The sequence below is a fragment of the Amphibalanus amphitrite genome, unplaced genomic scaffold (assembly GCF_019059575.1).
Source record: "Amphibalanus amphitrite isolate SeventyFive unplaced genomic scaffold, NRLGWU_Aamphi_draft 000117F_arrow, whole genome shotgun sequence".
Taxonomy (NCBI): domain Eukaryota; kingdom Metazoa; phylum Arthropoda; class Thecostraca; order Balanomorpha; family Balanidae; genus Amphibalanus; species Amphibalanus amphitrite.
The window spans coordinates 731,247-875,425 of NW_024881612.1; the positions used below are offsets into that span (position 1 = coordinate 731,247).

At 49.7% G+C, this 144,179-nt stretch overlaps 6 protein-coding genes and 1 long non-coding RNA gene across 7 annotated transcripts in view; 1 reads left to right on the plus strand and 6 right to left on the minus strand.

The window, feature by feature from the left end:
* Positions 1 to 7,184: 7,184 nt before the first annotated feature.
* LOC122381271 (protein lyl-1-like) lies at positions 7,185 to 26,183 on the minus strand. The gene is made up of 4 exons (XM_043365263.1): positions 26,112 to 26,183; positions 17,330 to 18,068; positions 16,405 to 16,537; positions 7,185 to 8,366 (listed from the first exon to the last, which is right to left on the minus strand). Exons 2-4 carry the CDS (start codon positions 18,066 to 18,068, stop codon positions 8,072 to 8,074), a joined length of 1,167 nt encoding a protein of 388 aa, XP_043221198.1. The 5' UTR covers positions 26,112 to 26,183; the 3' UTR covers positions 7,185 to 8,071.
* A 3,748-nt stretch (positions 26,184 to 29,931) lies between these two features.
* On the minus strand, positions 29,932 to 31,191 carry LOC122381276. Its single transcript, XR_006256508.1, has 2 exons — positions 31,109 to 31,191; positions 29,932 to 30,769 (listed from the first exon to the last, which is right to left on the minus strand). It is a non-coding gene; the product is annotated as an uncharacterized LOC122381276 (long non-coding RNA).
* Positions 31,192 to 34,267: 3,076 nt separating this feature from the next.
* LOC122381293 (protein trachealess-like) lies at positions 34,268 to 79,307 on the minus strand. Its single transcript, XM_043365294.1, has 13 exons — positions 79,107 to 79,307; positions 78,682 to 78,732; positions 42,748 to 42,983; positions 41,620 to 41,699; positions 39,388 to 39,477; positions 38,299 to 38,452; positions 37,944 to 38,065; positions 37,434 to 37,627; positions 37,141 to 37,247; positions 36,667 to 36,814; positions 36,203 to 36,321; positions 35,845 to 35,984; positions 34,268 to 35,599 (listed from the first exon to the last, which is right to left on the minus strand). The coding sequence occupies exons 1-13, from the start codon at positions 79,157 to 79,159 to the stop codon at positions 35,000 to 35,002; spliced, it is 2,094 nt and encodes a 697-aa protein (XP_043221229.1). The 5' UTR covers positions 79,160 to 79,307; the 3' UTR covers positions 34,268 to 34,999.
* A 12,750-nt stretch (positions 79,308 to 92,057) lies between these two features.
* LOC122381281 (hornerin-like) lies at positions 92,058 to 98,495 on the plus strand. Its single transcript, XM_043365271.1, has 2 exons — positions 92,058 to 92,953; positions 98,477 to 98,495. Exons 1-2 carry the CDS (start codon positions 92,058 to 92,060, stop codon positions 98,493 to 98,495), a joined length of 915 nt encoding a protein of 304 aa, XP_043221206.1.
* An 11,317-nt stretch (positions 98,496 to 109,812) lies between these two features.
* LOC122381282 (uncharacterized protein K02A2.6-like) lies at positions 109,813 to 114,265 on the minus strand. Its single transcript, XM_043365272.1, has 2 exons — positions 113,217 to 114,265; positions 109,813 to 110,136 (listed from the first exon to the last, which is right to left on the minus strand). Exons 1-2 carry the CDS (start codon positions 114,084 to 114,086, stop codon positions 109,813 to 109,815), a joined length of 1,194 nt encoding a protein of 397 aa, XP_043221207.1. The 5' UTR covers positions 114,087 to 114,265.
* A 3,370-nt stretch (positions 114,266 to 117,635) lies between these two features.
* On the minus strand, positions 117,636 to 119,809 carry LOC122381294 (gastrula zinc finger protein XlCGF57.1-like). The gene has a single exon (XM_043365295.1). The coding sequence runs from the start codon at positions 119,806 to 119,808 to the stop codon at positions 118,258 to 118,260; it is 1,551 nt and encodes a 516-aa protein (XP_043221230.1). The 5' UTR covers position 119,809; the 3' UTR covers positions 117,636 to 118,257.
* A 23,397-nt stretch (positions 119,810 to 143,206) lies between these two features.
* Positions 143,207 to 144,179, minus strand: part of LOC122381295 (zinc finger protein 84-like) — a 1,762-nt gene continuing 789 nt past the window's right edge. Inside the window, exon 1 of the mRNA XM_043365296.1 lies at positions 143,207 to 144,179. This exon is cut by the window's right edge and continues 789 nt beyond it. Coding sequence (XP_043221231.1) covers positions 143,929 to 144,179 — 251 coding nt within the window. The 3' untranslated portion in view covers positions 143,207 to 143,928.

The window sequence follows — 144,179 nt, forward strand, 5'->3', positions numbered from 1 at the left end:
AGAATGAGGCTCAAGTAGTTTGGCTCCTGTTTGCGGTGTTCAGCTGTCTCGACCCTATATGGATGGGCTGCTTCTAGCTGATACAGCTTGCTTACTGGCCTGCTAGTTCTCTTTCCTCGAATGTCAACCATTGCTGCTCGACTGTGATCATCCGGACCTTCAGAACACGACGAAGGGACACGATCCCCTAGCCAGAGGCCAAGTTTTAGACAAATCCATTTACGTTCATCTCAGTTGTGCACCACGACTTGACTCCTATAGTTTATCACTTTCTCGAGGCGCTCGCGGTACGCCAGCGCTGTTTTCTAGCGCATCTCGACGGTGATCTCTGCGGAGGCGGCTCTGAACCGACCGTGTAACTCCGGAATGTTAGCCGGCTGCGTCACGTATCCTACGACTTCACAAACCCCCACATGAAAAATTCACACGCGGGGTGAGGTTGGGCTTCGCCCAAACTGCCCTGGCCACCGCACTCGCCCAATTTGCCCTGGCCACCGCGCTAGCCCAAACTGCCCTGGCCACCGCACTCGCCCAATTTGCCCTGGCCACCGCGCTAGCCCAAACTGCCCTGGCCACCGCACTCGCCCAATTTGCCCTGGCCACCGCGCTAGCCCGACCTCACCCCGCGTGTGAGGTCGTATTGCTGTTTTGTTTACTTGTTTAATACATGCTGTGGCGGGTCACTGTAACGTTGGTTTAGCAGAAAGAATTTTTTCATGTGGGGGTTTGTGAAGTCGTAGGCATACGTGACGCAGACGGCGAACATTCCGGAGTTACACGGTCGGTTCAGAGCCGCCTTCGCAGAGATCACCGTCGAGATGCGCTAGAAAACAGCGCTGGCGTACCGCGAGCGCCTCGAGAAAGTGATGAAAAACGATAGTGGTCACGTTCAGGTGCACAACTGAGCTGAACGTGAATGGATTTGCCTAAAACTTGAATGAATATCATCCCAAACGTTGATTTACATTGTGTGAAAATGTCATCCAATTTGGTAAAGAATCATAAGAGTTATTCAAGTTTCAAATAGGGGGTTTTACGTGCGCCACCCTGTACTTTGTACTCCTGGCGCTTGAACATGAAAAACTGAAACATGAAACGCACGAAGACCACGCAGTATGCAGTACACACTCTTCGTGTGTGGGTCTACCATATCCGAGATTCCGACATGACAATGGTGGCGTACCGCAACTGCCAGTACTCTCGCACCCCAATCTTAACTCTACTCAGCCAGGGAGCACACTATCTTCTTAGACGCATTACTCAGTGAAATGTTTATGTTTAGGGCCTTCTTTTAAAGTACCTCAAAGAGGCACTTGCATGGCCCTCGGAAAGGTAGATAAAACCAGGGTATATTGAGTGAAGGATAGGACGAGCTTTGGTAGGAATTTCAAGCATAACTACTAGAAAACCTACTATATGTGGCCGGGACAAGCAAAAAGTTAGTTCAAACTAGAATATGGTAGCGCTCATGGTTGGCAGTCGTGACGCGCACGTGACATTTATTTCTTAAATTTCTGAACAGGTTTTAAGGGACACTCCCACCTTAACATTAGTTTTGAGTTGAGATAGCCAAATTGGTGGCCATGGCCTGCAAATACCGGTTTGGGCACTCACAACATCGACAAATGCTTTAATTCGGAGATATGGAATTTCAAACTTGCAGTTTTCGGATTCTAAGGGGCTAGTGCATTGGTATGCCCCCTTAGAATTTGTGACGTCAGCGGAGATCTAACGATTTTTAAATCTTTTGCTAAAACGTTTGGTAGCACGCGGTGGTATATGCTGCTTTGCGCGCAACAAATGCCGCACTTTCAAATAAAGTCGCTAGGAACAGCGGAGATCCCAAAAAGTAAACAAAAGTAAAAGTCTAATATTTTGAAAACCGGTGAATATTTTTCGATGAAATTTGGTAGATATTCGTTTTCGCTCTTTCTGAACAGAGCGACATCTTTTCCATGCCAATTCATTAACTTTTTGAAGGTGGGAGGGTCCCTTTAAGAGGCTGATTAGTGGGCAGATAAATTCAATTAGCTACAAATGCTTGATTATACAAACATTCAAGAATCAACATCATTCATTTCTAGCCAAAATCACGCGGCGTTCCCATGATTCGAACTCACGACCCTCGGATCCGTAGCCTGATACGCTACCGAGAGGACCGCGCGCCGACGATCGGAGAGGCGCTTCGAGGGTGCTGGCGTGCAGAGAAATATTTACCCTGTACGCCGTAGAAGATCGGCTGGGTTTCGTGAAAAATGGTAGAGGAATTGTCAAAAGAATTCATCGAACTATCATTTGAGACTAAGAACCATTGATTCCTTCAAAAGTTGACCGAGATATCGCTCGCCGAAAACATGCCATTTAACATGTAAACCCCATGGGCTGGTAGGAAATGTACGCCGTGGAGCAGCAGTGCTACCAACTAACTTCGGCGGGGGTCGTATAGAACACGGCATGAGCTGCCAGGATCGTGGCAACTTCACCGACCTTCGTTTTTGGCAGATCGAAGTCGCCCAGTGCTCCCTCAACGTTCAGGCGGGACGATTAGACGCTCACGGGGTTTAGCTCGTTGTCTAGATCTCCCAGTGTCGCCCCGCACCCGTACGCGAGTAGCGCCACCAGTTCGTCACCTGTGAAGAGGAAAATAAAATAACAACGATTTCCCGACACAGCGGAGCCCAGAGAATAAAAATTAATGTATGGTTACTCCCGTTGAAGCCTCAGCCCTTCGGGATCAGTCAGGAGCGCGGCTCACTGCCGTCCCGTGGTGCAGCTGAGATGTAACGTGACTGCATGTATTCACCGGTTCAGGATGCAATATGCAGTATTACTTTTACTGTTGAGTAAAGATACATCAGATATTTGCATACGGATAGAATCAAAATGATAAATCACCAGGTTGTAATTATAATTACGCATCTTAAAGTCATGAATGAACATAATGTGCTATTTTCGCCGGGACCAGTTAACCCTCGCATGTGTAGGGGGGGGGTCGGATGGACCCCCCCCATGGTTTTTCGCGAATAACTCGCGTAAAAAGCGGCCGATTGCGACGAAACTTTCAGTACCCTCGCATTGATCAATTTGACACCTACTCTGAAAATTGCATGACCCTGACCCAAATGACCTTTGACCTGTGACCTCTTTTCCGAGACCATGTTTGGCCGGAATCGCGATTCGGCGTACGTCGGCTCGCATTAGCCGCGCGTTTGCAAGCTTTTCGTGGTTTTAAACGTTCAAACATGTGATTTGATGTTGCTCCCATGCATTAGGGTGGGTGTCAAGGTCACCTGAAGGTCAGGTCAGGTCATTGATCTTTGGTGACCTCGGGTGACCTCGGGTCACTTTTTCGAGTTTTACATGTTTCTAGGCTAGTTTTTGGAGCTGAATTCGAATTTAGCAACCATTTGAACATTTACGAAGTAGTTTTGGTGCCTTCGTAACATCTTACGAAGCTGTCAGAGGCGGTTGACACGTACTATGAATACCCGTCACGACGCCTACTGATTGACCTGACCTGACCTGACCCGACCTGGTCTAAATGCTTAAAGACATCATCTGTGATCAAAACTAACACGATATTCGTGATCAGCACCCCGAAAAACCCCTTAGCAGCCACACTTTATGACTTTCTAATAGGTCCCGATTTTCCCGACTTTGGGTCATTGACCTGACCTGGAAGGTCAACCAATGACCTAGGACCTTAAAATTGGGTATCATCGGCTTCCTCTCGTCACGGGCAACACGCTCGTTTTTTCCGCGAAGCTCTAGCTCGATCAGGGGCCAAACGGCAAGGGGGGGGGTCCAACCGACCCCCCCCCCCCTACACATTAGAAGCTGGAAAACGCCGCACACATGCGAGGGTTAATTTCGCCGGATGAAAATTTGACCTCAGGTCAAGGTCATGACCTGACCGGAAAAGGTCATGTTGCATATCAGTCGATGCGTCTCAACAAGACAAACACAATGAGACCATCCTCAGCGTCCTATCTCTTTCCAATCGCGAGTTATTGGCATGAAATATGTTTGTAGCCTCTAATGACCTCGGATGACCTTTCTAGAGGCTATCAGCAAAAATGACACCTTGGTCATCACGGGTGGTCCAAATCATTGTGATTCTGAAATATTTGGACTGTTCCTATGCGTACACATGGATCTAGAGGCATTTTCATTTTTCTCCATTGACTTGTAATGGAAAGGTCACGCAACTGACCTGACCTTAGGTCACGAATATAAAAAAAAATCCGAGATATACAAATTGTAGGCGCCCATAACATCATGCAATCCACCAAGTTAAACCTTTCTGACAAACACTGCAGGCTGGACATGATTGCAAACTTTTTTAGGCTTGGTCAGTTAACTTGACCTGGTGACCTGACCTGACATGACCTGGGGTCAACAATTTCACACATCGTCCAAAATTGATGTACCAAAAGCTACCCCAAGCGGCACGGCGCTACGCGCCGCGGTTTTTTATTCACACGCAAAAAAACGCGACAGGATGGTAACATATGCCCCCCCCCCACTGGGGCGAAGGCTAACCCGGCAGTTGCTGGGGTATTTCGCCACCCACCGTTTGCTGGGGGGGGGGGGCGTTAAACGCCCCCAGCCGATAACTCGAGAACCAATAGGCGCAGCGAAACGAACGAGGCGGCAAACGAAAGAACGCGACGAGACGCTTCAGATGAGTACTTTAAAGTTGAATTTTGAGGTCACAGGTCGGGTCAAGGTCAGGTCAAACACCTGAAATCGGGCTTTCAGTAGCATGGACTTCAGGACTTCGCAATGGGCGCCTCTCGTCATAAACTCTGTCAAAACGGTGCACAATCCATCATATAAGGCCTACAAGAGTGTCAGCTCCATGTAGGGGTCACTCAAGCATAGGTCAGGGTCAAGGTCAGGTCAACCGGGTAGGCACATATCTCCGAAAATCAAAACTGATATTCGCAGCCTGTGACACATGTTTTATGGGTGGGTAATTTGGGGCGTAGAACACGATGGTGACATTCATTTTATCATATGTGTACGTGTTTGGCTCAAAAAGTTGAATTTAAGAAATTCATGTATCATGGTCGTGAAGTAGTCCCGAGAAATTGCCAAGATTCAGTTCAAGATCTTGGAAAATGCGGAACGATAATCAATAATCGAAGATCGCCATCTGATTGTTCATGGTATTGGCAGTCTAATGGCGTTTACCGCATGTCTGTATGTCTATTTTGTGATTTTATATGATTTTTTGAATATATGCCGTTTTTGGTCGAAAACTCAGAAATCATAACGTCACTAAAACCTCGATATCTCAAAAAATTTCCGACAGATTTTTTTGAAACTTTGTCACAATCAACTTCAAATCAATTCTCTACAGGTACCCAAAATTTGGCGCGCCTGCGGCGCGCCGTTTTTATCCTATGGCCCGGCGAAAAAAAGTGGGGGCGTTTAACCAAGACGTTTAACGCCCCCCCCCCCCAGCAACTCACGGGTTAAAACACTGAAATAAATTCATAAAATAAAGATATTTGCTGTAAAAGAGATTAGGTGCAGATTTGTTCAAATCAGGTGCAGTCGCCGGATAGCCCGTCGTGAAAACGGCTAATATGACCTTTTCTTGTCAGGTCATGACCTTGACCTCAGGTCAAATTTTGAACTTGGATCAACTTTTAGTGCTTATTCCAGAAACCGCTAAAAGAGCCATCGAATACGCTGAGTTATGGGCGAATTTGTAAAAAAAAGGGCAAATTTGACTTTTGATAACCTCTGGTGCCCTATTCTTTGACCAGACCTAAAAAATGACTAGAGTACTTTCGTCATGATTTTTGACACTATTTCAAATGCCGGTTACCGCATCTTACATGCCGCTTATTCCTGTGCCGTTAAGTGGCACAGGAGCCGAGCAGGGGTGTTCATTGAAGAACCCTGTATCATTTTATAGATCAAAACGCTGATAATAAGGGTGCCGGTAATTTGCCGCAAGAACGGCCTCTTTCTGTTCCTCTCATTGCCGCTGGAAGAAGGCGGTAAGGTCGTAGACTACCGATACAATCACATTTTTGCTTATTTTTCTATTCTTAACCATTTTTCAGTTTCTATTTACTATCAAATGGCAATTATTTTCAACAAATATAATGTATTATAAAAGGAAATGTATCTCTCCTTTTTTGTGCATCATTTAAGAGCAAAAAAAAACTCAAATTGCTTTATTTTTCCTTTTAGACGATGAAGGGTGGTTGCCTTTCCCCATCAATGGAACAAGTGTGATTGAAAAATATTTGCTAGCGTTAAAAAGACATTAACTATTTGGCATAGTGGCAAAGTCACCCCTTTTTCAGTTTAACTTTGCCACAACTCATTTTCTTTAAAATTTTACATTTTAAGGCAAGATATAAATACGATAATAGCAAACCCAAAGAGCTAATCTTCATCCGTGTGTTGAACATAGAGTCATCCCAACAAGTTAACAAGTTAAAAGAATAAAATAGTCTAAAGTTGAAAACATGGCAAAGTCACCCCCGTTTACGTTACTCTGATAATATGACAAAGCAGGCATATACGCAATTAGTGCAACCCTGGCTGATCGCTACTAAGAGATACACCGAACCTAGTTTGACCAAATCTGCACCTAATCTGCACCAGATGTGCACCAATGTGTACCAGATGGCCGTCGTGAAAACGGTTATTATACTCGTAAACCCTGGCCAGAATGAATGCTCCCCATGTCCATTCATAGAGGAACTCGAAACTTGCTCGAAACTCAATCAGTGCCCGGTAATGCTTATCGTGATTAGCTGCTCCCTGTTCATGCAAATCGATTGGCGACTAACAGTCATTCTAAATCCACCTAAGCCGTTCTTTATTTATAGGCTTGTGCGTCATATAGCATGGTTTGTCACAGTTGTCAGCGCATCACACGCTCATCATTGACTAGACGCTTGGCTGACAAGATATTGATCAACACAGACCACTTGCGAGAGACCTTATGGTTACAACTTACAATCGACGATAGTACGACGTCATCCTGCCGGTCATATCATTCACATGTTACTCTCTCAGATCATCATCGACAGATCCATATGCGACAGGCCCGGGGCCTAAAAATGGCTCTACCTGACCACAAGACACTACAAAAAAATGGTCGTGCATGACCAGAAGGCACTCTAAAGATGGTCGTGCATGACCAGAAGACACTCTTAAGATGATCTTTCTTGACCACAAGGCACTCCAAAGGCACTCGCTCACATATTCAGAACTCGGACGCAGCACTCTTATGATTCAGGCAATGCCGTACATCGAAATCAGTCAGCAATGCGATATACAGTGGGTAATTCTCAAACTTAAGTGGTAATATTTTCGGGGGGGCCTTACACACAAAATTCACAACAACTTTTGCATCAGATGGGCAAATCATGCATCCGAAACGCCGCATAGGCATAGCACATTTGACTAGTTGGTTGACTTGATTGTTCAAAGACAGTTTTACCAGGATATACGGTTGAATACACCTGCATATGCATTAACCATACTTTGATGTAAATAAAACAAACATATCGCCTAAACGAGCAATGAACTAAAATATTTTACACTGACGCATACTGCAGTTACCGTTACCAAGGCTTGGAAGAAGGGCTTTACTCAACTGGAATATGCGAGTTACATTGCAGCGTAGACTAGATGCAGTTTGAGCATTGGTTGGTCCGTCAGGCCTGTAAACTGCCTGGTGACTAGATGTTTAATACAATATGGAAGCACAGTGGCACACATTATTGACTGCAATGCAAAAAAAATACCGACGATTTCCTCTTCTCTTCATGGAATGCTTCTTGCACCACTGATATTCGGGTAATGGGGCCATATTTACTTAAGCTGTTCACGACCGTTTAACCGGCTTCACTTTTGAAGCAAGCATCATGTAACGCCACAAGTCTTTGGCCATAAGTTCCGCATCACATGGCCATGAGCGACACAAATCAGCTTGGATCCGCCTGCGCCACATCACTGATCAGATTTGCACAGGCCCTGCGCTCACACCAGCACATTCACCACCCCGATCCCCTAACCCCTGACCACCCTCACCCCATCAGAAGCCAGCCTGGAAGTGGGGCGGTGGCCAGTACTCTGCTCCATAACCGGCGTGAGGGGGCGGCTCGTAGTGCTCCGACTCGACTAGCGTCATGGGTGGCGGCGGCGGGGGTCCTCCGGTGTACCCCTGTGCCGGCTCGGAATACACGGTGGAGGTGGCGGCCGGCCCGCTCGCGTAAGTGGAGATCCACGGGGTGGGCGTGGTGTACGGGGGTGGGTCGTACTGGCTGACCGGCAGGCCGTCCGCCATGCGCATCACGTTCTGCAGGTGCCGGATGTAGCGGATGGTGAGCCTGTGGACAGAGCGGCGGAGCGTCAGATCAAGTTAGTCGGCGGACATATCGTACAGTACAGTTATTACAGTTATTTCTGACGTCTGGACTATCTTGGCTTGAGCTGAGTGCACACCGCTGTTTACGTACAAATAGTCTGTATCGTGCAATGGGCATTGATCTTCAATTATGATATATCATAATTGTATAATATATCAATTATAGTATCAATATATAGTATAATGTATCAATAAAGTATCAATAATATAGTATAATGTATCAATTATAGTAACAATAATCAGCCCATACTACCTACTGGGGATAATCTGATAGCGCTGAATTTTTATTTGTAGCCCCCTCTGATCTTTGAAACGGGGACATTTTTTAACCAAATTCACGGCTTTACATAGATAGTCGACGCACTTTTGTGGAGGAAAGCTTATTTCAATTACCTGAAGGTCACTTATGAGTCGATAACGTCACAGGTCATGTTAAATAAAAGTGTTTGGGATCGAATAACTCAATCAGGTCAACGGGCCACCTAAGAGACTGCAAATCAAAAGAAACGAGTGTTTATCTAGTCGCAACGATCTTCATTCAAGGGCAGTTCCACAAAGATACCAAAGAGCGATAGGCGAAGAACGAGCAAACGCAATAGTGACATCTGTGCTGCACACGCAAAACGAGACTTCCAGCGAATGTGTGTGGGTCCTCCATCTAGTCGGCTTCTAACAGCGCACCTATTTTACTGGTGCCGGCATGCAAAGTAACATCTAATTGACTTGTTTCGGGCACACTTCCAACCGGTCTTTAACACGCGCAGTGGAAGGGGGGGGGGGCGGATTTCGCCCACCCCTCCTGTTTTTCGCTAATAACTCGCGCCGCAAATATGATATTAATGTGAAATTTTGGCTACCTGTCCAGAATTGAACTGCCGATCTTCTCGTGCAAGAAATAAAAAAATCGGGTCACAACTTTTCTAGTAATAGCGGTGTAAAGTCAAACATCCTGCCGCCGCGGCGGCGCGGCGGCGCGGCGGCCGGCGCTAGCCGTTACGCGCCGCCTGAATTGTAGACTGTGCCGGGGCGGGACGGTTCCGTCTTTACATCGCGCTCCTTACCGCTGATTATATTCGATTCTCGTCAAATTTTGTGAGAAGACTAAGAAATGTACAGGCAATCTTATGGTCAAAGAATTTTGAAAATCGGCCGGTAACAACTTGAGTTATGAGTGTGTAAACACAAAATTGTGATTGCCGCGTTTCCCGCGTCCGCCGATCCCGCTTCAGCCGGCGACATCTTACGCTTAGCAGGCTTCTAACTGCCATATTTATTGTTGGATTAACAAGAAGTTCATCATACATACTCACAAATGTATGTTCTTTCGTATAGTGAAAGAAAAAAGAAAATCGGCCGGTAACTTTTTGAGTTATCGGCGTGTAAACGCAAAAAAGTCGCTAAAATGGCAGATTTGACCACTTTTGACCTCATTTGACCTTGAAGATATTGACCTAGGGTCATGAAATTCACACACAACAGAGTTCCCCTGGGCCCCCACCTACCCTCCAAATTTCGTCTTTCTAGCTCCAGTGGGAGCTGAGATCTTAGGGGGGGCGACATCCGCCCCCCCCCCCTCCTTCCACTGGGCGTAGTACTCGCAACCCTTCCACTGCGCGTGTTAACGGTATACGTGCAGTAGTATGCAGTAGTAGTAGCACATGTGCAGTAGTAGTGACACATGAAAATGCATTACCCCAGACAGAAATTCGATCGGCCAAGCAGTTGCTAAGAGCGTTACAGACCGGGCCGGGTCTCTCATACTAAAATATGTTTTCGTTAGGCTTAGGCATATTGAAAAATGAAGCGACTCTGCGCTCACTCGTAATTACCTATAAGTCGACAAACAGAGCGACTGAAATTGGGCGCTCTACCAACTGAGCTACGAGACGGGCCACCTGCTCAAGCACCGTGTGCCAATATGTGCCTTGCATCTTAACCCTCGCCGGCCGAGGGGGGGGCGGCATAGGGTTTTTTCGCGATAGCTCCGAACACGCTGGCGATAGAGAGCTGAAACTTGGCATACCTGACCTTTGATCCAAGCCGCATCTTTTGACACCAACCGCATTTTTGGGTCAGGTCAGGTCACTGACCTATGACGTCATAAGTGAACCTCTGCACGGTCTTCAGATGTCGCAACTTCGCAACGCCCTCACTGCCAGAGGAGATGTCACAGGGAAATGAAACTTGCAGGATCTAGTATCCATTATGAGTCCCACAACTTGTATATCTCGGATTTTTCCTAAAGGTCATATGAGGTCAGGTCATTTTCGTGACCTCACCATTATAAGTCAATGGGGAAAAATTCAAACTGCTATTCTGGCGCCGGGAACGATCTCCAACTATCTCAAGCACACAGAATCGTGATTTTATGCACTCCTTGCAAGGTTAGATGCGTCACTTTTGCAATGTTGACCTTGCGTGACGTCATTTATGACGTCATCAAGGTCAAATTAGTTTTTCGTCAATAACTCTTGATCAAATTGAGCTAGCGAGTCGGGGAAGGCACCAATGGACTCAGGAAGGCCTGCCGAATCGAATGATATGCGACATGACCTCTTTCGACCAGCTTCGTGACCTGGGGGTGCTGACCTGACCTTGACCTGAGGTCAACACCCCAAGTTGACCTGACCCGGACACAAAGTATATCATTCGACGCGCCTGAGCGAGGCGAACACGATGCTGCCAAAATCGGCGCTCTGCGGCCGTTTTTTGCGAAGTTATTCACCAAAAACTGAACCGTACCTTGGGGCACTTGACCTGACCTCAGAGGTCACCGGTTGACCTAGGACCTTAAAATCGGGTACCAATCTCTGCGTCTCGTAACGGCGCACACGCTCGTTTTTCCGCGACGCGCTAGCTCCACCAGGGGCGAAACGGCGAGGGGGGGGGTCGTACCCGCCCCCCCCCCCTCGGCCGGCGCGTATGTAGAAAACCAATAGGTCCGGCGAGGGTTAAAGTCTTGAGTCAGTACCAGTGGCGCAGCCAGGGGGGTGAAAGGGGTGAGATCTCACCCCCGTCTCTAATCCTAGGGGCCCACCGTCGATTCGAAAGTTGTAACGTTATGCAGCCTGACAATTTTTTATCATAATGTCAAGGTCCGTCATAGGACTGAAAAACAGTTTTCAGGCCTGATAGCCCCCCCCCCCTTTAGGATTTATAGTCCCATTTTATGATTAAAGAGGGTACATCCAAGACCCGATTGAACTAATCTAAGGCCTAGGAGGGCCCCGTTCCATGGCATGAGAGGGTCATTTCAGGCCTGAGAGGGCCCATTTCAGGTCTGTGAGGGCCCATTTCAGGCCTGAAGGGGCCCAGTTGAAGCTTGAGAGGGCCCATTTCAGGCCCTAGAGAACCTGTTTGAGGTCTGAGATGGGCCCATTGCAGGCCTGAGAGGGCCCATTTGATGCCTGTGAGGGCCCATTTCAGGCCTGAAGGGGTTCATTTCGGGCCCTAGAGGGCATGTTTGAGGCCTGATAGGGCCCATTTCAGGCCTGAGAGGGGCCCATTTCAGGCCTGAGAGGGGCCCATTTCAGGCCTGAGTGGGCCATTTCAAGCTTGAGAGGGCCCATTTCATGCCCTAGAGGGCCTGTTTGGGGCTAGAGAGGGCCCATTCGAGGCCAGAGAGGGCCCGTTTGAGGGCTGAGAGGGGCCCATTTCAGGCACCATTTCAGACCTGAGAGGGCCCAGTTACGGTAAGAGGGGGCCCTTTTCGACATTTCCGGGCTGAGGGGGCCCATTTCAGTTCTGAGAGGGTCCATTTTTCAGGTCTGAGAGGGCTAATGTCAGGCCTGAGAGGGCTCATTTCAGGCCCTAGAGGACCTATTCGAGGCCTGAGAGGGGCCCATTTCAGGTCTGAGAGGGCTAATGTCAGGCCTGAGAGGGCCCATTTCAGGCCCTAGAGGGCCCATTTCAGGTCATAGAGGACCTATTTGAGGCCTGAGAGAGGCCCATTTCAGGCCCGAGAGGGCCCATTTGATGCTGTGAGGGCCCATTTTAGGCCTGAAGGGGTCCATTTCAGGCCCTAGAGGGCATGTTTGAGGCCTGATAGGGCCCATTTCAGGCCTGAGAGGGGCCCATTTCAGGCCTGAGGGGACCCATTTCAAGCTTGAGAGGGCTCATTTCATGCCATAGAGGGCCTGTTTGAGGCTAGAGAGGGCCCGTTTGAGGCCAGAGAGGGCCCGTTTGAGGGCTGAGAAGGGCCCATTTAAGGCATAAGAGGCACCATTTCAGACCTGAGAGGGCCCAGGTACGGTATGAGGGGGCCCTTTTTCGACATGATAGGGACCATTTCCGGGCTGAGGGGGCCCAGTTCAGGTCTGAGAGGGCCAATTTCAGGTCTGAGAGGGCTAATGTCAGGCCTGAGAGGGCCATTTCAGGCCCTAGAGGACCTAGTTGAGGCCTGAGAGGGCCCATTTCAGGTCTGAGAGGGCTAATGTCAGGCCTGAGAGGGCCCATTTCAGGCCCTAGAGACCTATTTGAGGCCTGAGAGGGTCTACTTCAGGCCTGAGAAGGGCCCATTTCAGGTCTGAGAGGGCCCAGTTCAGGCCTGAGAAGACATCCCAGGAGTGAAAGGATCATCCTATGTGTGGGAGGGTCCGTACTCCGTGCCTGGCCTGGATCTGAGAGGGCCTACCCCAATCCTGATTGAGCCGATATCATGTTTGATATAGGTCAACTCACCACATGTATATTGATGGCCCAGTTCATGTCTAATGGGCTCATCTCAAGACTCAGAGATTTTATGCTTCAGGAAGCCTACTCCAAGCGTGAGGGGGCCCATAGAGGTTTTTGAGGCTCATGGAGGTCAGAAGCGGCGGAACACCTTCAATTAGGGGGGGGGGGCACTGCCGTTTTTTGGTCCCATTCTTTCCAAACAACGCCCATAGGGCTAATGTTAAAATGTCAAAATCAAAGGGGGGCACGGTGCCCCGGTGCCCTCCCCGTTCCGCCGCCTATGATGGAGGTCCCGCAGTACGATATGTCAGCCTCTGAGAAAGCCATGCAGGGCCCTGCCAAGCCGACATCTGAAAATCTTCTCAGGCCTGTGCCTGCCTAACCGCCCGGCCCCATCCCGACGTCTAGGGGTTTGACGCCTAGGTATTTATCGGGACCCCACACAGGTCCATGATGGCTCCAAACTGACACCTGAGGCTCCTGCACCGGCTTTTGAGGAGCCCACCGACATCTGATAGCCACCACGCAGGCCTCAAAAGACCATGTCGATTGTCGATATCTAAACCCCGAAGGCTTGGGAGGCCTGTGGTCTATGCAGATTCTTGAGGGCTTTACGTTGGCTTGTAAATATCCCAAACTGGCTCTAGCCTAGCTCGACCGCGCCCCGCAGAGCAGGGCCCCAGGCTTTCGACTTTTACGCCCCTGAGGGGTGTTTGAATATTCCCTTCTAACCTGACTCCAGGGTCACGTAGCGACAAGTGCGGCGATAGGCGGCTTTGTAAAGAGTGTGGAAAATAATGGAGAAATTACTTCAGTCATATTGCAGTTCAGACCAAAGCACACGTCATCATGTTCATCGAAGGAAAAGTTTCGCCTATTTCGACACTCGAGGACATAAAAGCTATAGCGCGCTGAAAGTGGGTTCGATAGCTCTCTAACTCGTGCAATCAGCCATGGGGGGGGGGGGCGTATCGGCCAAACCCGATCATAATTTAAGACGGCTAGAAAGACGAGAAAAGCAACGGATAGCTATAAGATGCTTCAGAATCGTAGAGGTCATTTTTCGATTAGGTCATCGCTGAGGTAATTGAAGATGAAATTATGATAAAATTATGATAAACACAAAGACAATATTACCACGAAAAAATCTTGTTTTTATATTTTTCACAAATAACCGTATAACTCGTGAACCAAAGAGCTAGAGCTTTGCGGAACAACTCATTCGATAGGCCTTTCAAAACGCTTTCGCTTTTAAGATTTGACCTCAATGCCTCATGTCAATGGTTTGGCAACAGAGCAGAGGGTAAAACCGGCAAAACCATCTAAATAGTCGCATTTTACCAAAACACTTTTGCTAAGAATTTTTGCAAGGACTTTGGTGAGCAAAAACTATGAGACATTTACTTTGTCATCATTCTCTTGTTAACCCGCGCCCTGCTGGGGGGGGGTGTGTTTGAACACCCCCCCTTGTGGTTTTTCGCGAATATCTCAAAAACGGCGGCGCGGAGCGCCGCCGTTTTTGGTACACCTTATCATACATCAATTCTACACATGTTATGAAAATTTCAGACCAAGGTCATTCAAGGTCAGGTCACAAGGTCACTTAAAGTGACCTCACCTCATAAAAACTTTCAATGTCTATCATAGCTACACCGAGTGACCGATCGCTTTGAAATTTTCAGCGATTGCTAAGAGCAATAGCATGTACGAAATGTATATCTCAGAATTTTGATATCGATGACCTAAGGTCAGGTCAATTTTGCGACCTCCCCATTATAAGTCAATGGGAGAAAATTGAAATGCGCCTCTTTTGGATGAAAGACATTATAAACACTCCCAAACACCGAATTACAAGTGGTTTAGACACACTGAACTTGAAAATGGTGTCCGTGACCCTTGTTTATGCCCTGAGGTCATCTTAGGTCACGAATGGTATCTAACAGTTTTTCGCAAATAACTTTTGATAGAGGCATGCTAGAGCGATGAAAACGCCTTAGATGTGTTCAGCTCGACGATACGGATCGACTGATATGCAACATGACCCTTTCCGGTCAGGTCATGACCTTGACCTGAGGTCAAATTTTCAACTTGACCTTTCAAGGTCAAGTTATAGTTCATTCGATGCGTCTTGACGAGAGGAAAACGATGCCGGTAAAAGTAAGCTCGTACAAGGCTTGGGTCAAAAGTTATTGCAGAAAAACTGTTTTCGAAAAATCGGCTATTTTTGCAGTTTTTGCCCCCTGCAGGCAAAACCGTTGACGTTAGGTCAAATCTGAGAGAATTACTCAGAAAGGGCGTTAATAGGGCTATCGAATGCGCTTTTCCGCGGCGCTGTAGCTCTATTGGTTCCCGAGTTATGCGTTGGCTTCTTGGAAATTTTCGACATTCGACATGGAAATCGGCGAAATTTTGCCTTCAATGACCTCTGGTGACCTGACCTTTGACCTGACCAAAAAATTGACCGAAGTGATTTCGTCATTATTTTTGACGCTCTTTCGAACGCCGCCTTCCGCGTATCGCTACGTGGCCCAGGAGCCGAGTTACAAGGGGGGGTGTTCAAACACCCCCACCCCCAGCAGGGCGTGGAAATCCAGGACCCCCAGCAGGGCGCGGGTTAATATGCATCGAATGAGCTACCTATAATTTCACATAAAAAGTTCAACTTCAAAATGTGACCGCAGATCAAGGTCATGCGGCTCATGCCCTTACTTGAGAAGTTCATGATGGTCATCGACCGATCCGTATGGATGATTAACACCTTCAAGACAATGTCATAACTCTACCTGTCATAACTGATGTTGAGCTTTTTTAAAAGCCTTTTGACCTAGCCCGACCCTTTGAGTGGCCGCTGGCCATCAATTGCACGCTGCCCATCAGATATGGGCAGAATGGTCGTGTTTCTGTAAATATGCTGTTGTTTTTTATGTACCTCTTGAGATCAAGAGATATTTGTCCTTTTCCCCGATTTGGCTGGTAATGATGACAATGATCTGACCTTTCGTTGTTGGTAAGGGGCCCCATTTGGTTGAGGGGGCCCACTTTGCTGGGGGGCCCATCGCGAACGTCTCTCACCCCCGTCGCCAGAGTTCTGGCTGCGCCACTGGTCAGTACCTATGTAAACTGACGTCAGTGAAGTCACCTATAGCGCGGCACTGCTGCGTCTCACATGCACCGTGAGCCTTACAAAAATCGATATCTCACCAAACGACGCGACGCGGCTCGGTGCCACAAGTGTTCCTCACAGACAAAAATCGATATGTGCCTACAGTAGGATGAGGCTCCCACCGGTAGCACAAAATACACATCCCACCACAATGCTGACTTACCGCAGACACTCGATTTTGGAGAGCTTCTTGCCGGGTGGTTTACAGTAGGGTATTCTCTCGCGCAGCGCCTCGAACGCCTTGTTCATATCCCGCATACGTGTCCGCTCGCGGTCACAGGCGGTCTTTTTGTAGTCTGAAACGTCACCGATCGTCATCAGGGAGCGCTGGGCTGGCTCGTGCCGGGGTAGGTCACGCTGGGATGGGTCGCGCCGGGTCGTGGCGGGGCGAAACGCTATCACCTCATGAGACGGTCGATCGCGATCGCGACCGATTGCGGCCCCGCGCGGGAACTGATGGCGAGAGGGCCCGGCCGGCCGGCGCACAGCCGCATGTGAAACACATGTTTCTGTCACAGATGGTGGAACGAGCTGTCGGTGGCGGCTGGCGGCTGTGGGCCGGCCGGTAGGGGACACTCGGCCGACAAGGTGTGGTCCGTGACCTGACCCAGGGGACCGCTCCTGACACCACACGACGGCAGGCGGTGAATGAGGTGCGCTGCTCCACCGCGATACGTGATACTGGGCTGACTACGAAAACACTCGGGATAACACTTTGTAGGACTATGCTACTGAAGGACAGAATGAAAAGCACATCGGCAGTGAAGAGTTGATTATTGAATATGCATTCTTTCAATTACAAGCATACAGTGAACGTAATGCAAAATTGCAAACCAATGGACGTCTTTAAGTAGGAAGCTCACGAGTCATGCACAGCTGCAGGGGGTGGGTGGTGACAGCTGGTATGGTGTGTCACAACTAGTACAGCTGATGACGTACAACGCGACACAGAAATGGCATGCTTCTGACGTAAACTGTGAAGGCTATCGTGCAAGAAGTGATAGCTGTTAGTGAACACGCGGGCCGGCGCGGTGCGCGGCGCGGCGGTGGCAGCGGCGCTGCCGGCGTCATGGTCCCACCTGACTCACTCATCGAGCTGCCCCGCCAGCCTCTGTTCTTGGAGGGCTTGGCGCCGGCGCCGGGCGGCGGCTCGGTGTGGGGCGTGGAGCGCCGGGTGCGGGGCGCCGGCGGCTGGGCCGCGCCGCCCGGCGTCACCGCCAAACTCTGCGCGCCGCCGGCCACCGGGTAGCCGGCCAGGCCGGGCGGCGTCTCCATGTAGCCCAGCGGGCCGGGGGGAGGGTAGCCGCCGTACTGCTCTGCACACGGGCCGTACTGCGCCGGGTAGCCGGACCCCAGCGGGCCGTAGAAGGCCGCCGCGTCGGCCGGGTGCTCGTAGGCCCGCGTCGAGTCCAGATCCGTGTAACTAGGCTCGTCGTAAACTGCGGGGTAGTAGGCCGGCATATTGTGCTCCCGCAGCATCTGCTCCTCCGGCGGAAACTCGGGCTGCACACCCAGAGGACCTCCGGACTCCGGAGCGGTGCTGGGCGCCGGAGTCGGGGCGCAGATCTCGGCCGTCTCCTCTTTGACCGGACAGTGGCTGGAGGGCTCGGTCGGGTCAGGTGACGGGCCGGGGGAGGTAGGCGAGGAAGTCAACTCTCCGCTGTCTGGCTCGGCGGCCGGCTCTGCGTCGTCCAGGTGTGGCGAGCTGCGGTGGCCAGGGGTGGGGTCCAGGCCAGTCGGCCACACCGACTCGCCCCCCGGCTGGCAGGCTGCCGGTGGTGTCGGCGCCGACGGCACGGTGGCCGCGGGCGACTCCGACGACGTCATCTGGGGCAGCGTCAGGGGCAGCGTCAGAGCGGACATCAGGCGCGTGATGTAGCGTCAGGTCGAACATCAACATCAAGCAGTGGCGGATCCAGGATTTCGTCGAGGGGTGCATACGGAATTGTGGTGCCCCCTGGCATTTGGCGCCCCCTAAAAAAATCCACGGATTTCGGCCACTTACTTTTCGGGATGGTGCCCCCTCAGACCCGGGGAGAGTGTTCCTTCAGACATCGGATTTCGGAATGGTGCCCCTGGAAACTTGGAATGGTGCCCCCGGAGACCTCGGAATGGTGCCCTCGGAGACAGACTTCGGGATGGTGCCTCCGGAGACTTCGGGATGGTGCCCCCTCTGCCCTCAGACCTCGGGATGGTGCCCCGGACCCCCGAGATGGTGCCCCCTCCGACCTTGGGATGGTGCCCACGGAGAACTCGGGATAGTGCCCCCGGAGAACTCGAGATGGTGCCCCGCGGAACTTGGGATGGAAATAGCCCCACCCGAGGCGAGGGACACAAATGGGCCTCCGGGAGACCCCGAAAACGGTACACTATTCCGATAGACCTTCTGGATGGTGCCCCCTTAGGAGACCTCTGGGTTGAAGATCGCGTCGGTGACCTCCGTGATGAATTAAAAATTAAAACTTCCGTAATGGTGCCCCCCGTGAGGCTCAAGGGGGGGGACATGGCCCCATGCCCCCCCCCCCTGATCCGCCACTGACATCAAGTGGCGTAGTGTAACGACAAAGCGAACATGCCAGCTAACGCGCTGTAACGGAGCGAATGCCGAGGGGCACAGTGTAACGATAGGTCAGATTTAGGAGGCCATATAACGGACATCAATGTTCTTACAATGGGCATCAATGTTTTCTGCCACGGACGGTGCATCAAAATGAATGGAATCTGGTGAAAAGTGTCGACTAAATGTCGACTACTATTTTTTTAGGATAACTTTCACGTTCATTGTTTGTGATAAGCTCATAAATGCCAGTGGCGGATCCAGGGGGGGGCTGCGGGGGCTGGCAGCCCCCACCCAAGGAAAACTGGCGCCACTGCGCCGAAGGCGCAGTGGCGCCAATTTTCAATTCGCAACTCATCGGAGTGCCGCATACTAGGACTAGGGTGCAAAAATCAGTCGAATAACGTCGTTTCAGTACGCTCCGCACCGATATTTCCAATCGTGTGGTGTCACTGTACATACTGATCCTGGGCGCCTCTTGTCAGGGCCACTGGGCGCCAATATTTCAGCGCCAATACGATGCGACTATGGCGCCCATCCGGGGCGTGGCGCCCAATAATGACCTGCAGCCCCTCCCCAGTGAAAATCCTGGATCCGCCACTGATAAATGCATCACTTGCTGCTACGAAACGTGTAACTGCATGTAGATGTGGAGCATCATTTGCAATCTTAGACCCATTGCAAATGAACGAATAGCTGAGGCCGTTTGCAAACGGCCTGACCACCCACGCTGTTTGGAAAAGGACTGGGCTCCCAAAAAGCCCGCCACATAGATAGCGTAAGGAAGGGAAGGGATGAAAGGTTTGGTAAGCACTAGACTTTCAGCGTATGAGCGCAATACGCACGAGAGCGTAAGCGGTAAGAGCTATCCTATAAAATTTCATAAACACGACTTATCTGCATGCTACCTAATGGCCGTTTTCACGACGGAACTTTCGCAGAGGAACTTATTTGATACCTAAAAAGTACCTACCCTTAGAGGCCTTAACATCCCTCAAACTGAAATATTTTATGTTCAAAATAATTTTAGAAGTTTAAATCCGGGCATTTTTTGCCCTCAAATCACTTATTTATTTACAAACACAGCAATTTTTGGTTCTAGTAGCCCACCTTTCGACTATGAGGTATTAAATCAGCGTGGCAACTTGCTCCCTCTTTGCTCCCTCGGGTATCTAATTCCGGAATTCTTAAAAACAAGGAAAGTATATATCGAGTTCTCTTTTATACCTATTCAGTTATGTTTTAATGGTGATTAAAATATGACAATTTTTTTAATTACATTTCATATAAGAAAACACGCAAAACAATGAAACAAAAATAACTACGGCAGATAATTACCTTCAGGTATCTAATTCCGACCAATCAGAACCTCAGTAAGATATGACGTCATACAAGAATGGTGGTGAAGGCCGTTTGCAGTCCCGGCCGGTAGGTCACGTGACCGCCGGGCGCCTCGGGTCACGCGGCGGTCGGGAGTCGGACGCGGGGCGTGGTCGCGGGCGGACGCGCGGGGCATCATGCTTTGCTTTGCTTGCTTTGTCAACTTCATATAACTTACTATCGCATTCGTGTGAAAGCCAAACACTGCTCAGTGCCTTTAGAAATTGAGTTTTGGAAAGCTCAAGTCCCTATAGCTCCTCAGGTCGGCAACAGTCGAAGCCTCATCTGAACCCATGTGAAAAAAAACGAGGGTAAGGAACCTTGTGCTGCTTTTTCTTTTACCGTCATAATTATCTCAAACCATCACAATTTTGAGTTGCCACATTGTCTGCTTCACTACATTCGTGTAGAACTTGGGTGAAGGCTGGTGGCTCAAAGAAAGGTGAAGATATTTCTTTAAGTGCCTAATCCGTGAAATTGAAATATCCCGGCTTTACAAATCTGCACTTTTCATTTTCTCCACGATACATTTTTCAAAATTGTTTAAATTTTATCTACATTTGTTAAAATCGGGGCTTTGGTTTTGTGTAAACTAGATCATAAAGTTTACTATAGTTTTGTGTAACCTGATGGCTGAAGAAAATAGTAATTTTGCTAAAATGATGTGCGGAAATTTGTTGCTTTCCAAATCAAATTACTCATACCTATATTTCATTCAAAATTAGGAGGCATTATTAGGTACTGTTTTTTCTTGTAACATGAACTGAGTTTGGGTACGGTGCTCCGGAAACGTTGTGGAACTTTAAGCTAGCTAGAGCAGTTTCCATAAAAATTGTTTAGATAGTTGACATGGCTTGTTGACAACTCTTTTGCTGTTTCTAAAAAAGTGAAAAAATATTTTCCTGCATTAAGCACACAAGGCATGTTATTCTCATAAGCTAAATTCACACACACACACATAAGAATGTGTGTGTGTGTTTTTTTAAGCTGTTTTTTTAAGCTTTTAAGCTGTAACTTCAGTTACTTCACTTTAGAACATATTGCCCAGAATGCGTCACTGATCATGAGCTGGTATATCATATCATATGTAGCAAATACATAAATGAGAATAGTGTGTCATGAATTTTTGTGCATGCTTCTGGATCATCTGTAATTACATCAAAGGCTCGGCTCAAGAGTGTCCTGCCGACCAGCTTATGCCCAACCCTTTCTGTCCGCAGAACGTCGCCTGCGACTCCCGCACGCCGTTTGCCCCGGCCGTCCGTACTGGTCTTCGCGCTGCGAGCCGCGCTGGAGTTCGCGGCGGCGTCGTGGAGCTCCCATCGGGACGGCGTGTGATGCCCGCGTCGAGCTTATAAGCCGTGAGCTTCGATTGGCGGCTCACGCGGTCACCAGCTGTATGTACAGCCTCGGCCCCGACGACCCCGCTAATGGCCGAGACCGGCATACCCCCGGCATGGGTCCGCTGTCCGGCGCAGCGCTGGCCGCCCGCATGCTATGCTACTTTTGGCTGTATCGCTGCCCAGCGGGAGCGCGCTCCACGCTGCGGAAGAGGTACACGTTGCGACCCGACTGAGGAGTGAGGACTGCAACCGGATGGTGACACGTCGGCCTCTGCGCCCTGGCCGGGGCAGGCGTGACCGACGTCACAGTTGAGGAACGCCCAAACAAGACCAGCCCACCGTCGGAGCAGCATGGAAATATCATGTTCTGCCTGGACGTCGGACCCGGCGGCCGCAGTGCACCTGCACACGTGCGGAGAGGGGCGCTGGAGGCTACTCTGGAGCTTCTGCCATTCCGCGGCGCGACTGCTGGCAAAACGGCGGCGATTGAGGCGGTTGGGAACAGCTGCAGCAATGGTGATGGCGGTGATGGCGACATGGCGGTTTGGGACTTCATCTCAGCGCGGCCGTCGCCCAGGCGCCGCTGCGCCCGGCTGCTCAGCCACCTACCGGATGGCGGGGTGGCCCTTACGGCCCTCACGCCCGTTCGGTCTGCGGCCACGTTGTGGGGTGGCGGTCGCGGGGTTAGCGGCGTTGGACTTCGTCCTTTATCCAGACTGCACCGTACCATCTGAACGGATGGATCTGCCAAGAAAGATGACTTCCAAGGCGGCTATGAGGCGATCACAAAGCTTCACCAAGAGCTTCTCCTTCATGGGGCCGGCCGGCCGTTAAGTCGCAACACCGGCTGCCGAGTGCCAACAGCTGCGTGCGCTGGCGCCGACGCGTTGTGGGCCGCGCTGCTGACGCCCAAGCTGCGATATCAACCATCTATGAATAAGTGGCAGCGGTGGCGGCTTGTCAGTTGTTAACGTGCCTTAACAGACGTTGCGAATAGCCCGCGTTAGAATCGCATGGTTGGGAACACAACGCAAGTAAAAATGGGCTTCCTTGACGAACCTACTTTTTAAGCATTGTAGCCTTTGTAATTTTGGATGTTTTGCTGTAGATATTACATAGGTGTAGCAACGTATCTCTTTGGTGAAGGATACCTTTCACCAAAGTTTCAGATTGGTGAAGGATCCTTCACCAATCTTAGACAATGCAAGGGAGGGTCTTCACCTACCTATGCTTAGAACTACGGATTCGACGGTTGATCAAATGTCTGTTTTTTAACCCGCGCCCGGCTGGGGGTCCTGGATTTCCACGCCCTGCGGGGGGGGGTGTTTGAACACCCCCCCTTCTAACTCGGCTCCTGGGCCACGTAGCGATACGCAGAAGGCGGCGTTCGAAAGAGCGCCAAAAATAATGACGAAACCACTTCGGTCACTTTTCTGGTCAGGTCAAAGGTCAGGTCACCAGAGGTCATTGAAGGCAAAATTTCGCCGATTTCCAGGTCGAATGTCGACAATTTCCAAGAAGCCAACGCATAGCTCGGGAACCAATAGAGCTACAGCGCCACGGAAAAGCACATTCGATAGCCCTATTAACGCCCTTTCTGAGTAATTCTCTCAGATTTGACCTAACGTCAACGGTTTTGCCTGCAGGGGGCAAAAAGTGCAAAAATAGCCGATTTTTTCGGAAACAGTTTTTCTGCAATAACTTTTGACTCAAGCCTTGTACGAGCTTACTTTTACCGGCATCGAGTTCCTCTCGTCAAGACGCATCGAATGAACTATAACTTGACCTTGAAAGGTCAACTTGAAAATTTGACCTCAGGTCAAGGTCATGACCTGACCGGACATTGTCATATTGCATATTAGTGGATCTGTATCGTCGAGCTGAACATATATAAGGCGTTTTCATCGCTCTAGCATGCCTCTTTCAAAAGTTAGTCGCAAAAAACTGTTAGATACCATTCGTGACCTGAGATGACCTTAGGGGCATAAACAGGGGTCACGGGTGCCGTTTTCATGTTCAGTGTGTCAAAGTTACTTGTAATTTAGTGTTTGAGAGTGTTTAAAATGACTTTCGTCCGAAAAAGACGGTTTTGAATTTTCTCCAATTGACTTATAATACCTAGAGAGGTCGCAAAATTGACCCGACCTAAGGTCACCGATATGAAAATTCCGAATTTTGTACATACTGTTGCACTTATCAATTGCTGAAAGCTTCAAAGCGATCCGTCACTTGGTGTAGCTATGGCATACATTGAAACATTTTATGATGTGTTTATGAGGTGAGGTCACTTGTAGCGACCTGGTGACCTGACCTTGAAGGACCCTGGTCTGAAATTCTCACAAAATGCATAAAATTGATAGATGATATGGTGCCGCCGTTTGTCAGATATCCGCGAAAAACCGCAGGGGGGGTGTTCAAAAACCTCCCCCCCCCCCTCCCAGCACGGCGCGGGTTAACACACTTTGACCATTTGCCCCAGTAGTCAAAATTCCTTAGCCGAGGTCCTGATTTACATCTTGCTGTCATGGCAAGATGCACAATTCAGTTTTAGGCAGGCATTGAAAATTTGACGTTAATGGGATGATAAGGGCGTAAGATATCTGCGAAAAACAAGGGGTTGGCGAAATTCCCCCCCCCCCCCCCGCTTGCACTGTGCGTGTTGGTTGGCACGGTCCTGTCCCTTTTCATAAGGTTCAGGTGGCATCCTTCACCAATATTTTTGGCGCTCCTACACCCATGAGATATTATTTTCCACATATATACTATATAGGCACTCACGTGCTTTAAATCGCGCAATGCAATTGAACCATGGTAAAGACAATGATAAATGAACTGAGAGCTGACATGCCCCATGCTTTGTGTGTGTATGTGTGTGTGTGTGTGTGTGTTTTTTTTTTTTTTTTGGCGAGTCGATAAAAGTGGTTTTGGACACTGGATGAGTTTTTAGGGGTGTGGTGAGGGGGGATGTAATTCCACAGACCTTCTGTCAGATTCACTAATGCAGTAGGTCTGTGCGGTGTTTAGTTATCGGAGCATTCTTTGAAAGTCGTGAATAGGGCCACCGAGTACCTAAAGTCGTGATATTCCCCCACAAAAACTTATTTTAAATAACTGGGGATAGGTAGGTACATGAGCAGAGTAAATGCTATTACGAACGCCTATCACAATGCTGAGCGAATAGGAAAATCCATAGATGGAGAATTGTGCCGCGTTACGGGTGCTCGGGCGCAGCCAATCCACCGTTACCCCAGCGGTGACCTTGACCCGCATCGTCTGTCTCGGCTCCAAAGCCAAACCGGCGTGGAATTGGGAGCGTTCGAGCACTCATGGTCCAGCGCAATTCTCCACCTAAATCCATTCCTGATACACATTTGCTTGCTCATAGTCATGTAACCCCGGTAAATTCACCCAACTTTCATATTGGTCGCTCCATAGACAGATGGCCACAGAGATCAACTTAAAAGGCCATTGTTGCATTCATTTAGTGGAGATCATTAAAGAGCCGTGACAGGCCACAAGTCGCGTGACATCATACGTGTAACGACCAATGACGTCGGCCTGCAAAACCCAATGGAAGCGGCTAGCAGCGTGCAATAAAACAGGGTGCTGCTTTCTAAATGTCTGTCGTGCGCCATAAATGAATATATTCTTTGTAGCCTGGCAACTCAGTATCTTTTTTTAACTATTGTACTAGTATTTAGTAATTTCATAATTTTATAATTGTGCTTACGCTTTATGTTGATATTAGTGATAAATCCTTAGATAAAGTAAATCGATGTGATATTTAATAGAAAAATAGCAAACTAACGCACCATTCATTCGAAAGCTGGGGAACCTACTAAAAAGAACTACTAAAATTCCTGAGGAACCAAAGGATCAAATGGGGATTAAATAGATGCCTGCTATTCCGTCGTGAAAACGGCCAATGAGGACTTTTTTACTCATTCCGGCGCAAACAACATTTACAACGAGAAACAAGGATTATCGGTTCGAAGTCGAAGGCTTGCTTGAATCTTCAAGAAAAATGCAAAAAAAAAACTAAGATGAGCAATATGTTTCAGTTGAAGCTGGGACATGCAATATCATTGTTCTAGCTACATGAGCTTCTAGTTAGTTATCATTTTATCAAATGTACTTTATATCCACACGGCAGACACGAAATATTTTTCGATTTTAAATTGCGTATGTCTGTTCCCAGCGTCGCACTGCAAGTGGTCTGTCGCAGCGCACGTCCGTGTGAAGATGAAGGGTAGGTATCACCACCACCTGAATACCACAGACAGCTCATCGCCTGGTGAGCTGTCTGAACACAGCTGGGCTGGCTGCGGTACCCAGTACCGTGCAGTACGGCCCAGTACCGGGCCCGCTGGCGTTCACAGCTGCCGGCTCACCGGCTGTGTCCAGCAGCCCCGGCGGCCATGTGTGAGATGACACGTCGCACGCCCTGCCCCACACAACTGTGCCCGTGTGCGAACACTTGCTGGGCCTCACACTTGCAGCGCGACGCGTCTGGGGCGACCCTGCTGGGTCGGTGCAGACGCGTGTAGGGACGGGCTGCGATCGTGTCCTCTCCGGGAGTCGGGACAGTACCTGGAAAGGTCCTCGGAGAGTGGAGCTGGGTCGGCGCCGACCACCACTCTGGAGAACGGGAGCCACAGATGCAGCCGGCCGACTGTCCGTGCCGGCTGGGAGGGCCGAGCCGGCGGCACCGTCCCCGCTGCCCCCTCCCCCTCTCTCCCTTCCTCCGTTCCTCCCCTCAGCATCGGGAGCGACGGAGGCCACTCTGGAGCTTCTTTTAGCCGATGGCGGTAAGATATTTTCGAGTCGGCGAAACATACCGCCGGTTGTCTGCTTTGAAGACAATCATGGTTATGAGAGATTAAATAGTATAGATATTGAACTCTTCAGCACTTGAACATGTGATTTGAGCGCTAATATAAGTTGCCGCCAACTGCTGGCGACGAGCGGCGCTACAGGTGACGGGGCGTGGCCTATCTCACCTGGCCCGTCACGCCTCCGCCGCTGCCGCCGCCGCCGACCGACCCCGAGCTGAGCCCGCGTTCAATGGCGGACGCCGAGAGGGATAGCTTTTGGGGAGTGCAACGTTCGTTTCACACACCTTGTTTAAAGTAGATGCTATATGGTGCATACGCATGATATCACTCTCGACTTTTACTTCTCGCAGAGAGACGGATCATGATGCGTCGCTTTTGTGTTGTTCAGCTGCGTAATACGAAGCCCCCCCCCCCACATTTTCAGCTTCTCTTGCCAGAAAAACGGATTGCTCTCGTTCGATTGACACTTCGGCTGGGTGCTGTGCGACATCAGTCACTAAACCCTTGAAGAAATATGAATAAAATAATAAATGAGCACGAAATGAGCATTAACAGCTAAAATGACCGTGGTGCAGGTGCACTGAAAGTCACAATAGGTATATGGATAGCTAAACACAAAATATTGGTAGGGAACTTGGGTGCCCACCTCGATGAAAAATAGCACCACCCTAAACATGCACTAGAGCCATCACAAAATCAGACGCCGATTTCTACCCCATTTACACCCATGCCCATTGCCGATTTCTAGCCCATAATTATGATGTATTTTGTCGTTTTACACATAGTAGCATAGCGTTTATGAAGCAATTTTCAAGGAAAAATGTGCTCACAAGCCATGCCTCGAATGCCCTTTCCTGTACGTTGCTGTGCAATTTAAAGCAAACTTATTTCAAAAGGCTGTCAAATTATCTTTCTGTGCAAAAAGGGGAAAAAACGATGGCTGTCAATCTTTGAATATCTGAAATATCACCAAACCTTATTGAGTCCGTCAGTGCTAGCCCATCTTATGCCATTGCCATAGAGACTGTTGCTCTGGTGCGCTAGCGAAATCCAAATGAATCGATTATTTGCTGTATATCGCACAATGCAAATGCAATTACCATGAAGACTTTATCATTATCAAATAGCATTGCCGCAAACTGAAAACAGAGTGCTGAAACGCAGCTATCGGCGACGTTTGGTGCCTTTTTGACGCCTTAACCCACGAGCCACGCACTGGCGGGGGGGGGGGGGGGGCATAAAGTTACCCCGCTCTACGTTTTGTGGAATATATCCGAAACCTGATGAGCCACGATCCTAAAAATTGACATATTTTCAAATGAATACCTATGTAGGCAATGTTTGAGGAAAGTCTGGTGGTTGTAGCACTTAGATAACGTCACCGTAACATTATAAAGTAGTTGTCGTTTGCCGATATGGAGCGTCTCTGATGTCGTTCAGTATGAAACCCAACTGTTAAAGGCGGCCGCACACTGGGCCATTCGGCGGGCGAGATTCCGCAAAAGCGGAATGTCGCGGGCGACATTCCTACAGCGGCTTTCCGCTTGTTTTCAGCAGTTTACAGGACCATTCGGCGGTGCGATTTTCTACTTAGTATTTTCAGGAACTTTATGTGAAACATTTTTATGATAAATATAAACGAATGCAAACTAAATACATTTAAGCAAATACAATATTTGCTTATTTAATGCGATTATGCTATATTTCTGTACAATAAACTTTTGAATATCTATTCATTTGACATAATTTCTGGAGGAAGTTGCAAAAAAATAAAGCTCGTGATTAATGTAAACAACCGTGTTTGTCGACAAATGCAAGAAACCTAAAGACAATTGTGGAGAGGCACATAGTAACCCATTATTGGAATAACCAATGAAGTGTATAAAAACCATTTAATATGGGGAAAGAAGTGCCGCTACGATTTTTTATCAAGTGAAGTCTATTTCTCGGCTGCTCCATCAATAGTTGGTGAGTTTCAAGTTCCACAATTTCGGGTGTCCGCGGCGTCGCCGCGGAAAAAGCTGAACCGGTCCAGCTTTTTCCGCAACTCCGCGGCTGTTCGCGCGCATGCGCACTCTACCCGCGGACAGCTAGCTGGCAGCGGTCGGCTGATAATTTTGTCGTTTCGGCAGCTGATTCGGCGTCCACGAAAGCGTAATGTCGCCACGGAATTGCGTTTTTGCGGAATGTCGCCCGCCGAATGGCCTAGTGTGCGGCCGCCTTAAATGAACTAAACAGCACCTGCTGTCATGCTGACACATCTAAGTACACTTCCAACTAATTCCTGACCAATGATCGGCCCTTTATATTCGGTCCCATGTGTCAGATATACCGTGAGGAAACTAGGAGTCGCTTTTTTTAATATGGAATTATTGTACTGGGACATTATAAGTATTTAGGAACCAATTCTTCGACACCAGTAATGCATATATTGATTCGGTAGCTTTCGGAAGCTTCTGTTCCCTTCGTCAGCCGTGCTTTAAAATGCACTAGAATACAAGACAATACGTCTCAAACGTCTCAAACACCTACCAAAAAAACATCACCTCGAGGAAAAGCTGTAGCCGTACGCCTAAAGCACAGATGCACAAAATAATCAAACGAATACACCATAAATGAGCGTGAGCACACATTACATGAATGAAACTATACTAATACTTATAATACTTGAAAAATACCTAACGCTGACTTCTCTTTCTTTTTGACCAACATTCCATAACATATATTAATGAACTAAGACGTAATCGTCCATAACATTCGTGCCAAACGTTCGACAGTCATCGTAAGTTCGTGATCGTAACAACCGAGATCGAGACAATTAATCGAAGGTAGTCGTAAGTTCGTAATCGTTTTACAATCGCAGACGCACAAGCTCGCATATTCGCTCGAATAATCACATACAACCGCCGTACATATTTTTCAACACTCCTAAACTAAGTGTGCCTATAATAGCTCACTCAGACCCACTGGAATTTGCCCTATACACGCAGTGCCCTGTTCATATCCGGCACCTCCCACCCGGGTAAGATATTGATGCTGTTCTGTCTGTCTACCCTGGAAATATAAAACCCCTCCTTCACCTTTCGTTTACCCCAGTTCGTCTCATAGTCCAAAATTTTAACTTCATCCCACATGATAGAGTGCCCTGTTTCTAATACATGCCTCGATATCCCTGAATGGTCTCGGTTCCCGTTTGCTATAGCTCGCTTGTGTTCTGACTCCCTGTAACATGTATTAGAAACAGGGCACTTATAACACTATGATCTAATTCTGAAAATAAGCTGAGCCAGTACCTAAGGGAGATAATTTACAATAGCGCTAGCGTTGGCGCAATAACTTTTGGCGTTGGTTTTCTCCAGCTGTGTTTTGATCGATGGACATCAGACAACACGGTAGCCCGGCCCTTCGCCCTCCGCCCTGTGCTGCTTTACAGTTGGCATTCCTGTTTGCTGGCTTATGGAGTTGTCTTTTGTCCCACCACCGCCCTGAGACCCCTGCAGGGTCCGCCGCGTGACAGACGATGTGCTGCTTTTCAGCGAGGTTCTACCGTGCCTCTTCCCCTCCAAATAAAGACATAAAATTTCCATTACTTTTATTCAGCAGAAAATATCGAAATACTCCAAGCAGTGCCTTGATCGATTAATTTCATAACACGCTTTTTAGTGATTTTTTAGTGATTCATAATGTCAAAACTTAAATGTTCATAATTAGACTTGTCATCGTTCTGTGTCAAATCCTCACTGACTATCAGGCAGGACTAAGGGTGGGTCGACATGGGGTCAAGAGGTCGAGCTGGGATTACTGGTCAACATATTATTATATGTCGTTTGACATCACAGATCAATGTCGTTCTGGGCGCAACCTGTGGTCGGATTCAGGAGCGTTCATACTTAGACCCTGCCGCTCACCATTTGAGGCACTTAAGCACTCCCTTAACCAGGCCGCACCCGCGGCATCCCTTAGGGCAGTGGGGACGCTGTGGACGCGGTCGGACAACCGGTCTAAGGCACCTAGGCACTCGGGTGCAGCCGAGTTTGCCGCAGACGCGGCGAAGACGACACACCTCGCCCCGACGGCAGCGGGGACGGCACCTCAGCTGCGGAGAGCGACGCTGACGGCGAGGGCGGCCGCTGGAGTTACGACGACGACGGTTACCGCTGGAGTTACGACGGCGGCGACGGTTGCCGCTAGTGTTACGACGGCGGCGACTGGGGCCGCTGGAGCTGCGACGACGGCGACGGGTGTCCGGACGCGGACGGGGCCGGGGTCTGATGGACGTCGGGGACCAGCAGCGGCGCAGACAGCCAAGCTGGCAGCAGCTGGCTCCGTTCCTGCAGTCCAAGTTGCGCCGGCAGAGGCTTTTGACACTAGCTGGCTGGCAACTTTTGGTCAGCGGGCATCGAGGCCGCGACACTGAAACGGAAAGGGTGATTTCAAGTCACCAGCATAGTATTAAAAGGTAGACATGTCTAAAAGTATGTATCCAATGGAAAAAAGTACCCGGGAGATAACAGTTCGGGGCCTAATAATAATACTAATAATAAGTATTAGGCATCGCTCTGAGACTCATGTTGCGAAGTTGCCGCACGTGAGAATAAATTACCGCATTCCTATACAATTTTTTGGACTTTTATTTAATTCAGAACTGTACCTGGAGTTCGTCAAATCAGTCAGCCTCTGTCAGTTTTACCGATGCGTTCTACGCACTTCCAAAAAGGAACTGTGATCTCTAATAGGGTCTCCAGTACGTACCAAAGGTGGCCCCTGCCAGGGCCACCAGCGCGGCAAGCAGCGTCAGAGCCGCCAGCGGCCTCATGTTGGCGGAGCTGAGAGCGGCTGTGACCGACAGCGGGCGCGGCCGGGTTATATCCCGGGCTCAGACCGACCTGTCAGCTGTCACAGGTCAGCCGTCACGGGTCAGCCGTCACAGGTCAGCTGATACACGTCACCGCCCCACCTCAGCTGTTAGATCTAAGGTCAGCTGACAAACAGTAGGTAGGCCGAATTTCCTCGTCAATCAGAAATGTTTCTTGGACGGCTGGTAAACAGCACGGTTAAGACGTTTGACCTGTCAATCATCATAAGTGAGCAGAGCGGAGTAAGGTGTGTTAGCCAGAGCAGGGAATATTGTACCTACGAGTACCTATGATATCTTTGACCATTCAGTGCAAAAAAAAAAAAAATATGTCGCTTCTTTACTGATATTCTCTTCTTATTGGGTCAATGGTTAGAGTGTGAATTTGATTTGAAGTAACATTGCCGAAGGTAGCTTTTTGTGAATTGCTATTAAAATTGACCCTCTTGGACGCAGCTCTAATAAGTTTAGCTGTTGGAAAATAATGAAAAATACCTAACCACTAGGTATAATAAATCAAGTTGAATCTTCTTCTCAATCAAGTCAATCAAGTCTTCTCACTCAGTCTGATTGACTCATGAAAGTCATACCCAACTCTTTCTGTTCCACTGGCCTCTATCACTCCTGCCGTCCCCTTTCAGGCCTACCCTACCGACCATCCCTCAGTCTCACAGGTCATCCCTCGGTCCAGTTGTCCCTGCCGGCCCTCCCCGCCTTACCGTCCGCTGCCCCCGGTCCTCCCTTTATCGCACCGTCCACCGCTGCCCCCGGCGCTGCATCGCCGTCACCTGTCTGAATCTCTCCCCATCTGCCGGGAACAATCAGGCGCCAATTTATCCATTATTATTGTGGTGTGCCGTTTTATTTGCCGGCCTCATTTGAAATAGATGTCCGGCGATAGGGCGAGAGTCCGAGAGGCAGTGGGGCGGAAAACTGGTCACTTACCGGCGGCCGACGCACCTGCCCCCCCCCCCCTCCCCCCGCGGCCCAGCGGCGCAGCTGTACCGGCACGTGGCAGACGTGGCGCCCCGCGTCGGGCGCGCCGTCAGCGGCACGTGCCGCGACACAGAAGTATGTAGATTAGGCGGCACCCGCCCGCAATGACGGCGGCTAATCTGTTGTCCCTTCATATAGCTTAGGGAGCGTGTTTGATGCCGCTGACCGTCATGTCATGGATTAATATGGCACCCATGATTGATGTGACAACAATTCTGGACTTCGGAAATACCAGCATGTCCTTCAAACGAATATGAGGCACAGTGGCGGATCCAGGGGGGGGGGGGGCAAAATGGGCATTTGCCCCCCCCCCCCCAAACGGCATGATTTTAACATTACGCCTATGGACGATGCATGGAAAGAATCGATAAATTTCTATGGTTTGCCCCCCCCCCCCTCCCCAAAACTCTGAGCTGGATCCGCCTCTGATGAGGCATTCAACATACAGCGTGGAACACTTGCTCTTCTCCTTTCTCCTGCATTATTGACTTGATTTTTAATTGTTACGGGAAATTGAATTATATCGTCTTCCATAGTCGACAAACGAATAGCAATGCTCGTATCTACGCATACCCAATTGGCTAAAACTATCCCCGCGTTCGATGTCTCTCGGACGATGAAGATTCTACGCCGTCCGGCCAATCACGTTCCATAACCGCAGCCGAGCCCCCTCTGGCCTTGAGCGGGATCGGCCGAACGACGTAGAATCTTCGTCGTCCGAGAGACATCGATCGCGGGATATAGTTCACTTTCTTTTATTCATATTCTTACATAGTAAGCAATTCACTGCCATTCAGAGTCGGTTGTTAAATTTATCTCAGATCGCAAAGTGCATGCATGGTCCCAATACAAGCAAATGCATCCCAGCGGTCCATAGAACAATACTTACCTATTTTAGAGAGCGTAAGACAAACGTGAAGCCAGTCTTCCATAAAATACCGGATCTAGTGCAAGACAACAAACATATTTTTCAAATACTACATGCAGTGGCGGATCCAGGGGGGGGGGGGGCAAAATGGGCATTTGCCCCCCCCCCCCAACGGCATAATTTTAACATTACGCCTATGGACATGGACGAGGCATGGAAAGAATCGATAAATTCTTATGGTTTGCCCCCCCCCCAAAAAAAAATATGAGCTGGATCCGCCTCTGACTACATGAGTAGCAACTCTAAGATCGTAGAGCTGGCTCACTGGCTTACAAACGTTGTCAGTGTCTGTGTGACGTCGGTGGCTCGTCTTCTATTTATTAGTGGGTGAGGTAAGGCGCCTCGCTCAGTGGGGGCCGTATGTAATAAAGGAGCGCCGGCGCCAGGTGGCCATGGTGCGTGCTGGAGAAACAGGGGAGGACAGGAGAGCGGGGAGAGGTTCGACCGGTGGATGGGGCTCTCCGACAGCAGTAAATACAGGGTTGAAGTTCGAAAATGAGACAGGTGTGGGGGCTAGTCGGGCAGCGTACTATTTATTTGTGCGGTTGATGTGTTATGTTTGAACGGGTCGGAAGTTTCTTTATGTCTTGTCATCGTTTTGAATGGACTATTATTGCCGTCATTTCAAGCGCTAATAAAGTTTTATATGCAGAAAGTTTTGATGTGCTTCGTTAATCTTAAAAGTCACGTATAAACGTCACCTGGAAGTTGGGTTTAGTTACCGATCAACAAGGCTTGAAGTGTTGCGCCGCCTGCCTTCTCTGTCAGTACGGTCAGTAGCTCTAGCTAAAGCTGCCTCTTTTCCGTTGGGAGCCTAGAGGGCGGCGATCTTTCCGTATAAAATTGTCTAAATATGAAGAAATACACACGCTGGGAGACGTGCAATGGGATGGGCACAAAACCCGGATATTTGGTTTCGATTGATGGCCGCTGGATTTAGCAACGTAATGTTTGTGTGTCCTGTCTTTTTTATGATAGGTACGCCTACCTATGCGTTACACAGTTCATTACTGCCTGTATATCGGTTCTTGACCTGAATAAACAAGAATTCCAGAGGTCAGGTATTTATAAACAAAAAATAGCGGTGTGGTTTCCTTTCGTGTCTGTTGTCATCGCTCATTGTCAATATTAACTGCTATCACTGTCCTTTGTATTATAAATACCGAGGCATGGCTACACATCAAAGTACAACACAATATAAAAATGTATAAAAGTCATCCAAAACCTTGCAGGTAGCGAACTACGTCGCACACTATACTAAGCAATACATTCTTATTTAGAGAAGACACTGAAATCCAAAAAGAAACGCACCTTCAATGTGTACTTACAATCACAGATCGTCAAAAACGGTAAAACTACCTCTGCGTTGAACGAGCAGGACGAATTCATATGGCACCGTTTATGCTCCTAGTCGATAGTGCCAGTCAAGCATCCTCGCGAATTATCACCTGCCACTTATATTACAAGTAATCTATACCCAGTAGTTCCGAAAGAAGTCACCAGGGTAAACTGGTCCTGCAACTTGCCTGTGCTACAACACACCAGAGTAGTTTCGCTTTAACTCATCAGCACCCAGCCCAATCCGAAGCAAGGCACGCAACATGAAATTCAAAGTCCTCCATATAAATGGCACATTGATATGATTTTCAACAATCAGCCAACGTCTTTCTAAGGCACCTCAATTTAACACTGGCACTTGTGACGTAATACAAGCTCAGTCGCCACCACAATTGGTCCCATTTCGTACGTATCGTACGCGCACCCAGCGTATATCGGATGAAAGCACAGACTACGATAAAGTACGTATGCGCGCACCTGTGGACCTCAGCCCACCTGTGAAAACGTCCGGTGTCGGCTCCGACATCTAAGGCACGAACCAGAACGACCGAATCGCCTCTAGCGGTGGCCGCTCAGCTGAATGTGAGCTGTGGAGCCCGTGGAGCACGTCCCCAAAGGCCGGTCCCAGCCTCGGCAGGGACCTGCCGAACGGTTGACCGTATGGTGACGGCTCCTGACTCGGCGGGGAGCGATCCGGCCCCGGGTCCAGAGGAGACCTGTGACCCGAGCCGCGCGGACCCAGTCCGGACCCCGGGTCCAGCGGGGACCCACAGACCGGCGGCGGCTCCTGAGGGGACACGGAGGCAGGTGGTGTGAAGCCGGCTGGACCGGGCAGCGCCGCGCCCTCGGCCCCGGCTGGTGGCGGCAGCTCAGTCTGAGTGCCGGACCTAATGACGGAGCGGCGGGCGGCGCCGGCCGGCGGGCCGTGCCACTGCTCCGGACGACAGTCGGTGGAGGGACCGCTCTCCTGCCGCCGCCGCCGTCGCCAATCGACGCAGCAGGTGGCGCCCGGCGCACAGCCGCCGCCTGGCGACGAGGCGACGGAGCTGTAGTGGCGCTTCTGACCGCGTGGCGACTCTGGGGGCTCGTGGTGCTCCGCTTGGCTTGTATCGCATGTCAGAACCATCTGTGGAAAGGAGACCAAGAGGTCATATTGACGTCTAAACACCATTCAGAGAAGTGGTGAGTCCAGCAATAGCCTACCAGACGCTGCAAATACACGTACTTTTGCTCGACTTTCATCGAAAGATATCAGATGTCTTCGGTGTCCCTACGCCAGACATAAATTAGGAATGAAGAAACTTCAGATAAAATCGAAATACAATCCAAAAAGGACGGCCCTAGCCTCCAGTGAGCAGACGAGCGACAAACCTCCATCTCCCGTTTGACGGCGGTGTGGGGATACCCGAGGGCACATCTGCCCTCGTCTTCAGCATCGGCCAGTCCCTTCCCTCTGTGGCCACGGTTAATGCCACCTCCATCGGCGAGCAATGTCTCCCCTGCACTCTCCGCTGAAACACAGACACATCTGAGACGTTGGAACAACACTGACGCATACGTTATAATTTGCCTACTGAGTAAACACAAAAATGTAAGACGAAACAGCGTGAATAACGGCGACAGGAACTAAATGTGGCCAGGGCAAATTCAAATTTTTTAATCAAATGGTCAAAAAATCGGTGCATCCGCTATTTCACTATCCATGTAAAAAGGAGTGAAGTTGCCTTACCGGTGTCATGCCGCCAGTTCTCGGGGAGGCTCTGCTCGCTGGGGTCGCTGTCGGTCTTCAGGTCCAGGTGGTTTCCGAGGAGGGAGCTCTCCATGACGGTACCGGCGTGCTCCGGGTGCCTGGACAATAATAAATGGGGGGTTAGAGCTAGGGTCACAGAGGAGTCAGGTGACGACTGAGGATGGAGTGGTGGAACAGAGGCTTACGGAAAACAGTGGGTTGGAGGAACTGAGGATAAGAGTAACAGGTGGTTAAGGGAGAGGCAAGAGGAACAGGTCACGAAAACAGAGATATCGGAGAGATGACGGTTAGGGGAGCAGATGGTTATTTTGGACAAATAAGTGCACTTTTTGATCGAGTAGCTTACTGCAAATACTGTATGCTCACGCGGGAAGCATGTCACTGCGAACGAAACACGCACCATATCATATCATGACACATATCCGCCTGCGGTGTTTACTCACGAGAGGACGTGGTTGACGCAGATCACGCTGGGGGGCTGATCGGCGCGGCCATGGCCGACCACAGTGGCGCAGGTGTGGAGCCACGTGTAGCCGCCGGTGGGACTCAGTAGCCGGTAGTAGCCGGTCAGTACTTGACCTTTGGTGAGCACTGCCAACATACAGACATAGACATAGACATATAGGCATACCGACACACATACACACAGCCAGTCAACACTTTCCCTTTGTTTTGGTCAGCACTGCACAGCCGCACACTCAGTGGGTGGCCAGTATGTTTATGGGAACAATCGCGTACATTGGCCTGAAAGCACGTTGTTCAATTAGCATGCACTTTCCCCTATATTCAGCCAGTGGTCCTTGCAAACCCACTAGCTGTAAGATAAACAAAAATATATACATACAATAACCCTTTCTCGAGTATCCCTCTAGGTATTACGTTCAGTAGTCTCGTAACTGGAATATTATGTTACTCACGGTCTTGGTGTGCCTGTCTCAGCTGGGCGACGTCTGCTCCATGGCACAGCGAGTACAGACTCCGTCCCACTAGACTCTCCGAGGTAAAGTCCACGCACGGAGGCACCCTGTAAATCACACGCAAACGAAGGGTTTCAAAAGCCAAGGTCAAAAGGCGATTTAATTTCAATCTTTTGCTCCAATTGTTCTCCTTTTTGATAAAATAGTTTCTCGGCAAGAGCAAAGTAGGCCTTGTAACCTGACGTTTGACCTGGGTTCGTGACCTGACCTCTGACCTGAACTCGCGGACTGACCTGGGCTCGCAGTGGACGATCCGCAGGTCGAATGTGAGCCGTGTGACGAACGAGTGGCCGTCCAGCCGCAGCTCGTGGACACCGGGCGGCGGCAGCGCCACGGCCAGGCCCACCAGGCCCAGTAGCCGGGTGGTGCTGCCGACTGAATCTGCAGGGTCGACGGCCGGCCGCAGGCGGCACTGCAGCTGCATTGCCTGCGGGGCGGCAGGGCAACAGGTCAGTCGGCAGGTCAACCAGCCTGGTGGCGGATCGGCGGGTCGACAGGACGAATGGCTACGGTAGGTCGGCACCCAAACCGACAGGTCAGGAAAGGGTCATGGGGATTTCAGTCATCGTATCATTATTACGATGAAACAGATCCCGCATACATCACTGAAATTGAATGACAGTGAGAACCCTACAGATCAAAGTTTCACAGCCTCCACTCTCCCAAAACTGCTTTTAAAATATAAAAGCGCATTTCACACAGCGGCTCGTCTGAAGCGTCGTGTTATGAACGATGTGACTAACCCTGTAGCCGGGCGTTTTGAAGTGGCAGCCCCGTTTGGTCAGTGTGGACTTCAGCCGGACACAGAGGGCTCGCTCCAGACCTTCGTATCCTCCAGTTGTCTCCGCTGTCATGGCTCCGTTCACTGGAAACAGAGAGAGCCGGTAGTTTCGATGCTAAGGCAGTGACCACCAGTCAGTTGCTTCCAGGCGATCACATATCTCTGAAAAAATGACTTGGGGTTGCCACCCCAGTGAGGTTCATATCAAAACTGCCTGCCTTACTCTCGTGGTCCTGCGTTTCTGTTGCGATTTCAGTCCTCACTTTCGACGACTTGGGGCTGTGTCTCTCCAGCGATAGTCCTCTCTCCCTACTCACCATCCGGGTTATGCGTGCCCACCGGTCCGGCGTTCTGCTCGCCGGGCGAGGCCAGGGGCCGGCCGTGACTGAGCGCCAGGCCGGCCAGCTCGGCGAACTCGCCGTGGTCCTCCGCGTGCAGGTAGTCGAAGATGCTGCTGCCGCACATCTCCACCTGGGGCGGGTGGGTGCGGAGACTGTCAGCGAGCGGCGGAGAAGTCAGCGGCCTTGCGGCCCTAAGGCTGAGCTGTGCTCTGACTTCCGGCTTAAGAGTATGCCTGGGTTTTATGAAGCACCAGCCCATGCAATCTTGTCGCTATTTAATTGACATTTCAGCTTTCTAGTAACTCTTTGAGGAAGGAGCAGTTACGCCTTCTTCATTTACTAAAGAAATGCTTACACAACTCTCACAACCAGTTTTGAGCCTGAGCAAAGTGAGCAGCTCCTCTGGCTGGGAGCTGCTCACAAGGTGTGGTCCTGGCGGGGAGCGGCGACAGATCAGCCGAGCGGCCATCACCTACATCAGCATCCCCCGGCTTAAACACAGACCGCGCATATCATTACGGTCCGGGAACCGCTGGGGAGATGCAGACTCTACTGGACAGAGGACGCCAGCCTAGCAGTTCCCGCAAGCTGTACGGCGTGTCTTTACTCAGGTATACCGTGCGGCGTATGCTTTGTGCAACATGTCAGTCAATGCCACCTTGACAATGCTCGATGTCATGTTTATGATATCACATTGATGTATTCCCGACAATTCCCATGACGAAGCGGTACCATGCCGCTAAAGGGAATGTGGTAGGCAGAGCCCAGTTGCCAGAAGCAGCCCGTCATCACGGAACGTCTTAATCAATCGATGTTTTTCATATTCATACCATAAAAAAGTTTAGTTCACCCCTCCCCGGTATGCCTTAGTGCAACCGGGATGCAAAATTCAAAAAAAAAGTTTAGTTCACAGTTTGAATGGTTCATAGTCATTGCTTCCCCAGCCACGAAGCCAGGGATAGCGTCAGTCCGTAGCCGAGAGGTAGTCAAAACCAGCGCGCAAGAACGTTGACCTAAGAGAAGCTCCGTGACCTGACATTGAGAAGCCCAAGTAAACAAACTGACCTGTGAAAGCCCAAGGTATATGGACACCGTTTCCGAAACGTACAGAAATCTTCCATCCGGTCCAAGTGAAAATGCAAAGCCGTCCAAACTCTGAAACACAAGAACAACACAAACATCTCGTTAGACATGGGTAAATGAACTTAATACATCATGTGACAAAGTTTGAAGTGTAGGGAATAGATCAGGCTTTGATTTGAGCATCACAATATTGACGTCATTAAGTAATTAGTGAACATAATTAAAATTCAAAAAATAAATTCTGAATTTCTGAAAAATGGGTACCCTTCGATTTTGCTGATTTTTTCATATTTTATTCTCCCATACATTAGCTACATCACATAAAAAAATCAGAATGGGCCGACGTCTACGTGACTGTCTTTTGGACTTCGTAATGTCTGGCACTCGCGCGTTTCGTTTTAACAACGAAGGAGAGGCGCTACCCGGAGATGGTTCTTTCTATCTTAATCAAACCAAAGCAAACCTGACCTGACCTGACCTGACCTAATCTAACACGCATAAATATGTATAGCCCTCACGGCAGTTGCCGGCTGGTCAAATGCTACTTAGATACGAACTCTAGCCCTCACGAGTCACGATAGTTGCCGGCCGGCCAGATGCTACTTAAAAAACGAATGCGTGTTAAGTGCTGCAACCAATAAACTTTCTTCAAATATAGCCTAGGTATTTATTTGAAGCTATACCAAGCAATAAGCTCATATCTTATGAGATTTCGGAAATATCACACGAAAACGTGAAGGGGGAAACTTAAAGGTAGTGTGCCACCTTTGAATGATTTCCCATTTTATTTTTCCTAGGATACGAAGCTCCTGTTTTTACCTAATATCGCAAAAAAAATCAAAAATGTGCCTAAAATAGTGCTTTTTTCGCCTAAAAGTTTATCGGTTTTTCGATATGTATAACAACTGTAGTGGGCTGACCTGCAAACAGGCGTCGGCAACAATCACGAATGCGGCGCACATGTGACAATAAGCAAAGGTCATTATAGAGTTACGACGTACGGGAATGAGTTATCAGCTGTCTAATCGTAGACAACACAATGTCGAATTTAAATTCTAAGCCTGTATTGGTATTGTTTCTTTAATTTGGCTGTCGAACATTAATTTATGGTTGGAAATATTATTTTATGTAAAATAATTGATATGAAACAGCCGTCTCTAAAGTTATGACCCCATCTCACCACATGAAAGTGGCAGAAATGACAATGATCAGCTGACACATTTTTCTTGGCCGAAGTCAGAGCGCGCGGCCCGACGCACCACCACCGCGCCCAAAGCCAGGGCCCCGGTAACGTGAGGTAGCCGAGTCGGGGCAGCATGCGCTGACCCAAGCCGGGGCCGCGGCTTTGGGCGCGGTCTACCGCATCCCCGCGGACAGCCCCGGGCTATCACATGACACCGGGAGGACGCGCGGCCCCGGCTTGGGTCAGCGCACGCTGCCCCGACTCGGCTACCTCACGTTACCGGGGCCCTGGCTTTGGGCGCGGTCTACCGCACCACCTAACAGGCGTGTTCGAAACCGCAGGAGATGATGATGAACGGGTTTATCGAAACTTGATTGGATGAGCCTATCGGTAATAGCGATTTCAGTGTGTGCATTTATTGTTCATAGTGGTGTGAAATGTGGTTGGGGTACGACCGACAACCCGTCGGGGCGAATTTCGCACTGGGGTACTCAAAATTTGAAGAATTTAAGACGTTTCCATGAATTTTGAAGGTATGGATAAGTTCTAAAAATCCGGTTCTCCTTATCTGGGCCATTAACTCCATACGGTCCAGGAAAGCTGGCACACTACCTTTAAGGTATATCCCAGCGGCTCGTCGGTTAATGTCAGCTGCTAGAGACAATTTTTTAATTGTATCCTTTCAGCCGTTCCCACATCATGGCATGAAGAGCTCCTCTGGATCTCCTCATGTCGCACGTGGCAACTGGCACGTGCCGTAATAGGCACTCGTTGGTTTTATCAATATCACGATACAGGGCAGGGGGATGCTTACAAATACTTACAATACTTGACCCTTACAAAGGAGACTGCTCAATGTTCATCAAACAGGCCTTGTGTCGATACAGGTCGATCAAAGCCATTACGGCGACTGGATGTGTCGTAAAGTTCAATTTTCCAGCCTCCAGGTTATATTAGGACCAGCACTGATTTCGGCGGACCCTAATGTCTATGTGATATGTGTACCCGCGTGGTGCCCATAGGACACCTACCTGCAGTATGTGCGTCCCCTGGTGGTGGTCATAGGCGTCCGCTATTGACGTCGGGACGCCACGAAGACGAATGTGGGGACCTGCAGAGGATAAAAGTCAGTTGCCGATGTTGAGACCGAAACACAAGCGGTATGTAAATGAAAAGGTTGGGGTGATATGGCCCAACAGCGCAGGTAAAACACGAGTTCACAAGTTTCAATCGGCTACGGCTGGGCCTTTTGCAGCCACACGAGCATGGCATTGTTTCGAGGAAATCCTCAGTGAACATAAATGTCACCCTCGGGCCTCACTGATTAATCAATGGTATATCACTGATCTCAGCCCCCGAACTGGCCCCCTATCAGCCTCGCCCGGACTGACCTCTCGGCTTCTCCCGCCGGACTGACCCCTAACGACCCCACCCGGACTGACCCCTCACCCTCAGCTCCACTGCCGGACTGGCCCCTTACCGACCCCACCTGGACTCACCCGGACTTAGCTCCCCCTGCCGGACTGAGCCCCTAACGACCCGACCCGGACCGACCCCTCACCCTCAGATCCCCCTGCCGGACTGACCCCTTAAAGGGACTATCCCACCTTCTAAAATGTTGTTAAAACCAGTTAAATTGTGCCCGACTTTATAGATTGGATGACCAGGAACACGGTTCTGGCATTTATTTTTCATTAAACATCTTAGGCTTCCCATATTCCAAACACAAACTTTCAAATATGTGACGTCACAGCCCAAAATTACCTCCTTCCCCAGGCCACATTACTGTCATAAAGCTGATTCTTTTTACTCTGTTGGCACCACAACAAAGTTCAGACCAAGTTTTAAGCGATTTTTCAACGAACAAACCCATTTAAATCAGAATGACTAAACGAGGTGACGTCACACTAACGGTCGCTCCATGTTGAAGATAGGGCCTTGTACAAGGCCCATTTTCAAATGAAGGGAACGAATTTCTTCAACACCAAGAGGCCGCGGGGGTTGCAACCTAGATAGATAGTGGTTTCTGAACCTCGCCGCAAACTTGGCTATCTCAGCTCAAACCCCATGTTAAAGGTGGGATAGTCCCTTTAACGACCCGACCCGGACTGACCCCTTATCAGCCTCACGGCCGGACTGAAGCCTCAGCTGTTACTGACCTCTCTGCAGGGCGTCGTGCGCCGGCGGGCCGTGCCAGGGCGGGTCGCCGCGCCGACTGAACTCCCCGATCTTCAGACAGCTGAGCGTCAGGCGCACGATGGAGGCCTTGTCCAGCTGCGAGGTGATGGCTGTCGGCAGCGGCAGCAGGCGCGCCAGCTCGTAGAACTCGTGATTCTCTTTGCCGCGCCGAGACCGGGCCGCGTCGCGTGACTTCTCCTTCCGCGTGTCCCTCGGTCTGATGGTAGAATAGGGCGCGTCAAATCACAAATGACACATATGGTATTCCTACACTCTGGATTGTAGCACAGTGTGCATATTACAAATACACCTATCTAAGAATTGATAAAATACCGAAATAAGTATTCGTAGCAGGCCCGACCAACGCATCCATGCACTTCGCACTTCGCAGATCATGGTCAAACCGTTTGGTGCACACTCGGCTCAGGGCCTAGTCAGCAGATATTCTCGGCGTATACAGACGCCATACATGTCTGCATGCACCCAATCATCTTGCACAATGAATTTGCATTATTCATGCACACCGTTAGTGACGGCGCAATCTCGTGCGAGCCTCCGCCACTTCCGGGCGCGGCGCTGCTCGCGGTGGGAGACACCGGCGCGGCGGTGACATGGTTCCTCAGAAACGCGGCCACACGACGACCCAGCGTACGACAATCGCCGGGTCAAGCACAGCCGGAGGCGCAAACAGCTGTCCATAATCAGCTGATGGCGGCAATCAGCTGTCTACAATCCGCTCAGCGCAGTTGAACGGGATGTCGCTTTTGCACGGGACGGCGGCCTCGCTGGCACAGCAGACATCGGAAGATGATTCCGTGGGAGACAAGGAGCATAATATGCAGAAACAAGCTTGTTAAAGGCCAGGTACTTTAGCTAGTTAGTTAAATGGGACATTAGGGCGCGCGAACTGCAATGGTCATTTTGCGCTCATGGTGCTGCAAGTACCTAACTACCTTCCTGGTGTCGTACACAATACATAAGCACAATGTTATGCACTTTGTTATGATAAAGAAGGGAATCTGAAATTTGGGGCTTAAATGACACCTAGGGTTTGATTATTTGAGCAAATAATTCTGTCCTTATATCAACAAATATGCAAATGATGCATCCATTGTTCAGGATCGTAAAACAAACGAAAATACGTCATCGCTTATCTCAACTTAGTACCTATTAGGCATATCAGCATAGTTAAGTACCTTAACTATGCTGATCTACCATTTGATCCATCCACTGAGGAAAAAGCATGACGCTTGGGCCATATCAAACTCATTCTATAGGGTCCACATGGGTCTTGTTTCGACGTTCACGTATAGAGTCACGTTCAGAGCTAATGTAGGTGTGGGGAGGGGGGAAGGGGTGGCAACTGGCAGCACCAAACTGAATTCCGCTGAGCTAGCCTGTGTTTAGGTTTTCAGCAGCATAGGACCAAGGTAACACCAACCACTCTGGAGAGCCTGCTTAAGTACGCATATGTACGTATAGTCATGATGCGACTTTGACTAAATCTAACCACTCGAGGCCTGTTGGCGTTACAGAAGTAAGTTTTGGGTAAGTTCTAAGTAGTAAGTACAGTCGGTCTTAAAAATACCGCGCAACAATGCGGTGCCTATCCATCAAGCCTGACCGAGGAAGGGCCTGCTATTCACCGAACCAATTGACCTGGGACGAGGATGTCAATTGCATCGGTGACTCAACTTAACCCTATTCCTGGCGGGGGGCCTCAGGAGCCCCCCCCCCCTGAGGTTTTTTGGTTATTTCTCCCAAACGCGTTGAGCTAGGAAGCTCAAATTTTCTGACTTTTCCTAAAAGGCTTCTACGCAACATGTCTGAAAATTTTGAGTTGATCTGACCTCAGGTCAGGTCACCAGAGGCGGTTTGGTGACCCTACCTCAGAAAAGTTTGCAATCACGCCAGAGCTAGAGTTTTTGACCGATCAATTTCTTCTCTTCAGGCTTTAGTTAGGGTACCAGTATGTGCAATTTGTTTATCTCGGAATTTTGATATCGGTGACCTAAGGTCAGGTCAGTTTCGCGACCTCCCCATTATAAGTCAATGGGGGAAAAATCAACTCCCTGTTTTTACCACCAAAACGGGTCGGAATGGCCCCATATACCATACATGACTTCATATACGATCAACCTTCACTACCTTGAGGTCTGTTTTGCTGTTGGGCAGCTGTGAGGTCATGTGACGTCATCAAAGGTCACCAAAGGTTCTTGGCCAATAACTCCGTACAGGAACATAATACAGACGCGTGGATGGTCTCATTGTGTTCAGCTCGTCAAGACGCATCGAATGATATACATGATGACCTCGAGGTCACGTGACCTGAGGTCAACCTTTGACCTTGACCTTTCGAGGTCAACATATATATCATTCGATGCGGATTGACGAGAGGATCACGATGATGCCCTTAGTTTGTTCCTATCTTGACTAATTCGAAAGCTATTCGAGAAAAACTCTCTCCATGTCTAGCGCCGCCATTTTGACTTTTTCGACTCCTGTGACGTCATCTTTGACCTGACCTGAAAATGACCTTAGTAAAAATTGTATATCTTGACCGTGCGTATCCGATGCCGTTTACCGTTTGTCGCTGCGATGTGTAATTTTTGAGATCTGAAGGGGGGGCCGAATCGGCCCCCCCCCCCCGCCAGTTTCTTGTCCCGGCGGAGCCCGCCAGGAATAGGGTTAAGCAGTCCTTCCACGGTCGGGCTTGATGGATCCCCCACACTGTTGTCTGTTACGCGGTACTTTAAAGACTGACTATGAAAACGGAGTCTTAACCCTATTCCTGGCGGGCTCCGCCGGGACAAGAAACTGGCGGGGGGGGGGGCCGATTCGGCCCCCCCTGAGATCTCGAGAACGAAGCAAGATAGCGACAAGCGGTAAACGGCATCGGATACGCATGGACAAGGTCTACAATTTTTACTAAGGTCATTTTCAGGTCAGGTCAAAGATGACGTCACAGGGGTCGAAAAAGTCAAAATGGCGGCGCTAGATATGGAGAGAGTTTTTCTCGAATAACTTTCGAATTAGTCAAGATAGGAACAAACTAAGGGCATCATCGTGATCCTCTCGTCAATCCGCATCGAATGATATATATGTTGACCTCGAAAGGTCAAGGTCAAAGGTTGACCTCAGGTCACGTGACCTCGAGGTCATCATGTATATCATTCGATGCGTCTTGACGAGCTGAACACAATGAGACCATCCACGCGTCTGTATCTTGTTCCTGTACGGAGTTATTGGCCAAAAACCTTTGGTGACCTTTGATGACGTCACATGACCTCACGGCTGCCCTACAGCAAAACAGACCTCAAGGTAGTGAAGGTTGATCGTATATGAAGTCATGTATGGTATATGGGGCCATTCCGACCCGTTTTAGTGGTAAAAACAGGGAGTTGATTTTTCCCCCATTGACTTATAATGGGGAGGTCGCGAAATTGACCTGACCTTAGGTCACCGATATCAAAATTCCGAGATATACAAATTGCACATACTGGTACCCTAACTAAAGCCTGAAGAGAAGAAATTGATCGGTCAAAAACTCTAGCTCTGGCGTGATTGCAAACTTTTCTGAGGTAGGGTCACCAAACCGCCTCTGGTGACCTGACCTGAGGTCAGATCAACTCAAAATTTTCAGACATGTTGCGTAGAAGCCTTATAGGAAAATTCAGAAAATTTGAGCTTCCTAGCTCAACGCGTTTGGGAGAAATAACCAAAAAACCTCAGGGGGGCTCCTGAGGCCCCCCCCGCCAGGAATAGGGTTAAGATTTTTTTTTCAAAATCTTGAGATGTCCCTAATGAAGCAACTTCTTTCTTAATTGACTTCAATTTTTTCGCCAGTCTTTAAGTTTCTCAGTGCTTGTGCGAGGATCATATTAAAGCATTTTGACACAGCTTTTACACAGCCGCTCTGTCCAGGCAGAAACCGCTGCAACATCTGTAAGAGTGGTTTCGAAGGACAGTGTACTGTAAAGAATGTTGTGTACTCGTTACAATGCAAGGCATGTATGGAAAATGGTGACATGACGGAGTATGTGGGGGAAACCAAGAGACCCATACGGTTGAGGTTCAATGAGCATTACCGGGATATCGCCAACAGAAAAGAGGACACGCCTATGGGTGACCACTTTACAGAGTGCCATCCTGGCATTGGCCTCACTCCATCCCCCATCGAGGCTAGAATTCTGTATAGGGCCAAAGATCACCCAGATCGAAAGATTGCGGAGTCGATCTTTATCAGGAATCGAAAGCCTGTCCTCAATTCGAACGTGACCTCATGGCCGATCATGTGATGAGCCACATTTGTGACACTCATGAAGATATATATAATGAATATGTATGCGCGTACTCATGAGCTAATATGTGTTTGTGTGTGTGTTTTTGTTCGCATTGTGATTTTGTGATGTTTCACCATGGGGTGTGACATGAATGTTAAAAGAATATTAGCGTTGGCTATTTGACCTTAGGCTATCGTGATATTGATATCAGTAGAGATAGGCAGGTTGATTGCGAATGTTTTTTTTTTTAATAAGCTTTTAACAATGCATGTAAGCAATAGCCTCAAATTATTGGTCGAGGTATTATAAAGTGATATATTTTTGTTGGTTGGATGTGTAACACTTTATTTAATTTTTAGGTCAAACATGGTGTTAGATCTTGAAAACGGTTGAACCTGATTGTACTATTTGCTCGAGAATTTGCGCGCAAAAATATTTGGCGGGAAATATTTTGCAATGAGTTATGCAGTCAAAGATTGGATTTTTATCGTGACATTTTTAGCTTTGTATTCTGATGAAGAGCTGTGCTCGAAATTATTAATAAACAAGTGTTTTGATCTAACTTTTTCAAACTACGAGGGTAAGGTCATTAATCATTAATCAAAATGCTTTCGCCAGTCTTATTTGTTTCTTGAGCACTTGTGACGTTCCTCAATGAAGAGATCATTAGGTACATACTTTATAACATTGAAGCAAAATTACTGCAACAAAAATCAGTGCACTGAAAGTGGAGGCCAAATCAACTAGCAAGTGTTCATACCACTGCCTCAATAAATCAGAAATGATCACGAAGATCTAAGCTGAGACCATTACTCTCTACTCAATAAGCCAGAGTCAATAGACAATTAATAATGGCCAGTATGCTGGCTGACACATAAGTAAATCATTTTAGCGCCCAGTCTTTCCTCTAGTGTTGCACATGAGGCGATTTGTAGATTTAAGGATCGAGATAAAAACAGCTATAGTTTCAGTTAAAAGCACTTCCTTTCGCTGCTCTCTTCCACAAAAGAAGTAATCGTTTGCATAGTCTATCTCCCGATTTTATTTATTGGAGCCATTAGGCAGTGAATTGATTGTACTGTATTGTATTGTATTGGCAGTACACGTTTTCCACTTGCTCGTATGATGTGGTGATTGCCCAGCAATACAACTCCAGCGTGGCAATCTCTTAAACCAACAATATTTTTTAGGATGCGAATTCATGACACTGACATTAAATTGATAACATTAAATCAGCAGCGGTGTGAGAGGTGTGCGTCCGATGCAAGAAGGTGATCAACTGAAACGCAGTATTTAAATTGAGTAACGAGTTACTCAGAGAAGAAGACTGTTATGTTGTCGGCCACACAATTACCGTCGTTCTCATTATTTGTTCGTTGGAGCTTTATTGGGCGTGCCGACAGCTATACCTACATAAGACCATGTTCCTTGCAGCCATGCATAGGCGTAGGAACGTTTTCGAAAGTGGGGGGGCCAGGGTCCCAGAGGTCCAAAACCTAACCTACCCCCAAAGTCCGATTTCTCCTCGGATTTCGGCCACTTTGTTTTCGCAAACATGCTCAGAGGTTTAAAAAAAATCGAGACAAAAAAAAGAAAAAAATTGGTTGAAATTTCAGGGAGTCTCCCGTCCATAAACTCAAACTGATGGACGCGTTCCCCTGTCCTCCGCAGCCGTTGGCACCCATGCAAATTCCAGAGGCATCCAGCAACTTTTTCATTACGAGCAAGCGTGAAACGTGCAAAGCGAGTCTTTTCAATATACCTATAAAAATCAGCATGAACGGCCCAGCTAGGCTCAGCCAGGCCTATAACGTTTTTAAGAGGTTTTATATCAGCGACCACTGCAACTGGGCTGATTGACTATCACTTATCAGAGGCCGGTGTGGGACTTTTAGACGGTCTGGGCCTTCAGAGGCCAGTTTAACCCTCCACGGCCCGGTCCTATAGGTTTTCTACATACGCGCTGGCCGAGGGGGCGGGGGGCGGGTACGACCCCCTCGCCGTTTCGCCCCAGGTGGAGCTAGCGCGTCGCGGTAAAACGAGCGTGTGCGCCGTTACGAGACGCAGAGATCGATACCCGATTTTATGGTCCTAGGTCAACCGGTGACCTCTGACACCGTTCCGTGCTTCTATCCTCAGGATACTGAAATCCTTCTCCTCCACACCGCAACCCCCTCCGGGCTGGACAGGCAACTTTATCTCATGCGGGCTGCTCCCTTGGAGCGGCACCGCTGCTCCCGAGGGAGCGCACCCTGTAGCCGGGTGCAGTGAGTGCCTTGGGGCTGGGTGGCCTGTCCTCTGGACGGGCTCAGCCCCGGCGACTCACTAGGGTGCCTGCCCAGACCAATGTCTCCCCCTATATCCTATCATCCTTCCGGCTCTGAAATGGTCTCATTGGACCGAAAGGGCCTAACCCAACAAAACAAACAAAAACCGGTGACCTCTGAGGTCAGGTCAAGTGCCTCAAGGCACGGTTCCGTTTTTGGTGAATAACTTCGCAAAAAATGGCCGCAGAGCCGCAATTTTGCCAGCATCGTGTTCGCCTCTCTCAGGCGCGTCGAATGATATACTTTTTGTTTGGGTGAGGTAAACTTAGGGTGTTGACCTCGGGTCACGGTCAGGTCGGCGTCCCCAGGTCACGAAATTGGTCGAAGGAGGTCATGTCGCATATCATTCGATTCGGCAGGTCTTCTTGAGTCCATAGGTGGCTTTCCCGACTCGCTAGCTCAATTTGATCGGTACCTAGTTATTGACGAAAAACTAATAAGACCCTTATAGCTTCATAAATGACGTCGCGCAAGGTCAACATTGCAAAAGTGACGCATCGAACCTTGCAAGGAGTGCATGAAATCACGATTCGGTGTGCTTGAGATAGTTGGAGATCGATCGTTCCCGGCGCCAGGAAAAGTTTTCAGTTTATCCCCATTGACTTATACCTAATGGTGAGGTCACGAAAATGACCTGACCTCATATGAACTTTAGGAAAAATCCGAGATATAGTTACATTATACAAGTTGAGAGACTCCTATTGGATACTAGGTCCTCCAAGGTTCATTTCCCTGTGAAATCTCCTCTGGCAGTGAGGGCGTTGCGAAGTTGCGACATCTGAAGACCGTGCAGAGGTTCACTTATGGACCACATGGGTCAGTGACCTGATCTGACCCGAAAATGCGGTTGGTGTCAAAAGATCCCGTTTGATTCAAAGGTCAGGTATGCCGAGCTTCAGCTCTCTATCGCCGGCGTGTTCGGAGCTATCGCGAAAAAAACTATGGAGGGGCGGCACCCGCCCCCCCCCCCGGCCGGCGAGGGTTAAGGCCCTCAGAGACCAGTACAGGGCCTGCAAAGGGCAAGATGAGACCTTAAGATGCCGACTTGGGCCATCAGAGGCTAATGTGGGTCCTTACAGGTCAGCATGGGCCCTTAGAGGTCAGTGTGGGGCCCTAAAAGACCGGCATGGGCCAGCGTTGGACCCCTAGGCCAAGGTGGACCCTCAGAGGCCGATGCGGACCCTTAGAGGCCGGCATCGGGTCTTCAGAATTCAGTGCGGGACCCTCAAAGGCACCTAAAGGCTAGTCTTGGGACCCCAGAGACAGAAATGAGGCCACCAGAGGCCGGTGTGAGGCCCTCAGACGCCGGCTGGGCCCTTGAGGCCGGCTTAGGGGCCCTCAAATGAGGTCAACGTGGGTTCTCAGCGGTCAATGTGGGCGCTTGACCGCCACTGAAGGGCCCTCCGAGATCAGTGTAGGACCCTCAAAGACTGGTTTGGGAGCTGTTAATAGCTAGCGTGGGATTCTCGAGCCTCTTGACAATCGAATAAGGGCCAGAGCCCCATACGCCCATGGGGGCCCATTGGTTGTTTGGGGGGGCCAAATGATATGATGGCCCCCTGATTAGCCTTTGGAGGGGGAAGGGCATGGCCCTGATCCCCCTCTGCGACCGCCACTGCACTGAAAGAGGAAGGGGGAGGGGCAGAAACAGACATTGCTGGCCCCCAGCCTGTTTGAACCGAGGCTGAGGCACGGTCACCCTGGCCCCCAGCTAGTACGCCTTTGACGAACTATGCCGACCCCAAGCAGATAAGGTCAAGCGTTGGTCGTTTGTATACGCATTCTCCTGCACCGTGCTAGTATTGTCTTAGTATTGCCTATACCTTTTTAGTGCTCGCTGTCCCGCGCCTCGTATTCAACAAAATGCTGTCACCAGGACTCACAGTCTTGTCTCTGATATGGTTTCCTTCATTGAGTGAAGGAAATTGCGGTCAATAACGCTGTAGAAACAAAAAGGAATCCTCATTAAAGGGCAAGCTGAATAGTTGTCAAGTTACCGGGTGGTAGGTTAGGTACAGACAGACACTTAAGTCAGCAAAAAGTGGGGGGGCCAGTTAACATTGCTGGCCCCCCCACCTCCGAAAGTGGGGGGCCATGGCCCCCCCGGCCCCCCCTGTTCCTACGCCTATGCAGCCATGTCATCGTTCTCAAATCTGCGCGTGACTGATGCATACCAATCAAATCAAACACAAGTCATATATGATTAGGTAAAACCAAGCCTTTATAATTCAGCACCATGCTATCAAACATTTCATGGACATAATAATTACCACTTGCGAGTACTTGCATTAGAAAATCTTACAATACTGGCATAACATAAATCCACCCATCCCTCAAAGCTGAAGTTACCAATAATTTGCCATCCAATCTACCAGATGCCATAAATCCTTTCCAATTATTTACTCAAAGAAATGATTGAGAGTGGTCCATTGTGGACCGATGAAGGCTCTGCGAAAGCCGCATCAGCGGTGTGTGCCGACTGGGCACCGATGTCCGGCCAGCGCCCCCGGCGCGCACTCATTACTCAACGTGGCATGAATCAAAACTGGCGGCGAATTAAGTGCGCCATCGATCACGGCGCAGCAGCGGCGCTGACGAATGTGGCGCGAAATAATGGCGCGACCGGCCGCCGGTGTGCTGCGGAGGACGGTCCCGACAGACTGCACAACACACAACGACTGTAGTGACGGGAAGGGACATGTGTGCAACAGTTGATCCACTAGGCACACCTAAGAGATAAAAGCATGTAATGACTGAACTCAAACAATAAAATAGCAGGTCTCAAGCATAGTCTGAGAGGACCTTGAGCTAGAGGAAACCTTCTATAGCTATAGTTGAACACCATTCAGCACAAAATTCGTCATTGTGTCCGAACATGACAATTTTTACACGAAATGCAAATTATTTTCGTTTGCTTATATGATATACATTATCATTCATAAAACATCAGATTGCATACTCTGCACTGGTTCGATAGCCACTCAGTGCCTGAGCGGTGCGCGTTTACCATGTGTTAAATACAGTGCCATTTGTAGCGCCAGTGCCCGAGCTCGTAGATCACGTGCATTTAATACCGTCATGAGTCAAAATCGGCCGGTAATGGCCGATTATCTCGGTCATCTACAGCGCTGCAGTCGTTCGATATCGATTATAACTCACAACTGCCATCACGCTATCACCCGGTGGGGTCGGGTTACCAGTTCGCCGAGCCCGGTACAGTCCAGCCGGCCGGCCGGCGGGGTCCGGTACAGTCCAGCCGGCCGGCCGCTGGGGTCCGGTGGAGTCCAGCCGGGGGTCCGGTGGAGTGCGGTGGGGTCCGGTAGAGGAAGGTGGGGTTCGATGGGACCGGTGAGGTCCCGATAGCAGTACGTTGGGATCCGGTCAGCAGTTACTTTTGTGCAGTTTTTGTCATGTTATATATGAAAGAATCACGGGGTGACGGGAGCCTCCTATACCGAGCGCCGGAGTGACTCGAACCGGGCTCTCGTCACAGACAGGGAGATGTTCTAATCAACTACGAGACGGACATAATATATTGCGTTATTTGCCAAGTCTTTGATGCGAGAGCTGTTGTTTTTGCGACATGTAGGTGTCGTTCTTTCATTTTTGCTGTCTAGAAAGCGAAGTACCTATTTTATATGGACATAAATGTTGACATAACCATTTATGAAAAGCAAACACGGGTCAATTGCTTGAGTGCGGCCATCTCTCAGCCATGCCATGTCCTGCAATTTGCTCCATCGGTGCCGAAACGACCGCGGACATGCTTTAAATTGCCTATGCGTTAGCGCCCGGCTGCAACCCCCTCATTAGCGCTAAGAGATGTCGGACCCACTGGCGTTGACGAAACCGTTACAGCGGTGAACAGCGAGCACCGGCCGATCAGAGCCGATATATGTTACGCCCGAGAGCGACAGACAGTCGACCGGCCCAAAGGAAACGACTTCAGCAGACCGGTGCTGCATGAGTTACTCTTCAGATCGGTGTTAGATACGCCCGATATTAATGATGATTTGACGCAAGATATATCTAATGTGACTGCCGTCTATCTCATTAGGCGAAATTACTGCCTTCTTCAAGCAATATTCCAGACGAAATAAAACACTTCGGCACCCTCCCCCGACAGGCGCCAGTGATTGCTTTCAGATCGTAATTTGCAATTAGAGACGCAATCTTGACCTGAATCGAAGGTAACATATAAGCGCTACACACACGCATTACTCTAAAGCACCTTTTAATACATGACCTGTCAAACTCACTATGCGGCATCTGAATCATAAATGGACGCACTGCTTTGTTCATTTCACCACCTACATACATGCAACGATTAGTGCGTGATATTTGCGAGTTCGCCAGAATGAAACTTGAAAAAGAAAAGGATCAGCGCTACGACTAGACGATGTGCTTTTCAATCGATCCTTGGACAATAAGCTTATCGCACAATCATTTGTATCCGACATGTATATGTCTACGCCGATGCCTAGCCCCGAATGCTGTTGAGTTTCGATGTGAGAACACTGATCTATGAGAGAAAGAGCATGACTTGGTTTGGCGTAGGGAGCATCTGAACATTTTGTTTGAAACATAATTTTCACAAAAAGCTTTGCATGATTATTACTAAAACCTTAAAAAGTAAGAAGCAACCATGAATGTGTCGTTTATTAATGTTGTTACCCGTAGTGTTGTTTCAATGCAATGTTATTTTATTCCATATAAGTAAGCGACCCTTAATCTTGTACGAGATCTTCACAGCTGGTGTCCATTTTTGTGTGCTGGGATTTCACTGTTCGGTGGCCGGGCTGTGGAAGGGTCCGCCGTTTTTACACCGCCGTTGAGTAGCTGGAGCGTTTTTACGGCGAACCTAAGCCGCGCGATCCAGCGCTGTCGCTCCGTCGTCAGTAGCGCTGGGCGGCGCGGGGTCGGAGGCAATTCGTAACGCCCGTCTAGTGCGTACGGGGATCACCAGAAGAGAATACAGGTCAACAGGGGATGTACAGGAGCCGGGGGCCAACAGAAGACGTAAAGGAGTCGAGGGTCAACGGAAGGCGTTAAGAACCGCGGACTATACAGGAGTTCATGAGAAGTGCTTCATTTCTGTACATAAGCGACCACGCCGGTACTGGCCGAGGTCCTCTTTTGGTCGGCAATGCAGTCTCCACCCGGGCGCGGCACGCGGCGCCTACAATGCTGGAGACGTCAGCGCGGCACATAAAGGCACCACCAGTGCCAGAAGCTGCGGTGGGGCAGTGGCAGCCACCAACTCCGGCGGTAAAGTTCCATGGAATGTAACCAACTGCCGTGTGGCCTAATAAGGCAGCTCCTTTAGAAGCAGTGCTGGGGATTTCTGACATCAATTCATTGTCTACATTTTTATAGCCTTACGAAGACCTTAAACCAAGCAGAAGTGATGGCAAGGTTAATTAGAAAGGTAAGATATTGCGTTTTTCACACGTTCGTACTCGGCGACACGTAGATGTTGCCAGTTACTCACGCCCATGAACTACAGCAGTGTCGGGGTTAAATCAGACGAATGGACCTGTGGACTGGGTCGGCACGGGCTGCCAGGCATCCCATGGAGCGTTCCCAGCGAACCGGCGGGGCATTTCACCATGGCCACCGGCTGAGCGGTTTGATCTGATTTGATCTGGGCTGTGCGCTACGTGCTTGGATCCTCTTGGACCACTAACAACCGTGAAGTTTTCTTAAAACAGATAATGTTATTAGCATGTCATGTGTTGCAGTGAAAAAAAAAACTTTGGTAATGGTCTCCCGTGATCGTTACCACTGAACAGCGAATATGAAAATTAATTACGAGTCACGCGGCTGATACGCTACCTTGCCAAAGCCTTTTCCTTCATTTAAAACGACGATTCGGTACAGGGTTATGTTAGTAGGCTCGGCTGGGCGGGTCTGAGGGGAGGGGAGCGATTCTAACCGACAGCCGGCGCACCGCGAGAGAGCCGGCAGACGCTCACCAGCCGATTCATCGCACCATTGCGCACCAGAAAGTAGAGGGCGGAGCTCTAACAGAGTGCTTATGCCCGCCATAAATAACCGATACTTCAATCTGGAGCCATTGAGTCGAAGACAGCCGATCGGCACCGCCATAAACACCGCTCCCCAGCTGAGCAGTTGACTCAATCATTCCAATGAGCCAACTAATTGGTGCTCCCCCGCGATTTATCGGCCAACAGCCGTCCGATCATCCACAGACATATATTCTAATCCAGTTTGGCTGCCTCCTAAATTGTCGGCCGCCTGAGGATCGCTGCCCATCAGAGAGTGGGGGCCACTCATCATCACTAACTAGATGGCCGCCGTTCGTCCTATTTTCGGTGCACATTGCACACATATAATGGGATTTCCAGCAATTAGCGGGTGCCAGGACGGCGCCGGTCACCTCTGGGCTCAGTGGAGGCAGCTGGAGCGGGCCGCGGCCGATCCTATCGTTCTTGACTGACGGGCGCCGCTGACCTGCCAGAGCGGCGCGCGCGAGCGACTACCGTTCTCCGGTACACTCGGCTCCTATTACCGAACGTGACCGGCCAACGCCGATATGGTAATGCGATGGTCCCGATAATGGATGGGAGGGGCGCCGAGTAGCGCTAACTGGCACTTTAAGAAAACATCACACCAATACGGCGTCAAATTACGACAAACAGCTGTCGAACACAGACCAATCCGGACTCATAATTATATAACATATATTCAATATTTATGGTCTATTCAACTGAGCCATACCTATGCCATCATATGGCAGCAGTTGTATTCATTACAAAACCAAATTCTGCTTCTTTAATGATGTTTTACATTCCACTTCTTTTCTTCAAATCAACATCTTGTTTCTTGCGCTTATCTTTATTACAATAAACTGGCTGGTATGTAAAGAAACAAGCCATGGAAAATGTGATAATTCGGCTATGTTTAGAACATTTTGATAGTCCTGCAAGTTCGGCCACTGGTCCCTTGTTCTTGATCGACAGCCCCCGGTAACTGCAGTCATCCCCACTGCGCAGTCTCGGAGCAGTGTCAGTGGTGGCGCCTCGTGAAACCGCTGTGTCGGGGCGGACGGGATCGGTGCCAGTGCCCGGTGAGATTTGGACGATCCTGGATACTCGCCAGTCGCCAGTTTCGACCGAAAACCGTGCATAACACCATATCCCTGCGGCGTGCCCTTAATCATACCGCGCCTGTCGACTCGTGAACCGCTAGAAAGAATCCCGGCAATGGTCACCCGCCAGGCAAGGCTCAAATTGGGCCAATTATCGCATATGAGGGAGAAGCCTGCCTCATATTTACACTCATGAGATGAGTGGTTAATTTATTCAATACATGACCACCCATCAGGATCGGGCGTCTTCTGCAAGCCAGCGGCTAATTCACCCCGGAGCAATGCGCTGGTAATACTAGGTTGTTAGACTTTCCTTCGTCGATCTCACGCATAGCGTAGCCCCTGGCCACTGTGAAGTCCCTAGAGAAGCGGCGACTCCAGCGTTCCATGATTCTGCGTGAGCTGCGTGTGTGGAAACTGCAGAACACCGCGGAGGAACATTACGCTCATGGAGCGGCCAAATGTAATGCACGCCGTCGTAAATTAGGCCAGGAACGTGTGTTATGCGGCCTGTGGTAATGGAAATTAGGAGTTATAAACCGAGATAGCCTCACACCATGCGGTGCCCATGATCGTCGGCTCGTTTGCCTTTAACCCTCGCCGGCCGAGGGGGGGGGGCGGGTGCCGCCCCCCCATAGGGTTTTTTTGAGATAGCTCCGAACACGCTGGCGATAGAGAGCTGAAACTTGGCATACCTGACCTTTGATCCAAGCCGCATCTTTTGACACCAACCGCATTTTTGGGTCAGGTCAGGTCACTGACCTATGACGTCATAAGTGAACCTCTGCACGGTCTTCAGATGTCGCAACTTCGCAACGCCCTCACTGCCAGAGGAGATGTCACAGGGAAATGAAACTTGCAGGATCTAGTATCCATTATGAGTCTCACAACTTGTATATCTCGGATTTTTCCTAAAGGTCATATGAGGTCAGGTCATTTTCGTGACCTCACCATTATAAGTTAATGGGGAAAAATTCAAACTGCTATTCTGGCGCCGGGAACGATCTCCAACTATCTCAAGCACACAGAATCGTGATTTGATGCACTCCTCGCAAGGTTAGATGCGTCACTTTTGCAATGTTGACCTTGCGTGACGTCATTTATGACGTCATCAAGGTCATATTAGTTTTTCGTCAATAACTCTTGATCAAATTGAGCTAGCGAGTCGAGAAGGCCACCAATGGACTCAGGAAGACCTGCCGAATCGAATGATATGCGACATGACCCCTTTCGACCAACTTCGTGACCTGGGGGTGCTGACCTGACCTTGACCTGAGGTCAACACCCCAAGTTGACCTGACCCGGACAAAAAGTATATCATTCGACGCGCCTGAGCGAGGTGAACACGATGCTGCCAAAATCGCGGCTCTGCGGCCGTTTTTTGCGAAGTTATTCACCAAAAACTGAACCGTACCCTGGGGCACTTGACCTGACCTCAGAGGTCACCGGTTGACCTAGGATCTTAAAATCGGGTACCAATCTCTGCGTCTCGTAACGGCGCACACGCTCGTTTTTTCCGCGACGCGCTAGCTCCACCAGGGGCGAAACGGCGAGGGGGGGGGGTCGTACCCGCCCCCCCCCCCTCGGCCGGCGCGTATGTAGAAAACCAATAGGTCCGGCGAGGGTTAAACAGCCTGTTGGCGGCGTGGTTTTACGACGCACTGCCGGCCGTGCACCGGGACCGGGCTGGGCCACAGACCCAAACATGGAGAGCACGTGGACGGGTTGGTGCTGCAGGAGAAACCGCACTTCTAGGCTTGTAGGGACTTTTCTCCCTTGGTAATTACCCCTCCCCCAAATAACTATCCCTACGCTGCTGAATTAACTATCCAAAGCTAAAAATAACAATATTTTATTGAGATCAGTTTTACAAGCTTCCCAGTCGTCTCGTAATGTGCATTTACATCTAATGCTTCTGATTGTAGCAATTCGTTTTCCGTGTCTTCTACCCGTGCCCAATTATCAGATGATGTCCCACATTTTGTTTCAATGTGTCGTAAGTACGTATCTGGAATGTTGTACGGGACCATTTTTCAGTCATGCATACCCCGAGTTACCGAGTGGTTACGGAGCCCATAGATATTTGAGCCGTGAGCGGTGCCTCAGTTACATCGCACCTAACGACAGACGCCATGATGAACGGATGCCATTCCACCGCCATAATGGCATCGCGATCAGCCTCTAATGAGAACAATAACTCTGGCTGATGTGTTTGTTATGTTAATGAATTTGCCGACACTTCTGGTGTTAATTACCGAGTGTGAAGCGCTATCCGCCCGGTCGGCCGGTCAGCCGCCGCGGTCCGCTCCGGTTCTACACAAACGGTCTCTCTTGGGGACTCCTCGTACTCCCCTCAGGACCCTGCATTGTCCAAGGGAAGCTGGCGTGAGGAGGCACGACAAATTCGGCAGACAGGTCGCCAAAACAAACCATGACTTCAACTAGGTCACTCTAATACAAACTAATGAGTGCTGTCATCACCGGGGCCATATTTTTAATTAATATTTTCGGGTGATTTATTATGGCATGTGTTCAACCATGGGACTGATTATAAATGCAAACAAGAATGAAAGGATATGTTTAACATGGATGAAGATGAAATATCGACTTGATGTTCTAAGCATAGTGTCCAACTAGGGTTACCCGCGTGCTCCGCAACGCGAAGAAGGGTTATTTGTGACCCGTGGGTATTGGGTTGGTCTGTGTCGATTTGGTTGGTATCCATTTCGTTCGATTGCTTTTTGACGGCAAAACATTTTGTAGTGAAACAAAAAAGATACATCGCATCGAGGTGCCCGTGTCGTATTATCATGCGTTCTACTTTAGAATGATTCGAAAACTGGCGTGAAGTCTTTTGAGGGCCATCGATGAATTTCGCTAAAAATGACAATGTAATGGTTTGGAACATTTACATTTTTAAGGATACTGTTGCTAATCATGCAAAAATGAAGAGTGAATATTGGACAGAATTGAATGCTCTATCCAATGGTACCATATTCAATTGCCAAAGGTATCAGGTTATGCAGCAAACCCCGTGTGATTAATAAAGTGGCACAAAATTGACAAACACCATTTTCTCCTGTGATTTGCACCACCTTGATTTGGATCAATCAGCTTTTCACAATTTTTATATGAGAGGCCGTACCTTTCTCTTGCAAATAGGCGTTGATTCAACTCGCTCCATTTAATGTTCACCTAAAAATAAAATTAATTCCAAAATCCCTCAAAAAACGCAATTTTTCAAATAAAAGTGCCCTCTCCGGTGCACGTGGCGCGTGCTATCCTCTGCATTGCACACCATTCAATAGCCCGTTCAATTCTGTACACGATGCTGTTTTCCCCGTGCCGGTCGGACCCCTGGTCACCAAGATATTGCACAGGAACTGGACCCGTGTCGGTCAAAATTAGCCGTTTTCGCCCGATTTCGCACGCCGATTTATACATGTAAAGTCTATGACGCAAATTTGCACTTTTTGTGCACGCGCCACGCGCTCCCTATCGACCCGATCGAGCCCAGACCCCTCAAAGGCACGTCGCGCATCCTTGATCTATAAGTTGTGCAAATTTCACCGGGCTAGGTGCAACGGTCTGGCCTGTAGTCCACGCAAAGCAGCACCAAGTCGGGACCTCGGTAACGGACAGACGCACCCTCCTCAAATAGTAATATAGATGTTTTGATTTCATAAGCTGCCAATCGCCATTCCCCTGCCGTCGGGTTCAGAGAGAACTTCGATTAGCTCTTATCTGGCTCGATGCACAGGAGCAGGTAGATGTAAGAAACCATCGTGCTTGATTCACAACCAGTCACTTGGAAAACACAACTGTAAAACGTGCAACAATAGGACGATCCTGGCATGATCAGAGCATCGATTAAGAAATGCCTCGGATGGAGTCTTAATTATTGCAGGAGTGGCGCTATGAAAGTAGACAAGTAAAAAAGCAAGCATCAGGCAAATCGGTTGTTTGTTGTGGCCTAGAGTAATGAAAGAGTCGGCCAAGTCTAAATAAAACTAATAAGCAGATGCCTCCATAAAGCCCACAGCTCAAGACTCGAGTTGGAACACTGCGACGGACAGGCGCCTCTCGATGATCTCCGTCAGGGGAGTCCCGCTAGCATCAGTACAAACGGTCTCCCGAGCCGTGACTGACAATGCTCCCCAGGATTCTATATTGGCTCCAAAGGCGTCACCGAGCCCTACCCACCCCACCACGGCGCACAGGACACGCTTTTGCAGCGCGCGGACACCGGAGTCGGCGGCGCCACGTCACCGATCATTGCAGTCGGCCAGTCATCGGCTGCTGCATATTCATGGTGCCGTGCGCGGCGGTTGATAAATGCCGTGACCTGTGACCGGACGGAGGGGAGGGGAGGGGAGGGGAGCGGCCGGACCGCCTGTGCCGCTCACACCCGGCCGTCACGAGCGGCCGGCGGCTGCGGCTGCTGGCGGGACACGCAGCGGGAGCTGACGGGAGGGGGGGGGGCTAGCGCACAGTAGGAGCCGCCGGGGACTGACGCACCACGCTGCAATCGGAACTAGCGCGGTGAAATTGCTCACCAAACGACAAAATAAAGTCCTTTCTGTCGCCTCTAACAATGTCATTTCCGAACAGGGGCTAATGGTGTCGCAAATTAGAGCAGTAAATAATTTGAAGTGTTACATTTAGAAAGTGTCATTTAAAGCATGCATGTGCATCACACATGCTAGTTTTACATGGCAAGCTTGAAGATATCTATGGTTTGTGATATTTCTACCGTGTCAATTATACAAAGTTTCGAATCATTATTCAATGCAAGTTTCATTTCAAAAGTGTTCTCTTTCAGTTGTGTATTTTGCAAAATAAAAAGTGTTGGCCTTGCCAAGTGTGGCATACTCGTATGTATATTGACGGTGGCTACGAAAAAAAATTGCAAATCCTGGGACAAAGCAGATATGCTCATCATAGCTGACGCATCTGCTTCCGCCTGTGATCTTCTTGGCGAAACTCTATTTCCAATGAATACATACCACCCAGGGCACTAAAGATACCACCGAAACATGATACCAGAACAGCCATTCAGCGATGGTATCCGCTCCCATCGGACAGAACCACTCGGATTGATGCATCGCAGCGGTCTCATCGGGCGTGGACCGTATTTGCTCTATCGTTTCGTTCATTAAACCAGAGGCGTTGGCAAAAACTCTCTGCTGCTGCGCCACCTGCTCGGTAGTCTCTGGGCCGAGACCAGACGAGCTGCTCTGGTATTGTTGTCCGGTGTTCGCTGTTTTTACCGACGCCCTCCGACAGAGATAAAAACCGCTGTCGGTCCGCCGGGGTAACACGAGGAGACCGGGAGTGGGTAGCGGCGGGACCGTCTGGTCTGGTGTGGTCTGGTCTGGTCGCTGGTCCTTTGTCGCGGTCACGGATCATGACCGTAATCACGGCACAGGACCTTGCTGACTTGTTCACAGGACCACCAATGGTTCTGACCGGACAGGAATAAATCTGGACATACCTATTCATACCTGACTTGAGCTGACCAGACAAGACCAGACCAGAAAAGACCTAATCTGGCTAGACCAAACCAGACCAGACCAAATCACGCCTAACCACACCCCACCAGACCAGACCGTTCCCAGCCGCCGCGTTGCACTGTTTCAAATCCTGCTTCCCGCTGTCGATAATACCCCGCTGTGAAACTCATTGTAACTGCCCGAGACAGTGGGGTGTTAATTACAGACGTGGGTGTGCCCAGCTAGTGTAATGAGGCCCACTCCGTACGGCGACTGTGTTTGTAGTGCCCGGTTTCTAATGGTGTGTCCGGAACTTCCAATCAATGGCCATTTGTAGCAGATCCAAGTAAAAAGTGCCGCGATTAAACTACTTTCCATGGACGTAATACACAGCTTCAGAAAACAAATAATTGGGCAAACAAATAATCAGGCAAGCATGCTTCGCCCGAAAATAAGCATTCCAAATGTTGTAAAATGACCAATGCCAATTTAGTTACATCTCAAGCGTCGGCTTTTGCATGCATGACCTTAGTATTTCAGGCAATGCTGCAAAAACGTGTACGTGCATGCAATAAACAATTTTAATTACCAACTCTTCATCCCTGTGAGTCTTAATGAACTTAAGTGAATCCAACGCAAGCACATCATCTTCTAACTAAGTGGACCTGTCACTTTTGTCAGCCTGGAGCGTTTGCTTTAGTTCAGCTACAAGTGGTCTTGCATGCTATTTGGACATGAGTTCCACATCTCATTCTGCAGCCACCACGCAGCTACTTCTAAATCAGTGACCCGCTGAATAAGCCATAATTGGTGGACGGATGCATTCCGCGCGGGGCCGGCGGCTGAGCTCTCTCCCCCTCCCCTCCCTCGGCTGTGTGTTCGCCGCTGAGTCACGGTCTACCACCGGGGTGGCCGCTGCAGCCCGCTACACCCGAGCGGCCACCGCCGCCGGGCGCTCACGGCTCACACGGCCCGTGGTGACACCGGGCGCTCCTAAAGCACTCCGACAGACCGGCCAATGGGCACCGTGCGTGAGCAGCAGGCCACCAATCAGCGGCGGCGTCAGCTGACAGCGATCAGACGCGCTGTCCGGCCGCTACCGACGAGCTATGGTATGGCTCTCCCGTGACGGCGGAGTGGTATGGCTCTCCTGTGAGGGTCAGCTGCAGTGGGGTGGGACTGGAGAGCAGCCTACTCCGCGGACCCTCCGACCCGGGCCCCGGCCTGCAGAGGTCATGGGTCACCAGTCTGGATGGCTATCGGCCGTCTGTCCGCCGCGGACTGACAGACTGACGGACAGTCAACTGACTCTGACGGTCACTCAGACCAGGCGACAGCACTCGTCCATCTCGGCTCTCCTGACCAGCCGGCATCTAGATAGGGCGCGAGAGGTGGCTATCTTGCAGCGTTAGCCCTCGACAGCCCTCTGCACGGCCTCGACGGCCGTTCCAGGTCAAAGTTGAAAAGCTCGGGTAGACTAACCGCTCCCCGCTGGCCTGAATTAGTGTGTAGTGTACCGAGATCGTTCCATACACGAAGATGCGAACGGATAGCATATGCATATATGGCAGTTGAATTTAGCCAGCTCAGATCCAAACTGCTGACTGCTCCCGGTTCCCATGGTTCTAGTAGCACACAGTGCATGCACAGTACACAATGCATGGCAAGAGGCGACATTTGTTGAATCGCCGTCGTCGCTCCGTGCCATACTCCCCCACGGACTCTGATGCACGATTCCGATAGGGTCGACCAGGCCGGCTGACGGATGTTCCCAGTCGTGCCGCTAACGTGCCGACCCGGTCCTCTGCCGTCCCCGCAGCCTCTCGATGGCTCACAGCGCGCCCCAAGCCGAGAGGCGCCCTCCTCCGTGCACACTGCACAGTCTCCCGGAGCACACTGCACAGTCTCCCGAGAGGCGCCCTCTCCCTCGCACACTGCACAGTCTCCCGAGAGGTGCCCTCCCCCGTGCACACTGCACAGTGCGCAGTCTCCCGGAGTCTCAGCAGTGTGTCTAAGAGCTATGCTACGCCCCCGTGGACTGTGTATCTACGAGATGCACCCGCGTTCCTCAGTGTGAGGTGCAATGTGAGTCGGCAGGTCGGCTGCACGGCATGGAGGAGAACGATTTGACTATCCTGATGATGGAAACGACGGAACGGAGGATTTGATCATGTGGAAAAGGCACGATGTCTATCAGACTTATTCATGCTCAATTTTTCATTAAATCGGTTTATAGTCGAATAAGTCTTTGAGGTATGCATTGCATTTACATACGCATAAGCCAAAGAGTACTTATGCTTTGTGATGTAGGTACGTGCGTATGGCCTTGCGCATTTTCCAAGCATAAAATGTGAAGTGCAGAATAGTTAACGTTCGTATCATATAGATTACGATTAAAGGACGACAGATTCCTAAATTGAAAGCTAGGACGGCATGGACGTCGGACATTCCGCAATATTTTTGTCTGCCATCCAGCTGCTGCAGGTCTATGACAAATCGATTTAATGCATCAGATATCTGTCTTCAGTGAGGACAGCCTTAGAAAGTCATCATTACTTCAGCTTACTGCCATTGTCTAAATTATCTATCGCAGCTACCTACTGCATAAACATGGCTAATCCAATGGCAATGTGTGAAATGACTCAGCATCGGCCATTACGACACTTTATAAACTTGGTCGTTAATTGGTATTACTCTTTAATCACTAGGACAAATTGAGTTGCTCTAATTCTGATGGCCTGTTTTAAAGTGATGATCCACACTGATATGACGTCCTAACTGATGAATAGCCGCTACCGTGTCCTGTAACACTACTGATCCCACTCCTGGAGAATTGGGCGGGGTCGGCGGGGGTGATATAGGCCGGGGGTCGAGGGCAAGGGAGAGACAAAAGAGATAAGAGGAGACTGATCGGGAAGACAGAGGTCAGGAGACCGACCAAGGCCAACGCTGACCCACTGACTGGGGATCGCCTCTGGCAGACAGGATGACTGTGCACTTGCAGCAGAAACACGGTTATGCTACGGACACAGAGCTTCCAACCACCAGAGACGCCATGAGGTTGACCACATACACTGCCATGGAGCCGATTGCATGGACTGCCGTAGAGCCCGGCCGCAGAGACTGACATGGGCCCACCAAGGAGACTGACTGGGGACCACCACTTGGACTGAGATGGTGACCGACTAGGCTACACCACAGAACCGATCAGCCGAACATTTTGCAAGCCGCCAGCCTTGCAAGAGTGACTGTTTTGTTACTTGAGAAGTGAGAGCCGTGAAGTCTATTTCGTATCATACCACATACAGCGTGATATTTTTTTATACAAACAGGATTGTGAGCAAATAAGGTCCCCCTGTCACGGAGCTGCCTTTATCCATGGACCGCCTGCCGTGATTCACACTATTTTCTCGGTATCTCGGACTGTCAGGGCCGACTGAGCGGCGGGGCCATTTCCGATGGACCGGAGTGGTCAGCGGTCGGTTATCAGACGGATCGGACTGGCGGGGGCCGCCGGACCATCAGTTCTCGTGTCTCGCCACGCCCCGCGGCGCAGCCAGGTGTGTCCGACAGCCGACAAGGACGGTCGACGGCGGCACCGGGAGCGTCAGGGGATGGGGCGGGAGACGGGCGGACGCCGTCGCCCAATGCAGACTGACCGAGCCGTGCCAGGAACTCTGTCCAATCTCGGACAGCGTCCATGACACTAGGGTCCTTCTGCCAAACGTCCAGACCACAGCATGACCGTGATAGGGCAACCTACTCGATACACATTCCGTCCGGTATAATGGCCAGGGCTGTTTGCACGATTCATCTGGTTCACTAGGTATCTATTTCCGCTGTAAGTTGATTCGGTAACAATGTGGTGAGCCGCAATGTTAAAGTTTTCTGACCCTGGAAACACAGTGCACATAAAAGTGCGAATTTTACACGTATGTCCCCCAACAGCACAGGTGAAGTCTTCATCATCCTTCCCTCTCAAACCATACCAGCCCCGCTCCCCCGTTGAGTGCTGTGGTGATAACGCGTGATCTGGGGTGTCGTCCGATGTCACTAACCCCACGTGTGAGGTGATGAGGGCGGCGTGCCGTCCGTTACACACCCCGGGTGTGAGCTGTCGCCCGGCGGGACTCCTGTATCGGCCTCATCAGCGGCTGTAAGGGGCAGTCGATTGGCGCCGCAGATACCGAGCCGGCGCGGCGCCCCGCCGGCCGGCCGACGGACTGTTTCCACACCCACCGGCCGCCGCTCAGCGGGACGGGACCGCTGGGGGCACGGACCACTGGATATGGACCAAAGACCACGGACCACAGACTACGGATGGACATGGACCACGAACTGATCGGGACATGTACGACAGACCACAGACTACGGAACGGGACGCGAACCACACACCTGTCCTACGAATCCTCAGCAGACAATTTACGATTTACCCCCGACTTTTGATGGATATGTGTTCGTTGTTCAGTGTGCTACATATCTTCGTCAGTGGTCGTAAATTTGGACACTCGAGTTTCGTGAAAACACTCACACTTCGGCCCAACAAGCCTACACAAAGGCAGATAAAGCTCCAACGCGCTGAAATATATTGAGCTGTAACCTGCCTATGAGATCAGATGTGAGACATCATGACCTCCCAAATGGTGTTTTTATTTTCAATTTAGTGCCGGCAGCGGTGAGTTACTAAGGGCGTGTTGGACAAACTCGACAGGAGGTATACGGGGTGGGAGGTGGCCACTGCCACTGCCGCGAGGGCGCGGCTCCACTCGTGAACGGACCACTGCTAAACCGAGTCTCACGTGCCCTGGAGAACATGCCGCTCTGGCCCGGGTAGTAGATGCACGCTATAATTTTTGGGAGCGTTAACTACTGATATAAAGTCGGTCAGTATCGTATAATTTCGTATTACAATGTGGGTGAAACACTCCCTGATTGTCAAGAGCACTGAGCAGCGAATTTGAATTATGTATATGAATTATTACAGGTCGATTACGTAGGTATACTCGTATGTATCGTTTCAATAAACCCTTGAATGACAACTTGGGAATATTTCCGAGATAACGTCATTGAGCTAGTTTTATTTTAAAGTAACTAACTTACAGTCTTAAATTACAATGTGTTGATGTCCAGGGACGCACTTATGCCTTTATGCCTTCAGAGTAACGGCCGATTGATGGTTGTCTACAAGTGGGCTGGTATTAGTGGCCAACTTTACAGTAATGGCGTATCGATGGCTGGGCGAGATGGCCGTAACAGCACGCTGGTCAGAGATGACGAGCACTCGCAACATGACGGTGTAGAAAAGAACAGCAGAGACAAAACCATTACTGCACAGTGCACAGCTGAGCGGGTGGCGCCGCGAGACGAGGACGACTGGCTCTTACGTGTCCCGGTTGACCCGACCTCAGAACCCATGGGTCACAGGCGACCGAAGTATGGTACCCAGACTCATCCGACTGAACTAGGGTCTCCAGGTCACAGCAGATCGAATTGCAGTCCTCAGATCCCACGGAATGGTCAGACCTCCCGCCAGAGCTGCAGGCCTAAAGCCACGGCGCTGGATAGTGCAGTAAGACAGCCGGTGCCCGCAGGGCCACTGTCCGGACCGCTGCCATCCGGACCTCCCGCGAGAGCCGCGCGATGACTGCGCGCTTCCAAACGACATGTCCCCGGCGGTGCCCACACTGCACCAAGACAGAGGGCGGAGCAGCGGGACCGCGCACGGCCGTACGCCGGGTGCGGCGCCCCCGCCCGCTGCCGGCCGGCGCCGGCGCACACCGGCCGGGGCGGCACGGTTTTCTCCCGCGGCCAGCACACAGCTTCAACACCTCCGGTGGAATGTTATACTCGACATTAGCCTACGTGTAAAGACATGGGGCGGTGCCAGTGGGTTGTACAGTGCCGTGCGCACGGCTCGTAAATAACGGCTAGTTACCGACTGCCAATGCCCACAAATCGTGCAATTACCATCGGGTGCGGCTGGCTGGGGAGAAGCGTTTCGCCAGTCGCTAACCAGGGTGAGCGAGCACCATGTTGACTAGGATGAGATCCACACGGACCTGGGCAATCGCAACACCGACCTGTGTGAAAGTCAGTAGTAACACGGACCGGAGTAAGCGCCATAATGACAAAATCGCCGGACACACTTATCGTGGTCAGCGCCATTCTGATGCTGGGGTGAGCACTACGTCGACCGGGGTGACACCCGAATTTAGACCGACGCGTCCCGATCATCGGATGGTGATGTTTGAGCTTGTCATATCAAAGAGAAACATCGAACCGACTATCCAGCGCACAGGCAAAGCGCGCTCAGTCTTCGCAGTCGCCTGTGCATCCCTGCTCTACGCCGCGCCCAGTCACTTAGCCTCGTATATGCATCCCGTCCTGCAGCAGCCCGCGGTCCCCGCCACTCCACCGACTGACTGTGCGGATATACCGTGTGACGTGTCGGCTGCACCCCCGGTCGTCCGTCGCAATCCCAAGCATTATTACACGGTGGGCTGCAGCGTCTGTCCCCGCCGCGGCCCCCCAAAGGACGGGGTACACCAGGGGACGGTGCTGTCTGCTGTGCCGGTGAGAGGTGCGATCCGCGAGCACTGGTTAATGCCAAATGTCGGGCTTGGGTGGTCCCTTCTAGACAGACTGTCATATTATTATGCATGCCATTAACGTGACGTAGTGCCGATATCCGTTTTCGTTTTATCTATCCGTGCCATGTTTGTTTATCAAACACCAAGCCAGCAAAGGCTAGGATGGTTCATCTGTCTATCCATGATTGTCCTCGAGGGTGAATTTGGGGTTACTGATGGGCTTGATGGGTTTATCGTTATTATTCCAAGCAAAGGCCACTTTTAGGTACATGCTTTTAGCATTGCTTTATTGGGCATACGTCTGAACAGGATACATCGTCAGGCTTCCAAAATACCCGGGATGGGTAATGTTATAGAGATGTCAATCAGATACCAACTTTTGGAATACCGATACCAAACTGATACCAACTTAGCATTTGATACTTCAGTCCTAATGTTTTTGGTATTTTCTTGGTATTCTGAATCTTCACTAATGTATAAGAGGCTGTGAATTTAGTGAAAAGTTGGTATTCTCCTCATATTCCCAAATTCGTTCGGTTTGGGTATTTTCCCATGGCTTTGGCTGGTATTTGGTTTGGTATCGGTGTTTCGATTTTCTGTAACTGACACCACTAGAAGCTTTCCAGAACTCAGCATGTCACCCCAGCAGAGTTCCAAACTGACACGTGAGATTGTGACTTTCACGCCCGGAGCGATCCCATTTGGTGGTTGATTGACTTCTCTGAGTGTTCTCATTCGGTGAGCTAATGACCACCGGACCCCCGGAGCTGGTGTCAGTCAGCGCTCAGCGGTAAGCGGTCAGCGGTCAGCGGTCGGTGGTCAGCGGTCAGCGATCAGTTAGTCACTACATGGCTCACCGTCTCCGACTCGGGGCAGACTCGCAGCAAGCGTTGATCGAAGGTGCTGAGTAGTGTGTGCGCCGTATATCGGCGAATGGTCGGGGACAAGTGTAGTGTTGACGCCGGCTGAGGCAGCGGCTGATTAATCGATGCCTAATCTTTAGAATAGGCGCGCAACTACGGGATCTTAGGGAAGGTTTCCGCAAAGTTTGACAGAACAGTGCTGTAAATTGTATACTGGCAATGACGTACTAATGTCAAACTGAAAACGGTTGACCGTTCGCCGTGCTCGTGATAAGTAGTACCGCCACTTCATTTCGCATGAAGAAAATAATGTTGTAATCTGTCCAAGATATAATGCATGCAGCATCGACACAGCATCTCTAATGTTCGATTTATTGAGCAATAGACGCTTCTGACAGCTTGATATATTTCAGTGTGTAAACAGCCCCACAATTTCAGCCTCCAAGACATCGCGTAATAGAACGGTAGATGCTATACCATAATTGATTTTGAAGCACATGTGATGCATTCGTTATTGCTTCAGTCCCGACATACCTGCTTAGAAGCAAATGCATATCGCAGGTGATCGCATTATTGGTTCTCGAATCAGGTTGGGCTCCATTCACGTCATCACCTCAATAAAACGATCAATATCGCGGTGGGGCCCGCCATTGGCAGACATACCAATAGTTATCTACGGTTAAAAATGGGCACTTCACCGTGAATAGAGGAACTGCGCGGAACATGTGACCAAAGGCGCCGCATTCAATGTCCAGCCGCGCTACCACCACTCATGAGCCAACGACCATTGAGTAGCCGAGCTCGGTATAAATCGCCATTTGAACGGGGTATTACGGTTATTGGTGCGGGCTGGGGCCAGGCTGGAGCCCAGCAACTGCATATGCTAATGCCACTGCATTACACCGCGCAGTGAAGGACTCGGTGAAGCAGGGAGCACAGTGGGATAGGCTCCATGGTAATACAAGCGGCGCGATAACGCTGACGTCAGTCAGAGTGCTGATATCGGTGATAGTTGTGCCACCCGTTGAAGTTAGGCCACTCAGCGCACTCAAGGAGCTGTCTCCGAGTGCGTAAAACCGTCTAGTCCGTCGACCGCCGCTACCGAACCTCCCTGTCATGTCTCACGCGCGGTTGCTGCGGCGCGCTGTGCTCGTGGTCTCTCTGCTGACGCTGACCGGGCTGCACGTGCAGCAGGAGCGGCCGGCGGCCGGCTGGCGCGTCGCCCGACTGCTGCCGCTCACCATGTGCCTGATCTCGGCGGTCGCCAACACGATCAACACGGTGAGTGTGGCCGACTCGGCGCCGGCGGTCCTCTACAGCCTGACCATGGGTCTGTTCACGTACCACACTCTCCTGCTGCTGGTTCACCTACTGCGCCGGCGGCGGCACCTACACGACCTGCTGCGCCGCGCCGCCGCCCTCGAGGAGGCCACGGCCGCGCAGAGCCGCCCCGGCGACCACACCGCCCTCCGACTGCAGACCGTGACCGCCTGCGGCCTCCTCATCGGCGCCAGCACCCTGGGAACCGCCAGCTTCCTCAGCCAGGAGAGCCTGTCTCACCCCAAGTACCCGATCCCTGTGGCGGTGCCGCCCGCGCTGCAGGCACCGCCCGGCTACTGGGTCATCACCGTGCTGCAGGTGCTGCTGACTGTGGCACTGGCCGGCACCACGCTCGTCTTCGAGTTGTTGTTTGCTGGCCTGGCGGATGCGGTGGCGCTGTTCCAAACGCGTCTGGAGAGGTACTGCCAGGAGCATATCGGTCGGCGGAGTGAGGCGCTGGATGACATCAAGGGAAATGTCAGTGAAAGACAGCCGCCGGATCATCGCCAGGTCGGCGACGCGGAGAAGGGATGGCTCTCCAGTAACACGGGCAGCGTTGGTCCACTCTCTAAGGCAGGTCTGTGGATTATGGACGAGCTGCGACCCCGTGTCCGGCCGGTCACATCTCCGAGCCCCATCTGGGAGCCGCCGCTGGGGGGTCCGGAGTGGTCCCCGGAGCTCGAGCGTCACCTGAGTCACCTGAGGAGCACGCACCTGTCTGTGAGCCGACTGGCCGCGGACGCGGCCGCATTCTGCTCGCTGCCGGCGCTGAGCCTGTACACCTGCGTCACCACCAACATCCTGCTGCACAGCTACATCAGCGTCAACCTGTTCGGCAGCGACGCCCAGTTCGCGGGGCGCGCCAACACGCTGCCGCTGGGCTCCGTGTCGGCCACGCTGCGCCTGCTGGCGGCCAGCTGCGCCGGCAGCCGGCTGCTGAGCAGCGGTCAGCAGCTGCACCAGACTCTGACCGAGGCCAGCTGGCCGGACCAGACGCCCCAGACCGGCCGCCTCGCGCTGCACCTCCTGCTCGAGCGGACCCGACGGCCGCCCGCCTTCGACGTCTGGGGACTCTTCGTCGTGGAGAAGAGGAATATACTCTCCCTGCTCAGTTTCGTGTTGACGTACTTCGTTATTATGATGCAGATGAACGTGGGCTGATGTTTGGTTATGGGACGGTGAGGACAAAGTATTCTGTGCACCTCGCTGGTCTGATATAGGAGTGGTTGGACCGACTGGAAGACAAGTGTATAGTCAATTATACAATGCGAGCTTCTACCAGTTAGCTACCTTGCTGCGCGCATACATGTACAGTCCACAGCAGAAGTAATGTGGGGTTTCAGTCATGGGTATGTTCTGCTTCTGAAGCTTAGGAAAGATTAGCCAGACTACAATGAAACTTTGAATGTAGCTTATATGTATCGTCACCCTTGCAGCTGCAACTTTAGCTATTGACATCTTCTTTTCGATCACTCCGCATTAAACAATCGCCAGTCAAAGCCAACCGTTGATATTGGTAAAACCCTATATTACTTTAGCGGTGGGCTGTACCTTCGGAGTATGATACATGAAAGTAAAAAACAACTAGGCTAACCGAAGGCTTGTGCTCAATAGCTAAAGCACATTTAGTTAGCATTGTGCTTTCCTATTGAAAAACAAACCCAAGCTGTCAGACAATCTGCTTAAGCTGTTATCTTTGCTACTTGCACGCCCTTTAGCCACACACACACATACCTACCTAACTTGATGCACTATCAGAAATGTGATAAATATAATTTCGATGTGAATAATGCATCGACTAACTAAATAAAAGGCAAAAATGCAAGTGTGCTACAAAAGCTGTGCTGAACTAAGAACAATGAACATTAAGCAGAACGTGATGCACCGCAGCCGCTTCAGCTTTATATTCCGCGGCTATCGCAGCTAGTCTGTGCCGTAGTCTTAGCATGGCCCGTGTGCGTGCACGTCTGACCCCGTATGAGGCCCAGTGTCTGGAGTGGACCCGTGTGAGGCCTGCTGTCTGAACCTGTGTGAGGCTCGGTGTATGACCCCGAGTGAGGCCCGGTGTCTAACATGCGTGTGAGGCCCGGTGTCTGTCCACGTGTGAGGCCCGCTGACCACTTCCCGAGGGAACGTCGCCGGAGAGCTGACGAACACCAGCGACGCACCATATTCTCCCGATTTGAGGCCGATAGGCGCCGGCCGGGCCATCGCCTGACGACCGACCGGACAGAGGTGGGCCGGACAGGTCAGTCAGACAGGTAGGCCGGACAGGACAGTCAGACAGGTGGGCTGGACAGGTCAGCCGGTCGGCCGCGCCACCCAGACATGGGGCGAGGCGGATGTAAGTCAAAGATCAACCTGAGCAGCATCGTCAGACTCAGAAACACCAAATTCATTTACAGCAAAAATCAGGAAATTCGGTTCAGAAGCCGTGGAAACTTCAGCATCCACACATCCATAGCCGATTCAGCACTCAACGTTGCGCGGTTGTAAAAAAAAACAATAATTACACTCCAAAATAGCACACAGTCCACATTGGCGTGATTCAGGATTCTTCTTAGCTTTGGTCTAGTCACGGTATAAAAAATCTAGTTGTATCCAAATACGAAAGCAAAGAGGAGTAAATATTAGGCATTCAGTATTCACCTTGTCCAGTCCCAACGCTCTTTTGCCCAAGTCCGACATGGTTATGTCATCGGACAGACGTCGAGCAAAGACGCATGGGTCCCTCCTTGGATATGTGCACTATGAAGTTTAATAACATACAGACCGGAATCTCCTCGACCATTTGCAGAGACTTTGATGCCCAATTTCGTAGGAGCTTTCGTACACTTCGAGGAAAGGATAAGTTGACTATTCCTTTGACTGCGCAATAGGTCTCAAACAAACCATTACTGTCACGTTCTCGCGCTTACAAGCAGATATTGAACTTTTGGACTGAAAGCATGACCATAAGATGCATATGGGTATGCTCAGCGCCAACAAGAATCTTCTATAGATTTGAAAAGTCAAACACCCGTATGCATCCGGATATTGGTTACGTGTCTGGTATGAGTACAAGGAAAATGCGGGACGAGCAGTGCAGACTCAGCCGCTGCTGGGAGTGTCCATGAGTGCTTTGTTGCCTACTGGTCGCATCAGAAAATTAGCATCGGGCAGCCATACATCAACCATTCTATTGTGGAACCAAACGAGTCAATTACTTATAGCTAAAGCTGTTAATGTCGAAGCGATGTAGGCACTATTGCTTTCATAAATTGTTTGAATGTCCAGTCTGATGAATGGCTCTTCCGTGACACATGCAAACATGAAGCATTGTTTTGACTTTCAAATTAGAGTTTTGATGCAGTTGATATAATCGAAGTTTGTTGTACGGGAGAGCTTGCTTGACCTGGAGAAACAAGAAACTCGTATGGCTGGCTACATTTGTGTCGGTCCAAGTTCGGTATTCAGACAATTCAAAGCGGACTATCAGAAACTTTGTCAGTCATTACGATGCTTTGCAGTGGCCGTTTTCACGACGGAATAGCAGGCATCTATTTAATCCCCATTTAATCCTTTAGTTCCTCAGGAATTTTAGTAGTTCTTTTTAGTAGGTTCCCCAGCTTTCGAATGAATGGTGCGTTAGTTTGCTATTTTTCTATTAAATATCACATCGATTTACTTTATCTAAGGATTATCACTAATATCAACATAAAGCGTAAGCACAATTATAAAATTATGAAATTATTAAATACTAGTACAATAGTTAAAAAAAGATACTGAGTTGCCAGGCTGCAAAGAATATATTCATTTATGGCGCACGACAGACATTTAGAAAGCAGCGCCCTGTTTTATTGCACGCTGCTAGCCGCTTCCATTGGGTTTTGCAGGCCGACGTCATTGGTCGTTACACGTATGATGTCACGCGACTTGTGGCCTGTCACGGCTCTTTAATGATCTCCACTAAATGAATGCAACAATGGCCTTTTAAGTTGATCTCTGTGGCCATCTGTCTATGGAGCGACCAATATGAAAGTTGGGTGAATTTACCGGGGTTACATGACTAGGAGCAAGCAAATGTGTATCAGGAATGGATTTAGGTGGAGAATTGCGCTGGACCATGAGTGCTCGAGCGCTCCCAATTCCACGCCGGTTTGGCTTTGGAGCCGAGACAGACGATGCGGGTCAAGGTCACCGCTGGGGTAACGGTGGATTGGCTGCGCCCGAGCACCCGTAACGCGGCACAATTCTCGATCTATGGATTTTCCTATTCGCTCAGCATTGTGATAGGCGTTCGTAATAGCATTTACTCTGCTCATGTACCTATCCCCGGTTATTTAAAAGAAGTTTTTGTGGGGGAATATCACGGCTTTAGGTACTCGGTGGCCCTATTCACGACTTTCAAAGAATGCTCCGATAACTAAACACCGCACAGACCTACTGCATTAGTGAATCTGACAGAAGGTCTGTGGAATTACATCCCCCTCACCACACCCCTAAAAACTCATCCAGTGTCCAAAACCACTTTTATCGACTCGCAAAAAAAACACGCACACACACATACACACACAAAGCATGGGGCATGTCAGCTCTCAGTTCATTTATCATTGTCTTTACCATGGTTCAATTGCATTGCGCGATTTAAAGCACGTGAGTGCCTATATAGTATATATGTAGAAAATAATATCTACAGCAAAACATCCAAAATTACAAAGGCTACAATGCTTAAAAAGTAGGTTCATCAAGGAATCCCATTTTTACTTGCGTTGTGTTCCCAACCATGCGATTCCAACGCGGGCTATTCGCAACGTCTGTTAAGGCACGTTAACAACTGACAAGCCGCCACCGCTGCCACTTATTCATAGATGGTTGATATCACAGCTTGGGCGTCAGCAGCGCGGCCCACAACGCGTCGGCGCCAGCGCACGCAGCTGTTGGCACTCGGCAGCCGGTGTTGCGACTTAACGGCCGGCCGGCCCCATGAAGGAGAAGCTCTTGGTGAAGCTTTGTGATCGCCTCATAGCCGCCTTGGATGTCATCTTTCTTGGCAGATCCATCCGTTCAGATGGTACGGTGCAGTCTGGATAAAGGACGAAGTCCAACGCCGCTAACCCCGCGACCGCCACCCCACAACGTGGCCGCAGACCGAACGGGCGTGAGGGCCGTAAGGGCCACCCCGCCATCCGGTAGGTGGCTGAGCATCCGGGCGCAGCGGCGCCTGGGCGGCGGCCGCGCTGAGATGAAGTCCCAAACCGCCATGTCGCCATCACCGCCATCACCATTGCTGCAGCTGTTCCCAACCGCCTCAATCGCCGCCGTTTTGCCAGCAGTCGCGCCGCGGAATGGCAGAAGCTCCAGAGTAGCCTCCAGCGCCCCTCTCCGCACGTGTGCAGGTGCACTGCGGCCGCCGGGTCCGACGTCCAGGCAGAACATGATATTTCCATGCTGCTCCGACGGTGGGCTGGTCTTGTTTGGGCGTTCCTCCACTGTGACGTCGGTCACGCCTGCCCCGGCCAGGGCGCAGAGGCCGACGTGTCACCATCCGGTTGCAGTCCTCAGTCGGGTCGCAGCGTGTACCTCTTCCGCAGCGTGGAGCGCGCTCCCGCTGGGCAGCGATACAGCCAAAAGTAGCATAGCATGCGGGCGGCCAGCGCTGCGCCGGACAGCGGACCCATGCCGGGGGTATGCCGGTCTCGGCCATTAGCGGGGTCGTCGGGGCCGAGGCTGTACATACAGCTGGTGACCGCGTGAGCCGCCAATCGAAGCTCACGGCTTATAAGCTCGACGCGGGCATCACACGCCGTCCCGATGGGATCTCCACGACGCCGCCGCGAACTCCAGCGCGGCTCGCAGCGCGAAGACCAGTACGGACGGCCGGGGCAAACGGCGTGCGGGAGTCGCAGGCGACGTTCTGCGGACAGAAAGGGTTGGGCATAAGCTGGTCGGCAGGACACTCTTGAGCCGAGCCTTTGATGTAATTACAGATGATCCAGAAGCATGCACAAAAATTCATGACACACTATTCTCATTTATGTATTTGCTACATATGATATGATATACCAGCTCATGATCAGTGACGCATTCTGGGCAATATGTTCTAAAGTGAAGTAACTGAAGTTACAGCTTAAAAGCTTAAAAAAACAGCTTAAAAAAACACACACACACATTCGATAGCTTATGAGAATAACATGCCTTGTGTGCTTAATGCAGGAGAATATTTTTTCACTTTTTTAGAAACAGCAAGAGTTGTCAACAAGCCATGTCAACTATCTAAACAATATTTATGGAAACTGCTCTAGCTAGCTTAAAGTTCCACAACGTTTCCGGAGCACCGTACCCAAACTCAGTTCATGTTACAAGAAAAAACAGTAATAATGCCTCCTAATTTTGAATGAAATATAGGTATGAGTAATTTGATTTGGAAAGCAACAAATTTCCGCACATCATTTTAGCAAAATTACTATTTTTTCAGCCATCAGGTTACACAAAACTATAGTAAACTTTATGATCTAGTTTACACAAAACCAAAGCCCCGATGTTAACAAATGTAGATAAAATTTAAACAATTTTAAAAAATGTATCGTGGAGAAAATGAAAAGTGTAGATTTGTAAAGCCGGGATATTTCAATTTCACGGATTAGGCACTTAAAGAAATATCTTCACCTTTCCTTGAGCCACCAGCCTTCACCCAAGTTTTACACGAATGTAGTGAAGCAGACAATGTGGCAACTCAAAATTGTGATGGTTTGAGATAATTATGACGGTAAAAGAAAAAGCAACACAAGGTTCCTTACCCTCGTTTTTTCACATGGGTTCAGATGAGGCTTCAACTGTTGCCGACCTGAGGAGCTATAGGGACTTGAGCTTTCCAAAACTCAATTTCTAAGGGCACTGAGCAGTGTTTGGCTTTCACACGAATGCGATAGTAAGTTATATGAAGTTGACAAAGCAAGCAAAGCAAAGCATGATGCCCCGCGCGTCTGCCCGCGACCACGCCCCGCGTCCGACTCCCGACCGCCGCGTGACCCGAGGCGCCCGGCGGTCACGTGACCTACCGGCCGGGACTGCAAACGGCCTTCACCACCATTCTTGTATGACGTCATATCCTACTGAGGTGCTGATTGGTCGGAATTAGATACCTGAAGGTAATTATCTGCCGTAGTTATTTTTGTTTCATTGTTTTGCGTGTTTTCTTATATGAAATGTAATTAAAAAATTTGTCATATTTTAATCACCATTAAAACATAACTGAATAGGTATAAAAGAGAACTCGATATATACTTTCCTTGTTTTTAAGAATTCCGGAATTAGATACCCGAGGGAGCAAAGTTGCCACGCTGATTTAATACCTCATAGTCGAAAGGTGGGCTACTAGAACTAAAAATTGCTGTGTTTGTAAATAAATAAGTGATTTGAGGGCAAAAAATGCCCGGATTTGAACTTCTAAAATTATTTTGAACATAAAATATTTCAGTTTGAGGGATGTTAAGGCCTCTAAGGGTAGGTACTTTTTAGGTATCAAATAAGTTCCTCTGCGAAAGTTCCGTCGTGAAAACGGCCAGTATGTGTTGAACATAAAAGTGGACAAATGTGGATACGTAAATATTACAAATATTAGGTATAGGTATGTCATGAAAAGGAAACATCATTGCGACACCTCGAGGCTTTATTTTTCCATCTCAGTTGGATGCAATTTGCAAACATAATGATTATTATCTATGCATCGTAATGGGGTGCGATATAGAAATACCTCTTTTCGCTGTGGAACGAATTATAAATAGACCTCTACTGAAAATATTCAAATTTTATCGTCCAATGGCGGTCATATCAGGACACAGCTCTTCAATGCGCGTGTTTCTGATCTGTCGGACCGCTCAGGCGTGGTAAGGTGATCCCGCTGCCCCCCCCCCCCTCCCCCCCCCCCCGGTGGCCGTCCGGACTCACCGAGTGTCGGGTAGCGGGGAGTCGACGGCCGCCTCTGCTGCCACCAGCTTCCTGTCGGCAGAGCACGCATGGAGAAGCTGAGAGACCTGCTGTCTCACAATTACTCAGAGTACGCGCTCTATGAGCAGGGGAACGAAAAATACACGGCTCTAGGCAAGAGATATCGGCAAAGAAATTATCTGAATTAAATCAATGCATAAGATCGCTCACTCCAACAATCAGGACGTGATTACGCTTTATCAACGTTCTGTACTGCGTTGCTTCTGAGTTCGAAATGTGCTTATTTTTGTTTCTTGAGCTTTCTATTCAAACATCTCAATACCATTTCAAATAACTAACTATTCCATTGAATCCATATGACTATCAATGGATCATCGCAGTTCTGCAAACCCATGCAGGCATACCTGACTCGCACTAACACTCACCTGAAGTCAAACGGGTGCACGATCTCCATATCGGCGGTATCGGAGCTCGCCATCCAGATCAGCTGATAACCCCTCGAGTCTACCCCCACTGCTCAGTCTGCAGTCCACTCAGCCCAGCGGCACCGCTGCCCGCCCTTCCCGTCGTGCGCACGTGCTCCCGCGCCCACCGCCGGCACCGACTGACCGTCCGCAGCCTCCGACGGTGGCCGAGAGGCGCTGCCGCCGACCGCCAGTGGTGGTCGGGAGAGGCGGCCGCCGGTCAGCGGTCAGCGGTCAGCGGTCAGCGCTGGGACAAGTGGCACCCGTCTGCCGCCGGCCGCGCACCGTCACCCCTGGGGGCAGCGGCGGAGATCTGACCGATCTCAGTTCGACGGGACCGGACCGATCTCAGAGCGATGTGAACGGCCCGAAATGGACCGTCGCTGTCACCGTCAAGGGTCGTCGGTGACGTCACATTGACGTCCCCTGGGTTAGACAGGCCGCTCGAAACTGCAGCGATGATTTTCCTTATTCCCATCAAGACGTGCTCACATTTTGACAGTTCACTAAAATAACTTGGCGTCATTCGAGAGGCCAGTCTTTTGCCTTTCAAACATACCAGGCGCATTTGATGAATTCGCATACCGTTAAGCGCACAAACTAAAAATATCAAAGAAGTGACTTTTTCGGCGTTGCCCCGGACTGCGGGGAAAGCCGAAAATGGGAGAAATGATCTACGGGGAATGCCGACATTGATGTTTTGCCATTTCATCTCAAACTTTATCCAGAATTCATCAAAGCTGACACGCGTTTTAAGAGCTTGAGGACGCGGTGCACACTGGAAGTTATAATTGTGTGATATAATAAGAACATGCCAGGTAAATCATTCCTTATAGGTAACAGGCCGTTGTGTCGGTTGAAAGTGTAATTTGTGTGACTAAAAATACGCGTTGCTATTCTACAGCAGTAAAGTCCACGTAGCGTGCTTTTAACACGTGCGTAATCGCACGTTTTCGGCATTACCCCAGCCTGCCATACTTTCATTTGCAGGCCCATAACTTTTCAACGTGCTGTATAAATTTCAAATAGGCAGCACACTTATGCAAAGACATGCTAAAGATTACTTGACCGAATTGGCCAGACAAACGGTAGCATAATGAGTAAGAAATGCAGCTTCAAAGGCGCATGTAGTACAAGGGAAACGTACCTTGAAAACGCTCTTGGCGCCCTCACAGTCGAAGTATTCCGAATGACGACTCGTAACAAACATGCGATAATTGTAGTCACTTAAGCTTCAGAGCATCACTGACAGGTGGCATCCATGTCTTACGGTTTTCGAAATATCTCGAATTTCGGCTTTGCCCCAACTCCGGCATTGCCCCAACTTCCCCTACTCCAATCTTTTTTCAGCATGCTTATGGGCTTCCAGCGGACAAACTTGCAGTTTTACGTGGGCATAGGGCATCTTGCTATTAGAGTAGGTCTATTATCATATAACCAAGGCTGTGGAGTGTGGAATCAGAGTCGGTCTGAGTCGACAGTTCTGCCCGGAGTCGGAGTCGGAGTCGACAGTTCTGCCCGGAGTCGGAGTCAGAGTCGCCAGAATGTAACCAAATCCGACTCCGGAGTCGAATTTAACGCTGCATGGCTCAACGTCATACCCTACACCCGTTTGCTTGACGATATAGGTACTACCCTCGTTGACCTTTCGAAATCAGATTTTGTCAAAAAAGGCCATACTCCTGTTTTGGACGAGCACTTTCAGTGAAAGAAGCAGAAGACGGCAGATTCAACGGCCATGACGTTGTAGAACCTGCTTTTCATCCTGCATGTTATTTATAAAGCATATTTACAATTGAAGGCCTTGGAACTCACAACGGATCGTTTCAGGCATATCAAAAACAGCTCCAGCCTCCACTATGAAATTTATTGTCATGATATGGATTTAAGAGAAACGTCCGGAGTCGGAGCTTGACTCGGAGTCGATTTTTTATTGAGCCCGAGTCCGAGTTGGAGTCACCTGAAAATCCACCGACACCGTAGCCCTGCATATAACTATCCTATTTGATCTATTTGGTCTCTTGAGAAACTGCATTTATCGCCTGTCGGCTTGCTTTTGTGGACGTCGGTATGACACATCCTCTTATCGTTCTCGTCTCCATCGGCATTCAGTCATAATCAATATTGATGATATTCGATCGCGATCGCTGCTTTGGTTTGGTCTATTTTGATCATGCCATTTTTATTACTGTTACCTTATGAAGCTAACCTTCCAGAAGGGACTTAATGGGCGAGTAACTTCCACGTTTTTTCAACGTTTGATTTTCCCCTCTTCGTCGCCACCATGTTGTAAATATGCGACTGAGAATAGTATTTCTCGATCTATGTTCCATCCCATTTTATTGGCGCACTGCACCTCGCTTGCACACTGCACAACACTAACCCAATTTTACCAAAATTTAGACCGCTTAAGCTAAGCACGTGGGTTTGAGCGTATCGATCTAATGTGCACTCCGAGGTCTGCCAACATTGTAAACCTTTAAATGGCGTGCCACCTCGCTACATTGTGGACCCATGCTTTCTCTCCCGAGCGCTCGATTCTCAGCCTCTCTGCGATGACCGTGTTAGGGAGAGATGCCGCTCATAACTGTTTCTGGCCTCTGCCGGTCGCAGACTCACCCCGAGCTTATGTAACTGACCATAACCGTTCCACCGGCACGCCGAGTGGGCCGGCAGCTAGTACCGCGGCGCGTCCAGCCCCGTTACCAGATGATTTCATTAGTCGAATGTGCTGTGTCGGCGGCCGTAGCGCGCCGACCTGACCGAGGGGTCAGCGCCGGCCCCGGATGGGTACTGCACACGCCACAGTGCGGTCCCGCCGCCCCGGCCGCGCTGCACACCCAAACGTGCCCTCCAATCACACTAATAGCCCAATCACTCATCGGAAATCACTTGTAAAGAAGGGAAACATCGCATCAGCCACCGCCGACTGATCATTACGTGTCTTCATCGCCGGCAAACCGTTGAAGCGGCTGTACGAATCACGCTCTGATTGTATTTGAAAATGACGTGATGCAAACACATGCATATTCATGAATTACTTCACTTGAATCGCTTGTCTCACTTGTTACGGAGCGAGCGAAGCGAGCGTAGTCTTTCCTTAGATTAACGGAAATTTCTGAGTATGAGCGGCCGGCCGGCCGGCCGGCCGGCCGGCCGTGGTCACGCTTTTGCGAGGCTTATATCTCAGCAACCACTTGACCGATTTACATGCGGTAATTTTTGTAGGGTAGCTTCATTCCTGCTACCAAGTATTGGACTATTCTCGATGCGTGTGGGTGACCCCTTATGCACGTGCCACGTGCAAAACGAAGAGGTGTCACTTTTGCAATTGTTGCAATATCTCGGTAACTACTTGGCCGATTGCGCTGAAAGTTGGCATGTAGGTAGGCACCCACTATGCAATGCATATCCATGTGCCAGAGTTGGGGTGCTGCTGCACGTGCGCACGTGCAGGGGTCGATTCCAGATCTCGAGAACGGCTGGACCGATGGCGCTCAAATTTGGTACATGGTTAGGGACCGGTTAGTAGGGTGCCGTGCAAAAGTCAGTTGGGACCCATTTTGCACGTGCGCACGTGCAGGGTGCCGCCTCCAGATCTCGAGAACGGCTGGGCCGATTGTGCTCAAATTTGGCACATCGCTAGAGACCGGTTAGTAGGGTGCCGTGCACAACTCAGTTGGAGGTACCCCCTCGCAATTTCGCACGTGCAAGGCTCACCCTCTCGCTCGCTCCGTTAGTCGCCCCAAAAGGCGTTATACTGGTATTGTTATTCCCACTCGTATCCAGCCGTATGTTTTGACCAATCCGGCTGATCGTGACCCTAAAATTGTTGTATTTAAGTTTTTTTCTAGACTTATTGTATTTAAGACTTAAGTTTATTTTAAACAAACACATTTATAGTTAAGAAAGTGCAAGCTAGCAATTGGTAGATGCGTTTCTGTACGGCCACATAGGGAAACCAGGATGGGACACGTAAAGAGGCTCCCGAGACCAGTTCCAGGCCATGGCCAACGTTCAGGCCTCAAACCTACTTAAAGAGTTCAGACTGTACATAGGTACATATGTTACAGGCAAAGTGAAAACTCGGGCATTTTGCAAAATGCCTAGGCAGTTTGCAAAATGCCTGACCGGCCAGACATTTTGCAAAATGCCCAGGCAGTTTGCAAACTGCCTGACCCACCAGGCATTTTGCAAACTGCCTGAAATATTTTCCCAGGCATTTTGCGAAATGCCTGACATCAAACTCGCACTAGCGACGATGTATAGGTAAGCATCATTTGTAACTGCCGCTTACAAACGTTAATCGCTGTCAATGCGCACCAAGTGAGGGGACACTGCGTTCTCCGGGTAGCGCCGCCGAGTTCAGGTCACTGAGCCCCAGCGGCCGTCGGGTGCCGAGCACCGGGCGTGGTTTCGTGGGTAAACATGCGCTCGGTACAATGATTGTACTGTTTCTAATAGCTCTTGGTGGCTTTTTGAAAGTACTATGGGTGGATATTGATCAGAAAAGAATACTCTTCCAATTTACGAAAATTTGATTGTTACACGTTTAGGTACATTATCAATCGTCTCTGCCGGAACAGTTGCCCACTTTCCTTAGATTAACGGAAATTTCTGAGTATGAGCGGCCGGCCGGCCGTGGGGACGCTCTTCAAAAGCTAATATCTTAGGAACGGGACATCCGATTGACAAGCGGTCTTCTTTACTGAATGTCACTTGGACGTAAAAGTTCTGTGGTGTGATGGCCACCATGCGTTCTTGCCAACCACCGCACGTGGCGCGTGGTAAAGTTGGACATTTTTTAAGAACCCCCAAAATTGCAACCTCAATAACGGCACAACGGTTGGGCCGATTGAATTGAAACTCGGTACACAGTTAGGTCTCCATCAGATAATTCATCTGCATGTGTTAAGGTTGGGGTGCTGCTGCACGTGCGCACGTGCAGGGGTCGTTTCCAGATCTCGAGAACGGCTGGACCGATGGCGCTCAAATTTGGTACACGGTTAGGGACCAGTTAGTAGGGTGCCGTGCACAAGTCAGTTGGGACCCATTTTGCACGTGCGCACGTGCAGGGTGCCGCTTCCAGATCTCGAGAACGGCTGGGCCGATTGTGCTCAAATTTGGCACATCGCTAGAGACCGGTTAGTAGGGTGCCGTGCACAAGTCAGTTGGAGGTACCCCCTCGAAATTTCGCACGTGCAAGGCCCACGCTCTCGCTCGCTCCGTTAGTCGCCCCATAAGGCGTTATACTGGTACTAATTGCTTATATGCCTCCTTTGTCATATTATCAGAGAGCATCATCGGTTAAAACACTGAAATAAATTCATAAAATAAAGATATTTGCTGTATTAAGAGATTAGGTGCAGATTTGGTCAAATTAGGTGCACTCGCCGGATAGCCCGTCGGGAAAATGGCTAGTAGAGCTCTTCTTAGTCACTAACCGTCCCAACAAGCAGTTCTGGGCCAACAGCAGCTCAGAGGCGCTGCACCGTCGAGACGGTGAAGCACCCACTGGGCACTGGGGATTCTCGTTTGGGGCATGATGGGCTACAGCCTACAGAGGCCTATTTGAGCTTCACCAGGTGCCGCGGGGACAGACCATATGGCCGCTGATAACTTGTCAGCGAGGTGCTGGAGAACACTGACGCAACTACGATGCAATACATTTCGGGACACAAGTACAACATCCCGCAACAATTTCGTGACGCCCTGTATTCGTGACCGTGGAATGTGTCACATATGCCCACAACACATGTGAAATGTGTTGTGGGGTCAGTCACAGTGGAACGTTTATGATCAACGCCTGTAGTCAACAAAAACGGTGGAATATATGGAAACCCAGGCATTTTGCAAAATGCCTGGCGGGTCAGACATTTTGTAAAATGCCTAGGCAGTTTGCAAAATGCCTGGTGGGTCAGGCAGTTTGCAAACTGCCTGGGCATTTTGCAAAATGCCTGGCGGGTCAGGCATTTTGCAAACTGCCTAGGCATTTTGCAAAATGCCCGAGTTTTCACTTTGCCTGTAACACATGTTACACATATACAATATAGGCTAAGATCCATCGCAAGGTGTGTGCTGCCTAATTTTACACTATTAGGCACTCATGTATTTTGTACACATAGGTGTATGCGCTGAGAGATGTTCCTATGCCTGCTGGAAGGAGCGATTTTGTAGCATTCATGCAAACACATGCACTTATATCAATTCATGCAACCGCTGCATGGCTACATCATTTTAACTTTTAAGCACGTATGTGTAGCGGTCACGACTCAATATGCACACAGCCCAGGCAGCGCTATTGACATGTCACCTACACCATACATAGCTGACACGTTCAATACCCAGCTGATCGGTCGTGTACGCGTCCCGTGTCGATTTCCATTAGTGGATTGTAAGCCGACGCTCCGTGACAGAGGTGGCGCGCGGCGAGCACTGCTAGCAGCGTCACGGCACAGTCCCGAGCCCGTCGCCCCACCCCACCCCACCCGCGGCTGATAGAGCGGTAAATCGCACACGGCACCAGCTAACGCTGATCCGCGGCGACTTTTATTGAGTCAGCCGGTCAGAGGACAAAATCGGCCGGCGCCGGGTCAGGTGATTTACGGGCCAGTTGGTGAGCCGTTTGCCGTGTGCCGACTGGCGCAGTGCATGACCAAGCCGACCTGACGGCCCGTCCGGCGGTCAGGTGACAGTGGACAAAGGTGACAGTGGATACTGGTGACAGTGGACAGAGGCGACCGTGGATACAGGTGACAGGTGACGGTGGATACAGGTGACAGTGGACAGAGGCGACCGTGGATACAGGTGGCAGTGGATGCAGAAGTGACAGTGGACAGTGGCGACAATGGATACAGGTGACAGTGGACAGAGGCGACCGTGGATACAGGTGACAGTGGACAGAGGCGACAGTGGACAGTGGACGGTGGACCTAGGTGACAGAGAATAGAGGTGGCAGTGGACACTGGACAGAGGTGAAGGTGGACAGAAGTGACGGTGGACAGTGGCCACAACAGGTGACAGTGGATAGGGGTGGCAGCGGACGGTTTAAAGAGGTAAAAGTTTCCCAGTTGCCATTTTTACGCACTACCTATGGCCTGTTAACATTTTACGGACGAACAAATTAAATAGTTTTAGGTTGTGTTCCAGCATAGTTACTATTAACAATAAACACAATACGATGGTGACCTGATTTATTTTCTATCCACAACAGCTACTTCACGTCCATGATCCTGCAGTTGAGGGCCGATGTGAGCACGAGCACTGTCATCTGTCATGTGAGTGCCGGACGCCTGGTGATTCCTGTGGACCGCGAAACTAATTATGCGAATTAGCACTTATATGTTCGTTCAAATCATGACAAATTTGCAGCTGCAGTGTGAATTATTTCACTTCCGAGCTAGGTCACCCCATCTAAATGCTTTCACGAAAGCCATCGGGACTAAGGTGTTAAATAAGTAATTTGGTAGCGTATTAGCCGCCTTTATTAGGGGCTAAGCAATAATTGCTACTATTCTGAGACTGGTGGATTCTCCCAGCAAGATTTATGAAGATGTATTATAACAGCTTTTCGTCCGGGTTCAGCCCACCAAATGGCCTGTGCATTGGCCTAGATTGATAGATGGGTAAAACCAAAGAAAAACGGCGAACAGGATTCGATTGTCTTTGACTTTTATTTGGCCCCAGGGTCTTAACCCTCGCCGGCACAGGCCATTTTGCGTCCTTCGACGGCACAAGGGGGGGGGGGGGTACGACCCCCTCCCTCGCGTTTGGCCCCCGATCGAGCTAGAGCTTCGCGGAAAAAACGAGCGTGTTGCCCGTCACGAGAGGAAGCCGATGATATCCAATTTTAAGGTCCTAGGTCATCGGGTGACCTTCCAGGTCAGGTCAATGACCAGAAAATCGGGAAAATCGGGACCTGTTAGAAAGTCGTAAAGTGTGGCTGTCATGGGGTTTTCCGGGGTGCTGATCACGAATATCGTGTTATAGTTTTGACCAGAGATGATGTCTTTAAGCATTTAGACCAGGTCGGGTCAGGTCAGGTCAGGTCAGGTCAGGTCAGGTCAACCGGTAGGGGCCGTGACAGGTATTCGTAATACGTGTCAATCGCCTCTAACAGCTTCGTAACATGTTACGAAGGTACTGAAACTACTTCGTAAATGTTCAAATGGTTGCTAAATTCGAAATCAGCTCCAAAAACTAGCCTAGAAACATGTAAAACTCGAAAAAGTGAACCGAGGTCACCAAAGGTCAATGACCTGACTTGACCTTCAAGTGACCTTGACACTCACCCTAATGTATGGGAGCAACATCAAATCACATGTTTGAGCGTTTGAAACCACGAAAAGCTTGCAAACGCGCGGCTAATGCGAGCCGATATACGCCGAATCGCGTTTCCGGCCAAACATGGTCTCAGAAAAGAGGTCACAGGTCAAAGGTCATTTGGGTCAGGGTCATGAAATGTTCAGGGTAGGTGTAAAATTGATCAATGCGAGGGTACTGAAAGTTTCGTCGCGATCAGCCGCTTTTTACGCGAGTTATTCGTGAGAAACCTTAGGGGGGTTGCATCAACCCCCCTCCTGTGCCGGCGAGGGTTAACGGGGCACGACAATATATTCCCATACCTGCTACATTGCATGATTAAATCGAGACATCCAGGCATTTTAACCCGCGCCCGGCTGGGTGTCCTGGATTTCCACGCCCTGCTGGGGGGGGGGTGTTTGAACACCCCCCCCCCTTCTAACTCGGCTCCTGGGCCACGTAGCGATACGCGGAAGGCGGCGTTCGAAAGAGCGTCAAAAATAATGAGGAAATCACTTCGGTCAATTTTTTGGTCAGGTCAAAGGTCAGGTCACCAGAGGTCATTGAAGGCAAAATTTCGCCGATTTCCAGGTCGAATGTCGACAATTTCCAAGAAGCCAACGCATAACTCGGGAACCAATAGAGCTTCAGCGCCGCGGAAAAGCGTATTCGATAGCCCTATTAACGCCCTTTCTGGGTAATTATCTCAGATTTGACCTAACGTCAACGGTTTTGCCTGCAGGGGGCAAACTGCAAAAATAGCAGATTTTTTCGGAAACAATTTTACTGCAATAACTTTTGACCCAAGCCTTGTACGAGCTTACTTTTACCGGCATCGTGTTCCTCTCGTCAAGACGCATCGAATGAACTATAACTTGACCTTGAAAGGTCAACTTGAAAATTTGACCTCAGGTCAAGGTCATGACCTGACCGGAAAGGGTCATGTTGCACATCAGTCGATCCGTATCATCGAGCTGAACACATCTAAGGCGTTTTCATCGCTCTAGCATGCCTCTATCAAAGTTATTTGCGAAAAACTGTTAGATACCATTCGTGACCTAAGATGACCTCAGGGCATAAACAGAGGTCACGGACACCATTTTCATGTTCAGTGTGTCTAAACCACTTGTAATTCAGTGTTTGGGAGTGTTTATAATGTCTTTCGTCCAAAAGAGGCGCATTTCAATTTTCTCCCATTGACTTATAATGGGGAGGTCGCAAAATTGACCTGACCTTAGGTCATCGATATCAAAATTCTGAGATATACATTTTGTACATGCTATTGCTCTTAGCAATCGTTGAAAGTTTCAAAGCGATCAGTCACTCGGTGTAGCTATGACAGACATTGAAACTTTTTATGAGGTGAGGTCACTTCAAGTGACCTGGTGACCTGACCTTGAATGACCTTGGTCTGAAATTTTTACAAAATGTGTAGAATTGATGTATGATAAGCTGTACCAAAAACGGCGGCGCTCCGCGCCGCCGTTTTTGAGATATTCGCGAAAAACCACAAGGGGGGGTGTTCAAACACCCCCCCCCCCCAGCAGGGCGCGGGTTCTGGCACGTGCACTGTACCACACTTTTCAAAGTTTAATGCAGTGCTTTAATATTACCAGCCGTGTGGTTCAAGGGGTGTGGTTAAACGCGTTGAACCACACGGCTGCTGACGTCACTATCAATTATAGTTGTGAGCTTTTTGGCAGGTATGGAAAACACCTTCCAGCCCTAAGGCCGGGAATTCAATAAATGTCACCTCGCTTTTTTAGCGAAAAGCACCTCGGGCATAACGTCCCTCGGAGTTTTCGCTAAAAAAAAACTCGGTGACATTTATTGAATCATCCCGGCCCCGGGCAGGAGTATATTTTCCTGCCCGGGGCCGGGATGATTCAATAAATGTCACCGAGGTTTTTTAGCGAAAACTCCGAGGGCCGTCAGGCCCGAGGTGATTTTGCTAAAAAAGCGAGGTGACATTTATTGAATTCCCGGCCTTAGGGCTGGAAGGTGTTTCCCACACCTGTCAAAAAGCTCACAACAATATGAAAGTGACGTCAGCAGCCGTGTGGTTCAACGTGTTTAACCACACCCCTTGAACCACACGGCTGGTAATAAGCATTGCATTAAACCATTAAACTTTGAAAAGTGTGGTACAGTGCACGTGCCGTTTAAATGCCTGGATGTCTCGATTTAATCATGCAATGTAGCAGGTATGGGAATTATTTATGATAAACACTTTTCCAATCAACACGCATTCTTAATTTCTTGTACACCATACACTATTTTTACTAAGACATTTACGAGGGGGTACCCAAAAGTAACGGGAATCGTTCTCTGTAGGCCAAGCCAGTTGTAGCTCGGCGTTGCCCTGCTAGGGGCAAACCTGTCTGGCCCCTGGGACTTAGTCTGCACCGTGAGGTGACGAAATAAAGAGGCGCGGCCCCGTGGCGCACGTATTTATTGAAGCACTCCCGCCCGATCCGTCGTTTTTTTTATGCATAGCGGAACTGAGCAACAACGCGCATCTGTGAAATTTTGTTTCCTGCTGGGAAAGTCCGCGACTGAAACGGTTCCAATGCATGCTTCAAGTATATAGCATACAAATATGCTGCCGTGAGCAAGGTGCGGGTTTATGAATGATTTTCGCACTTCAAAAGTGGTCAAATGTTATCCCAAAAGCGCCCCAAAAAAGCTTGCCAAGTGAAGTCAAATGTCAAGACAATGCTGATTTGTATTTTCGATGCAAAGGGAAGTGTGCAAAAGGAAATTGTTCCTCCCTGGTCAAACTGCCAATCAGACGTTTTACTTGGACGTTCTGCGGCGTGTGTGAAACACGGTGAGACGAAAACTCCCCGACAGGTGGCGAAGCGGGGAGTGGTGATTTCATCGCGACAGTGTGCCAGCGCACACCGCCTTGAGTGTCAGGCAATTTTGGACAAAAAATGCATGACCCCACGGATCCACCCTCCCTATTCACCGGATTTGGCACCCTGTGACCTTTTCCTGGTCCCCAGAATGAAAAAGACCTCAAGGGAAACCATTTCGACGACTTTGATAAGGTAAAAGCAAAAACGACGATGGCTCTGCGTCTGCATAGGTGCAAAACGCGTCTGCATAGGTGCATTGTCTCGCAGGGAGAGTACTTTAAGAATGACATGAGTGACCATGTGTAGGGATCAGTGAATAAACAGATATGAAACAATTCCCGTTTCTTTTGGGTACCCCCTCGTAAAGTTCAAATATGCATCGACGGTTACAAATCGCGTAAACTTATTCACATTGCATAGTGAGATACAACAGCCGAAACGTGTCCCAAATATAAATAAGAACATGGCAAATTGATGCTTCCTATTGGTTGTCACATACCGTAGAAATCGTTTCACGATGGGTCATTTGTGGGAAGTATAATGGCTCCGGGAAGTGTGTGCAGTACCCGTCACTGACAGGTGCGATATCTTCTCGTGGCCGCTGGGTGTTGATCGCGCCAATTAGGCCGGTGACAATTGTGGCGCGGCTCTAAAAGGTGCCGCGCCGTAACCGCGTCACCGCTGCACGGCTCTGTATAGTCGACTACAGAATGATGTTCCACTTTTCACAGGCAATTATTTGCCTGGATTGGTAGGCTGTGCCGCATCACACGGGCTGAGTTCACAAATTATAGCTTTGTTCCAATGCTCACAATCGACACGCTTAATTGCGTGATAAACGGCACAACTTAGCGCTCCGGTCAACTGATAGCTTCTGAGGAGTGGAACATCATTCTGTAGTCGACTATATATACATACGGCCGCTGGCCGGCTGTTTGACAGTGTCCGCGCTGCGCCTCAATGGCTAATCGAGACAATTGTCTGTCAGTCGACTCGGGTCACAACGCGAACTGCAGCCATAAAGAGTAGATAGCCGGGAATGGTGAGCAGAATGCTCCGCAGTGGGTAGGACACATTCGATGCGGGCTCCCCATGGGTAATGTCAGGTGGCCAAATATGTACTGGTCACTGGACCCTGCCACACGATCGGACCTCTACGATTCACTCACCTCACGCACTGCTTCGATATAATCAGCACGGTTTTCATTCCTTAGATCCCGTCAGTTCCGTTCAGATAGCAGTTCTTCGTCGCAGGGCTACAACTCAGTCCTCAGTTCTCTCTTTGTCTGTGTGTCGTGCGTGGTAGGTACGGCCATGTTCTTTCGGGCTCTGGAAAAACCGCCCCCTCCCTCGCCAATAGACTTGCATGCCAATGCATGACGCGTTTAAGTGGCTGCCGATCTCGGCCATTCACGAGTTTGTTACCGTAGAAATTCACGAGCCGACCTTAGCTGGCTGCCGACTGCGTGCATTGCGCCACGCACGCGGAGTCCGCGAGCCGCAATCTCGTGACGCCCGACCGCCGGCACCATACGGGTGAAAATAGCCGGTGCGGCGGCGCTCGATCGACCTTACCGACTCTATGCCCGGCCCAGTCATGTCCAGTGTGTCCATCGAGGCGTTTAATTCATATTTAAACCATGCTGAACAGACGACAGCCAGCAGTGACCAGTGTCACTCAGTTCAGTGCTGTGGCAGCACATATCCCTCCGTCGTGTTTAATTCGCTGAGTTTAACAGCGGCCACCACCATGGCACTGGCCAGGGTCGTCCTCCTGGTGACTGCTGTGGCAGCGTTCGCCTGCAGCCCGTGCTGCTCCAGTGGCGGGTCCCGTACCGAGTCGGTCTCCGTCTCCAGCCAGTCCGGCAGCTCGGCACGTGAGTGGTCCCTCACTGAGGGATCGGTCAGCTCCAGCCGCCAAGAGGTGCTCAGCCGGCAGCAGAGGTCAGCCGGGACCTACGACCTGGAGGCAGCGGCCACCGGCTACAACGACAAGTACCACGACAAGTACGGCGGCAAGTACTACTACGACAACGGCCACGGGGCCAGCCACTACGGCAAAAAGGGCTACAAGGGTGGCAAGTACTACGACTCCGGCCACGGCCACCACGGCAATAAGTACGGCGCTCACGGCAGCGGCAACAAGAAGGGTTACTACGGCGATCACGGCAACAGCCACCACGGCTACAAGGGCGGTAGCAAGTACTACGGCGATAAACACGACAAGTACCACGGCAACAAGGGCCACAAGTACGGCAACAAGGGCTACTACGACAAGGGACACAAAAACAACGGCTACAAAAACATTTATCATAAGGAAGAATATCACGCCAAAAAGAAGTTCTACGACAACTATCACGACGACGGCTACCATAACAAGTACAGCGACCATCACGGTTATTACGGAGGCAGCGACGGCAAGAAATACCACGGCGGACACTACAAGAAGGGTCACTACGACCAGAAGAAGGGCCACGACGGCTACTACAAGAACGGCCACGACTACGACAAGTACGGCGGCAGCAAGGGCAAGTACGGCCATGACCACCACAACGCGTACAAGGGCAACCACGGCAAGTACCACAGCGACAAGTACAAGAAGGGCGACCACCACGGCAGTAAATACGGCGGTGGTTATGGAGACGGGTATGGTGGGGGACACGGGGGGTACGGTGGGGGGCATGGGGGTGGATACGGTGGGGGACACGGGGGTGGGTACCACTGAGCGGCAGTATTAAACAAAACAGCCTTTGCTCCGACGCTTGATGCGGCAGGCAGCCGAGCAGAAGTCATTTCTACATGTCCTGTCGGAAATGTTGTAGAAAAGCAAAGTTGTGTTTTCGTGTGTGCACGTTACGTCACTGTTAGACGCGTGAAGGAAGTTTCATTTTTTACAATTTTGCACATTGTCTAACGTGTTGTCCTTGTGACTTGTGTAATTCATAACGCGTGTGTATGGATGTTTCAAACGGAAAAATGACTGCCGAGCCCATGTGATGAGCTCGACGACCACAACCGGTAAATGCTGAAATATAACTATACAAAAGCGACATCAAATGCTATTTTTAACTTCGTAAGACTTCGGCCTTGACCTATGACCATTGCCATTGCACCCTTGCACAGATGTCACAGAGCGAACGGAGCCAGGTCACGGATGTCCACCGATGACCACCCTAGCATTGTCCGGTGACCTATATGTAGACGGGGCACGGAACGACCGCGGCATCACACCTCTAGAAACGCGCCGCCGTGGCTGGCAGCTGACAAGACCGAAAGTTAGTGCACACCGAGCCCCTATCGTACACATCGTATCTGACCTGCAAGCGCGTCCGTCGGCTCGATCGGTGCCGCTCTGTGAGCAATCCATACCGCCTCCGGCGGCGGCAATGTCTCTGTCGTCTGACTGTCTGCCGCCGCTGCGGTCCCCATTCGTCACCGTGACGACAGGATCGAACGCCGCCGCCGCAGGCCGCCGCTCGGCCGACGCCGACATGCCCGGGCCCGTTTGTCGTCGGCCGAGGGGCGCGCGACCCCGTGCCTCTGTGATGCTATCTTGCACCGAATGTCTGGTAATGGCAGCGTTTAGCCGACTGGAGCGGCGCGCTGGTGCGAGACATGGTGTCTCGGCTCGATCCCGATCACAGCGAGCCGTGTTTAGCCGGCAAGGACCTCGAGAGGGTCACAGTACTTACCTGCAGAGAAACACAACGGGTGTTTGAAACACAATGGGCTTGCGAATAGCAAGAATGCGTTTTTTTTTAAGTTATTGCCATTTTCAAATTTCGCTTGTTTTTTTTTTTTTAAGCAGTATATACCTAGGTATATGCTTTCATCGTGTTCTATCCATGTGTATTGTGCTCTCCGAAAAACTACATTAAACGTTTCATTCCAGCTGGTTGTTTAATGCCACCAATTCGTGAATGCTCCGCAGCATTAACCCGCGCCCGGCTGGGGGTCCTGGATTTCCACGCCCTGCTGGGGGGGGGGGGGGTGTTTGAACACCCCCCCCCCCCCTTGTAACTCGGCTCCTGGGCCACGTAGCGATACGCGGAAGGCGGCGCTCGAAAGAGCGTAAAAAAATAATGACGAAATCACTTCGGTCAATTTTTGGTCAGGTCAAAGGTGAGGTCACCAGAGGGCAGAGGTCATTGAAGGCAAAATTTCGCCGATTTCCAGGTCGAATGTCGAAAATTTCCAAGAAGCCAACGCATAACTCGGGAACCAATAGAGCTACAGCGCCGCAGAAAAGTACATTCGATAGCCCTATTAACGCCCTTTCTGAGTAATTATCTCAGATTTGACCTAACGTCAACGGTTTTGCCTGCAGGGGGCAAAAAATGCAAAAATAGCCGATTTCTTCGGAAACAGTTTTCTGCAATAACTTTTGACCCAAGCCTTGTACGAGCTTACTATCACCGGCATCGTGTTCCTCTCGTCAAGACGCATCGAATGAACTATAACTTGACCTTGAAAGGTCAACTTGAAAATGTGACCCCTCAGGTCAAGGTCATGACCTGACCGGAAAGGGTCATGTTGCATATCAGTCGATCCGTATCGTCGAGCTGTACACATCTAAGGCGTTTTCATCGCCCTAGCATGCCTCTATCAAAAGTTATTTGCGAAAAACTGTTAGATACCATTCGTGACCTAAGATGACCTCAGGGCACAAACAAGGGTCACGGACACCATTTTCATGTTCAGTGTGTTTAAACCACTTGTAATTCGGTGTCTGGGAGTGTTTATAATGTCTTTCGTCCAAAAGAGGCGCATTTCAATTTTCTCCAAATGACTTATAATGGGAAGGTCGCAAAATTGACCTGACCTTAGGTCACCGATATCAAAATTCTGAGATACACATTTTGTACATGCTATTGTTCGTAGCAATCGCTGAAAGTTTCAAAGCGATCGGTCACTCGGTGTAGCTATGACAGACATTGAAACTTTTTATGAGGCGAGGTCACTTCAAGTGACCTGGTGACCTGATCTTGAATGACCTTGGTCTGAAATTTTCACAACATGTGTAGAATTGATGTATGATAAGGTGTACCAAAAACGGCGGCGCTCCGCGCCACCGTTTTTGAGATATTCGCGAAAACCCACAAGGTGGTGTTCAAACACCCCCCAGCAGGGCGCGGGTTAACCCTCGCCCATGTAGGGGGGTTGCAACCCCCCCCCCCTGAGGTTTTTCTTAGCTACACGCCGAACCGTTTCAGGTAGCCTGCTCAAATTTTCAGTACCCTATGGGGCATCCTTTGCGCAACTTTTGGTATTTTTTGTCAAGGTCATGTCAGGTCACGGAGTTATGACGTCATAAAGGCCTCCGGCCAGATTTACGCTAAATTGGAGATTGCTTCACATTGGTATAAATGCCGACTGACCTGACACACTGATGGATTGTTTTAGAATCATAACTGGCTGATTTGACATTGGCACAATGTCCGTTGACATTTTGAAGGTCACTAAAGGTCAAGGTAAGGTCAGTGACCTCGGTTGACCTGTAATGACTTCTTGCACTTGTATGCCTTTTCGGGGTATTTTGATGCCCTGAATTCGAATTTGCTATCCATTTCAGGCATCGCCGGTTGTTTCTTGTAGTTCATTTTGGGTCAGGGTCAGGTCAGTGACGTCACACGCCTGACGTGACCCAATGCACAAATGACCTTGCAAACTTCCGATGCTCCCAAAGCATCATTTTTAGAGTTATGACATCGAAATACGCACCAAACGATAGAGAATTGATCAATGATCACGATAGAGAAGGTTTCAAGTCGATATCTCTTACCGTTTTGCCGCAATCGGCGCGGGAATCTGAAAAAGTTAGATTTTTCCGAAAATTTGACCTTTGACCGGTCATAAGTAGGTCAAACGTTGACCTAGGACCAAAAAATATACCACCAATCGTGAGATCTCGTTGAGAGCAATCCGCTGGTCTTTTCCGCTAAGCTCTACGACGCTCCGTTTTCAAACGCCAGGGGGGTCGCACCCCCCCCCCCCCTGCATGGGCGAAGGTGGCAAAACACCGTTTAGGGGCGAGGGTTAAGACAGCGTGCTTGTCAAGGGTGGACTGGCCCCTTAGATATGTACAAAACTACATTAAACGTTTCATTCCAGCTGGTTGTTCAATGCCACTAATTCGTGAATGCTCCCCAGCATTCGGAGACAGCGTGCTTGTGAAGGGTGGACTGGCCCCTTAGATATGTACAAGGAGACATACACTATCATTAACGAGTGCACGAGTTATGCCACCGCAACGTGTCATTAAAACAAATTATGACAAAATGCTCCTAACGTATGACATTCTTCATAATTGTATAACTGAACATCATTACTATGTTCTGCAATTTTACTGCCTCGGCTATTTGCCTGAGTAAGTAGGTAATTGAATATTGTCCTCTACTTCGGAACTTTGGTCAAGCCCTGTAATTTCTAACATTCGTGTATGAATGCAGAACTGGTCCGGACACAGTTTAATGCATTCTCCTTCACCAGTAATTTAAGACATTCAGCTCTGCCCCTTTAAGCGTCGGTGCTCTATATTCATTAGAGATGCAATTAAAATGTCTCCGGCCTGTGCGGCGATCATCCCCATGTGCGATCATCCCCGAGGAGCGACCGCCCAGTAATTTGACTTTGCCCGTCCGGCTAAAAATCCCAAGCCATCGCTAGTGCTACAGACATTAACTCATGCTGACACGTCAGACCCTCATTTGCATATAAACAGTCTGTTTCGTCAGTGACCTGGCCGTCTCACACAGACCTGTGCCTGACCACATTGTCTGTGTTGTACCTACAAGCAACGTATCAAATCACCATTGCCCGATTATATGCCATCTTAAATTGTGACAGTGATAATGTGACATACCTACCTACTAGCTTGGCAATTCCTGCCTGACAAAGGAGGCGCGGGCGCCCCGCCCGCGCCACCTCGGGTGTTTTGGTGCGATAGCTCAAAATGCCCTATCAATCAAAGGTGTCTTTTTTGCTGATGGCCTCTGGAAAGGTCATCCGAGGTCATTTGAGGCTACAAACAGATTTTTGTCAATAACTATCGATTGGAAAGAGATAGGACGCTGGGGATGGTCTCATTGTGTTTGTCTTGTTGAGACGCATCGACTGATATGCAGCATGACCTTTTACGGTCAGGTCATGACCTTAACCTGAGGTCAAATTTTCAAGTTGACCTTTCAAGGTCAAATTATAGTTCATTCGATGCGTCTCGGCGAGAGAAACACGATTCTGGCAATAGAAATGTCGTGGCTTTTTTTTAATCAAAAGTTATTGGCGAAAAACACTTTTCGTAAAAACAGCTATTTTTGGAGTTTTTGCCCTCTGGAGGCTAAACCGTTGACATGAGGTCAATTATGATGGCGACCTTATCAAAAGAAGAGTTCAAAAGCTGTCGATTGCTTTTCCATGCGTTTTTCTAGCTATCATAGTTCCTGAGATAAATGCATGTTTTCTGAAAAATATAATGACATTTAGCAAATTTTAATCTTTGATGACCTCCAGTGACCCCAATATTGCTCTAAGATGAAAAATTACGCAATACTTTCAAACGTACGCATTGAGAGCTATCGACTACTTTTTACCGCGTCTTTGTAGCCCTCTTAGTTTTTGAGTTTGAGGTGGGTGGTAATATATGCCCCCCCCCCCCCCACTAGGGCGAAGTTGGCTGAGACCGCCACTGGGGCGCGGGTTAAAGGGACCCTCCCACCTTCAAAAGAGTTAATGAATTGGCATGAAAGTGATGTCGCTCGGTTCAGAAAAAGCGAAAACGAATATCTACCAAATTTAACCGAAAAATATTCACCGGTTTTCAAGATATTAGACTTTAATTTTTGTTTACTTTTTTGTTCGCTTACTTTTTTACTTTTGTTTACTATACCACCGCGTCCTAGCAAACGTCTAAGTAAAAGATTCAAAATCTTTACGTTTCCGTTTGAAATACGTAAAATGTAAAGGCAGTTTTCATCTGGAATACCTAGAATAAACCGTAGTTTGAGTGGAATAAGGTCGCATGACCATGTAAGAGAAAACGAGTGAGCATTTTGACGTCCTTGCTCGGCATTGATAGCGTCCTCCTGAGCCGAAATTGGCGCCCTCCTGAGCCAAAATTGGCGCCCTCACCAATGCTAGCCCCCTCTGAAATTTTTCCCTGGCTCCCTGCAGCTCCCTCTCCTGCTCCTGACGGCTCCACTGTCACCACCACCACCAGCATTCGTAAATTTTGCAATGGCGGCCGCCCTTGATTTATCGTCACCATCATCTGTTATATTTTGACATGCAGGGATTAAGTTTGTATATTCATGAATTATTTTAATGATAGGCTACGGCGAAGTGAAAGCATTTAATGCTGAAATATTGTGGCAGAGCTCGACAGCAGGCAGCTCCCTGGGTACGTTCAATCGCGCCCGTGTCTAGATAGTTCTACCGTTCCTGAGGTGGGCTCCTTCCCGACTACTCGATCTATAGACCCTCTTGGCAAGTTAAGTGTGCCAAATCCATGACAAAACCACAAGCCACCGACCACGATTTAAATCTTTCAATATTACCAGAAGTGCTTCTCCGGTTCCGTTCAGTTCAGTTCAGTATATTTTGTTAACCAAGAACAACAAACATCGGAGAAAATAATCGTGGATCGGCGCAAAAGCAAAATGCTTAAATCAAAGCGCCTTTCCTACAAAACATAAACACAAATAAACGCACAAAAAATGAAAAATTAACACGAAAATTAAGTGCAAAATAAAACCACCTGGCAACAGGTCACGACGGCCCCGCCAGTAGCCCGCCGAGCAGCCCTCCGGACATAGTCATAGGTGTCCGGGCCCCGCGTAGCAGCATAGTCCGGTGCTAGTGACCAGATGGTTATATGGTGTTTGGTGACTTCCACAAATTGCGATGACGATTTTATCGACAATTTCTTATCACTAGGACAATGCAAAACTATGGGTTTTCACAGTTGTGGGTATGCATACACTTAACACTAAACACGGCTAGGAGCATATCGTGATTACCTATCACAATTCCACGTTCATTGAAAAGGAGAATAAAAATATTGAATGAATTAGGTACACCATAAACGAGCGGAATGACACAGCAGTCCCGCCTTGATTTCGTTCATGAAGACATTACGTTGCAAGCACCGATCAACTGGTGCAGTGGACACAGTCCGAGGTGGCCGGGTGCCCTGAATTATTCCGCCGTTTTATCTTCATTATCTATACTACTATTTGAACAGGATCCATCTGTTTGTTTGTTTGTCTGTCCGCCACGCCGTGTAGTGGGTTCAATTTAGCCGGCCTACAGGGCAGACGGTATATCGTAGGGGGTTGAAATTTGCACACCTTATAGGTGACAGAGCGGGTCAGCGCCTTTTCTAGGTTCCGACTCGCTGGGGTGCACGGTTCGCGCGTGGGGCGCGCTGGAAGAACGCCAATGAAATTTTGATCGGTTCGTAGATCTTCATTGAGAGCCGGGGTCGACAAACTTTGTGGACTAAATGCATGCCGATCGGCGGCGAGTGCCTCGCATTGGCGGATCGGCAAGTTATTAATTTGAATGAAAAGTGGCGAAAAAATGTGTTGATTTTTGTTCAATGGAAACAGTTTGTGATACGAGTATACAAATGCACCACGTTTGCCGCAATGCGTCATATTGGTCACTACGCGCCCTTTTTGCCGCAAATCGCACAGTTTTGTCAAATATAGTCCGATATATGGGTGCAATTTGGTGCAAAGATGCATGGTCAAACAACAGTCAAACGCATTGCGCCGCATTTGCCGCAATGCGCCACATTTGCCACAAAGCGCCATTTCCGACAAAATCGAGTAAGGGCAATGGAATGGCACGAATTATTCTGTGACCTGACATGACCCAGCGGTGTTGGTAGGAGTAGGGGTAGGGGTAGTGGTAGGGGTAGTGGTAGGGGTAGTGTAGTGGTAAGGGTAGTGGTAGGGGTAGTGGTAGGGGTAGTAGTAGGGGTAGTAGTAGGGGTAGTGGTAGTGGTAGGGGTAGTGGTAGGGGTAGGAGTATGGGTAGGGGTAGTGGTAGGGGTAGGGGTAGATGTAGGGGTAGGGGTAGGGGTAGGGGTAGTGGTAGTGGTAGGGGTAGGGGTAGTGGTAGTGGTAGGGGTAGGGGTAGTGGTAGGGGTAGTGGTGGAGGCAAAATCAGAACAGTGGCCCGGGCTGATCCCAGCGGACGAGAGGTGACCATGTGACCTGGCCTGACCCAAAGCGACCGGGGCTGACCCCTTTGACCCGTCTTGACCCCGTATCACCCAAAATTCATCCAACAACGCCCTCAGAACAGTTCTTTTTTTAATTCTCTTCACATTTCCGTCCATATCTATGCTTCTAGACGACACATCGACATGAATCAAACACCATTCGAAAGCAAATTGGCTGGTGCCGCAATTTTTTTCTGCCACGCAGCAAAGCAAGTGGCGCAGCCGCTTGTCTATATTACTATTTGAGGAGGGTGCGTCTGTCCGTTACCGAGGTCCCGACTTGGTGGTGCTTTGCGTGGACTGCAGGCCAGACCGTTGCACCTAGCCCGGTGAAATTTGCACAACTCATAGATCAAGGATGCGCGACGTGCCTTTGAGGGGTCTCAGCTCGATCGGATTGATAGGGTGCGCGTGGCGCGTGCTCAAAAAGTGCAAATTCGCGTCATAGACTTTACATTTATAAATCGGCGTGCGAAATCGGGCGAAAACGGCTAATTTTGGCCGACACGGGTCCAGTTCCCGTGCAATATCTTGGTGACCAGGGGTCCGACCGGCACGGGGAAAACAGCATCGTGTACAGAATTGAACGGGCTATTGAATGGTGTGCAATGCAGAGGATAGCACGCGCCACGTGCACCGGAGAGGGCACTTTTATTTGAAAAATTGCGGTTTTTGAGGGATTTTGGAATTAATTTTATTTTTAGGTGACCGTTAAATTGAGCGAGTTGAATCAACGCCTATTTGCAAGAGAAAGGTACCGCCTCTCATACACAAATTGTGAAAAGCTGATTGATCCAAATCAAGGTGGTGCAAATCACAGGAGAAAATGGTGTTTGTCAATTTTGTGCCACTTTATTAATCACACGGGGTTTGCTGCATAACCTGATACCTTTGGCAATTGAATATGGTACCATTGGATAGAGCATTCAATTCTGTCCAATATTCACTCTTCATTTTTGCATGATTAGCAACAGCATCCTTAAAAATGTAAATGTTCCAAACCATTACATTGTCATTTTTAGCGAAATTCATCGATGGCCCTCAAAAGACTTCACGCCAGTTTTCGAATCATTCTAAAGTAGAACGCATGATAATACGACACGGGCACCTCGAGGCGATGTATCTTTTTGTTTTCTTACAAAATGCTTGGCCGTCAAAAAGCAATCGAACGAAATGGATATCTACCAACCAAATCGACACAGACCAACCCACGGGTCAAAAAATCCCCCCTTCGCGTTGCGGAGCACGCGGGTAACCCTAGTCCATAGCTATTAATCAGGCAGTGAGTGACACCTGCCGGCCATCGGTCACGGGGCGCCGCCCATCACGGAGGGCCGAATTACGCCGCGAGATGGGCCGCTCGCTCTCCGCGCCCCGGCCTCCGAGCGTGCTTATGACGCTAATTGATCCCTGCACGGCCACTGATAATGTGCGAATCAGTGCGTATTGGATAGGGAGCGGCGGCCGCCCCGTCGCTCGTCCTGTCAGATGCGTGGCGGTGCCGCCGGATGCTGGTGCGATGGTACTAGCTGTGGCAGTGCCATCTGTGGCTCTGGCAGCCGCCAGATGGCAGGAATGCCGCACACACCTAGCGGACAACGGGATAAACTGGAAGGGATAACTCCTAGGTATGGTTATCCAGTAATGTATTGAAAGAAAATGTGAACTCATCGGGCTCGAAAGATGCATAGATATATGCCGTTTCAACCATTTGTCAGGAAACTCTGCAGGCTTCATATACATATGAGACACAAGCGAGCATATATAGCATACAAGCGAGACAAAACGGCAAATATATGTAGTTACCTAAGAGTAGGGGAGAGTGGGGTAAGATGCCCAGGGTGGGAAAGACGCCCCACCCCCTCTAGCGGCGAAACAAAGAATCGGACCTTGAAATTAATGTTCTTAGCGTAAAGCGGAAGCCTTCCTTGTTAACTGCACAAAAAATAGCGAAGCTCAGTTGGGCAACGGCTGGCTGATGATTGCATGTTTTTTATATGCTGCTTTCAAAAAATATTTTGGTGTCAAAACATTGTAAATATCAAAGAAGGTAAATAATTTTTGCGTCTCTTGCTATAGTCGTGATACATTAGCATGCGTGTACGAGGGGCGTTCAAAAAGTTCTCGGCCCGACCATGAAGGAGCAGAGATACGACGTCGACTTATTAGACCAAAAATGTTCATTTAGTCAAATAACCAGCGTTAAGACAAAAATATTTCGCGCAGCGCTTCGCGAGATGCCCCTGGGTCTCCATAGCCAAGTGGGTTTTGGACGCATCTGGCACGTCCAAGACGGCTGCTTTTGTCTCCTTGCTGTCAGCGAAGTTGCCACTGCTAAGCAATTTCCTTATGTTGGGGAAGAGGTGGCAACCTGAGGGTGCAAGGTACGGAGAAAAAAGTGGCTGTGACAACAACTCGAAGCCACAGCTCACTGCTTCGCTGATCGTCACCCTGCTCATGTGTGCTGGTGCGTGGTCCTGGATCAGGCGCACACTTTTAGTCAGCTTCCCTAGTCTCTCCTTGATAGCTGCTGCTCGCTACTGTTATCGAAGGGAGGTGTAGCATTCATTATTAATTGTGCGCCCCTGTTTTAGAAAGTTGACGAGCAGAGCCCCGCCAGCATCCCAAAATGCAACCACTGTCACCTTGCCGTCTGACTTAAACACGTCGCACACATTTGGTGGCCTTTACTCAGTGTGCTTCCACTTGTGCAACTCGGTCACGCCCTTAGGGTCAACGTGTGGCACCCACAATCCCTCCACGGTAACAAGTATTTCAATGAACTCTTTTCGATCTTCGATATAGGGGCCAAAATTTTCGCGTTACGCCTCCTTTCGAGTTTGCCTTTCCTCTCGAGTCAGCAAACGGGGGATGCATCTTGCAGAGATCTTAAACATATTAATACGCTGTCGAAGAATGGCTTTGAGGAACCTGATAGACACCTCCGATTCTGCTGCGTTGTTCCAGACCAGAACATTTGTCATTTTTCAAAAAGAAGTGCTTATTTTTCATATTTTCTTGAGACAATGCTGTTGATGGCTGGCCACTGCGGGGGTGACCATTAATGATCTGTTGACCAAAATTGAACAGAGATGCCCACTTTTACAAACCTCAACATGTGTTGGCACTAGCTTTTCGTGAATAACGTTTGGTGCATTTTTCTGCAATACATGAACCAAATCACTGTTCTCTTCTGGGCGTCGCCCATTCTGACCGGGAATGGCAAACTATGTTACGATTAATTAGCAGCCTGAACCAATCACAGGGCAGATTGGTTAATGGCTACGTAAGTGGACTTCCCAATAACACATAATTGAACACACCGCGTTGCAGGCCGAAATTCCAACTCCTTCATGGTTGGGCCGGGAACTTTTTGAACGCCCCTCGTACTGTGTCCCAAACAGTTTGTTTCAGGGTGTAGTTTTATGGCTAACAAATTGTACTGATTTAATGTTACTTCGGTACCTTGGGGTAAGATGCCCCCTGTCCTGATGGGGAAAGACGCCCCCTAAATCCGTAGGCTGTCCTTCAAACAGCCCGTCAAATCATTTATTACATACTTGTGATGTAGACAAAAGCCGATCTGGGATTATTGAGAGTCCAGTACGGTCGGGTGCTCCCCATGCCGGTCTCTCGGCCCACATAGGTAGCGACTTTTTGGGCGGCATCTGACTCTGAGAGCCCTCACGACGGCCTCTGTGGGCCCCATTATTGGCTCCAGGGCCCCTCACGACATCCTTTAAGGGCTCTCACGTTGGCCGCACGGGCCGCGCTGGCATCGGAGGTCCCCACGATGGGCTCGAGGGCCCTCAAGCATCATGAAGACCTATAAGAGCCCCGCAGTGGTCTCCGAACGCCACCACGGAGGCTTGTTTGGCCGCGCTGGACTATGATGGCCCTAACGATGACCTCTGAAGCCCCTTACGACTACTTTTGAGGGCCCTTATGATGACGTTTGGTGTCTACTGCAGGCTCGAAGGGACTACTGATTCGTTCAGGCGATTCACGTGCCCATTTATGTCACTTATAGTGCAGGGGGCATCTTTCCCAACGTCAGGGGGCGTCTTTCCCACCCTGTGGGGTAAGATGCCCCCTTTCACTTCTTCAGGAAAATGCTTAATAGCAAAAAAAGTTATAATATTTCAGGCACGAAAGTGTGATATTTTTGGAGAAAAATGATGTCGGCTTCCGTTGAAACTCCAAGTTTTTGCTTTCCGATCGTCATTTTCGAATAATATATGACATAGCAAAACCCTGGGCATCTTTCCCCACTCTCCCCTATATCAAGCATACAGAGTGCATACGTCGATTCCGCTTTAAACAACTGTTATATGCCTATTTCAACACATTCGTTTTTGCAATTTGCGCAATCTTTCCCTTAGACTTTTCAGCGTCACCTTGACTACCAATACATGTTACCGAAATTCAGCTGATCAATTGATCATGATTGTCATGGAAGAACAACTAATGAAACTTTCAGCTCTACTTCTTCAGGTCAAACAATTTTTAAGGAAGAAGAAGCAAGCTACCGGCCGCCCCCCTGTGTGGGTCATTGTCTCTATATACTCAGTGTGCACATGTCTGTCAATCAGCGATCGTGACGTGAACCGTGCCGGGTAGATGGAGCATGCGTACCTACATACAGCCGCTACCACGCGTGTCTTTGTGTCTGTTGAGAATGGTACGTTGAGTGACCTGCGCTGGGCAGAAAAAGTGGCGTACGGCACAGGGGCGTCGCCACGGAATTTTAAATGGGGGGACGGATTGGCCGACTAAAAACCCAAATGTAGACATTGTTACCGTACTTCATTGCATGTGCAATGGCAATGGACCGAAAGCCTACATATTGCACAGTAGATCAGATTCGAAATCCGTTTCAATTTAAGATGGTTGACGTCAAAAGCCTCTGAGCTTTTTTTATAAATTTAGGCCGAACCTTTTGAATGGAAGCATTCACAAGGACAGAGCCCCAGCTAAGCAAAGCTTGTTGAGGTGACCCTGCCCTCTACACTCCGATCGCGCAATTCCGGTTCTATGGCAGAATTTGGAGTCCAAAGTTTAACGTGCGCACATAGCCGCGCACGGCCGGTCCCCTTACTGACTTCGCCTGGCTACGGCCTGCCATCAACCGCAACCATACCTTTCGGAAGGCCCATAAACGTCAATCGCCCGTCGCGCTTGGAACCCGAACTGTTATAACCGGGAACGCGTGCTCTCACCATGCGGAGTCCAACGCTCTACCGACTGAGCTACGAGACCGGCGATATATCAGCAGGCGCGTAACCACCACTGGGGACACTGGGGACCGGTCCCCAGTAACTTGTGGGTTACTGGGGACCGTCCCCAGTAAAACTAACGACCACCTCAATTTGCTTAGATAGCCAAATATTGTATCTAAATCGACGTGAAGAGTAATATGTAATCAATAGAAGACAAAAAGTATGTTTTGTTTAGCCCGCGCCCGGGTGGGCCTCTCAGCCAACTTCGCCATGGTGGGGGTCTTTTTGGCCACACCAGATTATCTCTTGAAAGTAAGCAAGCTAGAAAGCGCAGTAAAAAAAAGAACATAAAGCTCGCTACAGGATCTTTCAGAAGTATCTAGGACATTTTTTATCAGTTCATCGCTGAAGTCACTGGAGGTCACCAAAGGTAATTACGGAGCGAGCGAAGCGAGCGTAGTCTTTCCTTAGATTAACGGAAATTTCTGAGTATGAGCGGCCGGCCGGCCGGCCGTGGTCACGCTTTTGCGAGGCTTATATCTCAGCAACCACTTGACCGATTTACATGCGGTAATTTTTGTAGGGTAGCTTCATTCCTTCTACCAAGTATTGCACTATTCCCGCTGCATGTGGGTGACCCCTTATGCACGTGCCACGTGCAAAACCAAGAGGTGTCACTTTTGTAATTGTTGCAATATCTCGGTAACTACTGGGCCGATTGCGCTGAGAGTTGGCATGTAGGTAGGCACCCACTAGGCAATGCATATCCATGTGCCAGAGTTGGGGTGCTGCTGCACGTGCGCACGTGCAGGGGTCGTTTCCAGATCTCGAGAACGGCTGGACCGATTGCGCTCAAATTTGGTACACGGTTACGGAGCAGTTAGTAGGGTGCCGTGCACAAGTCAGTTGGGACCCATTCTGCACGTGCGCACGTGCAGGGTGCCGCTTCCAGATCTCGAGAACGGCTGGGCCGATTGTTCTCAAATTTGGCACATCGCTAGAGACCGGTTAGTAAGGTGCCCTGCACAAGTCAGTTGGAGGAACCCCCTCGCAATTTCGCACGTGCAAGGCCCACCCTCTCGCTCGCTCCGTTAGTCGCCACAAAAGGCGTTATACTGGTTTTTTATGAACTTTTGTTCCCGATTTTGGCAACTTTTCACACATCGGCGTATAAGTCGGGAACCAATAGAGCTGCAGTGCTGCGGGAAATCGCATTCGATAGCTCTTTCAAAGGTCTTTCTGAATAATGTCCTCAGATTTGACCTATGGTCAACGGTTTAGCCTTCAGAGACAAAAACTATCAAAAGTTGGCGTTTTTGCGGAAACGGTTTTTGTAGCATAACTTTTGACTCCAAGCTTGTGTGACGCTGATTTTACAGCATCGCGTTTGTCTCGTCGAGACGCGTCGAATGAACTATAAGTTGACCTGAAAAGGAACTTGAAAATTTGACCTCAGGTCAAGGTCACGGAAAAAGGTCATGTTGCATGTCATTCGATTCGTATTGCTGAGCTGAACACATTCATGGTGTTTTCAGCGCTCTGGCATGTTTCTACCTAAAGCTATGGTAAAACACTGTTGGAGATATTTCATGACCTGACATGACCTCAGGGACATAACTAGGTAGAAGGAGTCACAGGTGCAATTTTCCGGTTCAGTGTGTCATGTTTACCTGTTTCACGGTGTTTAAATGTGTTTTCGGCCAAAAGAAGAGCATTCCAATTTTCCCCCCATTGACTTATAATGGAAAGGTCGCAAAATTGACCTGACATTAGGTCACCGATGTGACTTTGAGATATACCAATTGTTCATACTGATTTCCTCATGCAAAAGCCCGAGTTTCAAACTTCTGGCATGTAAACTGTAGGAATGACAGAGTCAACGTTTTTAGAGGCATGGTTACTTTACTCGACCTGGTGACCTGACCTTATGTGACCTGAGTCAAAATTTTCTCACACGATGCGAAATTAAGGTATCATAAGCTATACCAAGTTTGGCGGTGGTGCGCGCCGCGGTTTTCCTTACACGCGCAAAAAAAAAGCTGGGTATGGTGAACCCCCCCCCCCCAATCGGGCGAAGACTGATCCTGAAATATAATATTTGGTCTTCGCGGTCCATGTGGTCCCCAGTAACTTCAGACTCGTGGTTACGCGCCTGTATATCAGGATAGTACCTAATTATTGACGTGTAGGTAGCACCAATCAGATAATGTATAGGAACGCCCCTCCCCGCATGGGGACGATATTAGTCACATTCCTCTCTTTTTTTTGTGCGTAGCGCCGCCCGAAATTTTTTCGAAACGACTTGGCAAAACAGCTCCAAAGTACAATAATTTTGCATCACATCTGACAAGTTTGATACGAGAACACTAGTTCTGCTCATCAAAGCTGTCGTATTCGGGTGAGGTTGATTGTCGGTGTAGGGTAAGGATGCTTACTAGCGACCCTTTCCTATTTGCGACCCACCTCCCTACAGAAAAACTGGCAAGATAAATCGGGGAGAAAACAATGTCAAAAGGACTACGAAACAATGCCTAGCAATCTCAATTCTTTTCCGGTTGTCGGTGTCTTTGTTGACACGTTTTAGGTGAGTTTAAATAAAAATGGCCATTTCCTTATCCAAACCGGGTGTATTTGTGCCATGTCTGATGAAAAGCGATGCACGTTAAGATGATGCACCTTTTTTATTCTGAATCGACAATCATTTTTCAATTGATTGCAGCCTTCCCGTAGTGAATCGTTTCACTGTACACTGCATGTTGGTTAAAAATATGTCACAGCCCATATTTCCTATTTGGGACCGACATTGTCGCAAGTAGCTCAAGAAGGGAAATGAATGGGAAAAGAGAGAAGGGAAAATGAGGGGTTGCTGAAGCTTGCAATGTGTGGCGGGTGATACCAATTGTCATGGCAGACTGCAGGGGTGCCGAATCCAGCGTGGGCCTCAAATACAATACGGGATAACCTAAAAAAATGAGCTTTCGCCTTATTTTCGCTTTGGTGCATTACGTGATCAGCTTTCACAAACATAAACGTGCTGGCTAAATGCTGCTGTTCCAGTGATTAAGTGCTTTGCGTATATGTTACATTTAAGTATATTATTTCATGTTTTCGAGCGTAACATTTTTCGACATTTTTACTATGGGAAAACCCATAGACCTATTAGCGACCCTCCCCGGTTGCTAATCAGGACGAGTTCCCCATATTAGCGTTTTTTTTGCAATGGTTTGCTAAAATGCTCACTATACAAATACATTTGTGGACATTGGGGCAGAAAATGAATAGATTCTGATAGGAAAACGAACGGTCTCTCCAAAAATCAATTCAATAATACGGTGGCACACATAAAGCGTGAACAGTGACAGTTCAAATGAAGGGAGTCGCTAATTATGTATCTTACCCATATGTATAGGAATTTTAGGTGTCATGGTGCTACGCATTTGAATTAAAAGCGAAGCATTTATAGACCAGAAGCATTCACTAAAACTGGAAGGGAAAACTCCTACATTCCGTCTACTTGGGGACAATATCCCTCCGTCCACCGTCCTTCTCTGTGGCCAGCTTTGCTCACCGGTATCCGACGGGTCCGAATTTCAAAAGATGCTAAGATACATTTTCATTTTACCTGAGGTTTGGGTACCGTCGAACTGAACATCATCAACAAATTTTTTTTCTTCAAATTTTGTTGTTTCGTGAGATTTGTCCGTGCTACTTCATAGCTGAGACTTTATCTTGGGTTAGAGCTTGTATTGCGCAGTCAGTCGCACTACGTCGGACACACAACCTTGACAACAACCAGCCATATATGGGCAACAGACAGGCCTCGTGAAAAAGGAAGACAACAACTGACACGTCCTCTAAAACACTGCAATAGCTAAAGTCCTGCCGGCCAGCTTGATCAAGGCAAATACACAACACTCCTCCCCACTAAATTAAGCTCCAGCTTTTGAAATCACACGAAACCAATTTTTAGAAGCCAGCACACAGATCACATACATACATCTACATAAGCTTCGGCTACAGGTTGAGGCGTTTCACTGGTACCCGTGTCCGGGTGGAGCGCCTCAGCACCACTTCAGGCTCCGGCGCCGGCTGTCGGGTTGATAGCGGCGCTGGACGTCTGGGCGAGTCAGCGGCCTGTTCAGCAGCAGCTCCTTCGCGCACGGGCGTCGGCTCGCGTGCTGGTTCTTGTTGAGCTTCCGGAGGAGATGACAATGGTTCCTGCTCTGCAGACAGCGACTCAGGGCGGGCCGTCTCCGGAACAACGATTTCCCGTCGTATGCCTTCGTCGTCGTCTTCAATTGCATAGCCGGACGCAGATGACGAGGAGACGCCATTGGGATTTTCAGCAACTGGTCGATGTGGCGCTTCCAGACCTGGTCATGTACCTGGTCATGTACCGGACTGCTTATCGGCGCGCTCAACATTCAAAGCCTTGAGCCGAAGCTGCTCGAACTGACCGACGTGGTCAGCAGTCAAGACCTCGACGTTCTCCTACTCTCCGAGACCTGGCTGCGACCCAGCACGCCCAGTCGGCTGGTTGTGCTACCCGGGTACTCACTCAGCCGTGCGGATCGTCCCGACGGCAGTGGCTACGGTGGAGTCGCCATTGCTACCAAAAACTCTATCACCTCTGTAGCGCTAAAACTCACAGTTCCGCCGTGCCGTGAGAGTCAGCTGGAATCCCAGTGGATCCTCCTAAAACTGGAGAAAGATCGTCAGCTAATTGTCTGCTCGCTCTACCGACCGCCCCGCTACTCGGACACTGCCCTACGCGCTGATTTCAACGATCTCGAGTCTCAGCTGCAACGGATCCTGATCGACCACCCCAAGGTTCCGTTTGTCATCTGCGGCGACCTAAACTGCGATTTGCTGAAACACCGGAGTTTCCGCGCGCGTATTCACCTAAGTGACTTTTTATCGGACTACTCTCTCGATCAACTTGTAACTGCACCCACGTACAGCTCCGGCTCACTCCTTGACGTATGTATTGTCAAAACCCGTGAGCTCGTGCTCGACTGTCATGTAAAACACTGTCACTTTAGCCCACACAAGTTCGTAAACGTGCTACTTAACGTACCTAAACAGCGTAAAACTGCAACTGTCATCACAACCCGCTCAATCAACCGTGTCGATGTCGCGTCCCTAAATCATGACTTGATGTCCATCGAGTGGGACGAAGTGTTCACTGCAATGACCGTGCATGACAAATGGCAAGCTTTTCTGACTCATTTCCTACCCGTCCTAGATGACCATGCCCCTTTAAAGAACCTGACCATTAGAAACCCCACCGCTCCCCCCGTCTCAGCCTCCACCCGTGATATCATGGCCCAACGGCGCGCCGCACTACGACTGCACGGGCGGGAATCTACAGTTTATAAAGACCTGAATCGTTCAGTTCGTTCTGCCGTTCGCCGTGACCGGCGCAACGTGATTCAGCGGGAAATTAGTGAACGTGGCCCCAACAAGGTGTGGCAGGGAATCAAATCAGTCATAGCTGGTAAAAAAGAAAATAAAACAGTTCAACCCGATGTAACCGCTGACGAACTAAACTCATTTTTCGTGTCCGTCGGCCCCCGTATTGCTACCGAGATCCGAAACCAAAACACAGGTACCTATACTTACGCACGGCTCCCACGCGTCGGCGCATGCGGTTTCCAGCCCAGGCCTATCTCACTCGGTGAGCTCGAATGCACGGTTTTCAGTATGCGGAACTCAGCCGCCTGCGGAGCGGACGGTGTGTGCATCCGCATGCTAAAAACCAGTTTCTTGGCTATTGGCAGCGTCATACAGCACATCATAAACACCTGCATCTCAAAATCTGACATCCCCGAGCAATGGAAGCATTCCATAGTCCATCCCATTTTCAAATCCGGAAACCCATCTGACCCCAGCAACTTTCGACCCATTTCTCTAGTACCAGTTATCATGAAAGTTGTTGAACGAGTCATCCAGCAGCAGCTACAACACTATCTCTCTCAAAATCACCTTTTGGCACCTAGTCAGCATGGCTTTCGACCCCAACACTCAACTGAAACAGCACTTTTGTCCGTCACCGACCGCATCCTAGCTGCCACGGACAGGGGAGACATATCTTTCCTATGCCTTATCGATCTCAGCAAATGTTTCGATGTCATAGATCATAAACTCCTTCTCGACAAACTCGCACTGCACGGCATCGAAACTCCTTGGTTTAAAGCATATCTAAAAGGTCACACACAAAGCGTTTCAATGACCGATGCACTCCAGCGCAGGGTTCTGTCACGACCACTCCCTAACACTATGGGCGTGTTTCAAGGCTCGGCCCTGGGTCCTCTTTTATTCACGATCTTCTCAAACGATTTGGCGCTTCACGCCGACGACGCATGCGTTTTCCAATATGCAGATGATACCCAGCTTCTAGTGAGTGGCCCAAAAAACAATGTAAGTGGCCTTATCTCGCGCATGGAGGCCTCACTAGAAGCACTGAACAAATGGTTCCACTCTAACGCCCTGAAGGTCAACGCGAGCAAAACGCAACTCATGATATTCGGCAGCCGTCAAAATCTAAAACACTTGCCCCCAGTCGTCGTATCGTTTCGTGACACGGAGCTGGAACCATGTGCGCAGGCAGGAAACCTCGGCGTGGTGTTTGACAGCTGTCTGACCTGGGAAGCCCATGTATCTGAGCTCAGCCGGAGGTGTATGGGTCTGCTCATCGGCCTCTCCCATGTGCGGCACTGTCTTCCCGATGGGGTCATCAAAACCATTGTCACATCTCTAGTCATCTCCCGAGTAAATTACTGCCTCTCAGTTTACGGAAATGGTACAAAAAAGAACCTGAATCGACTCCAAAAGATCTTGAACTTCGCTACTCGAGTTATTTTTGGCCGTCGCAAATTCGACCACGTCACTGACCTGCGCGAGAAACTCAACTGGATGCCGCCCGAATTTATGTACAAACTTCAAACCATGGCCACTGCACGTAAGGCGATACACTACGGCGAACCGGTAGCACTTGCCTCTATGTTTGCCAAAAACCGGGACTCCTCAACCAGGAATAGAAATACACGTCAGGATAACCTTCTCCAGCTCCAGCGTCCCAGACTAGAAACCGGTAAGCGGCGTTTCAGTTACCGTGCCGCCGAGCTCCTAAACGACCTACCTCCCGACCTCTCACAGCTGCCACCCTCTAAATTCGCACGCGCTGTCAAGTCTCTGTGGAAAAACGATAGACCTTCGTGATGGCCTGAATTAGGCACTCGTCTTGTATGTATATAAGTACCTACACGGTATGTTAGAAATCGTAGCATATAGAGTCTTCCTGTGTGTGCGTGTATGTGTGTGTGTGTGTGTGTGTGTGTGTGTGTTGTTGTTCGACTGGTCTCTGTTCCTGCATGCTTATACCCGACTCAGACTCTGGGCAGTAATCGCCACGCCATGTGTGGATCGCCCATGATCGTAAATACAATACAATACAATACAATACCTGAACCAGGTAGTGCTTGGTCCCTACCACATCCATCACCTCTCCCTCCGCCCATTTTCGGCGACCGCGGTAGTCTCGGGCGAGGACCGCGTCACCGATGGCAACCTGTCGAGGTTGACCATGACGTCGCTCGACTTGCGTTTGCTGCTTGTTCTGGATTTGAGAGGTCAGATCAGGCTTCAGAAGATCTAGCCTCGTACGTAGCTGTCGTCCCAACATCAGTTCGGAGGGCGTTCTTTCTGTAGTAGCCTGTGGAGTGTTTCGATACGCCATCAGGAAGTTTGGCAGGTTCATCTTCTTTCCACTTGTGGCCTTCAGGTAGCCCTTGAGACAGCCAACAGCTCGCTCTGCTGCTCCGTTCGTTGCGGGTTTGAACGGTGCGGTTCGGACATGCTTTATTCCATTCCGCTTCAAGAACCCTTCGAATTCCTTGCTCACGAGTTGCGGTCCATTGTCTGTGACGATTTGGTGAGGTAGGCCAAACCGTGCAAACACATTCAGGAGATACTCGATAGTCTTTTCTGATGTGATGTGCTTCATTGGAGCGATTTCCATCCACTTCGAGAAACTGTCGATGAGGACAACGTACAGCTTCCCATCAACTGGGCCAGCGAAATCCAGATGGATTCGCTGCCACGGACCCTTTGCAAACTCCCATGGATGCAGGTCCGTACATGGTGGTTCAGCTCTCTTTTGCCAGCATCCTTGGCATCTTCGCACTTCTGCTTCAACTTCTTTGTCCATGTTTGGCCACCAGACGTGCATCCTGGCCAGCTGCTTCATTCTGACCATTCCTTGATGACCTTCATGTAGTTCTTCAAGAACTCTTTCCCTCAGATTCGGTGGAACTACCACTCGACAGCCCCACATTAGGCATCCTTGCTCCACCGTCAGCTCTGTTTGTCTGACCTTGAACGCATGTAGAGCTTCTCCGACTTTGTCTGGCCATCCTTTGTTTACGAAGTTGACCACTTTTGCGAGCAGCGGGTCTCTTGTCGTCTCACGCTGGATCGCTGCAGCAGTGACTGGGTTGAGAGAACTCAACTGGCCAATCAGCCACACGGTACATTCATCTTCTGGTGCACTTGAATTCATCACGGAGGTTCCTTTTGGTAGACGCGATAGCCAGTCTGCTACCGGTATCTGTTCAGACCTCCTGACTTCCACGGTGAAGTCGTACTCTGCCATTTTCATTGTCCATCTCTGAATTCGGCTTGCTGCTAACGTTGGCAGTGGCGTTTTGGGACCGATCACCTGAGCCAGTGGCTTGTTATCGGTCACGAGTTTGAAGTGACGTCCGTACAGAAACTGCTTCAGCCTTTCGAATGCCCAAACTATGCAGAGTCCTTCTTTTTCGATTTGTGAGTACTTCTTTTCATGTTCACTGAGTGATCTCGACACGTACAGCACAGGTCTTTCGGGAACACCCTGCACCAGGACTGCCCCCAGACCATGTGGACTGGCATCGGTGATGACAGTCACCTGTTCCTTCACGTCAAAGTGTCGGAGCACTTCAGCAGATGCCAGGCGGGCTTTGATTCTTGTGAAACTTTCTTCACATTCCTTTGACCACTTCCATTCTTTGTCCTTCTTCAGGAGTTCATTTAGTGGTTTCGCCATCTTCGACAGATTTTCCAGGAACTTGCTGTAAAACGTTACAGCTCCCAAGAACTCACGTAGTTCTCTTTGATTTGTTGGCGCGTTTGCCTCCAGCACCGGCTTCACTCGCTCGGGATCAGGTCGGATTCCGTTTGCACCCAATCGCACTCCCAGATAGCGAACTTCCTTCGCCATGAACTGACACTTTTCCCTCTTGAGGCGCAGACCGTTTGTTTTCAGGATCTGCAGCACTTCATCCAGCCGCTTCAAGGCTTCTTCTTCAGTTTTTCCTGTGATGAGGATGTCGTCCAGCAGACATTTGACACCTGGTACTTTCTTCAAGATTCAGTCCATCGCTCTCTGAAACAGCATCGGAGCTGACGCGACTCCATAGGGGAGCCTCAGCATCCGTTTCAGTCCGAACGGCGTGTTCAGGTAGCACAGTTCCTGACTTTCTTTTGACAACTTCATTTGCAGATAGGCTTGCGACAGATCCACCGCAGATACGAACTTCGCAGGTCCGATGGTTGCCAGAAAGTCTTCGGTCTTCGGCAGAGGATGTACCGGTACGTTCAGGTACTGGTTCAGCGTCACTTTGAAGTCGCCACAGAGGCGTACGCTTCCATCTGGTTTGGGCACCACAACCAGTGGTGTTGCCCACTTCGGCGTTGGTTCATCATCTCGGAGATCTTCGATTACTCCCAGCGTCTTCCATCTTTCCAACTCCTTTTCCACTGCATCAGTCAGACTGTAAGGTACTGACCTTGCTGGTTTGAAGACGGGCTCTGCGTCTTTCTTCAGTTCCAGATCAGCTTCCTGACCACTCATTGTTCCCAGTTCATCACTGAAGAGTTCTTCATGTTCCTTCAGCACTTAACTCAGCTTCTTCATATTCTTTTGTGGTTCAGGTTTTTCTTTCACTTGACCTACCAGACTTGACCAGTTCAGCTTGATTTCATGAAGCCAGTTCCTTCCAAGGAGGCATGGGCCATTTCCTCCCACTACATATACTGGCAGTTTCTTCATTTGACCTTCATACTGCACATCCACATCTGTCATTCCTCTGACAGGTATTTCATGTCCTGTGTAGGATGTGAGCTTACATCTGGTTTTCTTCAAGTTGAGGCCTTCAGCCTGCTCTTCTGGAATCATGGTTACCGGACAGCCAGTGTCCACAATGAACGTGACGTTCTTCTCGTTGACAGCCATGTTCACTTTGATGGCTTCCTTCCCTTTTGATGTGCTTTGGTACACACACAGATTTTCTTCAAATTCATCATCTTGGTCTTCTTTTTCCACATTCAGCGTTTTTCCATTTCTGCACGCTGCTTTCAGATGTCCTTGTTTCCCACAGTTGTGGCATCTGACGTGGGGTGGTACCCTGCAGAACTTGATCAGGTGGTTCGTTTTCCCACACCTGAAGCAATGTCTCCTTTCAGTTTTCTCCAACTTCCACTTCCTGTTTTCTTCATTGTTTTCATTTTTCCATGTCTTCCCTTGGCCATTTGCATTTTTCCATGTCCTCTTATCTTCATGGCTCTTTCTTTCATTTACATTCCATGGTTTCCTTCTTTCCTTCAGTGATTCATTTCTTTCTTTGTTCTGCCACTTCACCTTGTTCACTGCTTCTTCTTCTGCACTTTTTCCCATTCTTCTTACTTGTTCATTCACTGTTGCGTCAGTTGACCATATCATAATGGCACGTGATAGGGCCAGCACTCTTTCCTTGAGCATTGACTCCTTGACCTTGGAGGATGGGCACGTTGCCAAGAGCTTGTCCCTGATCAGATTGTCCATTTCCGAAGCTTCAAAATTGCATTTTCTTGCTTGCGTTTTCAGTTTGGCTACGTACTCCTCTACCCTACCTCCTTCATATTGCATCATGTTGAAGACATGACGCTCCACCACCGTGTTCACTTGAGGCTTGAAATGCTTTTCCAATTGTGCTCTCAGTTTGACGTATGGGTCGGTTACATCAGCTATATCAGGCAGCGTATCAACAATTTCTTGTACATCCGGGCCAAGAAGATGCAGCACGATGTTCACTTTTTGAGCAGATGATTCAATATTTTGAGCACCCATGTAAATTTCAACTGATTTGATCCATTTACCAAAATCCTCACCTTTTTGCATTCCCGGTGGCGGTGGCAGACTCGTAGCCATTTTAATTTCTTTTTGAGAGTTCAAATACGGAATTTAACCACTTTCACTTGTTTTTCTGGTTTCTTTTTCACTTTCTTTCCTTTTTAACAACTCCTTATATCTTCATTTGCATCGTAATTCAGCTTTTCTTTCCTTGCGACAATTGTTGCGCACTTGTGACATTCCTTTAATCTCCTTTTAGCTCTTATTCATTTTATCTCAGCTTGATCTCACTTTTTGATTTCTTGATCTCATCCTTGTCGCCAATTTTGTTGTTTCGTGAGATTTGTCCGTGCTACTTCATAGCTGAGACTTTATCTCGGGTTAGAGCTTGTATTGCGCAGTCAGTCGCACTACGTCGGACACACAACCTTGACAACAACCAGCCATATATGGGCAACAGAGAGGCCTCGTGAAAAAGGAAGACAACAACTGACACGTCCTCTAAAACACTGCAATAACTAAAGTCCTGCCGGCCAGCTTGGTCAAGGCAAATACACAACACTTTCCAACAAGTTTTATTTCTGTGTGTAACGACTCGTTGCGAACGACCGATGCAATTGGTTACTTTTTTAGATATCCATGGATGTTTTTTTCTGGGGAGGGACGTCCCCCACAAATAGCCCCTCCCCCGTCTCCGACGCCCATGGTACGGCCATTCCCCTGTGTATTATGAGAGAGAGAGAACTTTGTATTTACAGACACTTGGTCCAATTCTACCAAACATCACATATCAAGGCGCTATCAGAGCAGCGTTCCATGCCACTCTTAAGGGTGAGTGCCACCCTATGTCACATTTAACCAATACACTGATAATGATATTTGTCGAATCATATAAACGCTGCACGAAACACCACGCTGCTTTTCGGAACATGACATCAAAGTTATCGAGACCTTCAGACACATACATAGCCAAGGCACTGCAAAATCTATCCTAGCCGAAAAAGATTCTGACTGCGTTGTTTATTATGCCTCCGCCTGTGTGCGGTAAGAGCTGATGCGTTTGTGAGCCTTTTTCAGCAGGATTGTTTATGATGGACGACAATGAAGCCGCCGCCCGTATGGCACAGCGCGTGACTTTTGAGATGTGATGAGATGTGATCGTGCCGGCACATGGAGCAGCCGAACGGCCGCTCTCCTGTGTAGATTCGCATGCTCCCCGTGAGTCCTAACCGGAAAGCGAACCGTGCCAGTCAGATGGAGCAGCCGCACGGTCGCTCTACTGAGTGGCTCCTCATGGGTTTGGGGAGATCTGACCCAGCAGAGAAACGTGCCGGGAGATGAAGCAGCTGTGCGGGCGCTACTCGTGTGCGTGCGTACGCAGGTGTACGATAAGGTCTGACTGCTGAATGAACCGTGCCGGGCAGATGACGCAGCCAAACCGCTTCTCCTCTGTGTGGGTTCGCATGTGTACAGTGAGGCCTGACCGCTGAGCGAACCGTGCCGGGCAAATAGAGCAGCCGTGCGGTTTCTCCCCTGTGTGGGTCCGCATGTGGCTGGTGAGGCTTGGCCGGCAAGAGAAACGCATCGTGCACATAGAACAGCCAAACGGCTTCTCCCCTGTGTGAGTTCGCATGTGTAAGGTGAGGCTATAGCGCCGAGCGAACCGCGCCTGGCAAATGGAGCAGCCAAACGGCTTCTCCCCTGTGTGGGTCCGCATGTGTACGGTGAGGATATGCCGCTGAGCGAACCGTGCCTTGCAAATGGAGCAGTCAAAAGGCTTCTCCCCTGTGTGGGTCCGCATGTGTACGGTGAGGATATACCGCTGAGCGAACCGTGCCTTGCAAATGGAGCAGTCAAAAGGCTTCTCCCCTGAGTGGGTCCGCATGTGTACGTTGAGGTTTGGCCGATGAGCGAACCGTGCCGGGCAAATGGAGCAGCCAAACGGCTTTTCCCCTGTATGGATACGCATGTGGTTGGTGAGGCTTTTACGCTCAGCGAACCGTGCCGGGCAAATAGAGCAGCCGTGCGGTTTCTCCCCTGTGTGGGTTCGCATGTGGCGGGTGAGGCTTGGCCGGCAAGAGAAACGCATCGTGCACATAGAGCAGCCAAACGGCTTCTCCCCTGTGTGGGTCCGCATGTGACTGGTGAGAGTTGAACGAAGAGCAAACCGTGCCGGGCAAATGGAGCAGCCATACGGCTTCTCTCCTGAGTGGGTCCTCATGTGGCCGCTGAGAGCCGATCGCTGAGCAAAACGTGCCGGGCAAATGGAGCAGCCATACGGCTTCTCTCCTGTGTGGGTCCGCATGTGTCTGACGAGATGTGACCGCTCAGTGAACCGTGCCGGGCAAATGGAGCAGCTGTACGGCTTCTCCCCGGTATGGGTTCGTATGTGTACAGTGAGATCTGCGCGTGTAACTAATCTGGCTCGACATTCATAACACTGATGCGGCTTCACACGGACACCGGGTGTCTTGTGTTCTTTGCCGTTAGTTGTAGCTAAACACTCGGTCGCAGACTGCTCACACTGCCGGACCTTCTCGCCAGCGTGGACACGTCTGTGCATCGTCAGGGTACCGGACCGTGTGAACACCTTCCCACATATATCACACTTGCACGGACTCTGACCGGTGTGCACACGACGGTGAGCGGTCAGACCGACTTGTTGAGAAAACGTTTTGCCGCACACTTCACAGCGGTACGGCCGTTCTTCCGCGTGAGTCCTTCGGTGCCGTGTTATGAGGCCGGGATAGTCGGTGACGTAAGAACACCACTTGCACTTGTAGCTGCCTTTCACGCTTTGGCCGTGTCGTCTCTTCAAGTGTCTGTCCAGACGATGTTGTCCCAAACAGCTGAAGTCGCAGTGGGGACACTGAAGAGTGCCACCAAAACCTGGAGAACACATTTGCATATATTGATTGATGCTACAAACGTTATCTATCAGCAAACAAGTGCATAGACATGTGAGTGACATCAATGATCCCAATCATGGGCGTCACCACCACTAGGGACACTAGGGACATTGTCCCTAGAAGTTTTGAAATCATCAAAAACTACTAGGGATTGTCCCTAGAAGTTTTTGGAGCTCCCTCTACTGGGGACACGCAAAGAACCCGGGCCACGATAATGGCCCAACTTGCTCAGCGCTCCCAACACATGAGTTTTGCCTTGCGAACGGTCGCGTCAACATCGCCACGGTAAATAAAAAGGCCCGTGAGCGAGCGTTGTGCCTCCCCACAGATGTGACGGTGCCCTCCGGCCTCCAGGCACGTGCGTGTGGTCGCCGTAAAGCTGGATACGGCAGGCCGGCACTCGTCCGAGAAATTGGTCGAGTTTGTTTCCCAGTCACCCGAGGAGACACCCGAGCAGATTCTAGAGGTGCCCAGCATGATTGCTGAAACGAGCTCGGCTGGTTACATACATCCACAGGTCCAGCTTATAAACCCGACCGATGACGATATGCAGCTGCCCGCCGGTAACGAGCTGGGGCAGACTCAGCTGTATGAGGGGCTGGTCGCCACAGTGCGTGGGGACCCGGCGGGAGGTCAGGATCAGGGCAGTACTGGGCCGCCGCTCTGGGCCGGCCGCTGGTCAAGTTAACATTTTCTTAATCAATTCCCTCTGGAACATCGGAGTGGGGATCGGAGACGGCGGGTAGAGGGGGGAGGCATCAGGGCCATGCCCCCCCCCCCCCAAGGAAAATCAGGGGTAATCATATAATTCCCAACCAAAAAAAAAAAACAGCAATGGGGCCCCGGCCCTTATTCGATTGTCACGAGGCTCAAGAAACCAACGCCAGCTATTAACAGCTCCATGCCGGTCTTTGAGGGTCCTACACTGACCTCTGAGGGTCCTTCCGTGGTGGTCAAGCCCCACATTGACCGTAGAGGACCCGCATTGACCTCTGAGGGCCCTCCGCTGGCCTTTAAGGGTCCATAAACCGGCCTCAAGGGCCCATCCGGCGTCTGAGGACCTCACATCGGCCTCTGGTGGCATTTCTGTCTCTGGGGCACCACGACTAACCTTTACGTGTCCCTGAGGGCCCTGTACTGGATTATATGCAGCGCATATTATAAGAGTTGAGGTGAAACAGGGGCTTTGTGAGCTAGATGGACATGACTAAGAGCTCCTGTCTTCTACCAGATGCGGGTGCTGCCCGAGTGCGCCAAGCACGCTGGTTAGTGGTTTCATTACAACCTTCGGGAAAAGCTTCCCACTTCCCAGATCATGATTTCATGTAATATGGACACATAAACAATCGGTGCACACATCAGTATACACACAGACACACACAGCCATACAAACACATATCATTGATCTTGACCTAACTTGACCTGAAATGACCTCAGCAGCAAAAAACCTGGTCGGGTAGTGTGACAAAGAGGTTCTAGCTGGCTTGGCACCAGAAAACGGCATCGTCATCGGTATATGCTAAGCAGCGCACTTGATATCCAGCGGTGACCCCAAAACAGCAACATTTTTTTAGTTTGACCTGACCTGGAAGGCCAATGACTGACCTAAGAAGGTAAAACTGGGTATCATTGGATTTGTCTCTTCCCAAAGAATCTTTTTGGTTTTTACCGCGAAGCTCTATCTCCAACAGGAACGAAATGGCGCAGGGGGGAGGGGAGGGCCCCATGTGCGTTCTATAGGATGGGAAAATGGCATGTGCGGGCGAGGGTTAAGGTCAAATGAGGTCAAATGTGGTCAAAATTGCCATATTAGCGACAATTTTGCATTTACCCGCCAGTAACTCCAAAAGTTACAAGCCGATTTTCTTATTTCTTTCACTATATGAAAGAGCAGACATTTTTGAGCTTGAATGATGAATTTCTAATTAATTCAACAATCAGTATGATAGTTTGAAGCCTGCTAAGAATATGTCACCCGCTGCGGCGGGATCGGCAGACGCAGGAAACGCGACAATCACAATTTTGTATTTACACGCTCATAATTCATTTTTCACCAGCCGATTTCCAAAATTCTTTGACCATAAGATTGCTAGTAAATTTCTTAGTCTTCACACAAGATTTGACGCGAATCGAGCGTATTCAGCAGTAAGAACTGAAGTGCAATGAAAAGACGGAGGCCCCGGCACAGTCTACATTCGGGCGGCGCGCAACAGCCGGCGCCGGCTGGCGCGCCGCGGCGGCAGCATATTTGACTTTACACCGCTATTGCTAGAAAAGTTGTGAACCGATTTTCAAATTTCTTACACAAAAAGATCCGCAATTCAATTGTGGACAGGTAGCCGAAATTTCACGTTAACATCACTTATCGAACGCGAGTTATTGGCGAAAAACAGGAGGGGTGGGCGAAATTCGTCCCCCCCCCCATCCACTGCGAGTGATTAAATTTCCGGGAATGGCCATATATTTTTCGTGTTAAGCTTTTTAGCGTGTAAGATGCCATCGATTTATTTTATTTTTTTCAATATTTTTGGTGCCCGACCCGGGCTTTTTGTCGTTAGTAGCACACATTCATGCTGGGTTATTCATACTAGTAAGTACACTATATACAGTACAGGGTGATCCAAAAAATTTGGAACCCCTAACTTAAAATGTCTGTAAGTCCGAAAGTATTCACTTTATTGACAAATTGCAAGCACCATTAGAAAGAGCATTAAATCCTCTATAAAATCACGTCAAATTAGTTTATGTATGTTGTAAAGCATTGACACACTATAAGCTTTTGGAATGAGCGTCAGAAAACTGAGTGAAACGAAATCGCCAATTGTTAACAATGCACTGAAGTCCGTTAGCACTCCATCTGCTGTTTTTTTTTTGCGAATAACGCCACATCCAATTTCAATTTTATTACATAAAAGTTTACACAGAAGCACACAATAAAACAAATACACGCGTCCTAGCTTCCGCTGTTCATCACAGCATGTGCTCAAACCGAGCTCCGTTGGCCGTCACGCAGGCCTGCAGTCAACCTGCAGCCGCTTCGGGACGGCTCCGACGGCGCAGGCCAGCAGTCTCTGGGACAACTGATCCCAGCAGGCCGTCAGCCTTTCCTTCAGCTCCTCTATGGTGCTGATCCTCTGATCTCTATACATAATTCGCTCCAGTTCGCTCCACACGAATAAGTCCAAAGGGTTGAGGTCAGGACTCTTCGGTGGCCAGGCATCTGGCTCGATGAAGGCCGGGCAGGCCTGCTCCAGAAACTCGACTACGGAGCATGGCCTTGCTACGGAGTAGCACCGAATGACGAAATGACAGGGGGGTGTCACTACTTTGCTTCGCCATAGGTCCAGTACTGATGTCATTGGTTTCGGACCCGGTGACGTCAGTGCTGGCTACATCCGGGAACTTCTTGCACTTAATTCTCATTAGAGGTGGCCATATTGTTTTGTCCCGTGACGACACATTTGCGTCACTGGGTCCGAAACTGGCTGTAAACAAATCGCTCAGTGTCGCTACCTCCTATATATGGCCTTGGAATGACCGAATGACTATTTTTTGCGCCTGTTGAAATTTAAATTCCTTACAATAGCACGTGAATGAGCTATTTTTATTCATGAACCTCCAACATGCGACATGGTCAGAACAGCAAACCGCAAATCACTGATTTGCGCATAATGTTCGAAACCGTTTCAGTGAGTTTCGTGGCACAAATTTTATAGCCATATAACTAGGGCAATATTTGTAATAATAGGTAAGTTCAATCAGCTTGGTGTTATAGAGAATTGAACGCTCTTTCTAATGGTGTTTGCAATTTGTCAATAATGTGAACACTTTTGGACTTACGGACATTTTAAGTTAGGGGTTCCAATTTTTTGGATCACCCTGTACACGGCAGTGGTACCGTAAACCGGGGTGAGTTGATATGGATTTTGAGGTTATTCTAGATTTCTTTAAAAGCCACATTCATTTACGGAATTCTTTTTGTGCCAGTTTCATGGCACATGCCTTGGGGAGGCAATCAGCAAAAATGAATAAAAAATGTATATATTATGCCCCTTTTTTAAAACGCCAAAGTTCATATCAACTCACCACCCTCCAGGGGGTGAGTTGATATGATTTTGGATTTTTCAAAATTTCTCGTTTTGTCAGTTGCGGGTCAAGGTTGATATGCCTCTGACAAAAATAATGGATTGAAATGAAAGAATACATATACTTCTGAGCTTTTGTGGACTGGTAGTCAACAAAATATTTATGAAGTTAAGTGAAGAAAATCTAATTCGGACTGTATTCTATCGGTGAAATAAGCGACATAAAACAGAATTCAGCATCAAAAGCCAAAATTAACCCTCGCACTTATAGGCGGGCGAACGGACCACCTAGGCTTTTCGCACATAACTCGCGCAAAAAGCGGCCGATCGCGACGAAACTTTCAGTGCCTCTCGAGTTTATCAATTTTACACATGTTCTAAAGATTTCATGGCCCTGACTCAAATGGTTTTTGACTTGTCACCTGATTCTCGAGACCATGCTTGGCCGGAATCGCGATTTGGCGTAGTCGGCTCACATTATCCGCGCATTTCCAGTCTTTTTTGTGATTGTAACGTCCAAACATGTAAATGATGTTGGTCCCATGCAGTATTGTGGGTGTCAACTGTCAAGGTCTCCTGAAGGTCAGGTCAGGTCATTGACCTTTGGTGACCTCGGCTCATTTTTGGAGTTTTGCATGTTTCTAGGGTAGTTTTTTTCGGGCCGATGTCGAATTTAACATGCATTTGATCATTTACGAAGTAGTTTTAGTGCCTTCGTAACATGTTACGACACCGTCAGTGGTAGTTGACACTTGACACTCCCTATGGATAGCCGGCAGGACACCTACTGGTTGACCTGACCTGACCTGACCTGGCCTGAATGTACGAAGACACATGTGATCAAAACAAACATGACATTCGTGATCAGCAACAGCCAAAAAATAATAACCTCGCTTTACGAATTTCAAATAACCCCTTATTTTCCCGACTTCTGGGTAATTGACCTGGCCTGGAAAGTTAACCAATGACCTAGGACCTTAAAGTTGGTTATCATCGGCTTCCCCGCGTCTCGGGCAACACGCTCGTTTTTTCCTCGAAGCTCTAGCTCCACCAGGGGCCAAACGACGATGGGATTCCAACGGACCCCCCCCCCCCATATATACGTTAAACGCTGGCAAAACACGAATACGGGCGAGGGCTAAAACACCAGCCAATTTCTTTATATTGCTTGTTCCATTTCATTTTGTCACTCATTCTCGGTTGGCAACTGCCAAGCAGGAAAACTAATCAGTTTCACGAGATCAGAATTCCCGCGCTGTTAGCCATACAGAAACGACAGTTCTGTCATTTTCGAAACCACGAATAATTATAACATTTTTTTTTAAACTGTATGTATATAGGTGTTCTATGGTGTTCCTTTGTAGCTTGTAGGGAGCCATCTTGAGACTTGACAGGGAGTTGTGTTGTGCCTTTTGCATGTTAGGTATGTCCACAGAAAAAAACTTTGGGGTCACTGATGTTAGTTGTCGGACCTTCGTCCCCGTCTTGAGTTGAGAATTGAGATGTTAGTTTCAATCGTTTCGGCCAGTTACTCTCCGGCCGTCGTCACTCGTCAGGTGTTCTTTGACCCTCAGAAGGACCTGGATGTTGGTGGCGTTGCGCCGTACGCGTCCAACCGTTCGAAAGCTCCTGTAGTCAGCGGGAATCGAACTCGGGTTTCCCTTTGATGGTCCACGGTTCTAAACACTCCACCATCGAAGCAGATTTGACTATGGCCGGAGAAGTTACTTGCTGAAACGTTGTGAACCTAACATCTCAACTCAAGACGGGGACGAAAGTCTGACAACTAACATCAGTGATACTAACAGGCCTCGTCTCAAGCATTCAGAAAAAAAAAAAACTAAAGCTTTTGGGGGTTGATGGAATGATGTGGGGAGAGAAAAGGAGAAGAGTTGGTCTAATTGACTTTGTCTTACTTGCAGACCCATATTTCATGCTAATTTGCATGCATACGAGCCTGGTATCAGCTTTTATCATGCATATCAACTCACCACCTGATGGCATATCAACTCACCACCTGTCACTTTTCTTAAAATTATAAAAAAGCGTTGTTATAGGTGAAACCCAAAACTACCTGGGATCAACAGTAAATTGATGGTAGTTTCTTTGCCAGTGCATGTTGTTCCATGAATATCCACCGTCTTTGCTGTAGGGTGGGGACTTTTCCTTAGTTTCAAAATCAGAAGAAAAAAAGGACTTTGAAAAAAGTAATGTGTTAAGAAGGCACTGCACCACATGCATGCCTTTCTCAGCTATATGCATCACTTATTGGTTGCTTCACTTCACAGAAAAATAAAACTAAAAATTGGTTTACAAATGGATGAGCAGCACACATTTTAACATTTTTCGAGCAATTTATATCAACTCACCACCCCATATCAACTCACCCCGGTTTACGGTACGAATCGTTTTCGGCACCCGCTACGCGGGACAGCCTTGACCGCACGTTTCCTGTCACGTGCCCCAGGTGGCACCGCACTGGTGCGCACGCTGGGGCTATCCCGATTTCTCGGGCCCGGCAGGTCAGAGGGCTGCTCCGGGACATGAAGCGAGGCCGTGCCCTCGGGACATGTCACCGGACCGAAGGATCTGTTTAAAGGCGGATCAGGCCCGTGTACCTGCGGCCGGGGGCGCTGGCTGGCACAGCGGTAATCCCCACGACCGAGCGAACACTCCCCAGTTACTGCCATCTCCTGGGTAGGAGCCGGCCGAAGAAAACGCTGCCAGAGGTCAGCTCTGATCCAAGGACCTCCCACACCAAACGTGAACGCACTTGCCAACTGCGTACAAGGGTGGCCATCGATTTATTCGTACACATGCCTGCCATGTTCCTCTAAAATGGCGTCATCGCACACCGATTAGTTTCTTAGATATATCCTAAAATTTACTAAATTTAGTAAAAATAAAACTTACCGCCTAAAACCCGGGAGACCTGTACGTTGAGTGCAGCCGTACGGCCGCTAGTGTAGGTCCGGTGCGGCAATAGCTGGTGCGTTTATGAACCTTGCTGAGCACTTGAACAGGCACAGGCGCGGGAACAGCGAAGAGGGGGGGCTAGGGAGGCTGAGCCCCTCCTACTTTTTGGTCTGGGGGAGGGGTCGTAATGTATTCGAGCACCCCTCCCCAGATCGGGGAATCAAAATCTTTGAACATTTAACCCTCGCCCGTATTGGTGTTTTGCCAGCGTCTACCGTGGGGGGGGGGGGGGTCCGTTGATATTTTTATATTTTCGAAATTTCGAGTTAGCCATTTTGTTTGTCCTGTTTTTTTTTGTACCGACGGTTAAATTTTTGAGTTTCAAAGTAAATGTTCTGTTTTTCTGCATTTTTCCCGTATACATCTTTTTCGATCGAAAACGGCCAAACATCACCTCAGTTTGACTTATGACCTGAGATGACCTTGGACGTAATTTTTCAGAAGTTGTGTGAAGTTGATGTCCGGCGGGGTACTGAAAATGGCGTGTCGAAATTCGCAGCCCTTTCTGAGTTATCTGCGAGAAAAAAAAACAAGGGGAGGGACCTTTGTGTACCCCCCCCCCCACGGGTTGCGGGTAAAGGTCGGCTTAGAGTCCTTGGAGGCCACGTTGGAACCTAAAGTCATCATGGGATCCCCCAGTAAACATTCCTATGGCCTGGAAATAACTCATGGGGACCTGCGGGACATTTAAACGCCAACGCCTTTTCCTTTGGAAACAACGCCTTTGGAAGTTACTTATGGCCTTTCGAGACCAGCGTGGAGCCTTCAGAGGTCGGCACGGACGTTCGGGAGCTAGCGTGGGTTTTCCGCACCTGACAGAAGTTAGAACTGTACTATACGTTTGTCTGGGTCAAGTGAATGTCGGCCTAGACAGATAACAGCCATAGCAGATTCAATAGGAGTCGGTCGAGACAAAGTCCCGACGCGGTGGACCGATGTGTAATTCTCGTTATTTAACCGTTAGGGTTATTGCCACCGCCCCCCCCCCCCCCGCACACACACACACGGGTTGCGGGTAAAGGTCGGCTTAGAGTCCTTAGTTGGATTATTTACATTTACCGGTGATCCCTCGACACAGCTGTGACGAAATAAGTTGTTAGTTTTTTTGCAATGTTTTCGATTTGTCTTATAAGTAAGTGAAACGGGTGAAACGTAGGTCGCCTAAAACCGGTGGGAAAACTAGATTCGGGGGACGGGGGTACCCTTGTTGGATCAATATTATGAACAGACACCATGGTAAACGTCCGATGAGCCTCCCAGACAGAAAATAGTTTCTGCGCCACTGTGAGCAGGATTATTTGTAATGGATGACATTGCGGCCGCTCCCCCTTGTGAGTCGACAGGTGAATTTAAAGATGTGATGAAACTGAAAATCGAGCGGGGCATATGAAACAGCCGTTGCGGCCACTCTCCTGTGTGGATTCGCATATGAGCTATTCGGGCCGACCGTTGAACGAACCGTGCCGTGCAAATGGAGCAGCCAAAACGCTTCTCACCTGTGTCGGTCCGCACGTGTACGTTCTAAATCCTGTAAAGCGTAAGCTTTAAAGGTAGTGTGCCACCTTTCCAAAATTTCCAATTTTATTTTTCCTATGATAAGAAGCTTCTGTTTTTACCTAATATCGCAAAAAAAATCAAAAATGGGCCTGGAATAGTGTTTTTTTCGCCTAAAAGTTTATCGGTTTTCGATATGTATAACAACTGTAGTGGGCTGACCTGCAAACAGGCGTCGGCAACAATCGCGAATGCGGCGCACATGTGACAATAAGCAAAGGTCATTATAGAGTTACGACGTACGGGAATGAGTTATCAGCTGTCTAATCGTAGACAACACAATGTCGAACTTAAACTGTAAGCCGGTATTGGTATTGTTTCTTTAATTTGGCTGTCGAACATCAATATGATTTTGATGATTATGAATCATAATCAATATGATCATAATCAAAATCATATTCATAATCAATATGATTATGAATATGATTTTGAACAATACAGGGGCGCGGGAACTACTTTCCGACTGGGGGGGCACACCATAATAGAGATCAACCTAGGGTACCCCCAAATCTAGTTTTCTCTCCGGTTTTAGGCCACTTATTTTTCACCCCTCGGCTTTTTCAACAAAAAAAGAAAACATTTGCAAAAAAGGGTGGTATTCCGTCTCAAAGCTGTGGGGGCACCGCCCCCACGGCCCCAGAGTTGGGGGGGCAAGCTGCCCCCACTGCCCCCCCGGCTCCCGCGCCTATGGAACAATATGGTTTGAAATATGATTTTATGCAAAAAAATTGATATGAAACACGTGACCGGTTTTGCAAAAAGTTTCGAAAAGTTTTGCTCCCCAGGTCTAATCTAACGTATTTGGGGGTGCTGATCACGAATCCGGCGGAAAAAATAAAAAATTCGAATTTTTTTACCGCCCCGGCTCTTTGAATATTTCCGGTTTTCTCAATTTTTGCATGTTTTTGAATAATATGATGAATGTAATGAAAAAATATTAACAATGTATCGCTAAATGCATGTACCAGTCGATTCGGCATACAGCGGCGTCGAAATCGGCACGCCGCCTGCTTCACCGGCCTCGCAGGAAAGCATAAGGCTCGGAAGGTTTGCGTTAGTTACCCGATTCTCTCCATAGATGGCGCTGGCGTAGCCGCTCGCCGGCCGGTCGTTGCCGTGCTGTTCACAGCCCCGGCGGTCACTTGCGACCGTCGTGGTCGTTATGCTACGTCTATCAAAGCACGACAGAAATGTTCACTTCATTTTTATGTTACTTCAGACATATTTTAGACCTAATGTTGAATTGGATAAATGACTATCGTGAATTGGCGAAAAAGTGGAGTGCGCTCGGGAGCCATTTACAATAGCGAGGAACGTAGGTGTATTGATATGAGTAACATATGACACTGCGTTCACTGTTGATATGAAGTTTATTCACACTATGTAGTCGGGTGACATGAGAACAAAGTGACTAACATACCTTGTGTACGACACATGGATGAAGCTAATGCTTCTTTTTCATTTTGTTTCGGTAGGCCCGTTTGTTCAGAGCGTAGCCGTCCTGTCGGTCTGCGCCTGTTACAGCTGTGACTGATTCGGTGGTCAGCTTTATATACAGCCCTTTCGGTGGATTGGGTATGGCAGGGGACCCCCGTTTTAAGGGGAGTCTGTAGAAAGTCGCGCAGCTCATCCTCGCTCATGCGTCGTACACAGGGGGGCTCAATGTCTCGGCCCTCGTCAACCGCTCGCTGCACGTTAACCAGTTCCATATAGTTGTTCGCTTGAACGTTAATTTCCGGCAGCCGGAAGTGCCGAATGGGCTGCTGCTGTGGCGGTGGGGGTGGCAGCTTTGGCGGCGGTCGTGGCGGCGGCGGTGGTGGTGGTGGTGGTGGTGGTGGTGGTGGTGGTGGTGATGGCCGCCGCCGTTTCAGACGCGTGTGCCAGCAGCTGCGCCGCCAGCGGCTGAACTTCACTGGCGAGTCGCTGGCGTGCATGCAAAGTAGCGTCGAGAGGAATGCTTACATGGCTCATGAGGAAAATGTGCTGCTCGCCATGCTCGGCGATGAAAATCATGGCATTAGGGCAGATGCAGTCCGCATAATCCAGAGCATTCGTCAAAAAAGCAGCGACAGGAGCAGCCGCCGTTCCCGCCCCCGCAACAGCAGAAGCAGCGGCGACAGAGGCGGCGGCCATCGCCACCACCACCACCGCCACCGCCGCCGCCGCCCCCGCCGCCACAACAGCAGCAGCGGCGTCTGAAACGGCGGCGGCCATCACCACCACCACCACCACCACGACCGCCGCCAAAGCTGCCACCCCCACCGCCACAGCAGCAGCCCATTCGGCACTTCCGGCTGCCGGAAATTAACGTTCAAGCGAACAACTATATGGAACTGGTTAACGTGCAGCGAGCGGTTGACGAGGGCCGAGACATTGAGCCCCCTTGTGTACGACGCATGAGCGAGGATGAGCTGCGCGACTTTCTACAGACTCCCCTTAAAACGGAGGTCCCCTGCCATACCCAATCCACCGAAAGGGCTGTAAAGCTGACCACCGAATCAGTCACAGCTGTAACAGGTTCAGACCAACAGGACGGGTACGCTCTGAACAAACGGGCCTACCGAAACAAAATGAAAAAGAAGCATTAGCTTCATCCATGTGTCGTACACAAGGTATGTTAGTCACTTTGTTCTCATGTCACCCGACTACATAGTGTGAATAAACTTCATATCAACAGTGAACGCAGTGTCATATGTTACTCATATCAATCCACCTACGTTCCTCGCTACTGTAAATGGCTCCCGAGCGCACTCCACTATTTCGCCAATTCACGATAGTCATTTATCCAATTCAACATTAGGTCTAAAATATGTCTGAAGTAACATAAAAATGAAGTGAACTTTCTGTCGTGCTTTGATAGACGTAGCATAACGACCACGACGGTCGCAAGTGACCGCCGGGACTGTGAACGGCACGGCAACGACCGGCCGGCGGGCGGCTACGCCAGCGCCATCTATGGAGAGAATCGGGTAACTAACGCAAACCTTCCGAGCCTTATGCTTTCCTGCGAGGCCGGTGAAGCAGGCGGCGTGCCGATTTCGACGCCGCTGTATGCCGAATCGACTGGTACATGAATTTAGCGATACATTGTTAATATTTTTTCATTACATTCATCATATTATTCAAAAACATGCAAAAATTGAGAAAACCGGAAATATTCAAAGAGCCGGGGCGGTCAAAAAAAATCGATTTTTTTTTATTTTTTCCGCCGGATTCGTGATCAGCACCCCCAAATACGTTAGATTAGACCTGGGGAGCAAAACTTTTCGAAACTTTTTGCAAAACCGGTCACCCTAAATTGAAACAGCCTCTTAAATTATGACCCCATTTCACCACACGAAAGTGGCAGAAATGACAATGATCAGCTGACGCATTTTCTTGGCCGAAGTCAGAGCGCGCGGCCCGACGCACCACCACCGCACCGCAAAGTATGAGCAGCGTATTTGGAAATTCCGACCTCGACGAGCATCAGAAGCCACCTAACAGGCGTGTTCGAAACCGCAGGAGATGATGATGAACGGGTTTATCGAAACTTGATTGGATGAGCCTATCGGTAATAGCGATTTTAGTGTGTGCATTTATTGTTCATAGTGGTGTGAAATGTGGTTGGGGCACGACCGACAACCCGTCGGGGCGAATTTCGCACTGGGGTACTCAAAATTTGAAGAATTTAAGACGTTTCCATGAGTTTTGAAGGTATGGATGAGTTCTACAAATCCGGTTCTCCTTATCCGGGTCATTAACTCCATATGGTCCAGGAAAGCTGGCACACTACCTTTAATTCCTTGTAAATGATCCTCTAGTACTGAAGGCATTGTAGAAAGCTCAAACATTTTAACCCGCGCCGGGCCGGGGGGGGGCATTTAAACACCCCCCTTAGGTTTTTAGAACACCTGTTCATGCATCTTTTCTACACAGACTGTGAAAATTTCAGACCCAGGGCTCTCAAGGTCAGGTCACCAGGTCACGTCAAGTGACATCACCTCAGAAAAAGTTGCAATTCTCGTCATAGCTGCACCGACTGCATGTACAATCACCTGGAAACTTTCGGCGATTGATAAGAGTAACAGTATGTAAAATATCTCGGAATTTTGATATCGGTGACCTAAGGTCAGGTCAATTTTGCGACCTCTCCATTATAAGTCAAAGGGAGAAAACTGAAATGCGTCTATTTTGGACGAATGGTGTTCAAAACCCTCTCAAACATCAGTTCATAAGTAAACATGACACACTGAATCGAAAAAAATGCACCTATGACCCCTCTGAATGCCCCTGAGGTCATCTCAGGCCATGAACGGTCACCAGCAGTTTTTTGCTATAACTTTTGATAAAGACGTGCTAGAGCAATGGAAACACGCCAGATGTATTCAGCTCGACGATACGGATCGACTGATATGCAACATGACCCTTTTCGGCCAGGTCATGACCTTGACCTGAGGTCAAATTTTCAAATGACCTTTCAAGGTCAACAAATAGCTCATTCGACGCGTCTCGACGAGAGGAACACGATGCTGCCAAAAGCAATGTCGTGGCACTCTTGAGTCACAAGTTATTGCCGAAAAACAGTTTTCGTGAAAACTGCTATTTTAGTTTTTGCCCTCTGGAGGCTAAACCGTTGACCTGAGGTCAAATCTGAGAGCAATATTCAGAAAGGTATGTAAAAGGGCTATCGAATGCACTTTTCCGTGGCGCTGTAGCTCTATTGGTTTCCGAGTTAGCGTTGGCAGTTTCCAAGATTGTTGAAATGAACTACATTTGACCTTTAATGACCTCTGGCGACCTGACCTTTGACGGTACCCGTCCGCTCTCTCAGGCCAGCGTCAATCCCCTTTTTTAAGTCCTGGCATAATTACCTACGAATATTATATCACAGGTTCTGCAGACAATACAGCCGTTCCGTCATACGCACAAGCAATAATCCAGTTCTGTGCTCCCCTTCCAATCCATACAAATTAGCCAAGCTATAGGTCAGTCGGGCTGGTGTTAAGCTTAACCCGCGCGGGGCTGGGGGGGTAAATTTTAACCCCCTCGCGAATTTTTGCGATATCTCAAAAACGGCGGCGCGCAGCGCCGCCAAACTTTCAGTACCTTTTCTTACATCAATTTGACACGTTCCCTGAAAATTTGAGCGAAATCCGTCGGAAAATTTTTGAGAAATTGACGTTTTAGTGACGTCATGTTCGCCATTTTCGCCTCAAAAAACGGCAAAAGTTCAAACACCGCTAACATCTTCATTTTTTAAGGAATCAAGACGTAACAAAAAAGGTTATGCGTAATTTTACTTTGTTTATCAAATGGCTATCTCGGTTGTTTGAAAATTTTGGATTTTGGCCTAAATGTTTTCAAAAAACTGACTTTTTTGGGAAAATCATTATAAAATCCAAAATTTTGAGTCTATCAAAAAAAACGGAATATATGTCAGAGAAGTTGTCTATGTGCACCTACATACCAAATTTTAGAAGAATCGGTTCAAAAATGTGGGAGTTATTCAAAATTTTATGACGTCACGACACACAATTTTTTTGAAAAATGACTTTTTTGAAAGTTCTAGACCTCGTACGGAAACAAAAATAGCACCATTCGATTCGCCGTGAAAAACTGCATCAGAGAGACACCTTTTTAGGCCTTAACAACCAACTTCAAAATTTGACCTCACTTGACCTGACCTTGACCTGACCTCGACCTGAAATTCATCCAGAGGTGGTCCATATCACTTATTGAGTGTGCCTATTGAATTCTACGAGTAAAATGACCCATAAAACATGTGTCGCACATGCCCTTTTCTATATTTTGTTTTTTTGGTGACCTGACCTGACCTGACCTGACCTTGACCTTGACCTCTGAATGATATTGTATGCAACGAATATTGTCTTGGTAGCCTAAGAACACGTTTTGGGCGATCAGTCTCAGTCCATGACTCCATTCTTCGGCAACTACGTGCAAGGCCGATACTGTAGAAACTTGCAATTTGTACCCTTGACCTGACCTTGACCTTGACCTCAAACTTTAAATTAAGTACATGTTTTTAGTAGTTCGTGATAAGAGCTTTCGATTGGCGTTTGAATTTTCCAAATCGGACCATTAGTTCGGGAGATAACAGGGGGGGGGGTAAAATTTACCCCCCCCCCCCCCAGCCCCGCGCGTTCGGCTGGAGACCCCAGCCCCGCGCGGGTTAAGCTACACTAGCAGTGGTCGTCCAGGAAATTACGTGCAATATCTGAAGATCCGTGATTGCGAGACTCCCTTGACATCGGTTTCTGCGAGTTTCCAGAATTTCCGTGAGTTATAATATGCTGACGTAATAATAACAACTAACAAATGGTTTCGCAACAAACGCTTTAGTTTGCTATCTTCAATACTATTTTAGTGATAAATAGTCTATTTTGTTAATAAAACATCAAAAACACATCAAAAATTAAAGAAACAATAATTAATTACGTCACTTGGATTCATCCGGTGCGCCACCAAGTGCGCCAACAACTGTCTCATATCACGCAATCACGCAGATTCTGCAAAAAAGTTCGTAGCTCTGAACTTTATATCGGTACGGAACATCCTGACCGTCCTGACTATCCGGCATTTCCTGTACTGAACGTCCGAGATTTCCTTGACTGAATCTTCGTGACCCCGGTGTAGCCGACCCTGTGTAGGGGAGAGTGGGGAAAGATGCCCAGGGTTTTACTATGTCATATATTATTCGAAAATGACGATCGGAAAGCAAAAACTTGGTGTTTCAACGGAAGCGGACATCATTTTTCACCAAAAATATCACTTTTGTGCTTGAAATATGATAACTTTTTTTGCTATTAAGCATTTTCCTGAAGAAGTGAAAGGGGGCATCTTACCCTACAGGGTGGGAAAGACGCCCCCTGGCGTTGGGGAAGATGCCCCCTGCACTATAAGTGGCATAAATGGACACGTGAATCGCCTGAACGAATCAGTAGTCCCTTCGAGACTGCAGTAGACACCAAACGTCATCGTAAGGGCCCTCAAAAGTAGTCGTAAGGGGCTTCAGAGGTCATCGTTAGGGCCATCATAGTCCAGCGCGGCCAAACAAGCCTCCAGGGTGGCGTTCGGAGACCACTGTGGGGCCCGTATAGGTCTTCATGATGCTTGAGGGCCCTCGAGCCCATCGTGGGGACCTCAGATGCCAGCGTGGCCCGTGGAGCCAAAGTGGGAGTCCTCAAAGGATGTCGTGAGGGGCCCTGGAGCCAATAATGGGGCCCACAGAGGCCGTCGTGAGGGCTCTCAGAGTCAAATGCCGCCCCAAAAGTCGCTGTGTGTGCCGAGAGACCGGCATGGGGAGCACCTGACCGTATTCGACTCTCAATAGTCCCAGATCGGCTTTTGTCTCTCATCACAAGTATGTAATAAATGATTTGACGGGCTGCTTGAAGGACAGCCTACGGATTTAGGGGGGCGTCTTTCCCCATCAGGACAGGGGGCATCTTACCCCAAGGTACCGAAGCAACATTAAATCAGTACAATTTGTTAGCAATAAAACTTCACCCTGAAACAAACTGTTCGGGACACAGTACACGCATGTGTTAATCACGACTATAGCAAGGGTCTCAAAAATTATCTACCTTCTTTGATATTTACAATGTTTTGACACCTAAATATTTTTTTGAAAGCAGCAAATAAAAAACATGCAATCACCAGCCAGCCGTTGCCCAACTGAGCTTCGCAAATTTTTGTGCAGTTAACAAGGCAGGCTTCCGCTTTACGCTAAGAAAATTAATTTCCATGTTCGATTTTTTGTTTCGTCGCTAGAGGGGGTGGGGCGTCTTTCCCACCCTGGGCATCTTACCCCACTCTCCCCTATTTCCTATCAGCTGAACTTGACCTGCGTACCGATTTTCTGCAAAACCCGCAAACACGCAGATCACGGACGTAGGATCCCGCATAGTGTAGCTAGACCTTTATCCTCCCCTGCCTTCCTGACCGCACAGCGCTAAAACCCAGAGCCGAGACTTCTCGAGCGCGACCTCTGACCACACGCGGTCCGAAGGGCCAGCCGACGCCCGAGGGCGCGCTCCGCGCCGGCCACCCGGATAGCCTCTGCTGAGTCTCCCTTTCATGCTGCGTTTACTACACGCTCGATTCATTCATGATTCTGTGTTTCTGCGTCCCTCTCGTTAGATGGCTCCACTGCTCTCATTAGGCGGTCCCAGGAAGACTGCGGCCAGAATACCCCAAACGCCAAAAAAAAAAAGAAGAGATTTTTGTTTAATATCTCGGAAAGTATTTGGCATACAAATTTGCAATCTCACAGTCTCGTGACAAATATGCATACACATGAATCGGGTCTTTGCATTTCATATCCCGCGCCCCAGTAGCGGTCTCAGCCAACTTCGCCCTAGTGGGTGGGGGGTGGGGGGGGGGCATATGTTACCACCCATCTCTAACTCAAAAGCTAAGAGGGCTAGAAAGACGCGGTAAAAAGCAGTCGATAGCTCTCAATGCGTGCGTTTGAAAGTATTTCGGTCATTTTTCATCTTAGAGCAATATTGGGGTCACTGGAGATCAGCAAAGGTCAAAATGAGCCAAATGTCATTATATTTTTCGGAAAACATGCATTTATCTCAGGAACTATGATAGCTAAAAAAAAAAACGCATGTAAAAGCAATCGATAGCTTTTGAGCTCTTCTTTTGATAACGTCATTATCAAAATTGACCTCATGTCAACGGTTTAGCCTCCAGAGGGCAAAATCTCCAAAAATAGCTGTTTTTACGAAGTGTTTTTCCACAATAACTTTTGACCAAAAAAAGCCACGACATTTCTATTGCCAGAATCGTGTTCCTCTCGTCGAGACGCATCGAATGAACTATAATTTGACCTTGAAAGGTCAACTGGAAAATTTGACATCAGGTCAAGGTCATGACCTGACCGGAAAAAGTCATGTTGCATATCAGTCGATGCGTCTCAACAAGACAAACACAATGAGGCCATCCCCAGCGTCCTATCTCTTTCCAATCGAGAGTTAGTTATTGGCAAAAATCTGCTTGTAGCCTCAAATAACCTCTGATGACCTTTCTAGAGGCTATCAGCAAAAAAGACACCTTGGTCGTCACGGGTGGTCCAAATCATTGTGATTCTGAAATTTTTGGACTGTTCCTATGCGTACACACGGATCTAGAGGCATTTTCATTTTCTCCATTGACTTATAATGGTAAGGTCACGCCACTGGCCTGACCTCACGTCACGGATATAAAAAATCCGAGATATACACATTGTAGGCGCCCATAACGTCATGCAATCCACCAAGTTTAAAACCTTTCTGACAAGCACTGCAGGCTGGACATGATTGCAAACTTTTTTAGGCTTGGTCAGTTAACTGGACCTGGTGACCTGACCTGACATAACCTGGGGTCAACAATTTCACACATTGCCCAAAATTGATGTACAAATAGCTACTCCAAGCGGGGCGGCGCTACGCGCCGCAGTTTTTTATTTACACGCAAAAAAAGGTGACAGGGTGGTAACATATGCCCCCCCCCACTGGGGCGAAGGATATAAGACCAGATATAATATATTGTTACGTTACTGTCTGTTAAACGATAACGATATTTGGTTCGTCCCCTGCAGCACGCACCGCACACCAACCGCACACGACCGCGTCTCCGTCTCGACTGTATTTGCCTCGTCAGCACACGGGGATTCCAACTGAAGGGAAACTTTCACGTTGAAGGGAAACCCTTACGACACACCTCCCCCAGTCCCCGTGTCATAAGTACACGTGCCCCACCGAACCCGCAGTCGGTTCGGCACACGGCGAGTTCGTTCACTACGGCGCGGTCCTGGTGCCGGTCCGGCGCAGCTAGAAGGCGGCGCCGGCTCGTCCGTCTGCTCGGCAGGTCGCTGGTCGGCTGAGCGGCAGGCGGCACGCGTCGGCGGCGACGGATCTCGGTCACCGGCAGACGGCGCGGCGACGATCAGCGGATGGTGGCGCCTCAGGTAGCGCCGGTTGCGCCACCAGATTCTCCCGCTCGGGACTTTGATGAGGTAGTCGCGGCGTTTTCCAATTCCCACGACGATGCCGGTCCGGTCCCACTGTCCGGTCTGCGGGTCCCGCACGTCCACGTGGTCGCCCATTGCGAGCGGCGCTAGTGGCCTGGCGGAGATGTCGTAGTCCCGCTTCGCTTTCTTTCGAAGGTCGGCTGCTCGGGCGTCGCACACGTCTGCCGCCTCTTGCCACTCCTTGGCAAACGTCCTGTGGTGGACGGGCAGAGCTGTGCGGATTGGGTGCCCGAACAGAGTCTGCGCTGGTGAGCGGCCGTCAGCGCGGGGCGTGTTTCGCAGCTCCAGTAAGGCGCGTGCGAATTCATCCGAGTCCAGGTTTCCTTCGTCGGTCGCTTTCCGGACGAGATTCTTCAGCTTCTTTACTGCAGCTTCTGCGTGGCCATTGGCCTGGTGATGATGAGGTGATGATATACGGTGGTCCACCCCCCACCGCGTCAGGAACCGGCGGAGGATGCCTGAGGTGAACTGCGGGCCTCCGTCAGACCGGAGGAGCGCCGGCACGCCGGTGGCTGCGAACAGCGCCCGCAGTTCGGTCACGAGGTGAGCGGCGGAAGCCGTTCGGGGGCATGACGTCACGTATGGCCAGCCAGATAGACGGTCGACGTAGACGAGGAAAGTTCGTCCTCCGTAGTGAAAATAGTCGGCCGATACAGACTCGAACACCCGTGTGGGCGGCGAATCGTCCTGCCACAGGGGCTCCTTAGGCTGGGCAGACCGGTAGATGCTGCAGCGTGCGCATGACATCACGCACTGCTTGATATCGGAGTCGCATCTCGGCCAGTAGACCGTCTGGCGGGCTCTCCGGCAGGTGGCGTTGATGCCCTGATGTCCATCGTGAAGTCGTTGCAGTGTTTCTCTCCGGAGCTCTTGTGGGATCAGGAGCCGAGGTCCATATACGATGAGTCCGTCATCGATGGCCAGTTTGTCTCGAACGTTCCAGTACGGACGGACGGACGGGTCGAGACGGTGCTTCTCATCGGGGAACCCGTGAATGATGAGGTCTCGGAGCGCGGTGTACTCGGGATCTCGTGACGCTGCGGCTCGTACCATCTCCAGCGTCTTGTCTTGCAGGGGCGCAAGAAGTGTCCCTTCTGCATCGACGGCAGTAAGGGCCGTGACCACGGACAGATGCAGCGGGTCGGGTTCGGTGACTTCAGCAACCTCGTCCTCCATCGAGGGGTCGTCGACCGGTGCACGGGAGAGCGCATCAGGAATCTGATGGCATGATCCTTTCCGCCAGCTGGCGGTGAAGGTGTACGCCGTGAGTTTTTCTCTCATCCGCTGTAGGCGGCAGTTCTCAATTTCAGATAGCAGCTTGCTGTTGAGCACTGGAACGAGAGGGCGATGATCGACGATGACGTCAAAGTGAGGCATGCCGACCAGGTAGAGATGGCATTTCTTGATTGCCCACACGACACCGGCCATCTCCATCTCGATACAGGCGTACCGAGACTCTACATCGCTGAGGAATCTGGATCCGCACTGGATCAGTCTCCAGTCCTTGAGGCCGTGACACTGGAGGAGAGCGTAGCCCAGTCCTCCGGTCTTGGCTGCATCAGTGCATAGCACTGTGGGGAGGCTGGGGTCGAAGAAACCCAGAATCGGCGGAGAACTGAGCGCCGACTTGACCCTGTTGAAGGCGTTCTCGTGTACTGGGGTCCACAGCCACGTATTCCGAGGCTTCAGAAGATCTCGGAGGGGGGCCGCCTCCTGAGCCACCTCGGTAGAGAAGGAGCTGAGCTGGTTAGCGAGTCCAAGGAAGGATCTCAGGTCCGTTATGTTCTGTGGTCGCGGGAACTCCGAGATGGCGGACGTCTTCCTGCGATCCACTGTGTAGCCGTCCCGAGAGATCTGGTAGCCACAAAATTCGACACTTGTGCGGCCGAATCGGAACTTCTGGGCGTTGAGCGTGATGTCCTGTGCTTCACATTTCTGCAGAATGCGGACGACATGAGCGAGATGCTCCGAATACGTCTCGTCGTGAGCCAGGATGTCGTCAACAACTTTGACGGTGCGTGGCACGTCGCCCAGGGCCTGATCGCCTCGCCGGTTGTACTCATCTCCGGCCGAGACGAGTCCCATCACTGCACGGTTGAAGCGGTACCTGCCCCATGGAGTAATGAAGCAGGTCAAGTCCTTAGAGGAGTCATCCAGGCTGATTTGATAGTAGCCCATTGCTGCGTCCATGGTGGTCAACCACTGCGCGTCTGGCGTGATCGACGAGACCGCCTCATGCGGTGGACGTACAGGGTACGTGGGGCGTTTCACGTACTTGTTCAATCTTGTTAGATCGATGCAGATGCGCACTCCTCCCTGCTTTTTCGGCACACATACCAATGGATGGCACCAGTCGGTAGCGTGATCGACCTTGTCGATGATGCCCCTCGCGAGAAGGTCGTCCAGCTGTTGCTTCACGCCGTCGCGCCAGCAGAACGGAATACTCCTGGCGGCGGTGATGGCAAACGGTCGCGCGCCGTCAGCCAGGTCGATGTGCATCGGTCCGCCGGCCATCTCTCTCAGAGTGCTTTTGTTGTCGAAGACGCTCGCGAATGCACTGATCAGTTGCTCTTCGTGACGAGCTCGCTGTTGTGGTGTCGGCGGCTGGGCACTGGTCCAGGTCGGGATCGACCGGTTGTCGGCCGCGGACGAAACTGAGGTTCCCACTTTCTCCGGTAGAGGTGCTGGTGGACCCGTTGGATCCGGAGTATCCGGTATAGATGTCGCCAGCGAGCGATGATCGCGCTCATGGGAGCTAGCGGGCCGGGCAGGAGTTCCTGGTCGCTCCTGGACCGGTGGCATCTGACTGGCAGTGCAGGTCGATGGCGGCCGGACGGCCGTGCCCGACACTGCTGGTTGTGCCGGCCGGCGAGTAGTCGTCGGCCGATCACTGGATGGGCTGGGGGCGGTGGCGGCGTCACGTGCCTGAGCACGTGGTGGCTGGCCGCCGGCATCAGTGCGGCGCGTCGGTGTCGACCGCGCGGCCGCGGCGCGCCGCACGGGCGGAGCGGCCGCCGCACCTCGCGCTGGCCCACCGTCAGGTACGGCACTCCGCGCCGGCGGAGCGGCCGCGGCGCCCCGCGCCGTCTCGCCGGCGGGCGCGGCGTTCCGCGCTGTTGTTGTTCTGCTGCAGTCTGGAAGACTCATCTGGTGTAACTGCAGCGGGTAGTCGGCCGGGAAAATCCCGAGCTGCACGGAGTCCCACCAGGAGAGCAGTGCTCCTCGCAGCTCGCCGATGACTGCGATCTCCGTGGTTATGCGCCGGGAGCCGAGCTGGATGGTGGCCTGAAATGAGCCGACAGACGTCAGCGGATAGCCTCCTGCAGCTGAGAAGGTCTGGGGTGGCACACCGTTGTCATAGTCCGACACACCCAGAGCGGCGGCCTCCTTTGGGCCGACAACAGTGGCTTCGGCACCAGAGTCGGGGATGCAAAGCAGAGACCCACTGCCAGAGTCGTGTGTGACGAGCACTTTCACACGGGGAGCCGGGTGGGTCACACGACTGGTAGTGTGCACATCAGCTATGAGGTGATGAACATGACGGTGTTGAACGTACTGCTCCTGAGACTGGATTTTACCCAAGCACATGTTTTCAAAGTGGTTCAGTTTGGCACATTTTGAGCATTTGTGTCCACGAGCAGGACAGTCCTGCAACCTGCCATGCCACTTGTTGCCACAGAATTTACACATGTTTGAAGCTGAGCGCGACTTGGACTGTGACCTTGCACGGCTTGTGGACTTGTCTCTCTGATATTGTGATTTTCGTCCCACTCTCTGAACAGCATGGTGAGCCAAGGTGGCACAGTTTTTGGACGCAACTTCATGGCTCCTGGCCATGTCAAGAGCCTCCTGTAGTTTGAGGTCCTTGACATTTAGCAGGCTGCGCAACAAACTTTCATCCCTGACACCCATGACAATCTGGTCACGCAGGCGCTCATCAGAACATTCTGGGCAGAAGTCACAAAATTTGCTGATTTCCTTGAGAGAGATCAGAAATTCGTCGAAAGACTCTCCGACAGCTTGGCGTCTGGAGAAAAACTCCCTTCTGTCCAGCAGGACTGATCTTTGGTCTCGAAGATACTTTTGCATTGCATCAAGTAGCGCTGGGAGCTCTGTGACTGTGTTGGCAGCACAAATGGAATGCTGGATTATCCTGCACCAGTCATCATCAACCAACCCCTCTAGCACCATTTGCTGTTGTCTGAATGGCAGAGTATCAATCCCGGTGAGTGAGCAATATCCTTCAAATTTACTCCTCCAGATGGCAAATTCTCTGAGGTTCGCTTGACCAGCTAGATGTGGAGCGGGTGTTGCACTTACTGGAAGTTTCGGAGGGCTTACGTTCATGTTGAGGGCGGAGGCGGCTGGCAAAGCCTGCGGCTGCGTCTGACCTTGACCCTGACCGCGCAGCAGATCCTCCATCATGGACACTAATCTCTGTTCGCGTTCTTGGGCGGCGGCGGCTTGCTCTCGTAGCATGGTGGTGAGGTCTTGCACTAGCTCAGCACCTGTCGGCTGCGCCATGTTACGTTACTGTCTGTTAAACGATAACGATATTTGGTTCGTCCCCTGCAGCACGCACCGCACACCAACCGCACACGACCGCGTCTCCGTCTCGACTGTATTTGCCTCGTCAGCACACGGGGATTCCAACTGAAGGGAAACTTTCACGTTGAAGGGAAACCCTTACGACACATATATAACCTAAAAAGCAAAACCAACCACTGTTTCATTGGAGAGCCGTACATCATGCACATCTAACAAAACATGCCAAACAGTAAACACCCAGGAAAGTGGTGGGGCTTCACAAGAATACGAGGTGCCCTGTGTTCTTTGTCGTTAGATGTAGCTGAACACGCGGTTCCAGACTGCTCACACTGCCCATTTGTCGAAAATTATCGAAGTTTGACCTAGAAAGTGACAAATTTCACCTTTGTTGACCTTTAGCGACCTTACCTTTTATCTGATATAAAAAGTGACAAGAGTATTTTTCTCATTATTTGGACGCTCTTTGGAACACCGCCTACGGCGTGCCGATACATGGCCCAGAGGCCGAGTTATAGGGCCCCCAGCAGAACCTGGAAATACAGGACCGCCAGCGGGACGCGGGTTAAGGATGATTTTCATTTAGTATACACGACCATTAGGTCGTTTCCCCGTGTGAATCAGCAGCTGACTTTTGAGTTGTGATGAAACCGAAAATCGTACGGTGCAGATGGAGCAGCCGTACGGCCGCTCTCATGTGTGGGTTCGTATGTTTCCCTTGAGACCTTACCGAAAAGCAAACCGCGTCTGTTTGATGGAGCAGCAGTAGGGTCGCTATTCTGTGTGGTGTCATTTGTTTGGTGACATCTGACCCAACAGAAAAACGCGCCGGGTAGATGAGGGACTGCTGTGCGGGCGCTCCCCGCGTGCGTGCGTACGCATGTGTGCAGTGAGGCTTGACCGATTAGTGAACCGTGCTGGGCAAATAGTTAGAGCAGTCATACGACTTCTCTTCTGTATGGACTATGGATACGCATGTGATTGATGAGGGCAGACCGATGAGCAAATCGTGCCTGGCAAGTGGCGCAGCCAAACGGCTTCTCTCCTGTGTGGGTTCGCATGTGTACAGTGAGGCTTGACCGCTGAGCGAACCGTGCCTGGCAAATAGAGCAGCCATACGGCTTCTCCCCTGTGTGGGTCCGCATGTGATTGATGAGGCCTGACTGCTGAGCAAATTGTGCCGGGCAAA

Coding starts and splice junctions, on each gene's coding strand:
- LOC122381271 (XM_043365263.1), bottom strand. CDS start 18,068: ATGACGTCGTCGGAGTCGCCCGCGGCCACCGTGCCGTCGGCGCCGACA. Junction 16,538..17,329: donor CTGGCGGGGCAGCTCGATGA/GTGAGTCAGGTG, acceptor GTGACGTTTCAG/ACTACAAAAAGACCGCCTGT. Junction 8,367..16,404: donor TCCAAAATCGAGTGTCTGCG/GTAAGTCAGCAT, acceptor CTCTGTCCACAG/GCTCACCATCCGCTACATCC.
- LOC122381293 (XM_043365294.1), bottom strand. CDS start 79,159: ATGGCGAGCTCCGATACCGCCGATATGGAGATCGTGCACCCGTTTGAC. Junction 78,733..79,106: donor GTGCACCCGTTTGACTTCAG/GTGAGTGTTAGT, acceptor CTCTGCCGACAG/GAAGCTGGTGGCAGCAGAGG. Junction 39,478..41,619: donor AGGGGACGCACATACTGCAG/GTAGGTGTCCTA, acceptor CTTGTGTTTCAG/AGTTTGGACGGCTTTGCATT.
- LOC122381281 (XM_043365271.1), top strand. CDS start 92,058: ATGGCACTGGCCAGGGTCGTCCTCCTGGTGACTGCTGTGGCAGCGTTC.
- LOC122381282 (XM_043365272.1), bottom strand. CDS start 114,086: ATGTGGGGCTGTCGAGTGGTAGTTCCACCGAATCTGAGGGAAAGAGTT. Junction 110,137..113,216: donor CCAAGCACTACCTGGTTCAG/GTATTGTATTGT, acceptor GTACATGACCAG/GTACATGACCAGGTCTGGAA.
- LOC122381294 (XM_043365295.1), bottom strand. CDS start 119,808: ATGCAAATGTGTTCTCCAGGTTTTGGTGGCACTCTTCAGTGTCCCCAC.